The sequence below is a fragment of the Vipera berus genome (assembly GCF_964194415.1).
Source record: "Vipera berus genome assembly, chromosome: Z".
Lineage (NCBI taxonomy): Eukaryota > Metazoa > Chordata > Lepidosauria > Squamata > Viperidae > Vipera > Vipera berus.
This window is the reverse complement of record NC_138205.1, coordinates 14,780,934-14,922,465: the sequence shown is the minus strand read 5'-3', so window position 1 is coordinate 14,922,465 and position 141,532 is coordinate 14,780,934. Positions and strand designations below refer to the sequence as shown.

At 43.6% G+C, this 141,532-nt stretch overlaps 7 protein-coding genes across 11 annotated transcripts in view; 4 read left to right on the top strand and 3 right to left on the bottom strand.

The window, feature by feature from the left end:
- Positions 1-14,132: 14,132 nt before the first annotated feature.
- On the top strand, positions 14,133-25,057 carry LOC308677113 (zymogen granule membrane protein 16-like). The gene is made up of 4 exons (XM_081343277.1): positions 14,133-14,177; positions 15,449-15,503; positions 23,774-23,906; positions 24,650-25,057. Exons 2-4 carry the CDS (start codon positions 15,449-15,451, stop codon positions 25,011-25,013), a joined length of 552 nt encoding a protein of 183 aa, XP_081199403.1. The 5' UTR covers positions 14,133-14,177; the 3' UTR covers positions 25,014-25,057.
- A 5,147-nt stretch (positions 25,058-30,204) lies between these two features.
- Positions 30,205-42,030, top strand: LOC308678660 (uncharacterized protein). Its single transcript, XM_081345889.1, has 7 exons — positions 30,205-30,982; positions 31,200-31,281; positions 36,345-36,368; positions 36,551-36,613; positions 38,729-38,993; positions 40,283-40,433; positions 41,461-42,030. The coding sequence occupies exons 1-7, from the start codon at positions 30,437-30,439 to the stop codon at positions 41,872-41,874; spliced, it is 1,545 nt and encodes a 514-aa protein (XP_081202015.1). The 5' UTR covers positions 30,205-30,436; the 3' UTR covers positions 41,875-42,030.
- Positions 42,031-43,182: 1,152 nt separating this feature from the next.
- On the bottom strand, positions 43,183-54,627 carry LOC308677964 (THO complex subunit 6 homolog). Of its 3 annotated transcripts, XM_081344698.1 has the most exons (14): positions 53,019-53,208; positions 52,649-52,772; positions 51,439-51,554; positions 51,269-51,333; positions 50,008-50,111; positions 49,858-49,895; positions 49,716-49,764; positions 49,127-49,198; positions 47,332-47,434; positions 46,026-46,075; positions 45,557-45,619; positions 44,778-44,888; positions 44,484-44,612; positions 43,183-43,626 (listed from the first exon to the last, which is right to left on the bottom strand). In XM_081344698.1, exons 3-14 carry the CDS (start codon positions 51,552-51,554, stop codon positions 43,543-43,545), a joined length of 984 nt encoding a protein of 327 aa, XP_081200824.1. In that variant the 5' UTR covers positions 52,649-52,772; positions 53,019-53,208; the 3' UTR covers positions 43,183-43,542. The 3 variants fall into 3 exon arrangements, with proteins under 3 accessions (XP_081200824.1, XP_081200822.1, XP_081200823.1); XM_081344696.1 differs by lacking the exons at positions 52,649-52,772; positions 53,019-53,208 and adding an exon at positions 54,493-54,627; XM_081344697.1 differs by lacking the exon at positions 52,649-52,772.
- On the top strand, positions 54,243-59,492 carry LOC308677965 (uncharacterized protein). Of its 2 annotated transcripts, XM_081344699.1 has the most exons (6): positions 54,243-54,362; positions 55,810-56,000; positions 57,740-57,790; positions 58,263-58,427; positions 58,524-58,697; positions 58,886-59,492. In XM_081344699.1, exons 2-6 carry the CDS (start codon positions 55,810-55,812, stop codon positions 59,019-59,021), a joined length of 717 nt encoding a protein of 238 aa, XP_081200825.1. In that variant the 5' UTR covers positions 54,243-54,362; the 3' UTR covers positions 59,022-59,492. The 2 variants fall into 2 exon arrangements, 1 of the variants encoding a protein (XP_081200825.1); XR_014028573.1 differs by lacking the exon at positions 54,243-54,362 and having other exon boundaries at positions 55,891-56,000; positions 58,508-58,697.
- An 18-nt stretch (positions 59,493-59,510) lies between these two features.
- Positions 59,511-79,149, bottom strand: LOC308677963 (ras-related protein Rab-35-like). Its single transcript, XM_081344695.1, has 6 exons — positions 78,271-79,149; positions 66,504-66,554; positions 63,978-64,101; positions 63,010-63,134; positions 60,981-61,105; positions 59,511-60,854 (listed from the first exon to the last, which is right to left on the bottom strand). Exons 1-6 carry the CDS (start codon positions 78,323-78,325, stop codon positions 60,726-60,728), a joined length of 609 nt encoding a protein of 202 aa, XP_081200821.1. The 5' UTR covers positions 78,326-79,149; the 3' UTR covers positions 59,511-60,725.
- Positions 79,150-84,101: 4,952 nt separating this feature from the next.
- On the bottom strand, positions 84,102-114,547 carry LOC308678447 (BICD family-like cargo adapter 2). Of its 2 annotated transcripts, none has more exons than XM_081345648.1 (10): positions 114,143-114,547; positions 105,353-105,568; positions 101,461-101,577; positions 97,874-98,020; positions 97,451-97,633; positions 95,430-95,594; positions 94,424-94,554; positions 89,937-90,057; positions 87,550-87,733; positions 84,102-84,945 (listed from the first exon to the last, which is right to left on the bottom strand). In XM_081345648.1, the coding sequence occupies exons 1-9, from the start codon at positions 114,449-114,451 to the stop codon at positions 87,560-87,562; spliced, it is 1,563 nt and encodes a 520-aa protein (XP_081201774.1). In that variant the 5' UTR covers positions 114,452-114,547; the 3' UTR covers positions 84,102-84,945; positions 87,550-87,559. The 2 variants fall into 2 exon arrangements, with proteins under 2 accessions (XP_081201774.1, XP_081201775.1); XM_081345649.1 differs by having other exon boundaries at positions 87,640-87,733.
- Positions 114,548-137,352: 22,805 nt separating this feature from the next.
- Positions 137,353-141,532, top strand: part of LOC308678659 (matrix metalloproteinase-25-like) — a gene marked incomplete at its 5' end in the record, with an annotated part of 26,886 nt that continues 22,706 nt past the window's right edge. The window contains one exon of the mRNA XM_081345888.1: positions 137,353-137,472. Coding sequence (XP_081202014.1) covers positions 137,353-137,472 — 120 coding nt within the window. The remainder of the gene's footprint in view (positions 137,473-141,532) is intronic.

The following is a 141,532-nucleotide window of genomic DNA, read 5'->3' as shown; positions in this document are numbered from 1 at the left end:
CTAATTGTTGTGGTTTTGGGTTCTTCTATTGTTGTTTGCTTTTTGGTTGATGTGATGTTCTTGAGGGTCATGTCGTGTGCAGTTAAGTAATCTTATGCCCACAGTGGAGAAAGAGTGCTTTTAAAAATATGTCTTGAATAAACAGACTGCAATGCAATCATAGAGGAAGGTCATGTTAAATGGTCACAGTGCTCAAATTCCACTTTTGCTGGTACAACATCATCCTTTCAGTTTTCAAAAACCTCCGCCCCAATAACTGACTTGTTTCTTTTGAGGGACCCAGAAAAGGGTATGTTGTTTTTTCAGCACGGAGCTTGCTAGCACAGATAGATCTTTATACAGCCTTTCAGCTTCTCAATGCTAAGTTCATTCTATTTATTTTTACTATCTCCCCATCCTTCAAGTCTACCTTTTTACCCAATCTCAATTATTTAGTAGACAGGTAGAGGGGAAACATCACAGGACTTTTAAAAAATTGGGGGATTAAACAAACCATTGTGTATGGTGGTACAGTGGTTAGAATGTAGTATTGCAGGCTAGTTCTGCCGACTGCCAGTGGTTCGATCCTGACTGGCTCAAAGTTGACACAGCCTTCCATCCTTCCAAGGTGAGTAAAATGAGGACCCAGATTGTTGGGGGCAAGATGCTAACTCTGTAAACCGCTTAGAGAGGGCTGTAAAGCACTGTGAATATAAGTCTCAGTGCTATTGTTCTAAATGCTACTGTTGTCATTATATTTATTTATTTATTTATTTATTTATTTATTTTAATTCCATTTAATTCCAATTCGATATACACAGCAATGTCATTTCTTTAGCTGGTGTTGGCCTTCATACAAATCGAGTTCTTCCCAAAAATCTACTGTTGTCATTATATACACAGCAATGTCATTTCTTTAGCTGGTGTTGGCCTTCATACAAATCGAGTTCTTCCCAAAAATCCAGGATGTTGTAATCTATCAGTGTAATGTATGCATAGATCCAAGTAGTGTGGCCTGTTGCAATTGATTAGATGGAAATTTTGCAATGCACAGATTTTTCTAATGACTATCCAAGATTTTTTGGTATGGCACCAAGCCGGTAACCACCACCACAGATGATTTGTTATTATTATAGTTGGTCACTCAGCCAGATGTTTAGACCAGATTTGGTATTTTTATCCAACTATTGAGCCCTTCCTGAGGACCTGGGCTAAAGGCTGTTTGGTGGTATTATTATTGCTGTGTGTTGGTAATCCTCAGTTAGAATCATGTTCAAGACTGGTGAAAACTTAATAATTCAAGTCCTAACCAAGGACCTAAGAATTATTAAGGTAGCATCTAAGAATATATAGTTCCAAGCAGGGTAGCTTTTTAGTAAAATTAAGGTGTTCAGGTCAGATTAATCCAATATTTCCAGATATTGAGGAAGTTCTTTAAGTAGCCATCCAAGGATTCCATTCACAATTGCTACAACAATGGATTTCTTTTGTCATAAGCATCCAACTTCAATCTGCCAGAATAGGATAGGATAGGATAGGACAGGATAGGATAGGACAGGGGTAGGCAACCTCGGATCTTTTATGACTCATGGACTTCAACTCTGTCCCACTCCTGCCCAGGCCCACATAGGCACCCTTGATGCGAACGATGTAGAGTTGGCCATGCCCACCCAGTAGGCCATACCCACTCTAGCCGTGCCCACCCTGGCCATACCCACCCAGCCCCTTGAAGGCAACCGCAATGCTGATGCGGCCCTCAATGAAATTGAGTTTGACACCCCTGGACTAGACATACCCAATTCCAGCAACTTTCTATATATGTTTTAGCCTCCAGTCCCCTTAATCATCTTTGTTGCTCTGGTATTCTGGTAGTCCTGGTATTCCGTATTTTTTTCCCCAACTTATTTTTTCCTGAAGTAGTCTTAAAAGATTATTGTTGTTATTATTTCCAACTTTTGCTTTCTTTTCACTAATTCCCACTTTTTGTTTCCCACTCATTTCCTTTCTCACTTCCCTGTACTGATTCCCCCCCCCCACCTCTGTGCCGGCTTTTTTTTCCAGCCTCTTGTTCCTTTTGTTCAATGCTTCACCGCCTCCGCCTCCGCCTCCCCCAGAATTTCCTTCTCTGTCTCTCTCTGACTCATTTTCCCTTTTCTTCTCCTTGCCCTCCTGGCTCTGCATTCCTGTCCCCTTAGTTCATACCAGCCTGTACAGGACACCACCCAGTGACTCATCTGAAGGTGGCGGGGGGGGGGAGGGCAGGGAGGAGGAGAGAAAGAGGGCAAAATCGGAGGTGTTTCTCCCTCCTTCTGGTCAGTCAGTGGCTGCTCTAGAGAACTTCCCAGCACCTGAGTCCATGAGACCGAGTCAAGTTCAACTTTTCAAAACTTTCTTCCCCCTTGGAAAGGACAGCCTGAAACAGCTCCAGACCAAATTTAAACCCACCTGGGGGCTTCCCAAACTTAATTAGCCAAAATTGGGTAGTAGTGGTTTTGATAACGACAAGAGTCGCTAAATTGATTTAAAGCAGGAGTGGGCAACTACGGGGGGGGGGGGGGGGCGGGGGGGGCCTTTGCGAGACCTCTGGACTTCCAGCTCCCGGAATTCCTGAGCCAGCATGGAATTCTGGGGATTGAAGTCCAGAGGTCATAAAGAGGCTTCAGTTGCTGACCCCTACTTAAAGTAATTTACTACATCGGTTAAACTGATAAGCAGTTTAGGTAATGAAGGAAAACATTTGTTAGGCACTGATCTAAACAGAATCCGAATATAGGAAGAGGTGAGAAAGTCTTGGGATATTCAGACCTGTGACAATTGAATTCTTACAGTACAGGCAGTCCTCAATTACCCATCGCTCGGTGACAACTATTGATTTTGACAGTCAAAGTTAAGAGGACCCCCTGAAAGGTGCTTATGACCCTCTTGCACAGTTCCAATGATCACACACACACACACACACAGAGAGAGAGAGAGAGAGAGAGAGAGAGAGAGAGAGAGAGAGAGAGAGAGAGAGAGAGAGAGAGAGAGAGAGAGAGAGAATGTGACTGCATTTTGGGTCTGTGGCAACCTGCTCACTTTTACAGCCAGTTGCAGTGTTCCCAGTCACATAACCACAATTTATGACTTTTTTTTGCCAGTTTCCAACCTTTTCTGCCAGTTTCTGGCAAAAAATACCCATAGAAATGAATACAACCACTGCATTCACTTTACAACCCTCACGTTTACTTTAGAACTGCAGCCTTTGCTTTGCAGCCGCTGCAAAAAAATCCAGTCGGTCACATGAGTGCCTCAACTCACAAATTACGATGGAAATTCTGGGTTCTGTTACAGTCATAAACTGAGGACTAACTGTAGAGGCTTCACAATATTGGGGCATGCACAGAGTGTTTTCCATTAGACCAGCACACTGCATCTCTGAACGGGGGTGGGGGTGGGAGAAAGCTTTGCCATCCCTCAGTTGGCATGACAAATGTGCAAGCTTCTCGATTAGATCAGTTTCTTCATCCTGAGGTTGCATGAAAAAGAGGGCTTAATTCTCTGCTTTAGTCAAGTGAGGAGAGAAAGTCATTTATGTGTTTTTTACTGGACCTGGCCCAGGACTTTTTTGCAGTATGGCACAAAGAGGGGAACAGGCAGCGTGTAAAGGTTTCTTTTGCTATGTGTTGGCTGTGTTCACACATCACTGATTTTCTAGGTTTGCACAACAAACCAAATATTAAGAGAGCCCGCACCATAAAGCACAGCTTCTCTGCAGTAGCAATGTGTCCTGGTACCCCCAAGGAGACTGATTGGCCCCCTCCCAAGTAGCTTTTAGGAATTTCTCAAAAAAAATTCTCCTCTTCTGCCTCTTTTTTTTAATTTTTCCAATTTGGGAATGTATGTTTGCTTTAATTCTGTTGCTTTTCTTTGTGGAGATGCGAGATTGTTGCAGGGGGAAAAAAATCAAAATACTAACTGAACTGAACAAGCTGGACTCACAAAGCATTTTAAGACAGGAAAACAAACGAATAGAATAGAATAGAATAGAATAGAATAGAATAGAATAGAATAGAATAGAATAGAATAGAATAGAATAGAATAGAATAGAATAGAATAGAATAGAATAGAATAGAATAGAATAGAATAGAATAGTAGAATAGAATAGAATCTGGAAGGGACCTTGGAGGTCTTCTAGTCCAGCCCCCTGCTCAGGCAGGAGAACCTATACCGTCTCAGACAGGTGAATGTCTAGTCTCTTCTTAAAAATCTCCAGTGATGGAGCGCCCACAATTTCTGGGGGTATGCTGTTACACTGGTTGATTGTCCTCACTGTCAGGAAATTTCTCCTTAATTCCAGGTTGCTTCTCTCTTTGATCAGTTTCCAACCATTGTTTCTTGTCCTTCCCTCTGGTGTTTTGGTGAACAACCTGGCCCCCTCTGCCTTGTGGCAGCCCCTCAGATACAGGAACACTGCTATCGTGTCTCCCCTGTTTCTTCTTTTCTTTAAACTAGCCAAACCCAAGTCCCGCAGCCGTTCTTGGTATGTTCTAGTCTCCAGGCCTTTGATCATCTTAGTTGCTCTTCTCTGAATTTTTTCCAAACTCTACATCTTTTTTTGTGATATGGTGACCAAAATTGGCAGCAGTATTCCAGGTGTGGTCTTACTAGGCTTTTATAAAGTGGTAATAATACTTCGCGTGATCTTGATTCTATGCCTCTGTTTATACAACCCAGGATTGTATTAGCTTTTTTGGTTGCTGCTGCACACTGCTGGCTCATAGTCAAGTGATCGTTTTAAAATAAAAGAAGTTTAGGGTGTTGTGTGAATGCAGTGGCTGGGAATTTAGCTGTCTTGGCTGGGCCTGTTACGTGAAGATAGTTGTTGTGTGGTGGACACAAGAGGGTATGCAGAGTGTAAAAATGTCAAGATGGATGCCTCAACCATGCAAATGAAACTGTGCTTCATGGCTGTGGCTACCACGTTGACTTTTTTTATATATATAATCTCAGCCCTACAAACACCACAAACACCACAGGTGATAATTACAGGTGCAGAATTTTTTATAACTCAGATTAATTTGAGTGGCACTTTGGTTTAGAGAAGAGTTTCTCAACCTTGGCAACTTTAAGATGGGTAGACTTCAACTCCCAGAATTCCCCAGCCAGCTATGCTATGTTACAGTATGCATAGCATCTTAAAGCCCATGCGTTTTAAATCTGCCAAGGTCAAGAAAAACTGCTTTAGGGCAGCAAATGTGCATCTTTCTGGATTAGACAAGATTCTTCCACCAAATGGAATAACTTTACTTGCCTCTCAACTGCAGTCACAGATATTCAGTCTTTCAGCTTATTTCACACTACTTGAGGGATTTATCTAAGGCTTGGAAGGTACCAGATGTTCTCTGTTTCCAATGAACAACTGACAGGTAGAGGCTTGCAAGGACTTTCTAGCAAATATTGGAAAAGAATCTGGATTTCCCAGGTAGGGCAAGCTGTGCTTTATAGCTGAGGCTCATCTGATGTGGGTGATAATGCCGATGATCACATGAGTGGGGGAAAAAACATAATTTGATTTATAAGGCCTGTACAAATTTAATTATTGCAACTTCCACCCACAAACCAGAGGACTTAAAGTTCTGCTTGATGAGAGGGACTGTTGAGTATTTAGTCTAATTTCCAGAATTTCTTGGCAGAAGCTACTTTAAAATATTCAGTGAAACGGATCTTCTCGTTTCCTGCCTGGAAACTATTTTGTGGTCAAAGCAAAGGGCCGGAGTCATTAAGCTCCACCCCTAATCGGAATACCGTATCAAGATTCAGATTAGTCAGTGAAGGTGTCAGTAGTTTCTGTGGGAATTAATTATTCTGGGTGACTTCCCAAAAATATGCAAATAGAGGCAGAATCTCCTCTCCACCAAAACGCCAGGGATCCAACTGGTTTAAGGCAGTTCAGACTTTAGCCCATATTTTTTTCTTCTGTTGAAATGCCATAGATCTACTTTAATTTTATTTTGGTTTTAATTATAGTATACACACACACACACACACACACACATCTGTGTAGGTATTTGTTTAATTAATTAATTAATTATACAGGTCGTTCTCAACTTAAGACGAAAATTGGGACCAGAATTTCCATTGGTAAGCGAGTGAATCGCACCCAATTTTACAACCTTGGTTGCCACGGTTGTTAAGTCGACCTCTGCAATTATTAATTGAATCATGTAGTTATGAAGCAAAACCAGCTTCCCCCCATTGACTTTGCTCTACTAGGAAAGTTGCAAATATTGATCACACGACCTTGGGACACTGCAATCATTGTAAATACATGCCACTTATCAAGCACCCAAATTTTGATCATGTGATTGTAGGGATGCTGCTATGGTCATAAGTTAAGGACCAGATGTAAATCTCTCTTTTTCAGTGCTCTTGTAACTTTGAACAGTCACTAAATGAATGGTTGTAAGCCAGTGATTATCTGTATACACATTCAGTTTCTTAAAGAATCAAAATAGGCGCTACCATATCTGGGGTGCAAAAGTTTCAGAGGCTCACTAGATGGCAACAGTGTTATGCCAAAGTTCGAACTCCTTGCTGCCAACTGGTGGCCATTCAGAACTTTGCAGCCCAGATGTAGTAATTTAATTAAAATATGATTTTCTGTTAGCAATCAAGTTTTCAATAAATTGTCTGACTTTAAGTATGAATTTTCTTTCCTATCTATGTGGGATTTCTGTTCATCACCCCAAAGTAAGACGGGTTAGTTTCAAAACTAGATTGAGGAACAACTTTGATTGTAACTACAAGGTAGCCTTCTTCCACCAGGCAGCTGTCTGGATGTCAGACTACAACTCCCATCATTCACTGTGATCTGATCAATCTAAAAGGCTGCCAAGTTGAAGATTGGCGGTAAATCCTAAGGTAGAACCATGAATGTGCTGGGTTTTAGGTCAAGAAAAAAAGATCCATTTTATATCATTTTTTTCTTTTTAATTCTCCATGTAAAAATACACATCCTTGAATGGGATAATTTTGTTCCATGTAAAACTATAGATAAGTTCTTTCTTATGGTGAAGGAAGGTGATCCTTAGATCACCTTGATTGGATTCACACAACCCTCAGGTTAAAATGCAGTAGTTGGCTTATATTGTGTGAATCTAGCTAGCTAAAGGAGGAAATCACTCTGTAACCCTGCTTGGTTTACCTAGGTCAGGAGTAGGCAACCTTGGCTTGTTTATGACTCGTGGACGTCAACTCCCAGATTTCCTGAGCCAGCTCAGGAATTCTGGGAGTTGAAGTCCACGAGTCATAAAAGAGCCAAGGTTGCCTACCCCTGACCTAGGGGTTGGCTGGTTGTCTGAACCCAGCCATTCCGTGCCACCTCTGGAATCCAGTGAGCAAAGGCTGCTTCCAAATCACCCTAAGGCTTAGGTAGAGCGGTCCTCCTACAGTGCCAAACCCACCGAGTGCCTAGTCTCCTAGGCCATATAAAGAGAACGAAGCCGGTGATGATCACGAAATCCACAAAATGGAAAAACCGCCTTTCCCATCCCATTGGGCAAAAAAAGAATGCCAGCAAAGGGAGGGAGGAGGAAGATTAAAGAGATGTAAACCAGAAGACAAGGAAGCCCAGACGGATAAAGTCATAGGGAAGGAATGCGCGACACTCTTGAGTTGTGTGTGTGCGCGCTGGGCGGCTGGAGAGAACAACCCAGCCGGAACAGGCAAATGATTCACAGACACAGAAGGAGAATCGGAAGGAAGCCAAGGCTGTTTCAGACAGCCCCAGGCACCCACAGAGGAGAACCTGGGAGTCTGGGCACCATCTATGGTTCCTGACCCAAACTGGGCTACCAAGGAGGATTTGGTGAGCTTGTCAGTCAACAATGGTGCCTAAGAGGCCCGTTCACGCCTCCCTGGCGAGGCGACAGCTTCCCCATCAACAACACCCTTCAGTTTTACAGCCTTTGCAAAATGCAAAAAAAAAAAGAGAACAATGATTGCTGGAAAGACAGAGTGAGTCAGAAAAGAAGGATGGGACAGAGCGGAAGTGGGGGAGGACCAACTCTCCTTTTTTCACTGTAATCATGTTTGATGTCCTTAATAGTCAGGCTGCAGGGAGGAATTCAGCCTTGGCTGAGACAGTGAACGTGAAATGCTTTTCATCCTTAAAAGAAGGGCTGAATTAAAAGGTAATTTTGAAATACTCTGGGCATCTTGTCTTCAAAAATTGTTGATAAACCAGGACCCATGTACCCTGGTTTATCCATACAGGTAGTTCTCAATCAATCAGAATAGAGCTGGAAGGGATCTTAAAGGTCTTCTAGTCAGCCCGCCTGCTCAAGCAGAAGATCCTATCCAGGGGTAGGCCACCTTGGCTCTTTTATGACTCGTGGACTTCAACTCCCAGAATTCCTGAGCCAGCATGGCTCAGCTGGAAACCTCTCCCTTTCCCTTCAGCGTGGCTGGCTCAGGAATTCTGGGAGTTGAAGTCCGCGAGTCATAGAGTGGCCTAGGCCTAGGCCAGGGTTAGGCAACCTTGGCTCTTTTATGACTCGTGGACTTCAACTCCCAGAATTCCTGAGCCAGCATGGCTCAGCTTGGAAACCTCTCCCTTTCCCCTCAGCATGGCTGGCTCAGGAATTCTGGGAGTTGAAGTCCAGGAGTCATAAAAGAGCCTAGGTTGCCTTCCCCTGTACTACTCTTTCAGAGAAGTGGCTGTCCAGCCTTTTCTTAACAACCTCCAGTGATGAAGCACCCACCACTTCTGAAGGCAAGCCTGATTTATTGGTTAGTTGTCCTCACTTTTAGGAAGTTTCTCCTTAGTTCTGGGTTGGTTCTTTCCTTGATCAGTTTCCATCCATTGTTTCTTGTCCTTCTCTCTGGTGCTTTGGAAAATAAGTTGACCGCCCTCTTCTTTGTGGCAGCCCCTCAAATACTGGAACAATCCTATCAGATCACCCATAGTCTGTCTTTCCTCTAGACTGGCCATTCCCAAATCTTGCAACCATTCTTCATATGTTTTTGTCTCCAGGTCCTTAATCATCTTAGTTAAAGTCTCAACTTACAACCACTTGTTTAGCGACCATTCAAAGTTATGAGCACTGAGCAAAGTGACTTATACTTACAACCATTGCAGCTTCCATCCAGTCATGGGGTCAAAATCCGGGCACTTGGCATACCACCATGTATTTACAATGGTTGCAGCATCCTGAGGTCACATGGTCGCCATTTATAACCAGCTGCTTCCAAAAAGCAAAGGCAGTGGGGAAAGCTAGATTCACTTAACATCTGTGTGATTCACTTCACAACCATGGTGAAACGCTTAACTACTGCAGCAAAAAGATTGTAAAATCAGACAGAACTCGCTTAATGACCACTTCACTTAGTAATGGAAGTTCCAATCTCGACTGTAGTCGCAAATTGAGGATTACCCGGTAGCCCTTTTTCCCTCCTAGTTCCCATTTTTTTCAAACAACAGCTTGAAAAAAAATAAGCAGGTTAAGTTAAGTTTTTTCTGATTCTTGCATCTTCTAAGACCTGAGACATTTTGTACAAATTTTAGGATGAAGCTCGGGGAGGGATGAAGCCTGTTGGAAAAAAAGACTTGGATTTTTCTTAAATAATTACAAGATTCAGCTTACAAAAAAATTACAAGATTCAGCAGCCCATCTGGATTTAAAAGACAAATGCCACTTTTTAAAAGAGATCTTGGACAGAGAGGACTGCTGGTTTGAAAGAGGGATCAAAGAGGCCATCTATGTCAAAATTGAGCAGCCCTCTCTCAACAGAGGGGAAGGGATAGGACATCATCTATCTCCAGTCTACAACACAGTCCTTTCAGCAGTTCCAAGAAGGCTCCACACCCATTTGCACCACTCAGGTGACCCTGAGGACACAGGTAAACCTCCAAGTGGCCTCAATGACTCTCTAAAAGAATGCAAATGACCAGCTGTCTGCAAGGAGTATAAATCCTTCCATTCCCCATTTTGGAAGCTTCTTGGATGAGCAGCAAAATGTCTTCAAAGAAAAACAAGAACGTCCAGTTGCCTCTTGAAAAAGCACCTTTGGGACAACCATGACCTGGATGACTGAGAATCTCCATAAAAAAAAGTAAAGTTTCCCCCGCACATGAGTGCTAGTCGTTTCCAACTCTAGGGGCCGGTGCTCATCTCCGTTTCAAAGCCGAAGAAGCCAGCGCTTGTCCGAGGACGTCTCCGTGGTCATGTGGCCAGCATGACTAGACGCCAAAGGCGCACGGAATGCTGTTACCTTCCCACCGTAGTGGTCCCTATTTTTTCTACTTGCATTTTTACATGCTTTCGAACTGCTAGGTTGGCAGAAGCTGGGACGAGTAACAGGCACTCACTCTGTTACGCGGCACTTGGGATTTGACCCACCAAACTGCCGACCTTCTGATCGACAAGCTCAGCGTCCTAACCCACTGAGCCACCGTGTCTTGAGAATCTGCATAGACACTCTTAAATAAATAGTTCTAGAGTCATGGTGGCACAGGGGTTAGAATGCAGTACTGCAGGCTAATTCTGCAGACTGCCGGCTGCCAGCGTTTCCGCAGTTCTATTGTCGCTGGCTCAAGGTTGACTCAGCCTTCCATCCTTCCGAGGTCAGTAAAATGAGGACCTAGATTGTTGGGGGGCAATATACTGACTCTGTAAAACTGCGAAGAGAGGGCTGCAAAGCACTGTGAAGTCCAAGTGCTGTTGCTATTGCTCTAGGAAGAAATAAACCATCACAACTTTTAATTACCAATCTGTTCCTGGAGTTAAAAAAGAAAGAGGAATGTCAACAGTACAGATCAGGCAAAGCCCCATTCATCAGAGCAACATCAAAGAAGCAAAAAGTGCATTAATTTCCCTAAAGTAGCTTTAAGCCTAGTTTGGAACAAACAGAATTTTTTGGAAACTGTATGAGGAGTTTCTCAATTTTTTTCATGTTTCCTCCCAGTCTCTCTCAAAATGGCTAAGCTGCACTTTATGAGATAACTATCCATTGGCTCATCCATTATCTGGACATTTTATGCTCATGTTCTTCTCTATCCTTTTTCTAGCTTCCCCACAGTCTCTCATAAGCGCCGTCTTTAAAAAGGGCACGGATTTTTTGCAACTTCTGAAAGCTTCCTGGCTGTAGAAACGTGGCCTCTTGGTACCACCAACTTGTTACTTATCCATCCACGGGTTGAAGAAAATAGGTTTTTTAAATTTACTTCTGGTGGACTGAAAGGAGTTTGCAAATCGTGACCAGAAAAAAAGTCAAGACAGGAGCTGCAACATTGCACATAAAAAATTAATTGGAGCTTTAGTGGCACCATTATAGCTTCATCTTGACTTTTTTTTTTAATCACATCCTGCAAACACCACTGAGTCCCTGGATTCAGTCAGATTTTTCCAAGATACAGGTAGTCCTCAAGTGACAACAGGTTGTTTAGTGACCGGTCAAAGTTACAACGGCACTGAAAAATGTGACTTATGACCATTTTTCACACTTACGAACGTTGCAGCATCCCCATGATCATGTGATCAAAATTCAGATGTTTGGCAATTGGTTCATATTTATGACTGTTGCTGTGTCCCCAAGATCACGTGATCACATTATGCGACTTTCTGACACGCAAAGTCAATGGGGAAGCCAGGTTCACTTAACAATTGATCAACTGCAGTGATTCACTTAACAACGGTGGCAAGAAAGGTTGTAAAATGGGGTAAAACCTCCCTTAACAACAGAAATTGTGGGCTCAATTGTGGTCGTAAGTCGAGGACTACCCATAATGTGTGGCAGAGCCTTACCGATTTCACTTGCCTGGAATCAAAATTAGGGGGAAAATATTATTTAAATGCCGGGACACCAATGAGGATGACTTCAGCTTCTCCCAGTCAAGGACCGAAGATGAGATGAAAACAACATGATGGGGACATCATGCTGGCTGGGGAATTCTGGGACTTGAAGTCCACACATCTTAAAACTGACCAAGGTTGAGAAACACTGGTGTGGATCAAAGCTCTGCCCTTTTTAAATGTCCATCAAAAGAGGCGGGACTTCAGTCCACCATCTTGGTTTCTTTTGATTCTCTTGCTGTGATGCTAAACATCAGGACAAGCCATCTGTGATCTGGCACTTCTAGACTTCAATTACCAGAATTCCTGGCCCACTCCACCTATCATCCATCCAGGAGTGGGATGCTGGGGTTAAAGCTATACTAGCTTTTTTATTTATGAAGAGCAGGGCTTTTTTTCTCATAGAACGTTCAGAACGGAGTTCCGGCACCTTTTTTGGATGGAACCTTGTAGGGTAGGCAAGGCGGGTTGTATGACATGTGTGAGTTCCGGCACCTTTTTCTTTTACAAAAAAAGCACTGATGAAGAGTAATAATATAAATCAGCAGATAAAAATCACCAGACTTTGCAGAACTCAGAGGCAGTTTCTTATACATAATACTGTGGAAAATTAAGACCAGTGTTTTTCAATCTCGACAACTTTAAGCTGTGTGGACTTCAAGTCCTAGAACTCCCAGACTTCAACCCTGGGAGCTGAAGTCCGCTTTTTAAAGTTGTTGAGAAACAGATTAAGAAAAGATGGGCTGAGCCACAACAATATTATGGGCTCTGCTGTCACCGTGTGGTCGTTATGTGCCTTTGCATAATGTTTCTCTGTGCATTGTGTCCTGATAGGACACAAGAAATACAGCAGTTCCACAGGGCTCTGAGTTCACGTGCTTCAAATGCAGCTCTTACCGTCTTCAGGCTCACAAACCACAAAATTCGGCATTCATTGGAAATGAATATCCAGTAACTGTATTAGCCTAACATGCTAAGCTTGCTCCGTATGAACACTGGGTAATTTTTCATGGGTTAGTATGCTATGTTAAGTAAGGCCACTATGTGGTTATTAGATTTTTTTTTATTTTTTATCCTGAGATTCTCCCAGGTAGTCCTCGACTTATAACCATTTACTTAGTGAGTGTTCAAGGTTTTACAACTGCACTCAAAAAGTGATTTATGACCAATCCAGATACATACTATTGTTGCAGCATCCCCACCATTGGGACAAGAATTTCCATTGCTGAGCAAGGTGCTTGTTAAGTGAGTTACACTCAGTTTTACAACCTTCTTTTTTTTGCTAATATATTTTATTGATTTTTTAAAACATAACTCACTTAATAATTGGTGAACAATGTGCTGTCTGGGTTTACATTTGTAAAACAATCACTAACAATTGATTTCTATAATCCATAATCCAGATAATGGTTTTAGTTGATTTCTTCTTTTCCTCAAAACGTCCTCTTTTGCAAACATTGAGTTAATACAATTCTTATTGTTTTGATAGATAACAATTAAATACGGTATATAACTTTTTCCCAGTATTCCTAAAAATAATAATCACATCAATATAATATTTCTTTTCTATCCAATCATTCTGGTTGCCTTATGATAGATCCCGTTACAGTCCTTATTTAAAGTTTCACAACCTTTTTTGCCATGGTAGGTAGGTGACCCATGCGGTCATTGACTGAATTTCGCTTCCTCCATTGACCCTGCTTGTTGGAAGCCAGATAGGAAGGATGCAAAGGGTGATCACCTGGGATCTGGCAACCATCCTAAATACATTCCAGTTGCAAAGAGCCCAGATTTTGATCAGATGATGCTTAGGGATGTTACAATAGTCATTAAGTGCAAGAACCAGTTTTAAGTCATTATTACTTTGCCCGTATAACTTTGAACAGTCACTTAATAAGATGACTGAGAAGTCACTACCAGTGGAGAAAAGTAACTTTTTTTCCCCTAGGCCTCAATCAATTTCTCTTTGTCCAAAGTAGCAGTGAATTAGGAGAGCAGCCCATATTTTTATTTGCCATGCAAATAACTGAAAACTAAAGAACGAACATTTTTTTTTGTTAAAAAGACAGTATGGTGCAAGCACTCAAAGGTAAGTTCATCCAACGATCACTTTCTGGAATGAAGATCTTCTAAACAGGAGCAGGAAACCTCACAATAGAAGCCCTGTTTGTGTGCCCTGTGGCTAAGAACAGGTAAAAAGAAACTCCAGAAATTTTCCAAATTGTTGCCAAACCAATAGGAGCTCAGGCCACATTTGCAGCAGGGATTGAAAACAAGGGACTCTGAAATCTGAAGCCTTGGGAAGACAAAGAGAAGAAACCTGTTGCCTTGGACTCCTCTCACCAAATAACAATTCAATTTTGTAAGGTAAATTACAGAGTTGCACTGCAGAAATATGTAAATATTGTATGTAGATTCGCCTATGGTGATAATTACAGGGCTAAAAAGTTGCTTGGTGCATCTGAGGACATTTTCATGGGGAGAATCTCTTGGATGGATGGATGGATGGATGGGTGGATGGATGGAATCAGAGTAAGAGAAGGCAAGGAAGGAGGGAGGAGGGAGGGAGAGATGGAGGGAAGAAAGGAAAATAGGGGGAAGGGGGGAGGGAGGAAAGGAGGGGAGAAGGAGGAGAAAGAGAAGACTTGTAAATCCAGTTCAAAATACATTGACTTATAAATGTCACTAAAATAGGACCTGCTTCAGAATTGACATAGAAATATGGAAGGGGTGGTATTTTAAACACACCACAACCAGAGCCTTTTTGTTTTGCTTGCGTGATTTTTTTTTCTATTTACATTTTTGCCTTCAAATTCTTATTTCAGCCAACAACATGAAATCCTAAATCCTACAGTACCCTAATGCTGTAGTAGAAGACTGAATTTTAGATAGAGTAACTTGTGAACTTCAACAATAACCTTGGGAAAGCTTATTTGTGCATTTTAAATAGCATTCTTGAATCAACAGTTCCTTCTTTCAGTTGCCTCTCCCTGAGGGGAAAAAAAAATCTGTTATTTCCTACGAACCAACGTTTGTTTTTCATATCTTGCTGCATTTACCTGCTTCTATTTCAACTGCCTGCCATCACTGTCTTAAACTGATATCCCAGCCCCTTGACTTACAACCATATTTGGGGCTTTCTGTTACTAAGCAAGTCCGTGGTTAAGTGAGTCCCATCTGATTTTTTGCCACAGTTGTTAAAAGAATTGCTGCAGTTGTTAAGTGAATCGTGCAGTCATTAAATGAATCCGTTTTCCCCACTGACTTTGCTTGTGGGAAACAGGCTTGTTGGAAACATGGCAATCCCATGATCCTACCATGGCACAACCATCATAAATACATGCCAATTATCACGTGCCTGAATTTTAATCACATGACCACGGGGATGTGGCAACGGTCACAAGCATGAGGATGCTTTTCCGATGCCACTGTAACTTTGGATGATTCCTAAATGAATGTGTCGAGGACTACATGTAATGAATTTAAGGTTGGCTTTCTAAACAGATGTATTTACAAGAAAGAATTGTTTAATTCAGTGGTATGTCAGGCTCCAGTAACATGCATTGTCAAAGATAACATGTTAACTATAACTCTCTCTTGTTCTGTAATCTTCAGATTAAGCCTATTTCATCTTCCAGATGCTGTTTTTTGTGTTTCTTTGCCTTCTTTGTGCTGGAGTATCAACTATTTTGGGTAAGCTCTAGAAATTCTAGAACAATGTCTCTCAAACTTGTCAATTTGAAGATGTATGGACTCAACTCCCAGAATTCCCCAACCAGCTGTGGAAAATTGTAATAATTTGCACTAAGAGTGATGTGTTTGTATGTGCGTATATGCATGGATTTGAAATTAGAATTAGAATAGGAGCTGGAAGGGACCTTGGAGATCTTCTAGTCCAGCCCCCTGTTCAAGAAGGAGAATCTATACTGTCTCAGACAAGTGACTGTCTAGTCTCTTCTTAAAAACCTCCAGTGATGGAGCGCCCACATTTGTCAATTACAAGGCTCAGTTGTGTACAGTAGGCAAAAATTAAAGGCAGGAGAGCCCCCCAACCTATACATTAAAGCATAAGAGTTTTGGAGGATACATGTTAAAACTTTATATTTTTATGCAGATTTATAAGGCTTAAACAATGTGACTGCATGAGGTACAACACAAAAACAAACAAACAATAAACTAAAAAAAGTCACACTCCCAGACCATATAGCATTAAAACATGTCGCAGTGTTTAAGATCCAAAATATAAAATGGCAATTAAGCATATAAGAGAGCAACTAAAGCAGACATGTCAGACTCGCGAGATCATGTGACATTGTGCGACGTGTCGGGACTATTTTGCCATTGCCGACAATGGGGTGGGCATGGCTTCTGTGTGACACATCCAGCCCGTGGGCCAGCAGTTTGACACCCCTGAGCTAAAGGGAACCCCACTATTTTCCTCTAAATCTTGGGGGAATGGCCAGGTCTTAACAGCTTTCTGAAAGGTAAGGAGAATTGAGGCTGATTCAAATAACAGGGCAACCAGAGAAAAAAGCATATTTTCTAGGTCCCCTAAAATTACAAGATTTACAAGAAGGCACCTGTTATCTATTTCATCAGAAATTTATTGGTTAAGCAGCTTTTCCCAGCCCACAATATAAGGGTTATTGTAGTAGATCTGAGTTACCTGCAAGGGCTGGCTAAAAAAGATATAATCTGAATTGCATAGTAGATTGCTTGGGTCTCTACAATTACAGGCCAGGATTAAATGATTAAAATTTTAAGCGCTGTGTTTGAAAAATGTAACTCTAACTTAATACTAGTTCAGTAGCCAATCTTGTACTTTAGTAGACAAATCCTGTAATCCCAACAATTAATGGATGGCTAACCCAATTCTCAACATACTCTTCATTTGCACGCATTTCAATTCTCTTTTGCCTCAGCAGACGGCAGAATCTGATTGGCCTTATATGGACTGAGAAACTTAAACAGTCTCCTCGACTTATTTAAGACTTCGCTACAGGATATGTTTTAAAATTCTTTTTTTCCCCTCTCCCTTTCTCTGTAAGCAAATCTGAAGTAAAGTGTCAACTTATGTGTTGTGTACATAGTTATGGGAGTGGTTTCCCTTCGGCGGGAAAACTTAGTGCAATCATTGGCTGTTACTTCCTGGCGGGAGATTCTGAGCCGGGGATTGGTTATGTTTGAATGGAACCTAGTATTTAAGGTAGGGTTCAACGGCTGCTAGCCAGTTGACCCATGTGAGTTCTAATAAACGTTCCTTGTTTGACATTGCTGTCTCCGCTCGTCATTCCGGACCTAACAGTGGCGACGAAGGTGGGATTTGACGGCAGAACAGCGAAAGAACCGCGGAAAGCCGACAGAGCGAAAAGCGGGAAATTTGAATCACAGTCAACCGAGCAGCAAGCAACTGAACCAACAGAATGGCGCAAGTCGGTTCCCTGAAGGAGTTTGACCCTAACTACCCTGAAGACTGGGAAGAATATGTCGGGCAAGTCGAGGGGTACATGCTGGTCAACGGGATCACGGAGGACAGGAAGAAGGCGGCAGCGCTACTGACCATCAGCGGCACTCCGGTTTACCGAGTGGCCGTCGGCCTGTGCCAACCCCTGCCGGTCTCCAGCGTATCGTACGCCGACTTGTTGGCTAAGCTGAGGGTCCATTTCACCCCTAAACGGTCGGAACTGTTCTGGCGGAGGATAGTTGAAAAGCGGAACCAACGGCCGGGCGAATCAATACAACAATTTGTGGCGGCAGTCCGAGAAGCAGCCCTGCGCTGTAAATATGACAATCTCGAGATTTGCATCAGGGACCGAGTGGTTTTGGGGCTGCGAGATGAACACTTGCAAAACCGAATCATCTCTAAGCCCACAGGCAACCTCCAAGAAGTCTTAGATGAGCTACTTACGTACGAGTCTACAGGCAGACGCGACCCCCCCTACAACAGCATGGCAGCCTCAGCCGAAATTAACCTGGAGAGCCATGTGGACGGTGGGGAGGTGGACTACCAGTGGGAAGCCGAGATTGCCGAAGTAGCCAGAAGGTTCGGGAAGATGGCGCCGAGACCACAACGAGCCGAAGGCCCAGACCAGAACAGAAGACAACAACCTCCAGCGCTACAACGACCCCAGAGGGACAACCCAGACAGACCTCGCGACACAGAGACCCGGTGCGGAAGCTGCGGCGGGAATCACCAACGATCGACTTGCCGATTCCGAAACGCCAAATGCCGAGGGTGCGGAAAAACGGGCCACATCCAGGCCATCTGCAGAAGCCGACCGCGCGACAACCGACTCCACGAGCTCGACGCTTGGGCCTCAGGTGAGGTAACCCCCGAACGGAGTGGCGGAGAGACCCATAGGCCTAAGGCACGAACTTCCAACCCGGGGGCTGGGGTGGGGGTCAACCACGTGGGAATCCCTAGACAAAAATACACCCCTAGAATCAACCACATTTTGAGGCCTAAATTAAGAATCGAAGTCCATCTGCAAGGTGTCCCTTGCAAGATGGAAGTGGACTCCGGGGCCTCAGTATCTATAATTTCTAGGGACACCCTTAAATACATAGAAACCAAAAGCGGCCAGAAAATTCCCCTTAAACCCACCAAATTACAATTAGCCGACTTCCAGAAATCACCCATAGAACTAGTGGGAGAGGCTACCATCAAAGTTAAATATAAGGGGTTTAGTGGAGTATTAACTTTTTTAGTCACTGAGGGCCAGAGAACTAGCCTTGTAGGCCTTAATTGGTTCTCGGCCCTAGGCATCTGGGTGGCGGGAATTAACACCATTCAGAATAAAACCCTAAAATCTGTCTGCGATAACTTCGCAGACGTATTCGATGGGTCGTTATGGAGGTACAAGGGACCCCCCATTAATTTTAATTTAGACCACGAGGTCAGGCCCATTAGGCTTAAGGCCCGGAGGGTGCCTTTTGCCCTCAAACAGAAGATCGAGGCCGAACTAGATAAGCTAGTAGGCCAGGGCGTCTTAGAACCTGTAGAAGGGGGCCTGTGGGAGACACCGATCATCACACCCCTGAAACCAAACGGGGATGTGAGGATCTGTGCCGACTATAAGGCCACCCTGAACCTCGCTATGAAAAAGCATGCTTACCCGGTCCCGACGGTGAAGCAGGTCCTCGCGACGATCCAGGATGGCGCCATTTTCACCAAGCTCGACTTGGCGCAGGCGTATTTGCAACTTACTGTGTCTAAGGAAGCCGCCGAGGCTCAAACGATAGTTACCCACAAGGGGGCGTTCCGCGTTCACAGACTTCAGTTCGGGATAGCTGCAGCTCCAGGCATCTTCCAGGAGGTGATGGAGAGAACCTTGAAGGGCATTCCAGGTGTATGCCCTTACTTTGACGATGTCCTCATCGCTGGAAAAACTGAGGACATCCTAGCTGAGAGGCTAGAACAGGTACTGGGAAAGTTCAGGGAGGCAGGATTGAAATTAAAAAAGGATAAGTGTTGCATAGGGGTAAAATCAACAGAATTCTTGGGGTTTAGAATTGATGCCCTAGGCATCCACCCTACAGAAGGAAAAATTAGGGCGATTAAATTAGCTCCAGAACCCAAGAATAAGGCGGAATTACAAGCTTTCCTGGGCTTAATTAATTTTTATCACACATTCCTGCCTCACAAAGCAGCTATTGCTGAACCCCTCCATAGACTTTTAGATAGGAAGACCCCCTGGCAGTGGCAACAAAAACACAGGACTAGTTTCCAAACTTTAAAGGACATACTGTCAAGCAATTCTACAGTTACTCACTTTATAGAAAACAAACCTATATTCTTAGCTTGTGATGCTTCCCCTTATGGAGTGGGAGCAGTTATTAGCCACATGGATGAGCAGGGTCAACAGAGGCCTATAGCATACTATTCCAGGACCTTAACAAAGGCGGAACGGAATTATGCACAGATTGACAGGGAAGCATTGGCCATAGTGGCAGGCGTAAAAAAGTTCCACGATTATCTGTATGGTAGGGACTTTACCATTTACACTGACCACAAACCCCTGCTAGGGCTATTTACTACCGATAGACAGACTCCACAAATAATGTCACCCAGAATGCTAAGATGGTCAATTTTCCTTTCCGCTTACACATTCTCAATCAAACACAGGCCAGGCAAGGAGATGGGGCACGCTGACGCCCTTAGCAGGCTACCTCTAGAGGATACAGGTACAGACCCCGCACCTGTGGGACAAATCATGTCCCTACAAGAACTCTCTGAGTGCCCCCTAACTGCCAGGGACATTGCAGCAGCTACCAGAAAAGACCCCATACTCAGCAGAATAGCAGCATGGGTACAAGGCGGGTGGCCTAGCAAAAGCCCTGACCCTAAGTTCACTCCGTATGGTAGAAGGAAGGACGAACTATCATCACATGTTGGATGTCTGTTGTGGGGCAACAGGGTTGTTATACCTGAGAGGCATAGAAACACAGTGATTGGGGAATTACACGATGGGCACCCTGGAATTGTGCGTATGAAGGCCCTAGCTAGAAGCCACGTATGGTGGCCAGGGTTAGACACAGCCATAGAGGACAAAGTAGCGGGGTGCTACCAGTGTCAGCGTTCTCGACCAGAGCAAGCACACACAACAGTACACAAATGGGAAGAGGCCAGGAACCCGTGGTCTAGGATCCATATTGACTTCGCCGGCCCATTCCAGGGCCTCACATTCCTTGTAGTAGTGGATAGCTACTCCCGGTGGTTGGAGGTCGTGCCTGTTAAGTCCTTGACGTCAGCCAAAACCATACAGGTCTTACGGGGACTCTTTGCCACTCATGGGTTACCTGACGTGATTGTTTCTGACAATGGGCCCCAATTCACATCTAATGAATTTCAGGACTTCCTCAAGGCCAACTGGATTAGACACGCGACTTCAGCACCCTTCCACCCCTCCTCTAACGGCTTGGCAGAACGAAACGTCAGAACAACCAAGGACGCCCTCAGACGAATAATCCACGGCGACTGGCATCAGAGACTGGCTCAGTTCCTGCTGGCCCAACACACCACACCGTGTGCGGCCACAGGGAAGAGTCCTGCTGAAATGAGGTGGGGCAGGCGATTGATAACGAAATTGGACAGATTACACCCTGACAGACTACCTGCTGAACACGACCCGGTTACCCCAACCAGGTCTCTGAACATTGGGGACATGGTGTGGGCCAGGAATTATGGACAAGGGGACAAATGGGCACAAGGGGTCGTGATCGATAAAACCGGTCCCTTATCTTATTTAATTGAGGGGGAAGGGAATCAGTTGATTAGGAGACACATTGATCAGTTAAGGAAAAGGGCCCCTGAAGGTGTACAAGCCAACAAAGAGAGGGAAAACTCTACAACTGACTCTACACCTTCCCCAGCCAAGGGTAACAAAACACCAGGGGGGAAAGGGAGGAGAATACATTTCAGGGCAATTGAAGCAACCCCCCAGAATTGTAACGCAAGGATAGAAATAGCGCCCCCTGACAGCCCACCAGGGTCATCCAGTCAATCCAATGTACCCCAACAACAGCAATCACAACAACAGCCCAATTTGGAGACACCACCAGGGCCGTCTACACACACAACAGGGTCAGAGGAGGTAGTCAACGGCGGAACTGAAGGAACCCCAGCAGTTAGTATGGCCAGCCGATATCCAGTCAGGCAACATAAACCCCCTAGCTACCTGAAGGACTTTGTCAAATAGTAAATTTCATCCAGGGGGGAAGGGGTGTTGTGTACATAGTTATGGGAGTGGTTTCCCTTCGGCGGGAAAACTTAGTGCAATCATTGGCTGTTACTTCCCGGCGGGAGATTCTGAGCCGGGGATTGGTTATGTTTGAATGGAACCTAGTATTTAAGGTAGGGTTCAACGGCTGCTAGCCAGTTGACCCATGTGAGTTCTAATAAACGTTCCTTGTTTGACATCGCTGTCTCCGCTCGTCATTCCGGACGTAACATTATGGTCCTGAGGAAATGATAAGTACAATAGATTTTTAAATAAGTCCACAGAAATTACCAGCTTAAAAAATATAAAATGAACCAACCAATAATTCAGGGGTCTTGAAACTTGTCCCTTTTATGACTTGTGGACTTCAACTCCCAGAATTCCTCAGCCAGCGAGCCTGGCTGAGGAATTCTGGGAGCTAAAGTTCACAAGTCATAAAAGGGACAAGTTTCAAGACCCATGCAATAATTTATATTATTTACAAATACTATTTATAATGTGGTCCAACTGCCATCAAAAATAAGTAAATTTCCGTTAAAATTGCACACAAGCAATAACTTCAAGATATACCATGATGGATTTATATAGTAGAAAAAACATTTATACAGTTATAGAATTCTAAATTTACACTCCTATTATCTGACACTCCTATTATCTAACATTGCTTATACAGGTAGTCCTTGACTTACAACTGCAATGGAACTCAGAGTTTCAGTCATAAGTTGTTGCAATCACGTGAAAGCACCAAATAACAACTCAATTTGATGACCATTTTTACATTGGTCTTAAAGAGAGTCACTATGGTTGTCGAACAAACCCAGCCTACCAATGAGTGGGGGTTTTTTTTGTTTTTTTCTGCAAAAAATGGCAAAAAACATCACAAATCACAATCAGATGATTGTGGGAGGCGACAACCAGCTATAAATGTGAGTTAGTTGCCAAGGACCTAAAATGTGTGTTTTTGTGACTTTGGAGTATGTGTGGTAGTTGTAATTTGGAAGACAGGTCACAAGCTGCTTTTTTGAAGTTCATTGTAACTTAGGACAATTGTTAAGAGGCCGGTTGTAAATTGAGGAGTGCCTGTAAGATTTACAAAAGAAAAAGAAAAAACAGCCCTACCATCTAACTCAGGGTTTCTCTTGGTAAGATGTGTGGGCTTCAACTCCCAGAATTCCCCACAGCATACTGGCTGTGGAATGCTGGGAGTTGAAGTTCATACATCTTAAAGTTGCCAAGGTTGAGAAACACAGATCTAACTATTAGCCATCATTCTCAATAATCATTCACAACCACCTCTACCAATTCAGGGGCTTTATTAAGTAAGTACATTTTCCAACATTAATGACGTTCCTCTGTTTTGAGTATGAGTGTCAGCTGAATATGCAATTGTTTCAATAATATTTGAGCTCCTGGAAGATGGGAAGTGAGAGCAGGAATCTGCAAGAGGACTTCCTATCTCCAGCAGTCTTCCCCCACCAGCCTACGTGATTCTTTGTCTGGAACTCTAGTTCACCTCTGAGTGAGCTATCCATATACAAATACAAGGCTGTTTAATCAATGGGACACAAAATGGGACGTAGTCTCATAAGCTATTCTGCAGGGATAGAGTGTTCTGTTCCAGCCTACGACCGGCCCTGTTTGAATGTCAGGGACAACCACTTTTTATAATCAACAGGCTGGAACTAACCCAACCAAATTTATTTACAAAAGTTAAACGAAAAGTTCAAACAAAACTTAAACCAAAAAGGTTAAACAAGAGTTAAACAATAACAGACCAGGACTCTCACAGAAGCTCTTCAAACGGTTGCCTTCAGCAACCAGCACCTCCCATACATTCCCCTTTTAACAGCAGTCCCAAGGCATGGCTTCTCATTGCCCTCTCCCGAGTTGCCTCATTGCTTTCCTCTGTTCAGTTCTGCTAGATTGCCTCCTGCTCCTAGCGTCCCTGAACAGAGCCAGCTGTGGATCGTCTTCTTCCAATCCTTCATGCTCATGCAGCTGGGCCTGAGGAGGAACAAGACGGGAGGGGCCAGGCTGAGAGTTCTGCGGTGCATCAGAACCTTCCTCTGACACCAAAGGCTCTCCAAACCCCTCCTCCTCCTCCTCTTTAGAATTGTCCAACTCAGCTGCCAAAACCACAGGCTGACGCTGAATCACAACATAGAGGAAGCTCAGGGATGGATTGGTTGATTGATCAATAGACTCATTCAGTTAACTGGTTCTCCCTCTTCTTTATGGATCCAGACCAGGAAAACTTCTCTTCCTACTCTGGGGAATACGGTGGAAATGGTGGGGACTCTTTTGATCAGTCCAGCAACCAGTTTGAAGGCCCTATATCAGCGATGAAAATAAGGTCGAATGACCGAAGTATACTAAGGTACGTATGTTTGCATAAACCCCAGAGGTCTATAGCGGGGCAGAACTTGACATCTGAAAATTTACGAATCAACTGAGGAGAGCATAAATTACATAGATGTGGAAACAGTTTATTGATAATTGATTAATCAGTCAATAAGCTATTTTTATGTGAAAACATGTCTAAGGGCTTCAGATTGTGTATAAAGAACATATCTAGATCAATACTGAAGGAAAATAAGGTATGAATGAAAGGAGGATGGTTCCTTCTAGATCAGTGAAGATGAATGGACTTCAACTCCAGAGTTCTCCAGCCAACATGGCCGGTTAGGGAATTCTGGGAGTTGAAGTCCACAGATCTTCAAATTGCTAAGATGGAGAAACACCGTTCTGAAACCATTTCCTAGCTCTTCTTCATTCTGGATAAGAAGATGGAAGTATAGGTGAAAGACCTCTTCCTACAGAGGTTTGCTGAGATGAGCATCATCAATAAAAGAGAATATTTGTAGCACAGGTTTGAAACGAGGGGTCCTGGCTGCTTTCTGAGCTTGCTTCTGGTTTTCTTGCAGACATTTTATTACCCAACTAGTTAACATCATCAGTCCTGCCTGTAACACTGACATGTTACCTAGTTTGGGTAACGAAATGCCTGCAAGAAAACAAGCAAGGTCAGAGAACCCCAAGGACCCCCTCATGAGCATCGTCATTAATTTCCATTTACGGTGCCTCTCTACACTTAACATCATCCTTCTCTTGTTAATGCAGCATCCAGGTTTGCTATGGTGACACGTGGTCCAGTAATGAAGGCAGCACAGCAGGCCACCCTTCGGATATGCACCTGTCCTTTGGGGAGGGATTGGTGCAGGTGAATGGCCGTTTCGGAAACGCCGTGGAATACCTGGCCTTCCGCACCAACATGGGCCACGTCTTTGCCTTTGGGCCAAATTCTGGTTTGGGAATGCCTTTCATTGCAGAGCCCTCACACCCCAACACGGTTCTGAGGTTCATCAGTGGGAGGTCAGGACCGATGGTCAATGCCCTCGGTTTCCACTGGGGTGAAGATCCATGGATGAGAGGGTGGAATGAATCTGTTCACTCTCCAGCTCCACCTCCAGTGACCCAGATATAGATCTCTCTACCTTTAACCCTCACCCTGAAAATCAATACAAATATTACACACTCTCCTATGTTGTTTCCTTTGGATCTTGGGGCGGGGGGGGGAGTTGTATGGGGCAAGAAAAGAGAAGAGGGAAGGATAGGGAGTGATACACTTTTGTTGTTGATACCATGGTTTTGATAGTCTCTTAATTTTGATTTTGCTTCCTTCATTTTGATTTTTGATAGCCCCTTACTTGATTTTGATTCCTTGGTTTTGATTTTGCTTCCTTCATTTTGATTTTGCTTCCTTCATTTTGATTTTGCTTCCTTCATTTTGCTTCTGTTTCATTAATTTTGACTTTGGCTCATTAAAGAGACGTTAAGCTCGGAGCATGGATCAAAGCACTAAGAAAATATACAGGTAGTCCTCGATTTACAATCATACATTTAACCACCATTCAAAGTTGCAGCGTTTTGAAAAAAAGTGACACTGGTCCTCGTCTTTACGATTGGTCCTCACAGGACCATCATGTGATCAAAATTTGGGCACTTGGCAACTGTCCCTTTTACAATGGTTGCAGCATCCCGGGGTCATTTGATTGCCATTTGTGACCTTCCCAGCCAACTTTTGACAAGGAAAATCAATGGTGGAAGCTGGATGTGTTTAACAATCAAGTGTTTCACTTAATAATGGCAGTGATTTATTTAACATGGCAAAAAGATCATAAAATTAGGCATGACTCAACAACTGCCTTGTTTAGGAATGGAATATCTAGTCCCAGTTGTGGTTGTAAGTCAAGGACTATCTGTAATCTTATCTCCTGCGCATCTAACTCTATCTGGAGACACTGGGACCCACAGAAAAAGATGGCGGGTGTTCCTCTGAAAGCCATTTGCTCAGCTCATCCAACAGATGTAATGGGAAGAAGGAATAACCTTGTGGAACTGGAGGAAGAGTCACAACCAGGACAATAAACAAAAGAAACCTGAGTCTGGGGCAGAACTACCACCTAGGAAAGCCTCTGAGACGGGACCCTCTTAAGTTCTCACGGAAATAAAAGGAGGGAGAGGAGAAACGCATTCAGAGTTTCAAGATTCTGTTATTGTAACCTTACAATAAAAGTAGTATTAGTATTCATAACTCTGTTTCCTAGTCTGGTCTACTTTGAAGGGCTGACCACAGAGCACATGATTTGGCTAAGGGCTCCTCGTAATCTGGTACAAGCGCTGGATCGGCACAGAATCTCCGTCCTAATGCTAGAATGCATCTCAGCTTTGATCCCACCTACTTCAAGATCGTTGTTAATTTGATCCGAATAAAAGGCAGCCATCCGAAATTCCCGGAGCAGGGCAGGGTGTAGAATTAAAAGTGGAACATGATTGGAAGAGGAGAAAATAAGTTTGGCAACAGCATCTAATGGGTAGATAGAAACGATAGAGAGGAAGGGAGATCACAGATGATAAGAAGATGGATGGATGGATGGATGGATGGATGGATGGATGGATATGAATGGATGGATGAGTAGATAGACAGATTTTGAAGCCAAATCAGCAGGCATTTATTCAGGAGCCAAGTCATTAATTTGGTTTTTGCATATAAAACTCTAGACCTCAGTTGCAAATATATGTGTGTGTGTGTCAGTTTTTGACTCCTAGTGACTGCCTGGACAGGTCCCTGCAGTTTTTCCGGAAGTAGTTTGCCATTGCTGGCTCCCTGGGGCAAAGAGAGGGCGACTGGCCTGAGGTCACACAGCAGGCATTATTTATTTATTTATTTATTTATTTTATTACATTTATATACCGCCCTTTCCCGGAGGACTCAGGGCGGTTTACAGGGTAATTAAAAACCAAAAATACAAAAGTTAAAAAACCAAGTTTAAAAAAGATTAAATTTATCCCTGTATAAGTAAAACCCCAATTAAAATAAATTAATCCTCAGCCTGGGCCAGAGAGCTCAAAGAGCCAGGTCTTCAGGTCCCGGCGGAATGAACGGAGGTCGGGGGCAGTCCTCAGCTCCACTGGCAGCTGGTTCCAAAGGGCAGGCGCCCCCACTGAGAAGGCCCTATCCCTGGGTGTCGTCCGCCGGCAATCTCTTACCGGTGGCACCCTGAGAAGACCCTCTCTGTGGGAGCGCACTGGACGAAGGGAACTTGATGCCGGCAGCAGGTGTTCCCTCAGATATCCCGGACCCAGGCCATGTAGGGCTTTATAGGTCATCACCAGCACCTTGAATTTCACCCGGAGGGCAACCGGAAGCCAATGCAGCTCGCGGAGTAGAGGTGTTACATGGGAGTATCGGGAAACCCCCATCACAACTCGCGCGGCCGCATTCTGCACCAGCTGAAGCCTCCGAGTGCTCCTCAAGGGCAGCCCCATGTAGAGAGCGTTGCATTATGCCTAAATTGGGACTAGAAGGCTCGGACTCCTAGTTTCTAGCCCACTGCCTTTAACTACCACATACAGGTAGTCCTCAACTTACAACCAACACTGAGCCCACAATTTCTGTGACTAAGCAAGACAGTTGTTAAGTTTCTAAAAGGGAGTTTTGCCCCATTTTACGGCCTTTCTTGCCCCAGTTCTTAAGCGAATCACTGTGACTCTTAATACCATGTTGTTAAATGAATCTGGCTTCCCTGTTGACTTGGCTTGTCAGAAGGTGACAAAAAGTGATCACTTGACTCCAGTCCCTGCAACCGTCATAAATATGATCCAGTTGCCAAGTGTCTGAATTTTGATCGGGTGACCCTGGGGATGCTGTAACAGTTGTTAAGTGTGAAAAATGGTGACATCACTTTATCAGTGCTATTATAACTGGGAAAGGTCACTAAATGAAGGGTTGTAAATCAAGGAGCACCTGGACTGTAGGACAAACTGGCTGTCTTTGGTAGCCACTAGAGGGCAGCAATGTTGGAAGTTTGTGTATCACTCTGTGCTGCCTGAAACATGGCTGGCACCTGGAGTGATGGTGCTTGGGCCCTTTTAAGGCCTCTCCCCAGCCAGCCCAGCTTCCCGGCCACCAGTAGCTATAAAAGCAGAGGAGAAAAGCAGCTGGGTGTGGTTGCGCATTAGTTCCTATGCAGAGTTGTTCTGGGAGTGAGAGGGGAGGTGGTTTCTGGTACTCGCTGGGCATAGACTAGAGCAGGGGTAGGCAACCTTGGCTCTTTTATGACTCGTGGACTTCAACTCCCAGAATTCCTGAGCCAGCCAAGCTGAGGAGAAATGGAGAGGTTTCCATGCTGAGCCATGTTGGCTCAGGAATTCTGGGAATTGAAGTCCACGAGTCATAAAAGAGCCAAGGTTGCCTACCCCTGGACTAGAGTAACTGGAAGCAGCCTAGGGCGAGGGCTAAGTAGTCCTAAGATTAGTAGGAGCAGTGATAGACCTGGGGAAGTGTGTGGGAAGGAACTGTGCACTATCCATTGTTGGCTAAAGGCCAAGGGGGCTTGTATTGGCTAAATTGGGAGCCCCCTGAATTTGGATAGATCAAAGCTGCCAAACTTGAGAAATAGTGGGTTAGTGAAATGCAGGTAGTTCTCAGCTCACAACACTTCATTTAGTGATGCTTGAAGTTACAACAACACTGATAAAAGTGACTTATGATTTATGTTTTTCACACATGATCCTTGCGGCATCCCCATGTTCACGTGACCAAAATTCAGACACTGAGCAACTGGCTTATGACGGTTGCAGTGTCCCGGGGTCATCTGATCACCTTTTGCAACCTCCTCACAAGCCAAGTCAGTGGGGAAGCCAGATTCACTTAACGATCGCGTTACTAATTTAACAATTGCAGTGATTCTCTTTAACAACTGTGGCAAGAAAGGTTGTAAAATGGGGCAAAACTCACTCAACAAATGTCTCACTTAGCAACAGAAATTTTGGGCTCAACTGTGGTCGTACGTTGAGGACTACCTGTCATGTCTCCGGGTAGCAGAAGACCAGGACAGAATGAGCTCTGGAACTTTAGTTTTTTGGTAGAAATCCTGTTTGAAACACTCTGTTAAGAGCATAGAAAGAGCTGGACTACTCTCTTGACGTGTGGATGATTTTGCTACTCTGGCACCCTTGGTAATTCTCTGTGCTTGGCTGTTTACTTGCAAATGTTTCATTACACAAGTAGGTAACATTAGTGCTAGTGAGAGGTTCGCTCCCTATTTATACACTCATTAGCACTGATGACGTTACCTAGTTGGGTAATGAAACATCTGCAAGAAAACACACAAGCTCAGAGAGCACCGAGGATTCCACAATTCAACCCTGAGCTACAGATATTCCCTTTTACAGGTGGTCCTTATGACCAGTACAGAGAAGAGTTCAGAGAAGAGCAACACAGAGGATTAGGAGACGGGAGACTAAAACATACTGTATAAAGAATGGTTGCAAGAATTTGGGTATGTCTACTTTAATGAAAAGAAGGACTAGGGGTGACATGATAGCATTGTTCCAATATCTCAGGGGCTGCCCCAAAGAGGAGGGAGTCAAGCTATTCTCCAAAGCTCCTGAAGGCAGGACAAGAAGCAACGGATGGAAACTAATCAAAGAGAGAAGCAACCTAGAACTAAGGAGAAATTTCCTGACAGTTAGAACAATTAATCAGTGGAACAACCTGCCTCCAGAAGCTGTGAATGCTCCAGCACTGGAAGTTTTAAAGAAGAGACTGGACAGCCATTTGTCTGAAATGGTATAGGATTTCCTGCCTGAGCAAGGGGTTGGACTAGAAGACCTCCAAGGCCCCTTCCAACTCTATTATTGTTGTTGTTGTTGTTGTTGGATCATTTGGTAACTGGCCCTCATTTATGGATGTTTTGTGTCCTGCAGTCATGTGACCATGTTTTTGACAGTTTTGCTGAAAACCTTTATTTCCTGTTTTTGGCAAAACAGCCCATAGCAAACCATTTGCTTAACAACTGCTGCAAATAAGGTTTTAAAATTGAGTCAGTCACAGGGGTGATCCGATTTATGACTGTCACAATTTAGGACCATGGTGGCCAGGCTTCACTATGGTTGTAAGTCAAGGGCTATCTGTAGCGATATTGCTGTTTCTCGGCTCTGATCTTTTCACATCCGGGAAATTGTGTTGGAACTTAATTCCTGCCTCTTGTTTGTGAAATGTACATTATTTAAGATCTCAGCTTGTGTTATAATTGCTCAGAGTTCTGGAAAATGCCCTCAGAATAACAAGAAGGTTAAAAAGAGCTTAAAACTTCCCCTATTCTTGCTCGAAGGAGAAGCTGCAAAAACCTGCATCTTGAGGGTTAATTAATGCCGTCTCTTTTACTTATCACTTGCTGGAGGGGGGGAGGGGAAATCCACTTTTTCTCCCTCTTCCTTCTGCCAAGTACAAAAGTCACAAACAGCCTATCAGCCAACCGGAAAGCAACTCTGAATTGAAAGACAAAAGGAAAAGCGAAAGGAAGGAACAAAAAAAAAAAAGAATTGAGGAGAAGGTTCAAAATGAGCAATGCAGATCTAAATGAGCAAGACAGAATCCTTCAGGAATTCCACGCAGAAACAGTTTTCCTTTCAGGAAACAAGGAATGGCTGGTAGAGAAGAATTACTTTGTCGTGAAAAGCACGGTGGAGAGGATTGTGAAGTGGGCTTATGAATCCAGCACTGGGTTGTACCCCTTTGACCCCATTCCCGTGGGCAGCTACAAGGAAGGGCTGCACCTTCAAGTGGAGAACAGTTCCAACGACTTTGACTTCCTCGTCCCAATACGGTGTAACTCCAAGTTGGCACTCCGGAGCAGGGTCGTCCCCAATAATTCCTCCAGCCGTCCCACCCACCAGCTCCCCACCTACATTTTTCGCAACAGAGGATTCCGCAACCTTCCTGACAAAGGGCTGCCGGTCTTTCACCAGGGCACCAAAGTGTTGGTAGACATTGAGGATGTGGCGGAGACAGCTGTGAAGATCTATTGTGATAAGCCAAAATCACAGTTGGGGGAAGATGAGGAAGAAGATGATGACCCTGAATATTATAAATTAGAAATGTGTGAGGTAGGTATTAACAGGATGGCCTGGAGCAGGGGTAGGCAACCTTGGCTCTTTTATGACTCGTGAACTTCAATTCCCAGAATTCCTGAGCCACCCCTGGCCTGGAGGGAAGGTGGCGCACCCTAGTGCTGAAATCTAGGGCATGTTTGCTGGGAAAAAGTCTTTTTCTGGGAGGGGAGAAAAAAAAGCTCTTTGGTTTTTTTTTTTCTTTTTTTGCTAGGAGAGTCTCAGCCATCATAATTTGGACCCAGAGCAAATCCTGAAGGACTTTCATCGATATGTAGGGATTGCCTTGAATCCAGGTGCATCATTTCATTAAAATTAACTAATAATGCAATGGGAATCCAGCACAGGGGTGGGCAGCCATGTCGACCAGACACGGTTAGAATAAGAGAGAGAATGATGTGAATGCTAAAAAAAAATATGGGGAGGATTCACAAAATTAATTTTCTTGGTGAGTTGTGGCTGTTTAGGAAGGATTCAGTTAGCAGAAGGAACATGATCCCTGGGCCAAGGCCCATTAGTCAGCTGTGAGCTGTTGGGAACTGGGGTGTGAAAGCAGTGGTCGAGCATCCCCATTTGTGAGAGCAGCAGACTAGGACGTGCACGCACACTCCATCTCTTCTCCCTGCCAGTACACAAAGCTGGAAAGGTTGGGGAACTCTGTTGTAGAGCCTCCATCCCACACGTTATTTATTTCTTAAGAAAAATTATATGGCTGCCCAACTCATGGGTGGCTCTCAGAAATAAAACCCCAATGCAAAACCCAATAACCCTTCATCCCCCCCCCCACAGTGACAACAAACAACTCTTGATGGGGCTCCATATCAACCTGGAGTTCCCAGCTCCACTGGCAAAACTCTCTTCGGGGCCTTTCAAAAGAATGTCAAGGTGGGCCAATCTTATTTCTGCAGGGATGATGTTCCACAGGGAGGGAGCCACCACAGAAAAGGCCCTTCTTCTTGGATCTCCCAGATGGACATCCTTAAGAGAGAGGACTCCTAAAATCACCTATTCCCCTGCTCTGGCAGGTTGTTAATCATAACCATCATAATCATAATAGTAAAGTTGGAAGGGACCTTGGAGGTCATCTAGTCCAACCCCCTGCTCAGGCAGGTTGGATAAATGTAACTGGGAAAAGATGGTCCTTCATCTTTCTTTCTGAGATGGGCAGACTTGAAACTTAACACTACACTATTAACCATTTCAGTGTTCAAAGATCAGTCATCCGGATACATTTTTGTGAATAAAGATGTTGGTAGAAACTAGCCTTTTGCCACGTGCCAAGCATCCTATTTGCCTTTTGAATGAAATAATTGTAGAAAAGTAAAGCCAGATGTCACCTACTCGCTTTATATCTTAATTAAGGCCGATCCAAATAGGGGAAAGCATGCAGGTTCTTCATTGGGCTGGATGTCACAAAAATGTTCCTTGTGAGTAAATTCTGGGGACTTCTAGCCAGGCAGAAGTTTTTAGAGACTTTTATTGTGTGAACCCCTTCATGGATTACTGCCTTGTCGTGGCGAAGGGGCTTGCGTAATTCAATGAAGCTATGAGCTATGCCGTGCAGGGCCACCCAAGACGGACAGGTCATAGCAGAGAGTTCTGACAAAACGTGATCCACTGGAGAAGGAAATGGCAACCCACTCCAGTATCTTTGCCATGAAAACCCTATGGACAGTACCAAAAGGCAAAACGATATGACGCTGGAAGATGAGCCCCTCAGGTCGGAAGGCGTCCAATATGCTACTGGGGAAGAGCAGAGGGCTAGTACTAGTAGCGCCAGAAAGAATGAAGCGACTGGGCCAAAGCCGAAAGGACGCTCAGCTGTGGATATGTCTGGTGGTGAAAGGAAAGTCCGATGCTGTAAAGATTTTTTCTCCATAGGAACCTGGAATGTAAGATCCATGAATCAAGGCAAGCTGGACGTGGTCAAACAAGAGATGACAAGACTGAACATCGACATCTTAGGTATCAGCGAACTAAAATGGACAGGAATGGGTGAATTTAATTCAGGTGACCATCAGGTATACTACTGCGGGCAAGAATCCCTCAGAAGAAATGGAGTAGCCTTCATAGTCAATAAAAGAGTAGGAAAAGCAATACTGGGATACAATCCTCAAAATGACAGAATGATCTCAGTTCGAATCCAAGGCAAACCATTCAATATCACAGTAGTCCAAGTCTATGCTCCAACCACCGGTGCTGAAGAGGATGAAATTGACCGGTTCTATGAAGCCCTACAGCACCTTATAGAACTAACACCAAAAAATGATGTCCTTATCATCATGGGGGATTGGAATGCTAAAGTAGGAAGCCAAAAGATAACCGGAATAACAGGCAAGTTTGGCCTTGGAGTACAAAATGAAGCAGGGCACAGGCTGATAGAATTTTGTCAAGAGAATACGATGGTCATAGCAAACACTCTTTTCCAACAACCCAAGAGACGGCTCTACACATGGACATCACCAGATGGTCAACACAGAAATCAGATTGACTATATGCTCTGCAGCCAAAGATGGAGAAGCTCTATACAGTCAGTAAAAACAAGACCAGGAGCTGACTGTGGCTCAGACCATGAGCTTCTCGTTGCAAAGTTTAGGCTTAAACTGAAGAAAGTAGGGAAAAGCACCAGGCCAATCAGGTATGAATTAAATCATATCCCCATTGAATATACAGTAGAGGTGACAAATAGATTTAAGGAATTAGATCTGATAGACAGGATGCCTGAAGAACTATGGACAGAGGTTCGCAACATTGTACAAGAGGTAGCAACCAAAACCATCCCAAAGAAAAAGAAATGCAAGAAAGCAAAATGGCTGTCTGAGGAAGCTTTGCAAATAGCTGAGGAAAGGAGGGAAGCAAAAGGCAAGAGAGAAAAAGAAAGATACGCCCAATTGAATGCAGAATTCCAGAGAATAGCTAGAAGAGATAAGAATGCCTTCTTAAATGAACAGTGCAAAGAAATAGAAGAAAACAATAGAATAGGGAGGACCAGAGATCTTTTCAAGAAAATTGGGGAGATGAAGGGAACGTTCAATGCAAAAATGGGCATGATAAAGGACCAAAATGGCAGGGACCTAACAGAGGCAGAAGAGATTAAGAAGAGATGGCAAAATTACACAGAAGAACTATACAAGAATGAGCTTAATGTCCCTGATAATCACAATGAGGTCACTGACCTCGAGCCAGACATCCTAGAATGTGAAGTGAAGTGGGCCTTAGAAAAGCTGAGCAACAACAAAGCTAGTGGAGGTGACAGTATTCCAGCTGAGCTATTGAAAATCTTAAAAGACGATGCAGTAAAAGTGCTACACTCAATTTGCCAGCAAATTTGGAAAACTCAACAGTGGCCACAGGATTGGAAAAGATCAGTTTACATTCCAATTCCAAAGAAAGGCAGTGCCAAAGAATGTTCAAACTATCGCACCATTGCACTCATTTCTCATGCTAGTAAAGTTATGCTTAAAATCCTACAAGCTAGACTCCAGCAGTATGTGGATAGAGAACTACCAGAAGTACAGGCAGGATTTCGAAGAGGCAGAGGAACTAGAGATCAAATAGCCAACATACGCTGGATCATGGAGAAAGCTAGAGAGTTCCAGAAAAACATCTACTTCTGCTTCATTGACTATGCTAAAGCCTTTGATTGTGTGGATCATAACAAACTGTGGCAAGTTCTTAAAGAGATGGGAGTACCAGAACATCTTATTTGTCTCTTGAGAAACCTATATGCGGGCCAAGAAGCAACAGTGAGAACTGGACACGGAACCACTGATTGGTTCAAAATTGGGAAAGGAGTCCGGCAAGGCTGTATACTGTCGCCTTGCCTATTTAACTTATATGCAGAGCACATCATGAGAAAGGCAGGGCTAGATGAATCAAAAGTTGGAATTAAGATTGCTGGAAGAAATATCAACAACCTAAGATATGCAGATGATACCACTCTAATGGCAGAAAGTGAAGAGGAACTGAAGAGTCTCTTGTTGCGAGTGAAGAAGGAGAGTGCAAAAGTTGGGTTGAAACTAAACATTAAGAAAACCAAGATCATGGCATCCGGCCCTCTCAATTCCTGGCAAATAGATGGGGAAGAAATGGAGGTAGTGACAGATTTTATTTTCCTGGGCTCCAAGATCACTGCAGATGGGGACTGTAGTCAAGAAATTAAAAGACGCTTGCTCCTCGGGAGGAAAGCCATGGCAAATCTAGACAGCACACTAAAAAGCAGAGACATCACCCTGTCAACAAAAGTGCGTATAGTCAAGGCTATGGTCTTCCCAGTTGCAATGTATGGCAGTGAAAGTTGGACCATAAGAAAGGCTGAGCGCAAAAGAATTGAGGCCTTTGAACTCTGGTGCTGGAGAAGACTCCTGCGAGTCCCTTGGACTGCAAGGCGATCAAACCGGTCAGTCCTAGAGGAGATCAACCCTGACTGCTCTTTAGAAGGCCAGATCCTGAAGCTAAAACTCAAATACTTTGGCCACCTAATGAGGAGGAAGGACTCACTGGAGAAGAGCCTAATGCTGGGAAAGATTGAGGGCAAGAGAAGAAGGGGACGACAGAGAATGAGGTGGCTGGATGGAGTCACTGAAGCAGTAGGCGTGAGCTTAAATGGACTCCAGAAGATGGTAGAGGACAGGAAAGCCTGGAGGAACATTGTCCATAGGGTCGCGATGGGTCGGACACGACTTCGCAACTAACAACAACAACAATTGTGTGAAAAGTTACATCTTTTCCAAAGACATCAACATAATAGCCGCTGTTGCTATTTTCCACGGCTCAGTTCCCAACAACCATGAGATAGAAATTTATAGGCTCCTCACTACAGTTAGTCCTCAAGGTTACGACCACAACTGGACCAGATTTCCGTTGCGAATCAACCTGAATGTTAAGTGAGTTGTGTCCAATTTTACAACCTTTTTTGCCACAGTTATTAAACAAATTACTGACATTGTTAAGTGAATCATGTTATTAAGCGAATCCGGCATCCCTGACTGACTTTGCTTGTTGGAAGCTGCTGGGAAGGTCACAGATGGCAATCATATGGCTCTGGGACATGCCACCTGCCCTAGATACATTCTGGTTGCCATGTGCCCAAATTTTGATCACGTGACTGTGGAGATACTGCAACCATTCTAAGTCTGAAGGCTGGCTGTATGTCACTTTTTTCAGTGCCGTGGCAACTTCAAACAGTTGTTAAATGAATGGTTACAAGTCGAGGACTATCTGTATATCAAGATACCATAGAAAGTTGTGTCTACTGGGGTGAATGTTGGTCTGTTCCCTGGTTCTTAAATGAGATTCTTCTTGAAATTACAACAGATTCTCCTTGACTTTTTCCTATTTCTCTTTCCCATCTCCCCAGAGTACACCCATCCTCGACAAAACGGTAAGTCCAGAAAGCATAAAATGTAAATATTTTTCTAGCGGGAGAACATGTTGAGGGATTGGATTGGGTTCCAGTGGTCCTCTTGCTAATTCACTGGGTTTTAAAAACAAAAGCAGTGATTACAGATTATAAAACCTTAAAACCAGACTTAAATTTATACTGGATTCCTCTTCAACCTTTAGATCCTGTTTTCCAGCATCGGATGTTCCCTTCCCGAGTACCCAGTATACATAATAGTATAAGAGGTAAGTTGATTTTTTCTTATTGTCCATTTTTTTCCAAATAGGAAACATTCATCATGAGCAGATACATCTTTGTTGTCTTTTGAGTTGCCAGGCTATAAAAAAAATTAACTAACTACAGATTAACAAATTTACAAATTATCTTAGAAACCCCGCATAGCAAGAAATTAGCTTCTCAGGAATGCCCCAAAGGTGCTTTTTCAAGAGGCAGCTGGACTTCCTTGAAAATGTTTCACTTCTCATCCAAGAAGCTTCTTCAGTTCTGACTGAATGGTAGGGAATGGAAGGATTTATATTCCTTGCAGTCCCCTGGTCATTAGCACTCTCTCTGAGAGTCGTTGTGGCTACTTAACAACTCACAGAGAGAGTGTTAACAACCAGATGACTGCAAGGAATATAAATCCTTCCATTCCCTACCATTCAGTCAGAACTGAAGAAGCTTCTTGGATGAGAAGTGAAACATTTTCAAGGAGACACAAAACAAAGTCCAGTTGCCTATTGAAAAAGCACCTTTGGCACAACCATGATCTGGATGATTGAGAATCTTCATACACTTCTCAGGAATGAATCAGATCATGATTAGAGGCAGATTCTTTGCGTGAAACTAATTCCTTTTGGCCTTTTGTGTTTTTTGTCTTTGAATTTCAAACGGGTCCCATTCCGTTCCCTTTGTTGCTGTCTTTACTTAACAATCTTAACATTATTCCATTTTTAATTCAAAGGAGAGGCCTCAGATTGATTTTGCTATTTGCCTTCCAGCCACTTTAGAAATAGAAGTACATTTAAATAGATCCACAACAATGAAATGTGGAAATATGCATTTACACACAAATATATACCTGAAATTAAAATATAGTAAGATTGTACAGGCAGTGAGTCAGAACAAAGATTTTGCTAGAGGAAGGGCACTATTCTAGCTCACTGCCCCCAAAGAATCTATTTTAAGAATGCTTTTATAATTGATTATGTGCCATTAAGTGAAGATTTGTTTCTAACTTGGTCCAAGGGCACCTCCATCGCCATCTTAACCGAGTCCCTCCATCTTGATGGTGGTTCTCCTGTTCCTCTCTTTCCTTCCAGCATCAAAGCCTTCTTTGCTGGGTCTTTGCATAATTTGTCCAAAGTAGGATAGCTTTGCGTCAAATCAGAACTCTGTGTGTCGATTTGTTTGATGATTCACTTGTTTGTTTTCTGGCTATCTATGGTACCCTGAAGAATCTTGGCTAGAAATTGATAACCAAGGAATGAAGGAAATCAGATCCATATGTATGTTCATTCATATGAATGAATTTTTTTTCATTCATATGAATAAACATGCATATATATACAATCTGTGTGTCATAATAATAAATGCAAATGTAGTTTGTATAATGGTATGATATTTGCACAACATTTGTATATTATAATTTATGAGCAACTGGATAGAGTAGAAGTTAAAGAATTGCCTTTCATGTGGCAGACCAGGGTTCAAATCCTGGATGGTACCTACCTTACTAGTAGGGATCCTTGGCCAAAGACCCCCTAATATTTCACTTGTCTTACTTCAAAATATGAGTGATACTAGTGTGTGTGTGTGTGTGTGTGTGTGTGTGAGCTTCCTAGTCAGTTAGCCTTTTTATCTGCCATTGTTTTTACTAGTTTTATTTTTCCCACCGTGCAATGCAGTACAGGTAATTCTAGACTTACAATTTGTTTAGTGACTGTTTGAAATTACAACAGCACTGAACAAAGTGACTTATGACCAGCTTTCACGTTTACAACCGTTGCACCATCCCCACGGCGTGATCAAAATTCAGGTGACTTGACAACTGGCATGAATTGATGAGGGTTGCAGCATCCTGGGGCAGCCACATGATCTCCATCTGCAACCTTCCCAGCTGGCTTCCAAAATCAACGGGGAGAAGCCGGATTCATTTTATGACCACTTAACTGCCTTGGCAAAATATATATATATATGTAAAATTGGGCAAGAATCACTTAACTGCCTCACTTAGAAACGGACATTCTGATACCAATTGCGGTCGTAAGTCAAAAACTATCTATAGTTACAACTCAGGGCTGTGCATCGCTTTGGGTAATTAACACCCTGGATGTTGCTTTCCTCCGACACATTTTTAGGGAACATCAAATTAGAGCCCTTGGATTCGAGCGGTCCAGCCGTCCGGTTAGTTTTCCACGAAGGGAACGAAACCGTCCCAGTGAAGCTGGTGCCGGCCATTCAGGGGGCAGTAGAGTTCTCCAACGAATGGATGAGGGAAGATCTCACCCACCTTTCTGATTGGTGGGACGGTGACCTCAGCAATGAAAAGAAAAGCTTCCTTCGGAAGGTACAAGCCCTGAAAGAAGTGGCGCCTGAGCTCGTCCCAAAGGATGGATTCTGGAGGTAAACCCCCCCCCCCCGCCAGTCATTTGGTGAGAGGGCAGCGGGTGGCCAAGGATGAGGCAGTGCAACAGGACATGGCTTCAAGGCCTGCAGGGATGCTGAATAGTGATGCAAAATAAAACACCTGATTGGCAACCTCGGCTCTTTTATGACTCATGGACTTCAACTCCCAAAATTCCTGAGTCAGCATAGCTGGCTCAGGAATTCTGGGAGTTGAAGTCCATGAGTCATAAAAGAGCCGATGTTGCCTACCCCAGAGCACTTATCCTTCCCTCCGCCCTGTGCGTTCCCACAGAGAGGACCTCCTCAGGGTGCCACCGGTCAGAGAATGTCGTCTGGTGGCCCCCAGGGGGAGGGCCTTCTGTGGGCGCCCCGGACTTATGGAATCGGTTGCCGGTTGAGCTCCGGACGGAGCCCGACCTTCGCTCCTTCCGACGCGATCTGAAGACCTATTTATTCGAACAAGCCGGCCTGGCCTGATGGGGGATGGGTTGGGATTTTGTGGTTTTTATATTATTATGTATTGTTTTAGCTTGGGCCTTGTATTTAATTCTTTTTTAACTTTTGTATCCTGTATTTTATATGTGCCCTGTTCACCGCCCTGAGTCCTTCGGGAGAAGGGCGGTATACAAATAAAATTAACAATTAACAATTAACAATTATCTGGGTTTTAAAACAAAAAAAAATGTTTTAAGCCTTTGCCAAATTCTGCTTTTAATGGAATTCTGGAACCCTCATCTAAGGAGGGCTACGCTGATGTTACCTTCCTTAATGAAAGAATGACATGTTCATTGATTCACTGGAAAGAAAGCCTCTTTTGAGAAGTTGTGTGCTTCTGTTGCTCTGTATTTGAGGGTTTCTCAACTTTGGCCACTTGTAAGATGGGTGGACTTCAACTCCCAGAATTCCCCAGCCAGCGTGTCTTAAGTCCACCCATTTTAAAGTGGCCAAGGTTGAGAAACACTGAACTGGTTGCTAACGGTGCCCATCGTATCCAGGTGACCCCCCTCTACTTCGAAAAATTCCATCAGAAAAAGATGCTTCCTAATGTATAGAGGTGCCAATCCAGCACCTCTTTGGAACTCTTTAAAGCAGCTGCATCTTTTCCCAGATTGTGGACTAGTCTAGCCTCCCATCATTTCACTTTTTCTGCCCACCTTAAGAAAGAAGGCAAGCTGCAAACATGTAACACTCAGGGAGGACGCCTGAGATGAATACATACTTCTAAAGCTATTTGCAGAACGGTTACAATATTCCTAACTACCATTTCTCCCCCTCCCCCCAACCAGGTTGTCTTTCAGCTGTGCTGAAGAGATGATCCTTAAGGAAGTCGACGCCGATGGAGGGCAGAGGCGGGCAGCTTTACGACTGCTTAAGTTTGTTAACAAGACCAGGTGGACCCCGGAGTATGGCAAACTCTTGACTTCCTACCATCTTAAGGTGAATCTGCTGAAGTAACAGTACGCTAGGCCAGATTAAGCTTCCACCTCGCCCTCATGAAGATACACTGAAACTCCCCCTTATCCAGGTGGTCCTTGGCCTATGACCAGAATTGGGACCAGAATTTCCATTGATCAGCAAGGCAGTTGTTAAGTCAGTCAAGCCTGATTTTATGACCTTGATTTGCCAGCATTTAAGCGGTTCGCTGCAGTTGTTAAGTGAACCACGCGGTGGCTAAGTGAATCTGGCTTCCCCCCCACTGATGTAGCTTGTTGTAAGCTGGCTGGGAAGGTTGCAAACGGCGAACAGGTGACCCCCCCCCCCCCAGGATGCTAGAACTATCGTAAATGCAGGCGGTTTTCAAGCACCCAAATTCTGATCATCTTAACTGTGGGGATGCTGTGATAGTTGTAAGTGTGAGGACCGGTCACAAGTCAATGCCTTTTTTCAGTGTTGTAACTTCAGTCACTAAACAAAGACTACTTGCGCTTGTATAAATGTACAGCAAACTCACTTCTACCCCGCATGGGAGCATGTAAAATTGTGTAGCGATAAAAAAGTACCCCTCTTCCGCAATCTCCTTTCCTTCTCTGCTGCTGGGGTGTGTGTGTTATCGAGAGCTTTGCGTGCTTTAGTCCCGATAGCACCAATTGCCGACTTTTACTTTCATAATCCCTCAGCTCCCTCTCACCTCACTCTGCAATGACACCATTACACCACCCAAATTCCTCTCCTCCTAACCACTTCTTGATATAAACCTAGGACAGGGGTAGGCAACCTCAGCTCTTTTATGACTCGTGGACTTCAACTCCCAGAATTCCTGAGCCAGCCATGCTGAGGAGAAATGGAGAAGTTTCCATGCTGAGCCATGCTGGCTCAGGAATTCTGGGCGTTGAAGTCCACGAGTCATAAAAGAGCCGAGGTTGCCTACCCCTGACCTAGGAGCATGAAGATCCACTCAACCCGAGGGAGGCCTCCAAAGTCAGCGTAAGATCTAAGAATTGCTGTTGCTTTTCATCTCCTGCAGACCGTTTTGCTGTGGTGCTGTGAGATCCATCATGGCAAAGAGGACTGGGAGACTCTGCTGTCCTCCCTAAAGAACCTCCTGGGGCTGCTGAAACACACCCTGGCCAAGAAACGCCTCCCTCATTACTTCCTACAGCCTCTCAACCTCTTCAACAAACAGTACAAAACCAGCAGCTCCATCCACCAGCCCTTGTCCTTGGAGGTCCTCGGCCATGAGGTTTCAGCCATGCTGGCGGACCCCACGGCCTATCTCGTCCCAGGCCACGAATCAGCAGGTTGCCCGGTCAACCAAGACTATGAAGAGAAAGCCGCAGCTCTCCGAGAGTTTAAAGAAAGACACCGGGAAGAACTGAGTGAGCTGAAGAGAATGGAAGATGAACATATGTACGTGGAAGTGGAAACCACCGAAGAATAAACCCTGTGAGGTCCCTTCGGGAACTAATGGCTTTACGCTGCCATGAAATCTGGCTTTGTTCCCAGGCCTGTGGATAATTATTTTGGAGGGGTTTGGAAGGAATATGTGATTCAGTTTTGGGTCATTTCTGGATTATTTTAGTCCCAAGCTGTGAATGTGATTTTAGCTTTTAATCTCTTCTTAGGGGATTTTGGGAGGCGAGGGGATTGTATGCGGCTCAAGAGTCCACTGGAGTTGGGACGGCTCTAATAACATGAAATAATGATAAATAAATAACTTTTCCTCCATCTCAAGGCATTGTTTCGTACCGTGAAGTAATTCCAACCTTCAGAACGCAGAAGTAAGAGGCCGAAGCTGTCTAGGCAAAATTTGACAGGAGATTCAAGGGCTTCAAATCCAAGGGTGCTAGTTCCTGAACACCTCTTTATAGCTTGGCTATTCTGTTCCCATCATCCTTGGCTGGTTCTGGATGAGAGCCAGAATGCTTAAGATACCGGTAGCAAGAGCAGAGTAAGGTTGATATGCCCTCCCCACAGCATCTAGTTGGTAACCAAACATATAGTGGCAAAATGGCCCATTTTAAAAAATAATTGTGGAATTTCCAAACATACCCTCCAATAAGAGCCAATTTGATCTAGTGCAGGGGTAGGCAACCTTGGCTCTTTTATGACATAGACTTCAACTCCCAGAATTCCTGAGCCAACATGGCTCAGCATGGAAACCTCTCCATTTCTCCTCAGCATGGCTGGCTCAGGAATTCTGGGAGTTGAAGTCCACGAGTCATAAAAGAGCCAAGGTTGCCTACCCCTGGTCAAGTGGTTAATGCACCAGGCTAAAAACCAGGAGGCAATGATTTCTACTCCTACCTTACTCATGAAAGTTGGACATATGACTTTGAGCCAACCGTTAGGAGACTGAGTTCTAGTCTGGCCTTAAGGCAGGAAGGCTGGCTGGGTGGGTGACTTTGGGCCAGTCACACTCTCTCAGTCCAATCCACCTCACAAAGTTGTGGGGAAAATAGGAAGAAGGAGATGTGTGTGTCGGGGGGGGGAAGAGATAAAAATATGAGTGGAAACGGGGTGTGGAGGCATCTGAAGACCTTCTAATACCTACACTCTGCTGCCACACTCCGGCAGCTCATTTCCAGCTGTTTGGGGAAGAGATCAGTGCAATGTTTTTAAATATATAAATTGAAGCAGTTAAACTTGCAAAAGATCCCATTGCTATTCCCACCTTCAAAACCCCAGCAGAGACCAACAAACGAAGAATCCTTGTTGAAATACCTGTGAAAATAAAAAAAGGAAAGTAGAGATGAAAACATGCTGATTTTTAAGGGGAGAAAAACAAGGGGGGGAAAGATAGTTTCCATGTCTTCAGGAATAGATTCGACAGTCCAGTCCTAGGATGAAACACGCAGATCTGCAGTAGAATTAGGACGTCCGCTTTCTGAAAACACAGGCAAGCTTCAGTTCCTTTCGTTCATTTTTATATTAAGTAATCCTGTTTCAGGTGCCTCTTTTTGGAGTGTCTCTCACAAACTTGGGGAGGCGCGACCCCCTTTGCAGGCAAACCTTGCAGGCTCCTCGGCAATCAGAGATGTCCCTAGAATGGAGATGTTCCCTAGACCATATCAGATTTGAAATTGCGCAAAAGGACACTATGTGCATCTTAGGTAAAAGTTAGAGAAAAAGCTCGGTAGCCAAAGTTGGTGAAGACGTCGATGCAGTGGCTGCTTCCAGCTGCTGTCAGTACCTGAAGGGGGAGAAAAAAAGATTTTGGGGATGAGTTTACATGAGGCGCTGAACCAGACTAGCTAGCCACAACTCCAGCTTCGTGGTTTGCGCGCTGCTGTTTCAAAATGTAGTTGGACTGGCGCTGGCACCATTTCCAAAAGAGTCCTAGCAGCTGTTGGAAAATCAGAAGATTTTCTACTCAACTATACTGCGCAATGTTCTGCCCCAGGATACGACGGACTCTTAAAGAGAGCCGTGGTGACGCAGTGGTTAAAAAAAAAACAATATTGGAGGCTTAATTCTGCCAACTGCCAGCAACTGGATTCTGATAGGCTCAAGGTTGATTCAGCTGCCCATCCTTCTGAGCTCGGTAAAATAAGGACCCAGACTCTTGGGGGCAATAGGCTGACTCTGTAAACCGCTTAGAAAGGGCTGCAAAAAGCACAGTATATAGCTCTACGTGTGCTATTGCTATTAAGCGATAGCTAAAATTTCTCATCTCACCCTGGTTCAACTGCTGCTTTTGGTTTTGTCACTGTATTTATTAGCCGAATTGGACTCTGCCTTTATGGGACAGGATGTTAGATACAAACACTATGATTAATGAATCTATGTTGTTACCAAGATCTGAGTTTCTTCAAAATCAAAGACCCAAGTATCTGTCTCCTTCCCAAAAACTGGGGGGGGACCCCGCAACCACCTTCTCCTCTCCCAGATAGGTTAGGCCCCTTATGCAAAAGGGGCCTAAGCCATGGGGGAGGGGAGCTCATTGGGATTTTAGGCTCCGCCTAGCCAATTTGAGCTCCACCCCATTCGTCCAATTTTACAGCCGCCAACATCTACTATCCCTTGTTCTGCTCCCAAATGTGGAGGTACCTTATGCTCTGCAGAGTGTTCGTTGATGGAAATGGAATGAACGCAACGTGGGATGCAAGGGATTTGGGCCTTCACTTCTCCGCTGATCTGTAAATGGTTAATGGTTGGGCTGTGGCCAGCAGAGAGAATCTGTGAAAGATGAGGAAAGGGGACGGAAGAATGAGAATATTAACAGTAGTTAAATAAAAAGGCAAAGGCAGCAAAGCGACAGCCGCCATTAAGAAAAAGCAAGGATGTCAAAATACATCGTGGGGCAATTGTGCAGGACCTAAAATTCAAGGATGTAAGACTTACCAGATCTTGGTAGAACATGGCTTGTTGCTGGCATTGAGGCAAGGGAAATACAGTGGTGGGTGTCACTGAACGTAGGTGCCAAAGAGTGAGCGCTGGGCCCCCGCCACACACCTGTGACATTTTTTTAAAAAAAAGTATGTTTCAGATTTTTCGTTCCTCAACCCGGTGCTCTCTACAAGTTTGAACTCTCAATCTATAAATCAATCACCCACTTCAGAATAAATTGGAGATCAGGGGCTCCAAAAGGAAGAGCCATGGGGCCCTTGGTGCTCTCTGAACTTGGTTGTTTTCTGGCAGACGTTTCATTACCCAGCTAGGTAGCATCATCAGTGCTAGAAAGGGAGTGGGGTTTCCTCTCTATTTATTTAAGAGTCACCTTGTAGGGGAGATGGGCTACGTAGGAATTTAATAGTGGAAATAAATAAATCTGTGGCTTGCCCTGTCAGTGTTGGTGGGAGTATTCTCAGTGGCTCCTTGATCAGGCTGTTTGTTTGCTAGTTCCTTGGTTGGAGTAACTTGTTTCCTGCTTGTTAGCCTACCTAGTATTAATCCTGGTATTATTCTCTGCTTATCTGGGTGTTGATTGCTGGCAAAGAGGTGGTTCTGGTCTTTCTGTTTCCTCTTGAACTTTTTGACTGTCTCTTTTGAATAGTATGCAGATGAGCTAATGGTATGACGAGAGCTAACCCAGGAATCATGAAAGCCCCATTAATGATGCAAACAACTGGAACGCCCTTGTCTGCTCCATCTCCGGAAATGCAAGTTGCCCAGAGACTCACCATCCAGTCCGAGTCAGTCGCCAAACAACTGATCCACTTCCCATTCTGCGGGCGGCTGCATTCCTAAAAGAATTAAGGAGAGTTTTTAGAGGAAAACTGCTGAGTTAAGGAGTAGTTAGACTCCCAGTATTAAAAAACTGATCTTTGGATTAGTCCCCACTACAACAGGCTCACTGAAATCAATAAGACTTAAATTCCTAATTTTTTTTAACAAAAATGCTAAGCTTGTATGCCGCCCTGAGTCTTCGGAGAAGGGCGGGATATAAATGGAATTTTAAAAAAAAATTAAAAAAAATATCTATGGGCAAATCTAGAAAAAAGGATAAGGAGCACAGAATTATTATGCATTCTGAGTTTTGGAGAAAGAAGATTCGCTCATTCATTCATTCATTCAATTTCTATAGCCACCCATCTCAATCAATGACTCTGCAAGGCTTACAATTCAAAATTCAGGTTAAGATGAAAATACCTCATATTTGTGGACTTCAATTGATTGGACTTGACCTCCTGTACGTAAATCTGAAAACCAGGTTAAAAGGAAAAAAAGGAGATTGTCCTTAAAACAGCATTTTCTTACTGATTTAAAATCAAAACAGCATCCTTCAGATGTGTTGAGCTGCCCAGCATTCATTCTCCTTGCGTCTGGAAGGCAGCAAATTAGGGGCAGATACAAAAACAACGCCAAATAGACTAGAAACGTACAACTCTTCAAATTCTGCTTAAGCTCGCAGCAGGATCAAGCCAATACAATTCACAGTGAAGGATTCCTGGGAGTTGTGGTTCAGAAACATCTGGATTTACAATCACCCAAGGAAGCCTTATCATTTTGCATTCGGCTCAAACCAGAATGCTGGTAGCTTTGCATAGAGAGCCTGTTCCACAACAGTAGGGCCAACATAGATGAAGTTCTGCCCTGACAGGGCCCAGATACAAGTTTGCTTTAGAGGGGAAGGGAAGGAATGCAGCTGAGTGATAAAGCACAAACTCTATAAGCAGAAGTCTCAAATCTATCCCTGACATGTACAGACAGAAATCCCAGAGGCCGGCTACTAATCATGCAACGTGAAGTAAGTCGGAAAAGGAGTTCCCCGTAGGTTTTACTCAACTAGTCAGAGCCAACTTTAGGAGACAGTGCCCACCTCCCTTTCTAGGCCACTGAGCCAACGCTGTCCGAAGATGTTTCCGTAATCATGTGGCCAGCATGACATCACCCCACAGCGCAGAGCGTGCAGCAAAACACGGAACATTGTTACCTTCCCACCAAAGTACTTATTTAGCTATGTGCACTTGCATGCTTTTGAACCACTAGGTTGGTAGGAGGTGGGGCAAGTGACAAGAGCTCACTCCGTCACACAGTGGTAGAACTCGAACTTTCAGAGCACAGATCTTCTCCGGCATCTTTTAAGACACTGAGTCACCGTGCTTCTAGAGGTAAGTGGACTGTTGATGACTTTAATGTAAGGCATATGTATTATGCTCCTGTAGTACAGCCTGTCACATTTGTGGAGGTAGTCCCAGAATTCCCTAGCCGGTATGGCCTCTGCTGAGAATTCTGGGAATTGAAGTTAACATATCCAGAGGACACTGCATTTGTCCAAAGCAGGGTTGGGCGACTATGGCAACTTTGTGACCTGTATGTAGACTTCAACTCCCAGAATTCCTGAGTCAGCAGGGAGGAGTTGCCCACCCCTGGTCTAAAAGACCGTTAAGATCTTTTATAAAGACACGGGGACACGTATGAAAGGAAGAGAGAGTCTGACATAGGAGACACCTACCCCAAAGACGTACGGTGCCATCTTCACTGCCTGATAGACATTCTCGGAGCTGCTCCCGAAGGGCCAAACAGTGGATATAATCAGTGTGGCCCTGAAATTCACGCTGAGAGGAGGAGGAAGGGACAGACAAGGTAAAGTGACTTCAGGTCTACCTATATAGGTGTCTATGGAGATTCTCAGTCATTCAGGTCATGGTTGTCCCAAAAGGTGCTTTTTCACGAGGGAACTGGACTTGCTTGTTTTTCTTTGAAGACGTTTCGCTTCTCATCCAAGAAACTTCTTCAGCTCTGACTTCCATTCCCCACCTCCAATCAGAACTGAAACGTCTTGGATGAGAAGCGAAACGTCTTCAAAGAAAAACAAGGAAGTCCAGTTGCCTCGTGAAAAAGCACCTTTTGGGACTACCTATGTTGGTGTTCCAATAATGGTCCATGCAGATCAGCTTTCCAACTTTGGTTAACAGTGAGAGAGAGAGAGGACACCAGAGTTGCTATTCAACCCTAACAAAAGAGAATATGTCTCTGATCTATAATGATCTATACTATTCCCCAAATCCCCCAAACATCTCTCCCAATGAATTCTGAGAGAATCCTGCAATTCTCCTGCGGAAGGTCATTAGGCTGAAGAATAAACAGGATATTTAAGGCAGTTAAGCTATCTGTTCCATTAAATCCAAGCCGTGGTGAATACGAGAGGCGGTGATAACCTTTCTCTTCCAGAAGTCGTTGCTGGAGCCAATGTTTTTGAATAGTTTTTGTGCAGTCTCCGACCTTCCCTTCCTGGACAAGGTTGTTAAGAAGCGATCAGACTACATCTTCAGAGGACCATGGAAGGATTATCTAGACCTGCTCAAGGCAGGTTTCAGACCTGAGATAGTACAGGCAGCACCGATTATGTGTGTTGATGAGGGAACGGTAAAACCCATAACCATGTTTCACCCGACTTTACAGAAGAAAGCGGAAAACACTTTCAGATCTATCGAATTCAACTTCTGGATTCTCGGCAACAGCACTGAAAGTGATATGATGAAAAAAGCTCCCTGGTTGAGAAACATCACCCTGGAAGTTTAGAAAGTAAAAACATGGGCAAATGCACAAGGCGGAGTACTTAGATGCATTAGATGCATTAAGATTGGTAATCAACATTTATTTAGTGCATGTTTTTAATGCTCTATCTATCTAGCTACGACAGAGAATGAGGTGGCTGGATGGAGTCACTGAAGCAGGAGGCGTGAGCTTAAATGGACTCCAGAAGATGGTAGAGGACAGGAAGGCCTGGAGGAACGTTGTCCATGGGGTCGCGATGGGTCGGACACGACTTCGCAGCTAACATCTATCTATCTATCTATCTATCTATCTATCTATCTATCTATCTATCTATCATCTATCTATCTATCTATCTATCTATCTATCTATCTATCTATCTATCTCCCTCCCTCAATCTGGATAAAAAAGTACCGATTCGGTAGAAGGAGTGGGCAGAGTCAAAAAAGGGTTCAACCTAGAACCGCTATGTAGTCACAAGTGAAATAACTTCCCTTGAATTCCACTGACTTTATCTAACTCCAAGAAGGTGAGTTGAAAAAGATTCCTCTGTACAGAAAGATTAGGAATAAACCAGTTTAATTGGAGCTTCATACGTGGACCTGATCTTTTGTTCTTGACATGACCTGCTGGTTAAATTATCAAAATTTATCCAGATCTTAACAATTTGAGAACACCGAATGAGAAAATCAGTAAGGCTGAAAGGTCCATGAAATCTTTTTGGTTTATTTCCCCACACCTGGGGGACTCACAGTAAAGGCTCCAGTCTCCAAGTCCATCATGTGAATGACACAGTCACCTCCAGCCATCAGAAGAGTATTATCCTGGAAGAGGTGGGGGAGAAAGGAAAGAATGTGGCATGATGAAGCCTCCTGAGCTGTATTGACCCATCTCAAGACAGCCCACCGGCCATACCCGTGGTGGCGAACCTATGGCACGTGTGCCACAGATGGCACGCAGAGCCCTCTCTGTGGCCACGCGCGCCGTCACCCCAGTCCTAGGCCTTCAGCTGGGTTTTATAAAACCTTTTCGCTTTAGGCCTCCGCCGCCGTGTGCAAAAAACAAAAAAAGGTTCAATCGATCAATCAATTTCAACTTTTCAACTTCTCGTGGGGAAAAAAAAAGATCTTGCAAAGTCGGAATTGATTGCTTGAACTTTTTTAGTCATACCCAGTCTGCCGTTACCACCGCAGCCACGCCCACCCAATGGGCCACACCCACCCAATTGGCCACACCCACCCAATTGGCCACACCCACCCAGCCCCCAACGATACATAAGCGGGTTTGGGGTTGCACTTTGGACACTCGGTCTCTAAAGGGTTCGCCATCACTGGGCCATACCTTCAGGTTCAGTTGAAGGCTGTTGATTTCTGGCACTTCAAGTCTACTTCTAAAGAGGAAAGGCAAGGCAAACCTTCAATCTCGACAGGGAAAAAATAATAGCCAAAAAAAAAAAAAAGGAAACAGCAAAACTAGGCTTTACCCGTAAGGTGGCCTCCTACTCCAAGCCTCTTTGCAACTCTATAACGGGAGGCAAGGAAAGGCATCTTAAGAATAACAGAAGTCAGAAAACTACAGCCAGGCTAGGAAGGAAGGAAGGAAGGAAGGGGGAGAACAGCAACCCAACTCCTACTTTTTTCACAATCTCGCTCCAGTTCCAGGCTTTGACCTCTCCATTGCCAGCACTCAACAGCTGCCGATCGGTGGACACCATGGCATAGATAGCTCCGCTGTGGGCTATGGAAAGAAGGAGGGTGTTTTAAGAGGGAACTGGCCTCAGGAGGGTGATGCCTTCTGGGGAATCCTCAGCTGAACCAAAGAAACCCAACCACATTGATGCCAAATGAAGAACTCCTTCCGGGTTAGATAAGAGGCAGATGGCCCAACCATGCTGCCTGCTGACGACACGCAGCCCTAACTTTCAGCACAGAAGAACAACCCAGGTTAGATTTTAAAAAACTGAACGTATTTCTTTTTTGGGATTCCTAAAGATAAGACTACAAAAACATCTTTCAATGGATTAAGGGGAATCTCTAAAAAATATAACTGATTTTACATTTAGCTTTTAGGTTTGTAAAGGAAAACAAAAGTAAGCTTTTAGAATATAACTCTGAACTATGTTATAGAAATTGGAATGACACATCAAAAGATAGAATTTTTAAAATGGATGTACGGTCAAGATGACTTATAGAATATGTCAGTGCTTACTTTTGAACTATAGTACAGAATCTAGAATTTTATATATAAAAGATAGTATTTTAATAAATGTTGAACGGTTAAGACAAAAAATATATTTCTAATAACTGGTGATGTGTTAAGATGAAAACTAGACTTTAATGGTAAAACATAAGAATGTTTTGTAATGAACCATGTAAGTTTTGTAGACAAGAGAATTATTCTTTATTGAAATAGGGAATTGTGGGCTACCCAAAAATCAAGCTTTCTTCTATGTTCTATAGGCTACTCTAGAATATTCTATTGCAATTAGATAAAATTTAAAAACAGGATATTGATATGTATTAGTGAAAATATATTTTAAACTTTATTAACTGACTAGGTTACAACTAAAAATGTATTAACTTGCCTATTTTGACTACGTAATAACTAAGGGAATCAGAGAGGGCATCTCTGTTGATGCAACCTCAACTATTTACAACTGGTCATTTCTTATTTTAACTACCCAACCACCATATTGTTTCACAAATACATGTATATGTAAATATTAAAAAAAAATCAATAAAACATGTATATAAAAAAGAACAAGCCAGGCATTATAGGCTAATGCTTCTGTTGAAGTCCACACATCTTAAAACTGCCAAGATTCAGAAACTTTGCTACAGGCAAAGCTAAGGCACCCCTAGCTTTTCTCTGCTAGCCAGACCACCGTCACCAACCTGCAAAGGACACCAGCGGCTTCTTGCTCTCCTCTTTGGCTTCTGAACTTAATGCTGCTGACAGGCTATCCAGGAAAAAAAAACACAGTGAAGGTTAACCCAAGGATGGTTCGCTTTAAAAAAAAACAATGAAAGAAAAGCATATCCAGTGATAAGCCACATCGAAATACCTGAATATGGCAATTTCTCCATAGTTGTTTCCGGCTGCTAAATATTTGCCACAAGGTGAGATGCTCTGAGTGTATATGGTCATGTGCAAGAGCTCAAGAGATCGTTGAATATCCATCTAGCAAAAGAGAAGGCGAATTCCAAAAGAATGGTGTTGATAAAAGCAGAGATTCACTTAGGCTGCATCCAGAGATGTTCCTCGTGGGTTTCTTAAGTAGCAACTAGCTTCTCTTGGCACAGAAATACTCTTAGGCTCCTACCCACAACAGGAGATCTAACTCTGATTCTTTTGAGACTAGCACACGGAACTGTTCAAAAAAAAACAACAAAAAATTGCCCTGCATTTTTCCTTAACAATTTTCCTTCACTGCTATGACAAAAATTCACTTCCCACATTTATTTCAAAGGATAATTTCAGCGAAGATTCATGAGTAGAAGCGATGGTGTTCTTGCACTTGTTCAAGTTGTCCAACCCACACTCATGCACGTGTATGCGTATGAACTGCCTTTCACCATGCAATCACATTTCCATCCTACACCTAGGATGCTTGCTTCCCTGTGCCTCAGTGAAATCCCAAAGAAATCATGAACGACTAGCTGAGAGCATATACCGGGACCAGTATCTGATTTTTTTTAAATATAAACAATGCTGCGCTTCAACGGTTAGATGGCCTAGACCAGGGGTAGGCAACCTTGGCTCTTTTATGAATTGTGGACTTCAACTCCCAGAATTCCTCAGCCAGCTTCGTTTTACTGGCTGGGGAATTCTGGGAGTTGAAGTCCACAAGTCATAAAAGAGCCAAGGTTGCCTACCCCTGGCCTCGACATATTTGAACATAGTTCTTTTTGACACTTATATTTTATTGGGTTCTACTAATCTGGTTAAAATGTTAATTTATATTGCTAGTCCACATATGATATGCCATACTCTAAAGAAAGAAGTCGATGGGCTTCTATAGACTGGGAAAGCTTTGGAGGAATGGAATGAGACGCAACAATTACAAAAATCAACTTTAGTTTCAGTATATCCATAATGAAGTAAGCTTAAAAAAAAACACCAACAGAGGAAATCTGTAATAAATTCACAATTTCCTGACATGGAGATAAAGTAGAAAGGCAGAAGCCTTCCCTAGCACCCTTGTAGCTGTAGTCCTCAGCTTATGACTTTAGCGATATTTGAAGTTACAACCCAACCCAAAAAAGAGAACTTACGACACAGATCTGAAGTTCTGACAGTCACCTCCTTGCGATCATATGACTGCACCTTAGGCCAGGGCTGTCAAACTGCCAGCCCGCGGGCAGGATGTGTCACGACGAAACCGGGCCCACCCCATTGCTGGCAATGGGAAAAAAGTCGCGATACGTCACGTGATGTCGCACGTTTGACACCCCTGCTTTAGGCACTCGGCAACATGGCTTCATGTATGGCCATTTTGCAGCGTCCCACAGTCACATGACTGTATTTTATGATGTTTCACTGAAAATCAGTTACTTTTCAGTTTTCAGCAAAGCAGCAATCCAAACCAATGGTTTACTTAACAATCACCACACAAACATTATAAAATCAACCATTAAGACTTACAACTGTAATGGGCAGGCTCCATTAAGGTCGTAACTCAAGGACTACTTGTAGTTTCAGCAAATCCTCTTGGGATGACTGCAGAAGATAGACTGGCAGCAGTCTTCACTTTAATACTACATTATTCTGCATGCCAACACTGACCAATGCAGTATATTCAATTTCATTGGAAACAAATTGGATTCAACGCAAACTGGTGTGATCAATAAGCAGCAACTGAGTTTCATTCTGTCCTGATTTCATTATTTACTTCGTTGCCATGTCTGCTTAATTGCCATTTGCTTCTCATTTTGTTGCAAGGAGTATGTTTTGTCACCACACATTTGATTTTATCCCCAAAAGGTTGGATATATTTATATTGAATTCTCAAAAAAAATCTAATTAAAATAATTAAAAATAGACATTAACTGGATAAAATAGAAACCACACTGCAACAAAAATGAACTGCTCAGAGCAGTATTTCTCAACCTTGACAATTTTATGCTGTGTAGATTTCAACTCCCAGACGTCTCCAGCTAGCATGGTGGCTGGGGAATTCTGGGAGTTGAAGTCCACATATCTTAAAAGATGCCATGGTTTGCCGGCTTAAAGCACAGCACATACTAAATTGCTAATTTAGTTGCTCCTTTCCAAATTTCCTTCCCGGCCCAAATTTAGAGCTCCAATGGTGGGGGGAAACATGCTTTGCATTTTAATCTATCAATCAACTTTCATCTACGCTGAACTACAACTCCTATCTATCCCATCTTGGAGAAAAGACTCTAAAGAGGATAATTCTGTGAACTACATAATTGCTTAAGATGGAAGAACGACTCATTAAGAAAGTTGCCTTCTCACTCACCAAAGAGGCTTTGGTTAAATGATTTGCAAACACAGTGCTTTGGTTTGGCTCACCAGAGAACAATGCAGCCAACAAAACAACTAACTAAGGTCTCTCATTTTCCTTCACGGCCTAAATTTAGAACTCAAATGGCGGGAAACGTGCCTTGCATTTTAATCTATTTAATCAATCAACTTTCACCTATGCTGAACTACAACTCCCATCTACCCCAGCGAGTCCGATTAAACCACTGGTTCGAGTCCAATCATTTTCGAAATGGAAAAAGCAGACGGTAGGGGGCGCGAGTCATCAATTCAGCATCTCCATGGTTAAACGAAGATAGAGAGACCCGAACCCAAAGTATACTATAACGGGATTCCTCGTTTAAGCCTACAGTACTACATTTCCCACAATTCCTGACATTAAGCATCACTTCTCTTCACGTGATGATTGTGGCGCTTCTAATTTTCCCGTCTGGCCGTGGTGCAACCATTGTGAGAACAGAGTGAGAAATAATCTGAAGGACGGTAAGAATTGTTTTCCTTCTTGGTAAATTTTGCAATGGAATAGAGCATGCGCACATCCTATCGTCCGGTACGCACTCTAACCTCTCTTTCATTCCCCGCCTCCCACCCGGCAGCGTGCGCGTGCACTGACCGTTACTAGTTGTTCAGTTTCTTCTCCACAGCGCGCACGTGCAAAGGATCAACCGGGCAACCTACCCCACCCTCAGAGAGAGCCACGCCCTTTCCTGTGATCATGGTCACGCCACCCCGGCTTAGTGGCGGGCCATTAGGCCAGCGCAAGGCATGCTGGGATTCGAATTTCTTGATTGCGCGCTCTAAGGCATCGGGAACGCCCTAAAAATGGCTGCCAAAGGGCGCAAAGCTTGCTGGGAGCTCTCTTTTTCCCCCCCAACAATATGTAAGCTGGGCTTTATTAGCAAAGGGAAGTCCAGTCAGCGAATTTGTCTTACCCTGAAGGGGCCTGATGACCCTGGAGGGTTAAGGAAATCCCTTGTGAGCCTTGTAATCCTTGATCCCCTGCCTAAGAATTTACAGGGTGTTTTTTTAGCGGCGATTTTGCTCAGGAGTTGAACTGCTGAGAGCTCTGAAAATCAAGGCATTTGCTTTGTAAAAAAAAAAATTGCAATCCCTGATGTAGCTGATTCTTAATTGAATGGAGTTTTTGCAAATAAATGATTTGATTTAGGGTATTTTTATTACGATACGTGATTTTATAAAATTTCCTTGGTTTTGCTCTTGAATTTTCCTTTGTAAAGCAAAATTATAAAGATTTTTTAATCCTCTTTTCAGGTTTGCCCATTTTTTGGGATGTGTCCCTTTATTTTTTTCCCAAGAATGTACGTTTACTATATAGATAGTCCTCAATTTACAACCACTTGTTGAGAATTAAACAGCACTGGAAAAAATGACATCGCTTTTCCCAAGGCTGTTGCAGCATCCATGTGGTCACATGATCAAAATTCAGATGCTTGGTAACACATGATAATTGCAGTGTCCTGGGATCATGTGATCTTTTGTTACCTGACAAAATCAGTGGGGGAAGCCAGATTCAATGGCTTCAGTAACATTCTATCATGTTACTAACTTAATTGCAGTGATTCACTTAACTGGCAAGAAATGCTATAAAATGAAGTGAAACTCAATTCACTTGTCTTGCTTTGCAATGGAAATTTTGGGTTCAATTGTGGTCATAAGTCAAGGACTACCTACAATTAGTGTGCATCTAAGCGTTCTGCATGGTTCTTTGTGCTCTGTAGCAATATTTTTTAAAAGTCAAGATACTTTTAGCAGAGCTCAGTTCAGTTCCTGATAAATGCTCAGGTAGAATTTTGGGGCCCAATAATGAGTTTAAATCTTAGAGGTTTCTGTATTTTGTAATTGTCCTGAAAGTTGGTCACATCTCTGTTGGGAATTTTTTTAAAAAACTTTGTTTTGCTTTACTCCACAGATGAATCCTACAATAAACCCAGGGTCATCCTTAGCTGTTCCTTCTGGGCATTTTTTGCACTGTTCTGTCTTGTCGAGGAATATGGGCTGTAGCCACATCATCCCAAGCTGGGAACGTGATGTGCCATGCACAATTCCACGGATGAAACCCAGACACAGATTGGTGAATTTCAGTGGTGTACAAGGGTCTCGGTAATCATGTGCTGTGAGGCTTTCAGATAAATATGAAAAAATTCTGTTTAGGCTTAGGGGTGAGATAGAGGAGAACTCATCCATCTAGCATTTATTCACACAGCATCTAAAAAGATGTTAAGAGAGCTGCTAGAGAGGCATTTTGTGGCACTCAAAGATGAGTGAGTGAGCTCTGTGGCTCAACTAGCCTTTCTTCAAAGCAGGAGTAGGCAGTTTTCCCAAGGGGCCATATGAGAAACTCGGATTGTTGTGGAAGGCTGAACTAATAAGATTGTACACTTATTTACACTTGATTTCTAATTTCCGATTAACCTCATGCAAGCCAAATGGGGACAGCCAAAGGGGTGGATATGGCCCAGTGGGGCGTTAAATGCCCAGCTCTGCTTCAAAGGAAAAATAATGAAGGGTGCTGAGGCAAAGAAGGCAGGTATCAGCAGGTTTATTTGGATATTTAATAGTATTTTTGAATAGCACCCTAATATGCATTACTTCTGCCAACCTAGCAGTTCGAAAGCACATAAAAATGCAAGTAGAAAAATAGGGACCACTACGGTGGGAAGGGAACAGCGTTCCGTGCGCCTTTGGCGTCTAGTCATGCCGGCCACATTTATTTATTTATTTATTTTGGGGACTTATATGCCGCCCTATCTCCTGAAGGTCTCAGGTCGGCTAACAACAATAAAAGACAATAATACAAATGTTAAAAAAATTAAATTAAAGCCCCAATGATAAAATATTAAAAACATTTTTAAAAATCCCTATTGTCAGTCCAGGTCAAGCCTGATGGAAAAGAAATGTTTTAAGGGTTCTGGAACCTTCTCATGCTATCATAGTGTAGACATTCAGCAACATAAGTGATGAGAAACACTGTATAAAGGACCACCTTGTATTTTGGAGGTCCTCCTGTTTGCAGAAAACCCATCCGGAGCTCAAGGGGAAGTTGATTCCACAGGGAATCAACATGACCACGGAGACGTCCTCGGACAAGCACTGGCTCTTCGGCTTTGAAACGGAGATGAGCACTGGCCCCTAGAGTCGGAAACGACTAGCACGCATGTGCGGGGGAACCTTTACCTATGCATTACTTTTAGAGAAAATCTATTTGTTTACAAAGAGTCGTTGCCAACGTGGTGGCATATAACCTGCCTTCTATACAAAAACATTTAAAAAGCACAGCTTAGACTGTAAAATTATTTACTGAGTAGCATCCAACAGTTAAACCATAAAAGATAAAAGCTTGGGCAGGGGTTTTGTCTGCTGCTGAAATTAACTGCAACAATAAACAGATTGGGAAATATTTCAAAAATTCTGTACCTAAGCTGTGAAGGCCTTGGGAATGGACTACACCTTGGGATTTGACATAAAAGTACTATAAAAGTGATATCAAAAGGAAGGTTTTGGATTTTCAAAGGCAGTAAGGAGCCGTTAAGACATGTTATGAGCTCTGGTGGCATAGTGGTTAGAATGCAGTATTGCAAGCTGACTGCCTACAGCCAGGAGTTTGATTCTGACCAGCTTGAGGTTGATTCAGCCTTCCATCCTTCTGAGGTCTGAAATGAGGACCCAGATTTTTGGGGGCAATATGCTGACACTAAACTGCTCAGAGAGTGCTGTAAAGCGCTATGGAGTGGTATATAAGTCTAAGTGTTAGTATTTTATTTTAAGGGTATGTTGCTGGTGCAAAAAAGAATCAAGAATGATGTTTAGCTCCTTAATGCAAGTCTAATTTCTTTTTTTAGGTACCGATCAGTATCCCTTGCTTTCAAGCGACATCTGGAAAGCCAAGATCAGTAAGTGTGGAGGAAAATGACAGCTACAGCTAAGAAGGCAGTGACAAAATAAATGCCCCAATTCACTTTTGTATTCCATATTGTTGGGTATACAGATGGCACTTGATGGCTTAGTCTGGCAAAATGTAAGTTTTTGTTCAGAGGTAGATGTTAAGTCACTATATGGTTTACGAGACTAAGTGGTAACCCAGCAAGCCAAGCTGTCAGTTAATAACCTGTGATTAAGCTTGCCCCTTCACGTTGCGTTCTGGAACCTTCTCATGCTATCATAGTGTAGACATTCAGCAACATAAGTGATGAGAAACACTGTATAAAGGACCACCTTGTATTTTGGAGGTCCTCCTGTTTGCAGAAAACTTCCAAAATGTTTCTAATGAAGTGCCACCTTCCAGAAGGGGTGTGTTAGTTTAACCATGGTGAGCTCGGCGCTCCTTGGGGGAGTGAATTTTCACTGCTCTCTGCACCTCAACAGGGAACCCAGTTCTAAACATTTTCTCTCAGAGGAGAAGATGGCTGCCCGTTTTAACTCCCTTAGCCTGGACAATGACCACATCTACAGTTCTAATGGCTTCCCTGTGCACTGTGAAAACCCCAGATGGCAGCAGGCATACACGCAGTTGAAAGAGCTACAACAGAGGTACCAGAAAGCATAGCGGCTTTGTGGTTTTAACAAAAGTGGGTTCAGGGAAGTAGAGTATTATGACTTCCTCACATAAGGCCTTCTACATCTCAGGCTGTCTCAAGATGGAGCAAGTGAAGAAACCAACTTTACAGAGGAAGAGCTGACTACAGTCATTGTAGATGGTGAATTCATGATGGGAGACTGCCCTATGCTGGTGCTGTCTTCCTTCATGTTAGAAGGACTTGAAGGAAGCAGTGTCGCCCCTGAAGAAATGTTTCTTTCTCTGTGAGTATTAATGAAGTACAGGCAGTCCTTGCTTAATGACCGGTGGGGTGGGAATTTCTTAAGCAAGGCCACCTCGCTTGAGAGGTATCACCACTTGCGACCGTATGTCGTATGTCAAAGACTACTTGCAGGAAGATATAATAAGGAAAATGGATTGAACAATTAATCAGCTTCCCTAATTTTCACAGGAATCCTTGTACTGAAGTTGTCCTGTGGAGCCCTCAGAGTAACTCCCTCTTGCACACCATTAGGGCACTGATGTCTCCCTCATTGGTCCGGCCCCACCTAGAAGCAATGTCAAACCAAGAGGAAATGGAAATATGAACCACCAACCCTAATTTTACTTCCCTTTGGAGTGAAATTCAGTTCTGTCTGGCTGTGTCAACAAAAAAGCACCTTTATCCAGTCAATATAAATATTTCACTACAAATATTTTACTCTGCCATGGCACATTTGTTTTTAGCCAGCTGCAATAATCTGATCTTATCTCTTCCATCGTCCAATATATATTTTCTCTTTCAATAAGCAATCAGCGAATACTTCCTAGGACACTGTAATATACTTTTAAATAAGAGTTAAATGGGCATTCCAACCACTTCTTTTATACTTGATTGGCACATATTTTTAATGTACATCAAAGCTGGAAGAAATTTAAGTGTTTTTTCTTGACTTTTTGCTTCCGATAAAGAGAATTCAACACTTACACTGCCAAATGTTATTTGAGAGGAGTTGGCATAATGATGAACTCTTCCTGTTGGTAACTAAGGAATGGGTGTTAACAGGCAAATAAAAGCAGAAGTGTTTTTATATCTAAATGTCTTTATTGAATAGTGGTATATCCTTAACAAGTCTGATGCCATTAGGAGTGGGTTAAAATGAGATGTTTTTAGTTGGGTGTATATAAAATAATTAATGAAGCAAATAAATTGTACAGAGGGCTCCAATGTTGAAAGGGGACAGTCTCTCTGTAATACCCAAAGGTTGGGAATCATAAGTTGGCAACTCATCAGCTGAATCCAGACATAATTTCATATTCCTATATTAAAATTTATGCCTCCATTTCTTACTTTGTTTCTGGAGGTAAACATGAATGACTGAATGGTACTCCAATTGTAGCTGCAAAGGTTACAAAGTCCTTTTTTCCAACCCACCACGTGGACAGTTGGCTATTTTCTCACCACATCTGGATTGAAGGACGGGGCTAACAGAAGTGATGGAAAACTCCAAATCCTAAGAGGAAAGCAACGTAGCTTGGTCCTAAACCATTCCTATTCAGAGCAAGGCTAAAGAGAGATGAGAAGGGGGGGGGGAAAACCCCCCAGTACTATCGGCTGGGAAAATTCTGAAATGTTTTGCTGGGTTTCTTCCGCTTCCTCCTATTATTATGTATGTAAACTGAGGCACAGCTACAGAGCCTGGAGGAGCTTGCCCCAAAATAATCGTAATGCCCACCACCTCCCTCAGCCTGCAGCATTCATGCCATGAGTGGAATTGGAACATCGGTTGCATTCTGCAATTCCAGCAGCCAGCCATCAGACCAGAAGCGGAGAAATAAAACACAAATGAGCAGACATCACTGTAAGAGAAGAGGCGTTTTGTTTTTGTTTTTCAGTTGTGGGGAGAAGGACAATTTCCTTGGGCTCGGCTACGCCCCACATCCTCTTTATTTTGATCACCTTAATAATTTGTTTTAGTAGACTTTTTTTTAACGCTGCTCGGTACTTCCCACCCCCTTTTTTGTAAGCAAACCTACACCGCCACCCCAACCTATCAGCAGGCAGGGAACGCAGTGCTTCAATTTGACTTTCTATCCCCACAATGCAACTTCCCCAACGAAGGGGAACAGAAGAATTCCAGGGCTAGGAGGATTCATACTGGTTCTCCTGCCCCTCTGACCAAGATCCGGAAGCCCCATCCCTAACATCACATGAGCCATGATTATTATTTTTTCCGCCCACCCAACTCCCCACAGTTCATCATTCCCCCCCGCCCCTCCCAAAGAAAAGGGCATCTACAGGGGCTGTCCCTTCAGCAGCATTTCTTGACCGAAGGCTTCTTTTTGGGTTTGTTGATTTTGACAACCTCGTTCTGCTGTTGCCGCCGCGCCAGGTTTTCCTGTTTCGTTCGGAGCACCATGGTGGTAATGGCGTTGAACATCTATGGGTGGAATATACAAGGGGAAGGGAATTGGAACAATCTTAAATCAGGTTGTTTTTTTCAGCCCAAAGCCCCAGCCACCCCCTCTTGAAACACCGAAGGCCTCCTAACCAACTCTGCCTCTACCTCTTCAACGTTGAGGTTCTCCTTAGCGCTGGTTTCAAAAAGCCGCACTCCCATTTGCTCACTGAACCGCCGGGCATCAGCTGTCTCTACTTGCTTCCGTGACAGGTGCTCACATTTATTACCCACTGATTTGAGAGGATAGGAGAAGAGGCAAATTAGAGCAACGGCAACAATCCAAATCCTTTAATATACTATGGAATACATTCTGCACAAGTACCAGAGAATTCAGGCCTACTGTGTCTTCATTCTGAGCCTATCACAGTTTAAGACCAATTAGACTGTCTTTAAGCTATAGTCCTCTCTCTAAGCTTGTAAGCCGCCCTGAGTCTTCGGAGAAGGGCGGGATATAAATGTAATAAAAATAAAATAAATAAATAAATAAATAATAATCTTGAGCAGCTCAACCTGGCTCCTTTTAATGATTTCTGCAGTGATTCTTTTTGTATGTGTGTAAAAGGATTTTGGCACAAAAAACACAGTTCAGTGGCATAGCATATGTTGTCCAAATAAATGCCCCAATTTCGATGTGTCCCATTTTAAAAGGCACTGGTAAGCAGATAATATTAAATAGTACTTTTTCTGTCTTACACTTTGGAGAAAAGACTCTAAAGAAGGTAATTCTGTGAACTAATCGCTTAAGATGGAAGAGCAACTTGTTAAGAAATCTGCCTTTTCACTCTAGAGTGGCTGTGGTAACAAGCCATTCATAGTTTGGTTAAATGATTTGCAGACAGAGGGTTTTGGTTTGGCTTACCAGAGACCAATGCAGCAAACAAAGCAAGAATTAACCCTAACTAAGGTCTCTCATTTTTTGCAATAGGCAAAGCCAAAATTCCATATTTATTTGGCCTTCTAATCTACAACAGATGACCAGTTAGTTCTTCATCTTTTGGATAACGCAAGTAAATCCATGTGATTTAAAAAAACAACCTAGCTTTAATTTTATTTAGGACAATTTTCTATAAGCAATATATTCATCTTTGTTACATTTGAGTTTTTAGGGAAAGGTGAGATAAAAATATAATGAATTCATATCTTCTCTAGGAATCCCAGTCACTGGGTTTAGTTCTATGCCAATATCTTGGCTGAAATTTTATTTTACCCTTTTATAAACCCGCTGAGAGATTTTAATAGTTGGCAGTATTAGATAAAGAAAGAATTGTCCTGCAGTCAGCAAATCACAGTGCTTTTTTGTCATAAGCCATCGCTCATATCAAAGTGAAAGGCATGTGACAAATGTTCAGATGATTAGCTTTGGCCAAGCATTAGCTAGTGGATCCAGCAGCTTATCTTCAATCCTCAAAGACCCACTACAGTATCACCCTGCAAAGTATCTCAGTAAAATATTCTTCCTATCACTACAAACAATAGGCAGGGCCTACAGAAGCCCTAACTAACATAAGGATTGTGGGAGTTGTAGTTCCAACATAAAGTAGCTGGAACATTCCGTTGAGGAAGAACATACCAAGACAGGGTAGAATATTTTTCCCCAACCAAAAACTTGTTCAAATGGCCAAATCAGCACTTCATAATCTGAAATGCAAGGAGAATAGAAACAATACTGCCTGTCCTGTTCCTAGGTGCAACCATAGCAACTCAAATAATTTCCTCAAATGCAATGCTACTATTGCAATAAATAAATGAAGACACTTTCTATCAGGTTTCCGTAGCTAACCTTCAACGAGACATCTCTGGAGTTACGTTTGTTTCTAGAGCAACCAAGAAGAATTAAGCAATTGTAAACATGTGAACAGACATGTGAAGAGGCCGAAACCTCAATGCCCCTGAAGATAATTTTTCTAGTTTGGATATTCCTGAAATAAGAAAAATACCTCACAAGCAGGAACACCATGACGTATTCACAATCTACTTCCTCTGGTATGAATAAAAACTATTGGAGAAAATTTCATGCATTTTCTATTAGCCCGATCAGGTTTCAATGTAATGTGATAGAATTACAAGGACTCACAACCTCAGTTATTGAACTGAAAGATGAGGGGGAAGACGGGTCGGTAACAAAACCACTCACCCAAAATCTTGCACACATTGTCACAGTTTTGCCCAATCTCATGCAGCCAACGTTTGACATTAACGAAGGACTCGGCGTTTGTCACATCGTAAACAATGATGACACCATGGGTGTTGCGGTAATACCTGCACGAAAGAAAATGAACTTTGAACGGAGAAAATAATTCTCTTATCTTTCTCCTTCCTTCAGCGAGAGGCTTCGAAGCAGTTCTGTAGCCGCACCAAGAGTTACATTTAGTTTAGTGATTAGCCCTGAGGTGTCCATAAAACCTCAGGAGGGATGACACCCCCCCCTCGACGTTAAAATAATAAAAAAAATAAAAATGGCTAGAATCCCACAACGTTGTCCAAGTACAGATAGTGCGCAACTTACAACAGTTCATTTAGTGATCATTCTAAATTACAACAGCACTGAAAAAAGTAACTTATAACAGTTTTATAAGTTGCAGCATCCCCATGGTCATGTGATCAAAATTTGGATGCTTGGCAACTGACTCATATTTACGACGGTCGCAGTCATGTGATCACCTTTTGCGACCTTCTGACAAGCAAAGTCAATGGGGAAGCCAGATTCACCTAACAGCCGTGTTACTAACTTGACAACTGCAGTGATTCCCTTAACAACCGTGGCAAGAAAGGTCGTAAATTGGGGCAAAACTCAAAAAAATGTCTTGCTTAGCAACAGAAATTTTGGGCTCAGTTGTGGTCGTAAATCGAGGACTGCCTGTATTCAACTTTTTAAAATAATTTCTCTTTCTGGATCAAAAATCTGGTAGCTTTTTAAGGAAGCACATTCGCACAATTTTTTGAACTTTTTATTTATTTTACCTTGCAAAATTGTAAATGCGGATCATCATGTGAAAAGGTTGCTTACTGCTGACTAGCTAATTAATACTCTCTCATAGGCCTCTCATCAATTTATCCCCACTCTTCAGTATTCAGGCCCTACTGTTCATGTCCTAGACTTACGTGGAGGTAATAGTTCTGAACCGTTCCTGTCCAGCTGTATCCCAGATCTGCAGCTTCACTCTTTCTCCATTAATCACTAGTGTCCGGATCTTGAAATCGACCCCAATTGTTGTGATATAGCTACCTGGAGAGACACAGGGACGAAAGAAGAAAGAATAAAAAGAAATCAGAAAACAGTAAAAAAAAGGCTTTTTGCTGCCCAAACCCAGAAATATTAAAGCTAAGTTTTATGAAACATTACTGCAAAAGGGAAGCGTGATCCAATCTTGTTATTACTAAGGGGGGAAAAATAGGATTGTGAAGGGTCAGAAATTTCATTGTGACACACGAAAGATCAAAGACAGGTAGTTCTCAATTTATGACCTCAGTTGGGAGCTGAATTTCTGTTTCTAAAGCGAGGTGATTGTTAAAGAGAGTCGCACCCGATTTTTATCATCTTTTTTTTTCATAGTTAAGCGAGTCAGTGCAGTTGTTGTGTAAATCATACAGTCATTACGCCAATCCATCTTCCCCCATTGACTTTACTTGTTAGAACAGGAGTCCTCAACCTTGGCAACTTTAAGACTTGTGAACTTCAACTCCCAGAATTCCTCAGCCAGCAAAGCTTTGCTGGCTGAGGAATTCTGGGATTTAAAGTTCAGAAGTCTTAAAGTTGCCAAGGTTGAGGACCCATGTTAGAAGTCAGCTGGGAAAGTTGCAAATAGTGTTCACGTGATTCCAGGATGCTGCAGAAGGTCGTAAATACACCCGGATTGATAAGTACCCAAATTTTGATCATGTGGCCATTAGGATGTTGCGACAGTTGTAAGCATGAGGACTAGTTGTAAACTATTTTTCCCAGTGCCATTGTAACTCGGAATGGCCACTGAATGAATGGTTGTTAACCTGAGGACTACTAGACCACTGAATAACACAATGTGAAAAATGAGATACAATAATTCTTAGAATTTGCAGGATTCTAATATCAGTTATGGGCGCAACCTATCTCTAACAGGAAAAATACAGGAATTTTGCTCAAAATAAATGTAATAATAATAATAATAATAATAATAATAATAATAATAATAATAATAATAATAATAATAATAAGAAGAAGAAGAAGAAGAAGAAGAAGAAGAAGAAGAAGAAGAAGAAGTAGTTGTTGTTGTTGTTGGAAGGGACCTTGGAGGTCATCTAGTCCAACCCCCTGCTAACGCAGGAAACCCTATACCATTTCAGACAAATGGCTGGCCAGTCTCTTCTTAAAAACTTCCAGTGTTGGAGCATTCACCACTTCTGGAGGCAGGTTGTTCCACTGGTTAATTGTTCTAACTGTCAGGAAGTTTCTCCTTAGTTCTAGGTTGCTTCTCTCCTTGACTAGTTTCCATCCGTTGCTTCTTGTCCTGCTTTCAGGTGCTTTGGAGAATAGCTTGACTCCCTCTTCTTTGTGGCAGCCCCTGAGATATTGGAACACTGCTATCATGTCCCCCCTCGTCCTTCTCTTCATTAAACTAGACATACCCAATTCCAGCAGCCGTTCCTTATATGTTTTAGCCTCCAGTCCCCTAATCACCTTTGTTCCTTTGCTCTGTACTCCTTCTAGAGTTTCAACATCTTTTTTACATTGTGGTGACCAAAACTGGATGCAGTATTCCAGGTGTGGCCTTACCAAGGCATTGTAAAGTGGTATTAGTACTTCACGTGATCTTGATTCTCTCCCTCTGTTAATGCAGCCTAGCACTGTGTTGGCTTTTTTGGCAGAGAGAATCAATAGAGTCTGGATTTTTGGCAGGTTTTTCCTGGTCATTTAATCAACAGTTTGGCCAACCGGCAAATTACATTACAATCTGACTTTGTACACTGAAAACTAGCCAAATAAAATGGAGAGAAGTAACTCAACCACGGCAGGAGGGAGGGACAAACGAGAAGGAATTTATTTTGAAAAGAATTCATGTTGCAATACTTTGCAAAGACATACAATCTTAAACCAGCAAGTATTCAATTACAGCATTCCCCTAGCAGGGAAACACAATCAGCACACAAACACATTTAATTAGAGCAGATAGGAAAATCTGCTTTTTTATATAGCAGAACTGAATAAAAGAACGCCGGCTAAATTAAACCCCCAATCCACAATTGGGCAATATCATTATTGTGACCAATTAAAATGCCACGAAGCAGGGAGGGAGCCTCTACATTCTTCGGAACAGACCTGAGAAAAATCTCTGGGAAATTCACACGCTTGTTTGTGGAATTTTGGCTCCTCCTAATTGCCCATTTGGACAGTGTGATTTTTTTGCATTTCACAGACCAGCGCAGCTATCCTGCTTTTTTTTCTTTTTTTTCTTTTGCATCTTTGCATTAAAATAGTCTTCTCTAGTTGCAAAGTTGCAACTGCTTTTAAAAATGAGATGTTAAAGCCAAAAATCCATCTTATCCAAAGATGCTTGACCTGGACTGGGCTGGACTCATATTGCAGCGGTGCACAGCAAGAATCAGGACTCCCAACCCATCCAATGATCATTGATACAGGAGGCAGTTCCTTACCTGAGAAGGTGTTATCTGCAAAGCGGAGCAGAAGGCTACTTTTGCCAACCCCTGGAAAGGAAACAAAAGGGAACAAATCACACAAACGCAAAATGAGAGACTAATCCTCCCCATGATTTCTTAAACGGCCTCTGGTGCTACAGACGGCCCTCAGCAAAGCGGCCCTCAGCAAAGCCGCTGAGAAGCTTCCCGCCCAAAGCAAACAACCTTGGAGTATTTATTCAAAAAGGGCCACTCCTGTCTCAACCTATTGTGTCCTACTACAAGGAGAAGAAGGAGGGGGGAAAACCACAGGATTGGAAGAGAAGCTTGTACAGCTTTGTGGGGGGGGGGGTGGAACCATCAGAGATTGTGGATTATCTTCCATGCAGTGGATGTGAACTCTCAGGCAGTGGTGAGAACATAGGATAAATAATAACTAGATCGGTGTGATGCTGAGTAGTCACAAAACTTTGCTTCTAAACAGGAAGTTGAAAGGTTACGAGCAGGAAGGCACACCTCGATACTCTGGCTTAAAGTAATCGAGACACCTAACAAGGGTGGCACCACAGATGTCACGGGACACAAATCCGCTCTGGCAACTTCTGAGGTCACCTGTTGACATAACCCTGGAAATCAACTTCTCCAGTTCTTCTCCTTTCCTTCCTCACAGCTTCTTGAACCAGACCCCTTCCTGCGAAGGTTCAGAGTATACATACAACTGCATCTCCAGTCTCTAAAGCTGCAGTGGGAGATAAGCCAAGACTGAGTTCCGCAGCGCAAGCTTTCTTGGCTGATCTTGGCTGCGTGCTAGGCCGTCTCTTTCTCTCTCCCTCTCCCACACATGCAGCATATACACACTGACGGAAATCTGTTTTTCTTCCCAGATTTCACAAACCAGCTAGGTCCCATTGTGTGCCAGCTGATTTCCTTTGGTTCCTGTAGGAGCCTCTTGGCTCTCCACGTCATTCAATATGACGTTCAACCGAACTGCAATTTTAGCACACTTTTACTCTACATATATATTACCCTTGGTTATTGGTTTGTTGACAAACTAGAATTGGCTGAGTGCATCCCACACACTAAAGGCAGAGAGGTCCAACCTTGGCAACTCTAAGACTTGTGGACTGCAGCTCCCAGAATTCTGGCTGGGGAATTCTGGGAGGGAAGTTCACAAATCTTAAAAAGTTGCCAAGGTTGGATACCCTTGCACTAATGCAAAAATCAGCTGAGTTCATGTAACATGCTAAAGCAAACCAAACTCAGCATATTCTATAGGCACTGTGTGAATCACATCTTCCTTGAGCTATGTAGAGCCTGGCTACTTATTACACAGATTTCTTTTCAGGGAATGCATATCAAGACAACCTGCACATCTGAGCATGGCTGTTCTCTTTAATTATTCTGTCCTAAGATGGCTTGGGCTTTTCACATAATGTAGTTAGCAGGTAATCTATTTTGTAAAGTAACTCAAGATGCAGACGGGTTCCTACAGGCGAAAGTTCTAGACTTCATCACCGAAAATGGCCACAGACAGAAGAGGAAAAAAAAACTGGAAGAGAATATGCTAGAATACGTTGAGCTAGTCAAACTGATGAAGGCCACCCATGAAATCTAATTCTCCTCCTAGCGCTGAATTTAGCAGGAATGCCACCAGGAAAGAGGCCAAAATACGGCTACTGAGCCACAAGAGAGAAGAAATATCAAGCAGACTCAGGGGAAACGAAATGTTTGCAGAAGAACAAACTTCTAAGAGAAGAAAGGGGGTGAAGGAGCAACCCTCTCAAATGGCTTAATGAAGATGGGAGTAAGCTGAAAGGCCACGGAATGCAAAGAATTTGCTAGAGGCATACAGAAAACAAAATTAAGAAAATAGTCAAGGAATGGAGTCTCTAGAACAAGGGCAAGGCTGCCTGGCTGGCTGGAAAGTTGACCTAACGTTCCATTCTGCAACACTGGGATAATTTAAGTTTCAGAAGGACTCTCCAGTTAAAATGAAAAAGGGTCACAGCAGCTGTTCTCCATCTACCCCATCTCTGTTATCTTCCTGACATGTTAATTTTTTGAAGAGACTTGGTGGTGGGATAGCTGGGAAATAATAAGTAGAGGAAAAGAGCTTGCAGCTGTATGACCCTCTTCTAACCCTCTCTGTTCCTCTCCAAGGAAGCCTTCTGAAGAAACGTCAACACATAACAGGAAAGGAATCTGTGGAGTTTGTATCCCACAATGTAAGATAGCTGCATGTATATACGTGCAACTTCTCTATTTTTACAGTACATGAAATAACCAGGCACAGAAAAGCTTCACAGAATGCCCCAAAACCAGGCTACTGGGTTAAACACACCCAAGGAAACCAAGATTCCTAAAAAAAACCCAAAAAAAACCCCAAGCCTTCATTTTAACTAGCTTCATTGTTTGAGCACTCCTATCCACAAAGCTGTGCTAAGGTGGTGTACAAAATTCTCTTCTTTGACACTAGTATGACACAGTACCTACTAGAAAGAAGAAAATGGAAGTAATTAGGTTATCTCGAGTTTCAGGGTTTATTACACCTGGGATTCCTGCTTATGTATGAAGGCCATCACTGGATTGTTTTTCATGTAACATATAGCCTTGCCTCACCAGGGATGAAAGGAGATATACCCCAAGGAGAGTTTTCTCCAAAGAGATGCTTGGGTTTCAACTTTATTTTTTCTCGATTTCAGCCACTTTCAGATGGTTGGACTTCAATGTCCTATCTCAAGCAATGGTGTGGCTCACTGGTGGATTCTGGGAGTTGAAGTCCATTCACCTGAAGCGAAAACAGGTTGAAAAGGCTGTGGTAAGCGGCTGGCCACCACAATGGATGAAGACATTGGTTAACAAGATTTCTACAACTATTGTTCCACCATGAGGGATAAAAATGTTTCTGAAAATCTGGCACAGGTATTCCTTGATGTACAATCACAATTTCTATTCTTAAGCAAGACAGAAGAAGTGAGTTTTGCCCCATTTTACAACCTTTCTTGCTACAGTTGTTAAGTGAATCACTGCAGTTAGCTAATAATAACAGTTGTTAAGTGAATCTGGCTTCTGCATTGACTCTACTTGTCAGAAGGTTGCAAAAGGTGAACACATGACCTAAGTGTGAAAAATGATTACCGGTATTAATCACTATTTTCAATGCTGTTATACCTTCACTAAAAATGGTTGTTAACTTGAGGACTACCTGTAGTTACCCACAATTCTAAGCCAAGATTTAGTGGGAGGTTTTCCCCCCCCACAAATCCTAGATCACTAGTCTATATGGAAATTAGTTCCCAAAATTGTCATCTCAGGGACAGTAACAAAAGACAGACTATCCAAGGCCTATCAGTTACTTGTCTCTTCTGCCAGGGGTAGGCAACCTTGGCTCTTTTATGACTTGTGGACTTCAACTCCCAGAATTCCTGAGCCAGCCATGCTGAGGAGAAATGGAGAGGTTTCCATGCTGAGCCATGCTGGCTCAGGAATTCTGGGAGCTGAAGTCCACGAGTCATAAAAGAGCCAAGGTTGCCTATCCCTGGCCTAGCCAAACCAGAATCTTAGAATCACAGGGTTGAAAGGGATCTTGGAGGTCTTCTAATCTAACCCCCTGCTGGAGCAGGAGATCTTATACCATTCCAGACAAGTGGCCGTCCAATCTCTTCTTGAAAACCTCCAGCGATGGAACATCCATAACTTCAGGAGGCAAGCTGTCCACCGATTAATTTTCTTACTGTCAGGAAATTTCTCTTTAGTTCCAGGTTGGATCCATTTTTGATAATTCTCCATCCACTACTTCTTGTCCTGCCCTCTAAGTGCTTTGGACAATAGATTGAGCCCCTCTTCTCTGTGACAGCTTTTCAACTCCTGGAAGACAGTTTTCATGTCACCCTAGTCCTTCTCTTCATTAAACTAGACCAGGGGTACGTAACCTTGGCTCTTTTATGACTCATGGACTTCAACTTCCAGAATTCCTGAGTCAGCTATGCTATGCTGACTCAGGAATTCTGGGAGTTGAAGTCCATGAGTCATAAAAGAGCCAAGGTTGCCTACCCCTGGACTAGACATATCCAGTTCCCTTAACCGTTCCTTGTACAGTTTAGCCTCCCAGATCCTTGATCATCTTTGATGCTCTGATGATGATCATGATTTGTGACATATTTTTTTTGCTGGTTTCTTTTGTTTCTGACAAAAATAGCACCCATTTAGGAGAATGGATTTGGACTTATGGCAAACATGATTCACTTAACAAGTGTCATAAAAAGAGTTGTAAAATTGGCTTCAGTTACCCGGAGCCTCAATGTATGACCATCAGGAGTTTCGACCAAAATTCCAGTCCCAATTGTGGTCGTAAGTTGAAGACTTACCCTTTCCTGCATCTGCTATAATTTCTCTGAATCTTTAAAATATGGGGCCCAGAAAGGAACAACACTGAATTATGTATCAGTGAAGAATACACTGATCCAGGGATGATGCTTTTATTCAAAATATCTTGATAAGTAGATAGCTAGCATATAGAGCTGAATAACACCTAGTAGTAGTGACCGATGCAAAACTCTGTAGTTCCTTTTTTTTTGCATTCTCTCTCTGCTGACTCATATGCAGTTTGCAGTCACCGTTTTGAGATCTTTTCCACAAATCCTCTTATCGATCCTCTATCTCCCATCTTATAATTGTGCATTTTATTTTGGTTTCCTGAGGGAAGAGTCTTGCATTGGCCACTACTAGATGTTATTCAGCTCCAGATGTTATTCAGCTGATCTACTTATCAAGATATTTTGAATTGCAGTGATTGTTTTCCAGAACAGGAGCTGTCCCACTCATATTTTTCCAACTGCAAATTTAGCAAGCCTTTCTCCCACCTTTTCACCCAAATAATTGAACCAACGTGGAAGCGTACAAAAGGATCGAGCCTTGCTGCCACCCCACTTCAGATTTCACTCTAGCTTTAACAACTAAGTTTTGAATTAGCAAAACAACAGATTTGGAAGGGACCTTGGAGGTCTTCTAGTCCAACCTCCTGCTCAAGCAGAAAACTCTATACCATTTCAGACCAATGGTTGTCTGATCTCTTCTGGAAAACCTCCAGTGATGGAGAACCCAAAACTGTCGTGGCCCCATCGGAGCCCGGTTCGGAGGAGGAGGAGGAGGAGCTGGAACCGGGACCATCTCACAGGGATGGCACGTCTCCCTTGGCATGTTTGGGGAGGCCAGAGGTTGAGGACGTTGCTGTCCCAGTCTCCTCAGGCACTGGGGGAGGTGGTCGACCAGACAGAACGCTGCTTGCCTTCCCAGACACAGGAGGATCGGCTGCTGACAAGCAGTGGTGCTGATAGGCAGCAGATCTCCTCTGATGAGGAAGGGCTGCCTCCTCCACCAATTCAAGGTCACGGAGAGGGGGGAGCGGAGGTAAGCCCAGAGAAGGGCTGCAAAGCTACTCGGGAGAAGGTTGCCCCATCCCTCCTCACAAGGAACACCTGGAGTGGAATGACTTTGGGAGAAGTGGTGAGGTGTTAGTCTTTGCCAGGAACAATTGTTAGCTTTGGATTCTACTCCCCCAGCTTTGAAGGCAAGGCCTTTTCACCTTGCTTCGAGGACTGCTTTTCGTCTGCTTGAAGGACTGCCATTCGTCTTGCCCTAGCCTTGTGGACTGTTTTTGCCCTTTGCTTTGCTTTACCTTCAGAACTGCCTTTGCCTTGTCCCTTGTCTTTTGCCCTGAGGGCTGCCATTTGTCTTATGCCTGGACTTTGCCTTGTGGACTTTGCTGGTCATATGTGGGTTGTTGTTTGGGGGATTGAGGATTGACTGCCTTTAGGGTAGCATGGGATGGAGCCTTACTGGTCGTTGGAGGGCAGTTTGTAGAACATTTCTTGAGTACAACAAAGGACTCTAAAGGCCTGCCTCGCCTTGATCACCTGGGTCATAACAGAACTTCCAGAGGCAAGCTTGTTGTTAGTTGCGAAGTCATGTCCGACCCATCGCAACCCTATGGACAACATTCCTCCAGGCCTTCCTGTCCTCTACCATCTTCTGGAGTCCATTTAGGCTCACGCCTACTGTTTCAGTGACTCCAACCAGCCACCTCATTCTCTGTCGTCCCTTTTTTCTCTTGCCCTCCACCTTTCCCAGCATGAGGCTCTTCTCCAGTGAGTCCTTCCTTCTCATTAGGTGGCCAAAGTATTTGAGTTTCAACTTCAGGATCTGGCCTTCTAAAGAGCAGTCAGGGTTGATCTCCTCTAGGACTGACCGGTTTGATCGCCTTGCAGTCCAAGGGACTCGCAAGGGTCTTCTCCAGCAGCATAGTTCAAAGGCCTCAATTCTTTGGCGCTTAGCCTTTCTTATGGTCCAACTTTCACAGCCATACATTGCAACTGGGAAGACCATAGCCTTGACTATATGCACTTTTGTTGGCAGGGTAATGTCTCTGCTTTTTAGTGTGCTGTCTACATTTGCCATGGCTTTCCTCCCCAGGAGCAAGTGTCTTTTAATTTCCCCATGGACAGTACCAAAAGAGGCAAGCTATTCCAAGCAAAGTTAATTGTTCTGTCAAGAAATTTCTCCTTGATTAGTTTCCATCCGTTGCTTCTTGTCCTGCCTTCAGGCGCTTTGGAGAACAGCTTGACTCCCTCTTCTTTGTGGCAGCCCCTGAGATATTGGAACACTGCTATCATGTCACCCCTCACCCTTCTCTTCATTAGACTAGACCAAGGGTAGGCAACCTTGGCTCTTTTATGACTTGTGGACTTCAACTCCCAGAATTCCTGAGCCAGAATGGATCAGCATGGAAACATCTCCATTTCTCCTCAGCATGGCTGGCTCAGGAATTCTGGGAGCTGAAGTCCACGAGTCATAAAAGAGCCAAGGTTGCCTACCCCTGGACTAGACGTTCCCAATTTCAGCAACCGTTCCTTATGTTTTAGCCTCCCGCCTCCTAATCATCTTTGTTGCTCTTCCCTGCACTCATTCTAGAGTCTCAACATCTTTTTTATATCATGGTGTCCAAAACTGAACTGTTTTCTTAGACCCACTTAGGAAATATCCCCTCCAGCCCATATTTAAAGTTCTAAATATCTGCCCTCTTTCAGACTCTTTCAATGGCCTTCACATGGAGCGGACCAATTTTCCACACTGATTAGCACAATGACATAATTATGCAAACAACGAAAACTGATGCCGATGACCCAATTTACATTCTTCCCATAATGATTTGATTATGTGAATTATCACATGAATAGAAGACACCCCCCCTGCCCCCATCTGCCAATGAATACATTTTAATAAACGTTAACCTGTTTCTGCCCCCGAATACTTCTTAGCCAGTCCCTCTGATTTAGCGTGCCTATTTGTACTAAGGGCCATGACTACGTGACAGGCATCTAAATCCTAAAATCTGCTGTAAATCAGACAAGTCTTGGAGCAACCTGATCCAAGCAGATCCCAGGAAAACCACCAACCTGAAATGTGATCACCAAAGATCAACAGCCTTTTTTGCACCAGCCTTTTACCATGCCAATCTATCCATCAATCATTTCATCAACTTTTCTCTCTTCTGCAGCCAGCATCTACTTTCAACTGTTGGAGACTTCATTTGTATTTCTACTGTATCATGAATCAATTTCTTCATGAATAAAGGCAAATATACGTGTCCCGGGATAATACTGCAGGATCAAATTTGGGTCAGTAACTGGGACCAGAGGTTTATTCTTTCGAGCTTTTAGACTTATGGTGGAGTCCATCCTCAGGGAACTTCTCTCTAGCAGAATGTGTGCTTTGGGTTATTCTATGTGTAGTATTTATGTAGTGCCTGGTTGTGTGTGGCTTTTTAGTTATTGATTGGATGTTGATGGGAGAATATTAAGTCATTGGCTGTTGTTTCCATATGCTGCCAAAGGCTCTTAAATAACTGATAAGCTGGTGGTAAATCAGTACTCATATTGATTGACAAGGAGCCAGTTTCCCAGGCTTCAATCATTTCCCTGGCTATTTTTGTCCCTGCTCAGCCAACAATCTTAGTAGCTGCAAAATTGATTGAAATGATTGCCAGGTTGGAGCAAACCCTGATTCTTGAATACACTGAAATATGCATGAACTCATACCAAGATTGCTGCTTCTACTAATCTTACTTTGATCCACCTCAAAATCAGCTTTATCAAGAGTAGAAAGCAAACAGAGGAAGCCATTAAAACTTCCCAAAATCCTAAAGTGAGAAGATAAGCCACATCACTTGCAAAGGGCCTAAAGAGAAAGCAAGGCGCTGAAATCTTCATCTCTCTGGGCTTTCTGACTGGAGAGAGAAGCTAAGATCATGTGGGGGGCCTTTTCAAAAAGAATATAATAACAAAGGAAGAGTAATCCATTTCTGTCACAGTTCTGTTTGCAACACCCCCGTGACAATTCAGTGGAAAAGATTTCTGGACGATTGTACTACTGCTAGCGCTCAACTTACAACCACAATTGTTTCCAGAATTTCTGTTGTAAGCAAGGCAATTGTTATGGGAGTCGTGCCCACTTCTACATTTTTTGCCTCAGCTGTTAAACGAATCGCTGCAGTTAAGTGAATCGTGCAGTTGTTAAGCAAATCCAGCTTCCTCCATTGATTTTGGTTGTCCAAAGTTGGCTGAGAGTGTTACAAATGGTGATTACATGGCTCTGGAATGCTGCAACTGTCATAAATATATGTTAATTGCCAGGATTTTGATCATGTGGCCATGGGGATACTGTAAGGGCAATGACTGATCGTAAGTCTTTTTTTTCCAGTGTTGTTGAATGGTCACTAAACAAATAATTGTAACACAATGGCTACTTGTGCTAGCAATGGAAGAACAGCTCAGCCTCAACTGGAGAAGTCTGCCTCAACCAGTCTTCACTTCCACTTCTTGGTTTTGTCATGAGTCAGCTGGAAGGTAAAGTTCCCACCTCATTCTCATTCTCAAATTTTCCCAAGCAGCTGTGTGAGGTCAGCAGTTTGTGGCAGACCACAATGTGTCTACAAACTGCAATACCATCTGTATGAATCATTCATCCTAAACTGAGGAATTCCACATCCACGTTAATATCTCCAATTTCACAGCAGGTGCACCCCAGTGAATCCCCCAGTTCTCTCTGCTGGCAGCCCCCACCTTCAGCAGGAAGCCAAGCTTTTAAGCTATGGCCAAAGAACACTAGAGCTCAAAATGCAGCCTGGGAAACGAAAGATGGGACTCAACCAGATGAGTTGAATGGAAACAGTTTTGCCCCAACATAGGCAATCTGCTGCTTTCCAGATGTTTTGGATTATAAATCCATCTCTGGATTTGGCCAAGCTGGCTGAGGCCGGCGAGGGACAAAATCTAAGATATTCTGGAAGGCCCCAAATCACCTGCCTGATTTCTTTAATTTCTAACTTTCTTTAAAGAGCTGAAAAGACTATGTAAAGAAAGCAGCACTACAATCCTGTACATCGGGGGGTGGGGGGGGGTGGTAGCCAACCTACAGCCCAGACTGCATGCAGCCCTGGACAGCTAGTAATGTGGCCCCCACAAGATCTTAAACTTTTAATATTATTTATAAGGCCCTGTGCCCAGCTGTGTCTAACTCAAGGGGGTGGTGCTCATTTCTGTTTCTCAGGCAACAGAGTCAGCGTTGTCCAAAGATGCTTCCATGATCATGTGGCCAACAAGACTATATGTCGAAGTGCACAGAGCACTGTCAGCTTTCCACCGAAGTGGTGCCTATTTATCTATTTGCATCTTTAACTGCTGAGCCATCTTATTAACTGTATCATATATTTTATATGCAGTCCAAAAGAATTCCTCTTCACTTAATGTGGCCCAGGCAAGGCAAAAGGTTGGATACGCCTGCGGTATGTGATTAAAAGTTAATATCTTTTGAGTAAATTCAGCTTACCCTTAGGTAAAGAGCTACAGGATTATAACAGGATGTGAAACATATGACCATTGAGAAAGGGCTGTTATAATCGGGTGAAAATCAAAAAGCCCATCCTGCTTAATCTTAATTTTCCATCCCGCTACTCCACCCACATTTTTATTTTGCTATTCAGTTTTTTAATGTCATCCTTAAATGTTAATAATGCATCAATAGCTTTTATGTGTACATTTGTGCTTTGCTTTAAGATAACTACCCAGGAAATGACCTATATATTCAATAAATGCAGGAAATAGTATTATAAACAATTTGAGGAATGATAATCAGCCATTCTCAGTTTCAGATGCACTTGAACTTCAACTCCCAGAATTCAAAGTCAGTCTGGCTGTGTAGTCCCAGCATGCCGGGAGTCCATCCACTTGGAGATGGTAGGTCAACAATCTCAAGACAATAAAAAACATAGGAAGGAAACTACCAAGATTGTTCCCTCATCACTAAAGCCAAATGAAAACATTCCAGGGTTGAGAAAACTACAGCTCAAAGGATGCTGGAAGCTCTACAATTTGAATTAAGTCTTGAAGAAAACCGTTAATATGTCGTTAAAATAAAATTCAGCCTTTCACTTATTTAATGGATCTTTCTGTAAGTCAGTGGAGTCTGTAAAGCAGTGTTTAACTATGGTAACTTGAAGATGTTTGGACTCCCAGAATTCCATGCAAGGAGGGGAATTCTGGGAATTGAAGTCCAGACATCTTAAAAGTTGCTAAGGTTGGAAAACACTACTATAGAGAATTAGAGTATCTGAAAAGTAGTGAAGAACAAGAAGAGAGGTAGAATTAAGGAGGAAATCATTGGTCCAATGATTTCCTCTCAGAGTTGTGTGGTTTTTTATTCTGCCCAGAGATATTTGCAGAAATAAAAGTGAGGCAGAAAGGGTGGGGAAGAACAAAAGAACAAAAATAAAGGACAGGTAAGAAGGAGATTATATATGGAGGGAGGGACACATTCAGCCCATCCCAAGTGCTCACAATGAACTGGAGGAAGAAAATGGAAGATTGACATAAAAGTCTACAAAGGCAGAAAAATTGGAAAGAACCAGGCTAAGGGTTCAGAATGAAAATGGCAAAAGAGTAACAGATAAGTCTAGCATGAAAAGTGCTAGGAAGATCTGAAAATGTGCAAAAAAGACAGCAAAACGGTTGAAATAATGTTTGGAGGGGGAGAACCAGCAAGAGGCTGTTTAGTACAGTGGTTAAGATGCTGGCCTAGAAATCAAGAGAATGTGAGTTCTAGTCCTACCTCAGGCACTTGACTTAAGGTGACTTTGGGCCAATCATTTTCTCTCAGCCCAGCCTACTTCCCAGGGTTGTTGTTGTTGTGGGGAAAACAGGCGGAAAAAAGAGAACAGGTGTTTCTCGACTTACAGCCACAATTGAACCCAAATTTTCTGTTGCTAAGTAAAACATTCGTTAAGTTGCCCCATCTTACTACCTTTCTTGCCACAGTTGTTAAGTGAATCATTGCAGTTGTTAAGTTGTTAAGCGAATCTGGCTTCCCCATTGACTCTGCTTCTCAAAAGGTCACAAAAGGGGAATCACATGACCCCAGGACAGTGGAACAGTCACAGATATGAGTCAGTTGCCAAAGCGTCTGAATTTCGATCACCTGACCATGAGGATGCTGCAGTGGTCATAAGTGTGAAAAACAGGTCGTGCCACTTTTTTCAGTGCTGTTGTAACTTCGGACTGTCACTAAATGAACTGTTGTAAGTCAAGGACTACCTGTATTATGTATGTTCTCTGCCTTGAGTTACTTATCAAGTTATAAAGGCAGGATAAAAAAAATCTAATACGGTAAATACGGAAGGACAGCGTTAGATAAGATTGAAGATGGATGACAAGGAAACAACAAGCATTCTTACCCGAATCTCCGATGATAAGCAATTTAAACAAGTGGTCATAATCCTTGGCAGCCATTCACAGTGCTGGGTCAGCTTCCGTCACTGCTTTTATCTAACACTCAGTTCCTCCCGGGAGAGCTTTTTCTCTCAGCCCCTCAGGATCCAGTGGGAAATCAGTTTGGCCTCACAGCCCCATCACAGCTTCCCAAGGCCAAACAGGGTCCAAAGATTGCCCACAATTTCCAAGAAGGGGAACTGAGTCAATCCACGAGGATTCACCGTCTTTTCCTCCAAAGAGTTACCGTAAAGAACATGGAAACGTTTGTAACTTAGCCTCAGCTGCGAAGATGTCAAAACTTTTTTTTTTCCTCCCCCTTCCAAATGTTTTCCTTCCCTTGAGGTCAAATGACAGAGGAACACAGCCCAGTTTGTGTGTCCAAAAGCACTTTCTTCTTCTGCCAAACAACTGTAGGATGTGCGCTGATTGTTCTGGAGTTTTGTCCTCTAATACCGGAATCACGGTTTACTAAAATCTTGGCTTCGCTTGTCATGGGAAGAAGGGAAACTGACAGAAATGGTTAAGTGTTTCTGAGCCAATTGGGGGGGGGATTTTTCCCAAATTCCTGGCTTACCAGTGTAGAAAATATTGTAACTGAGAACAACAAAAAAAAACACAAAAAAAAGAAAAAGGAAAAGGCAGGAAGAAACGTGTGTCTTCTTCTTCTTCAGTCTTTTAATCCCAGCTTTTAAAAGAGAACAAGATTCAACTCCCTCCAGCAATAACCCTGACTTGTTAAAAAACGAAAGCAGGACACAAAAGGTAGCTCTTGTTTAAAGGCTATCCAGAAAAGGGGTAGCAAGGAGGCGAGAATTTAGACCTCCATTCCAAAAAATGATCTGCTTGGCTCCGGAAAACAAATGCCCAGCATTTGTGCAAGCAGCAGCAGCAGCAGAGAAAACCACTTGCCGTGATGATGAAGATGATGACGATCCGATCGGCTTTTTTTTTTTGTAAGGAGAAACGGAGGAGCAGGAGGAGGAGAAATCAGCACACCCGATCGAGGTTGGAAGGAAGCAGGTTGGGAGTTTCCCACGAAGGGTTTGGCCAAGAGGAAGGATGGCAAAGTTTCCCCAAGTGCCCGGCCTTCTCTTGTTTTTCCAAGAAAAGAAGCCAGGAGAGGGGGAAAAAGGCCAAAGGGAGGGAGCAGGAAAGACGCCGCCGCCGTGCAGGAATCAATGAAGGAGGCGAGGAGAGCCGGGCGCAAGGCGGCCTGCAGGAAGAAGCATTGCGACGGGAGCCAAGGAGCTCGACGCTGAATCAGCTGCCAGCCTAGGCGGGTCTCCCGCGGTTGGCGGCGGCGGCGGCGGCTGCCTTCCCTCCTCGTCCCCTGCCGGACGCTGCTCTGGCCGGGATCAGATGACCGACAGGTCCCCGCAGCCCGCGGCTTCCTGCCTCTCCCCTCCGACGGCCGCGGCTTCCCCGCTGGAACGCCAAAGTAGCGTTCGAACCAGGCGGAGGGAGAGCGAGGGGCGGAGCCCGCCTTGTAATGGGCGGCGCCTGTCCTATAATGGGCGGTGCTTAGCGACGGCGGCCCGGGGCTGGGCGGGGCCGGGAGAAGAAGGGGGGGTTGGTGGTAATAAAGAGGAGGCGGGGCTTGGAGGAGTCGCCGGGCCCGCCCCCTTGCGGGGAGGAGTCAGTATGACCGCGCGCGGGGTCCTCTAGGTCAGGGGTAGGCAACCTCGGCTCTTTTATGACTCGTGGACTTCAACTCCCAGAATTCCTGAGCCAGCCTGGCTCAGGAATTCTGGGAGTTGAAGTCCACGAGTCATAAAAGAGCCGAGGTTGCCGACCCCTGCTCTAGGTTAAAGATGCGGACCGTTTTGGTTTGTTTTTTCCCCCCCTTTAATTAATTGATACGAGATTTATTTATTCAGACGTGCAGCCCGAGCAGTCCAGCCGGATTTCCCACTTCGAGGGTTAAAACGCCTGCATATGCGGCAGCGGGCCCCAACCTGGCGCCCACAGACGGGAGGGGACTACAATGGCTATCCTCCCCGGCCTGGCAGGGAATGGGAATCGCACGCATCTGGAAGCCGCCTGCTTAAGGATGGCGGCAGCCGGCAAAAGGGGCCGCCAAGGTTGGCCTCCCTGAGTCCCAGAGGCAAAAATCAGGTTTTATTTCCTTCTCCACCCCCTGTTCGGCGAGGATGCGGAGAAGAGATGGGCGGGCTTCGTGGACATGGGTGGGGATGCGACCCAGGGGAAGGTGGCACGCATTAACAAAAGGGCGGAAAAAAAATACATTTCAGGGTGTGTCTTATTTGGCTGCGTCCAAATACGCGTCTCTGGACGAGGTTTCGCCTTTTAACAGCTGCGCTGGGCACAGCAGTTTCCTTTGTAGCAAGCACCTCAACCGGGAAACTCTGGGTCGCAGCTTCCAAATTGGTGGCTGGCGTTGCCTGGATTTGGAGCAACCTTTGGCAGAAAAGAGCCCCAGGCGGGGACAGCAGCTCGGTTGATCTCCAAACAGTTCAGTGGAATTGGAGCTGATGGATGGGGGACCACAAGGAAATCCCAAGACTAGCCTGGGAAGAGGGGAGGAAAGCTTTGCAGATGTCAGTGGCAAACTGCTTCTTTTTTACTGCCAAGAAAGGAGGGTGGATGTGTCCCCCCAAGGTACCAGAAATAAACCAGATTTTTTGTAACTTTTTTGCCAGAAGAAGGCATTGGCAGAGGATCCCCACCACAGGGTCCTTCCCCCCCCCTACCCCCCACCGCCTCTTTTTCCTAGGATCTGAGGCGTTCAAAGGTTTTCTAAATAATCTACATCTGTGTTTCTCAATCTCAGCAACGTTCGATTGTGTGGACTTCAACTCCCAGAACTCTCCAGCCAGCATAGCTTAGTTTAGCATAGCTAGCTGGCTGGGGAATTCTGGGAGTTGAAGTCCACACATCTTAAAGCTGCTGCGATTGAGCAGCGCTGATCTAAATGCAGCTTCCTGGTTTGAGAGAGGAGTGGTGGGGTGGGGTACGGATTGCCCATGCCTGTGGCTGTTTGCTTTGACCATCTGCCTGACCCATCCGTTCTGCATTCCTCTCCGGAGGGTTGGGATGCCAACTGCAGCCGCCCCCTCGGTTTTGCAAGAGTCACACATTGTTCTCTGCTCAGGCCCACCATGAGAAAAAGAAAATGCCACCCAGAGGGATGCAGCTGGTGCAGAAAGACCAAGGTGCCCACAGCCCAGCAACTGAGGCACAGTTAGAATCACAACTTTTACTACTGTAAAATCAAAGGGCAGACTCAGTGTCTGTGAGCTTGTATTCAAGTCTCGTGAAAAGGGGGAAAAAATAGATCACTTTGGTTTAAATCCTTACAGTTGGTAACAGTGTAACTTTTTAACTCCTTAGGAAATTCTTGGCAAACTCTGTTTTCTCTTTGGATCCCTATTGGCATTATTTTGTTCCCAACCTTTATTTTAAACATTAGGATTGGGGGGAGGGGTGTTCCTGCTCTAAACAAGAATAACAAAAAAGCTATCAAGATTAAAAACAACACAGACACAGAACTATCCCAAATACAGGTAGTCCTCGACATACGACCACAATGGAGCCCAAAATTTCTGTTGCTAAGCAAGATGGTTATTAAGTGAGTTTTGTCCCATTTTCTGACCTTTCTTGCCACAAGTAAATTACTGCAGTTCTTAAGTTACTGACATGGCTGTTAAGTGAATCTGGCTTCCCCATTGACGTCAGAAGGTGGCAAAAGGCGATCTCATGACCCTGTAACCGTCATAAATACAGGCCAGTTGTCAAGTGTTCGAATGTTGATCGTATGGCCATCAGGATGCTGCAACAGTCATAAGTCACATTTTTTCAGTGCTGTTGTAATTCTGAAAGACCCAGCAGGGGATCCGAAGCAATTTAGGGTGCTCTGTGTGTGTGTGTGTGTGTGTGTGTGTGTGTGACATTTCAAAACATGCTTGTGCAAGTGAAATGGAAGACTACCTAAACTCACCCCAGATTATGTTTTTCAGCAATATATGGTCGGTTTTGTTCAAACATGTAGAGTTAGAACAGAAGGATGCAGAATCCTTTCACTGGCCTCAATTTGTTTATTATTTATTTTTAAACAAATGTATATATAACCACCCAACTCATACAGAGTGACTCTAGGTAGCAGTTACGTCAGTTACTACACTGCACTGAATGGATTTTGTACTTCTTACGTCCCACAATTCTTCCGATAGGAAACAGGAGACCCTGAGTTCACATCTGAGCCTTAACCATGAAAGCCAGCCAGCTGACTTTGAACCAGTCACTCTTGCTCAGACCAACCCACCTCACAGGGTTGCTGTGGGGAAAATAGAAGGAAGATGTGTCGCACTTGCTTGTGACAGGTTGGCCTTGACTTATGAACACAACGGAGCCCAAAATGTATTTAAACATCTTTCAGGAGGCAGCTGAACCAGGACTGGCATAGATGCAAACCCTTATGAGATGGTAAATAAATATGAGGTCACTGCAGCATGAGCAGAGTTCCAAAGTCTGGTCATAAATTCTCCTCTGAGATTCCTGAGTATATTGTGAGACTCCTTCCCCGTCTTGATCTGTTGAAGAACCAGTGTTGTAAAGCCCGTGTTTCCAACAGAAGCCTCAGAGAAGTGTGAAGGGCACACTTTAATTAAATCTTTATTAAATCTGTATTAACAAATTTACAACAAAAATACTCTATAACAATATAGAATTTCTTCTTCATAGATAAATAAATCTCTGTTTGGATCCGGCCCGTCAGCTTTGGTATTGAAACCGGATATGTATATCTGTATGTTAAATAGCAATAGAAATTATACATGCAAAATAGTGTCTTGTTTCTTGTTTGCATGCAACAAGAAAGGGGAGGAAGAAGAGGAAAGAGCATTACTGCCCCCTGCTGGTATTCCTGCAACATGACTGAATCTTATCTGCAAAAATATATGCAGATTTTTTTAGAAGCCACAAATGTACCGATATATACTTTATATAAAAAAGCAAGTTATAGAAAAAAACCTCAATCAGCCTTCCCCAGTTTGGTGTTCTTCTGATGAGTAGGGGCTACAGCAGCGTTTCTCAACTATGGCAACTGAGATGTGTAGAACTACAACTCCCAGAATTCCTCAGCCAGCATGGCTAGCTGGGGGATTCAGGGAGTTAAAAGTCCACACATCTTAAAGTTGTCAAAGCTGAGAAATACTGGGCCACAGCATCCAGAATTCCCAGAAATATGGCAATATTGGCTAGGAATTCTGGGATTTACAGTCCCAAAACAGCCAGAGGGAGGCTGCTACAGGTTGATCTTATTGAAGAGGACATCCTAATGCAGGGGTCTCCAAATCTGACAACTTTAAGACTTGTGGACTTCAACTCCCAGATTTCCTCAGCCAGCCATGCTATTGGGGAATTGTGAGAATCCACAAGTCTTAAAGTTGTCGAGTTTGAAGACCTCTGCTCTAATGCATTGAAGAATATAATACTGGTGCCTTTTCAAAGGATATTCTTATGCCCTTGTTCCTGTGCACTATTTCAGGTGGAACTGACAAAATACTTTGTCCTCTGTTTGACAGGATTTTAAGAATCTGGCCCAAAGTCTCTTTATTTCCCATTATCCATCCTATTTAAATATCAAAACCTTGGATACATTCTTTGGTATTCATTCTTTAAGGCAAGAAGAGAATCTTGAGGCTGAACTCAATGCTTCTCAGAAAACACACTAGCAGCTGACCTCAACCCAAGGGGAAATTACTTTTTTTTAACCATGAAAAGTAAAATAGGGTCTGCTGCAAAGAACAGTTTGTCAGAGGGTATCCATGGGATGTGGGTCAAAAATTCAAGATGGCCGTTGCGTGAGTGAAGCTGCCATCTTGATTTTTTTTTCATTTCCCCCTCCAGGGACATTCCTGTTTTGCCAGCAGTTGTCTCCCACTTGAAAGAAGTGAACATTGCAAGTCGTTCTCAACTTACGACCACAACTGAGCTCAAAATTTCCATTGCTAAGCAAGACCGTTGTTAAGTGACTTGTGCCCCATTTTATGACATTTCTTGCCACAGTTAAGAAAAACTGGGCAGCCTTTTCTGCCTCTTTAAGATCCTTTGAGGAAATATATTTTTCTGCCCTTTTAATATTTCCTTCTCTGGGGGGCTGACTTCCTACACGTTGTTAAGTGAATCACTGCAGTTGTTAAGTTAGTAACATGGTTGTTAAGTGAGTCTGGCTTCCCCATTGACTTTTGATCACACGACCCCGGGACACTGCAACCATCATAAATATGAACCAGTTGCCAAGCATCCAAATTTTGATCACATGACCAAGGGGATGCTGCAATGGTCATAAGTGTGAAAAATGATCATAAGCCACTTTTTTCCAGCGCTGTTGCAATTTTGAACGGTCACTATGGTTGTAAGTTGAGAACTACCTGTAATCTATTTCTTCTTGCAAGGCAGGAACTTGAGATTAATATCAGTCTTGATTCTAAGAAAAAGTGGAGGATCAGAAGCCAGATTTCTAGGCCTATTCCATCAAATGCCAGGCGCTGGGACCTGTGGATGTCTCCAGGCTTGCCTTTCCGGAATAATCCACTTAGCTCAGTCATGCCTCCAATTGGCCAGAAGAGGGTGACCTTAGAACTTGGAGCAGAGATTGGCCAGCTGCTGTTGGAAACCTAGATGTGTTTTAAAAGAGAGACCAGAACAAAAGTTAGTGTTTTACAAATCTGCTATACCAGTAACTACTACGTAACAAGAATTGCATTCAATTGCATGCCTTTAGTTGGCATCCAGTTTGGGCCACCACATTACATAAAAGACGTTGAGACTTTGGGGGGGAAAAAAGTGCAAAGAAGAGCAACTAAGATGATTAAAGGCCTGGAGACTAAAACATACGAAGAATGGTTGCAGGATTTGGGTACGGCCAGTCTAAAGAAAAAAGGACTAGGTGGGACAGGATAGCAGTATTCCAGTATCTGAGGGGCTGCCACAAAGAGAAGGGGGTCAATTCATTTTCCAAAGCACCTGAAGGCAGGACAAGAAACAATGGATGGAAACTAATCAAGGAGAGAAGCAACTTGGAATTAAGGAGAAACTTCCTAACAGTGAGGACAATTAACTAATGTAACAGCTTGCCGTGAGAAGTTGTAGGTGCTTCATCACTGGAAGTGTTTATGAAGAGACTGGACAGTCACTTGTCTGAAATGGTATAGGGTCTCCTATTTGAGCAAGGGGCTGGACTAGAAGACCTCCAAGATCCCCTCTACCTCTCTTCTGATTCAAGATTCAATCCAATGGCCAACTGATGCCATCTGCTTGATTTGACCTACTTTCAGACTGGAATATTCTACCTAGCTCTTGTGGTTACTTCTTGGATTGTTTTCAATAGTATTTGAATTGTGTCAGCTGGGAATTATTGGTCTGAATATCTGAAAAGCATCTGGCTTCATGTTATTGTTACAGGCTCAATCGGGGGCAATTTAAGACCTGTGGACTTCAACTCCCAAAATTCCCCAGTCAGCCATCCTGGCTGGGGAATTCTGAGTTGGACATACCTAGACTAGATAATTCTAAGACATGGAACCTCCAGCTGCTCCAAGTTAAGTATGACTGTAATTCATGTATCAGCAGATGAAGATTTGATTGAATTGGATGCCCCAAACATGCCTTGAGATGACCCAATTTTGCTAACTGAGAAAGGCCAGGAATCCTATTGGCATGCTGCCAACCTTGAAGGCTGTCCTATGTTAAAGAAGAACACGGATGCTCCTCTATAGAAGTATGGATGGCCAACCATATTCCCAGGAACTTCCTGTCTCTTTTCCAATGGTCTACATCTACCATTAGGTTATGGGTGCTTGTAAAGGAATTCTTGGAGCCATAATTGACATGGATTCCTCTACAAATGTATCTTGGGATGCATTTGGCCAAACATGATATTGGGGGTAGGACCTAGAGCAAAAAAAGGTAACGGTTTCCTTGTCAGTTGTGTCTGACTCTAGAGCACGATGCTCATCTCTGTTTCTTGGCTGAAGTAGCCAGTGTTGTCTAAAGACAATTTCTGTGCCTATGCACCAAAGGCGCATGGAACGCTGTTACCTTCTCATTAAAGGGGTACCTATTTATCTACTTGCATTTACATGCTTAGGAACTGCTAGGTGGGCAGGAGCCGAGGCAGGTAACAGGAGTTCACCCCATTGCACAGAGCTTGGGTCTCGAACCTGGGCTGTCAGCTTTCCAGCTGACAGCACAGCCCATTTTTCCCAACATCTGTATGAGTGGAACACAGAATAAGAGAACATGTTCTTTGGCTTAGATGGGTTCAAAGTTGCTTAAAATGACTCATAAATGACTTAGATGAGGGAACTGAAGGGGAAATCATCAAAGTTGCAGATGACACTAAACTGGCAGGAGTATCCAACACCCCGGAAGACAAACTCAGGATCCAAAAAAATCTTGACCAACTTGAACAATGGGCCCTATCCAACAAAATGAGTTTCAAGGTGGGGAAAAGCAAAGTTTTGCATTTTGGCAGGAAAAATCAAAGGTACAAGTACAGATTAGGTGAGACCTGGCTTAAAAACAGTAACTGTGAGAAGGACCTTGGAGTCCTAATGGACGATCACTTGACTATGAGCCAGCACTATTCTATTCTAAAAAGAGAGAAGAGCAACTAAGATGATCAAGGGCCTGGAGACTAGAACATACAAAGACATGATAGCAGTATTCCAGTATTTGAGGGGCTGCCACAAAGAAGGGGTCAAATTATTCTCCAAAGCACCAGAGGGCAGGACAAGAAACAATGGTTGGAAACTGATCAAAGAGAGAAGCAACCTGGAATTAAGGAGAAACTTCCTAACAGTGAGAACAATTAACCAGCGGAACTACTTGCCTCCAGAAATCGTGGGCGCTCCATCACTGGAGGTTTTTAAGAAGAGACCAGACAGTCACTTGTCTGAAATGGTATAGGCTCTCCTGCTTGAGCAGGGGGCTGGACTACAAGACCCCCAGGGTCCCTTCCAGATTCTATTCTATTCTATTCTATTCTATTCTATTCTATTCTATTCTATTCTATTCTATTCTATTCTATTCTATTCTATTCCATTCCATTCCATTCCATTCCATTCCATTCCATTCCAAAAGGCTCTTGAACTCATTCAGCCCTTGTCCCTCCAAGATGTCCCTCATAGGAGCCTCTACTGCGTCTCTTATCATCCACTCCAGCCTTTGCATTCACTTAGCCCACTATCCTGCCTTCAGCCATATTAGAAGTTCCACACCTTCAACAATTCAGCTTTTCCGGAAGAATGAGAAGAAGCCTGTGCCACTGGGAATGCTGGCACCAGCCCGAAATAATTCAGGACCCTTGCCTTGTGTCGGTGGCTTTGGTGGCGGGGTGAGGCAATGGCGTTCTTCCCGCTGTTTCTGGAGAAGCTGCTGGTGAATAATATACTGAATATCATCCTGTAGGTCGCAAGGAAAAAAAGAGAATATTCTGATCAACATGAAGGAGAATCCAGAAATCCACTCTTGAGTCTCTGCAAAGCAATATCAGATAGGTTGTCCCATTTTCATTTAAAAGGGTTCATCTGCCTTCTGTACAGATAGTCCTCAACTTATGACCACATTTGGGATCAGAATTTCCATTGCTAAGCAAGGACGTTGTTAAGTGATTCGTGCCTGATTTTATGACCTTTCTTTCCACAGTTGTTAAGTGACTCTGTAGTTTTTAAATTAATCGTGCAGTCGTTAAGTAAATTCGGATTCTCCCTTTGACTTTGCTTGTCAGAAGCCAGCTGGGAAATGGTTGCAAATGGAAAGCACATGATCGTGGGACAGTGCAACCATCATAAATATCGCTGGCAGTAGCACTTAAACTTATATACCGCTTCATAGTGCTTCATAGCCCTCTCTAAGCAGTTTACAGAATCACCATATTGCCCCCAACAATCTGGGTCCTCTTTTTACAGACATGTTAAGGATGGAAAGCTGAGTCAACCTTGAGCTGTTCAAGGATCGAACTGCTGGCAGTCGGCAGAGTTAGCCTGCAATACTGCATTCTAACCAACCGCGCCACCATGGTTCTTTCCGCACATAAATACATGCCGGTTGCGAAGTGGCCAAATTTTCATCATGTGGCAGTGCGGATGCTGTGATAAGGTGTACTGCAAGTGTGAGGACTGCTTCTAAGACACTCTTTTTTCAGTGCCTTTGTAACTTGGAACCATCATTAAACGAACGATTGTAAGTTGAGGACCACCTGTTATTTTGAACAAAAGACACACAATTTTGCCCTTGGAAGACTCCCATTTGTAAAGTATTTCTGCCCCAAATGCTCAAAGCAAAGACAGAAAAAGATTCCTGTGATTTCGTTTTGGCTTTGTGGAAACGAAACGTCATAATTTGGCCCCAACAATACAGTTGCATTATTCTGAAAGTGCTGTTTACTTTTCTCATATAGTTAGAGGCACGTACTTGCGATCGGTAATTTTTGCTCAGGGTTTTGCTCAGCTTCAGACCAAATGCTTAGCTGGTTTCATGTGTAGCATCACAAATCCAACACAGAAACAGAAAAAATATTTTAGCTCCTCACTGATTTGTTTCTGTGATTTTCTAAATTTCTAAAATCTTTCCTGCTATACCTTCCCCCCTCCACTTCATTTTTTTTATTTTGCACTAATAATATCTTAGCATTCCCCTTTCTATAACTCAGGGGTCTTCAAACGTGGCAGCTTTGAAGACTTGTGGACTTCAACTCCCAGAATTCCTCAGCCAGCCAGGGCTGGCTGAGGAATTCTGGGAGTTGAAGTCCACAAGTCTTCAAAGTTGCCAAGTTTGAACACCTCTGCTATAACTCATTTGTTTTTAACTATGGCTAGTCCTCGACTTACAACTTTTCATTTAGTGACCGTTCGAAGAGACAATGGCACTGAAAAAAGTGACTTATGACCATTTTCACACTTATGATCGTTGCAGCAGCCCCGTGGTCACGTGATCAATACTCAGACGCTTGGCAACTGATTCATATTTATGACGGTTGCAGAGTCCCAGGGTCACGCGATCACCTTTTGCGGCCTACCTGACGAGCAAAGTGAATGGGGAGGCCAGATTCGTTCAACAACCGTGTTACTAACTTAATAACTGCAGTAATTCACTTAACGTCTGTAGCAAGAAAGGTTGTAAAATGGGGGCAAAACTCGCTGAAGAAATGTCTCACTTAGCGACATAAATTTTGGGCTCAGTTGTGGTCTTAAGTTGAAGACTACCTTTTAACCTTCAGTAAATATTTCTTTTTGCATTTGCTTGCCTGCAAGCTCCCCTTTTATATCCCATCATTGGGCCTTCCTCGCACCCCCCCACCACCCCCACAAAAAGGGGTCTATTTGAAAAGGGATGAGATTTATTCAGTGAACCTGGAATGCAGCTGGGAATATAGGAAAAGGATAAAAATCCCCACACTCCATTCCGCTATGTCACAAAATGCGTCTGAAACTGAGGCAATGTTGAAGGAGCCAAAGCTGTATCTGAATGGGATTTTTTTTAAAAAGGGGACATCGAAACTGTTACAGTTCCTGACACATGGTTCACAGCTTCCAAACGGATTAACTTTAACGGTTAAACCTCAGGAGGACATGTTTTCTGATGCTTCTGATATTTGCTTACTCACTTGCCAAGCTTCCAGCTCCTGAGTAAGTGCCATCTTCTGGCGAATGACACGCAGCAACTGCTGGCTCAGCGAATCTCGCTCCAGGGAGATTTCCACCAATTCCAATTCTATTTCACCTTTCCTAGCAGGAAAAAAGTATAGTCGTAGTCATACATCTGGAGCACAACGTGAACACCATCGGCATTGATGAAATCCCCATCAGTCAATTTCAAAAGGCAGCTTTACTTGGAACAGTAAGTGTCACCCTGTGATGATACCTTTAACATCATCAAACAACAGCATCTGTCTATCACAGTCCCTTGGGGAAGACTTAAAAAGTAGACAAAAATGACAAATCCTCTCTAAACATCTGGCTGACTGTGTAACTAACCATAATGCTATTATTTTTATATTATAGACAATAAATTAGACTAGAGTGGAGTGGAATAGGGTAGCGTAGCGTAGGGTAGGGTAGGGTAGGAGAGGAGAATAACTTAACTTGGCCAAGTGTGATTAGTGTCTCTGGTGCAGAAGCTCAGAGTGTACATGCAAAGCAACAGTAGAGTAATCATAATGAGGACCCAGATTGTTGGGGGCAATAAGCTGACTTTGTAATAATGCCGCTTGGGGGGGGGGGCGAAAGCCCTAATAAGCAGGCATATACATAGAATGAAGGCTATTGCTAAGCACATTTAATTTGTGCTTAGATTGTAAGCCGCCCTGAGTCTTCGGAGAAGGGCGGGATATAAATGAGATTAAAATAAATAAATAAATAAATAATCTTACCTACAGTATAAGAGGGGTTAGTAAAGAAGGTAAGAAGGATAATGATACTACTGTCATACTACATCAGTAAATACAGGTAGTCCTTGACTTACAACAGTTCGCTAAGTGACCGAACTTACAACGGCACTGAAAAAAGTGACCTGACCATTTTTCACACTTATGACCATTGCAGCATCCCCATGCTCACATGATTTACACTGGGCTGCTTGACAACTGACTCACATTTATGATGGTTGGAGTGTTCCGGGGTCATGTGATCACCAATCCTCTGACAAGCAAAGTCAATGGGGAAGTCAGATTTACGTTAACAGCCGTGTTACTAATTTAACAGCTGCAGTGATGCACTTAACAAATGTGGCAAGGAAAGTCGTAAACTGGGGCAAAATTCATTTTAACAAATTTCTCACTTAGCAACATAAACTTTGGGCTCAGTTGTGGTCCTACGTTGACTGTATACATAGACATTAGACAGCTCTGTGAGAATTAGGTGTTTAGCCGAGCGATGGCCCAAAGGAAAAAATTTGTTCCTTTTGTCTAGTCCAGGGGTGTCAAACTCAATTTCATTGAGGGCCGCATCAGCATTGCGGTTGCCCTCAAGGGGCCGGGTGGGTATGGCCAGGGTGGGCGTGGCCTACTGGGTGGGCGTGGCTAGAGTGCGTATGGCCTACTGGGTGGGCATGGCCAGCTCTACATCGTTCGCATCAAGGGTGCCTATGGGGGCCTGGGCAGGAGTGGGACAGATCTGAGGGTCTCTAGCAGGAGGAGGGTCTCTGGGCCAGGGCCAAGGCAGTGGGGGCCGTTCCCTCGCTGTTTCCAGGATGGCTTCGCGGGCCCCATGAAACCACTTTGCTTGCCGAATCCGGACCCCGGGCCTTGTGTTTGACATGTCTGATCTAGTCGTTTTGACATGCAATGCCCCGTAGCACCATCCTGAGGGGAGGGGTTGAAGTGGTTTATGTCTAGGATGTGAGGGGTCTATAGATATTTTCTCAGACCTCTTTCTGGTTCCTGCAGTATACAGATCCTCAATGGAAGGCAGGCTGGTTACAACTGTTTTTTTTTTCTGCAGTCCTGACTTTCTGCTGGAGTCTGTACCTGTCCTGTTAGGTTGCTGTACCAAACCAGACAGTTATAGAAGTACAAATGACAGACTGAATCATTATTGTGGGAGTTTTTTTTAAAAAAAAAAAACCACAGATACAGTCTTGGCTCATAACACATCAGATTTAACTGTGATTGAAACAAAAAAAGCATAGATGTGGCAATACCAGGAGATAGTAGAATAGAAAACAAAGAATTGGAGAACATCATAAGTATCCAGATCTGAAAATTGAAATCGAAAGAATAGGGCAGGGGTAGGCAACCTCGGCTCTTTTATGACTCATGGACTTCAACTCCCAGAATTCCTGAGCCAGCATGGTCAATTCTGGGAGTTGAAGTCCATGAGTCATAAAAGAGCTGAGGTTGCCTACCCCTGGAATAGGGCATTAAAATGGGTGCCATACCAAAAAATCTTGGAAGGGACTTAGAAAATACAAGCATTGACAATATTTCCATCTGTCAATTACCAAAGGGCAAATCTGATTTTAAGTTATTGGACTGTAAAAGTGACTCTGTGTGTGTGTGTGTGTGTGATGTATTTTCAGACTTGCAAAATTGATGTCAGCCTTCCCAGGTAAACCAGACAGGAAATAAAAATTCTATTTTATTGTAAAACTACACGAAGAGAAACTTGCAAATCTGAAAGTACAGATCTTCCACCACCTCCTTAACACTCTTTTTTTTGGCAGCTGTAGGCTATGCTCCCTCTTATCTGACCAGTCCATAGGCAGCATCTCTTTGGCTGGTCTCCCAAGGTTATTTCCTGTATTATTACAAATACAGATAATCGTCATCATTCTTTCTATTTATTTTCACCTTTCTGAGTAGACATTATTTTGTGGTGTCATAAATTTGTGATATGGCATTTTGGGTAGCTGGCAGTTTCTATAATACAGTACTTGCTAAATGTGTCCTTGGCGGATTCTCCTTTGGTTCTGATATAACCTGGTGCTATGCTATTAAAAAAAAAGCTTTTTAGGGAATGGGCAGCATTTTCAATTGGATTTTCTAGTCTAATAGTATCAATGCAGTTACTTCAAATCTGGTGTAATTGTGTGGCAATTCCATTCAAGGTGTGGTTTTGCGGTTATTTATTAACTCACTAGCAGTAAACATTACAGTTGTTCAAACAAGCAACCTTTGCAGAGTGTATAGTGAAGTCAGCAAGTTTATTCAGGTTGAATAACTTTGATAAGCAGGAAAGGAACACGATTTGGCTAAAATTGGAAAAATTCAAGGCTGATGCATAAAGATTTCCTCCAAGGTCTCATTTCCATCCTTTCAACCTCGCAATTATGCACCATCGTCATAAATAAGGCCACTCGCTGTAAGAAAATGCAATGGTGGCAAAAAAAGGAGAATATTTGTAGCTTAGGGTTGAAATGAGGAGTCCTTGGTGCTCTCTGACCTTGGTTGTTTTCTTGCAGACGTTTCACTACCTAATCTATGTAACTTCATCAGTGCAATGGTAGAGATTATGATTTCGATTATTTCGTGTTGCATCTGCGGCAAAGTACAAATTCTAGCTTTTGTTCTCACAATAATGAGGGAGCCCTAACTGGGATGGAGAAGGGTATCTCCATTCCATAATGGCCTCTGCCATGGAACAATGGTTCTTATTAACCTTGGCAGATTTAAGATGTGTGGACTTCAATTCCCAGAATTCCTCAGTCAGCCAGGCTGGCTAAAGAACTCTGGGAGTTGAAGTTTACACATCGTAAAGCTGCCAAGGTTGGGAAACATCAGCCTATGGCAGGGGTAGGCAACCTTGGCTCTTTTATGACTCGTGGACTTCAACTCCCAGAATTCCTGAGCCAGCCATGCTGAGGGGAAAGGGAGAGGTTTCCAAGCTGAGCCATGCTGGCTTAGGAATTCTGGGAGTTGAAGTCCACGAGTCATAAAAGAGCCAAGGTTGCCTACCCCTGGCCTATGGTAAACTGCCTTGGAAGACCGGGCCCTCATTTAATCTGCCTTGCCAATGAGCCCATATGATTGGGGCTAACTCAGTTTTCCCCAATCTGATAACTCCAAATTTAGTGGCTTTGTTAATGACTGCCGGGGACTTCGAAAGTTGCCTCCCCATGATAGACAGGCTGGTCCAACTGCTTTGACAGGCAATGAACCCAGCAGCAATCATAGTATCAGGAGCAAAGGGATTATAGATAGTCCTCAATTTATGACAATTGGGACTGGAACTTCTGTTGCTAAGCTAGGCAGATGTTAAGTGAGTACGCCTGGTTTATTTTTCATTTTTTTGACATAGCCATTAGGTGAATACCATGGTTGTTAAGTGAATCATAGGGTTGCTAAGCAAATCTGGCTTCCGCCATTGACTTTTCTTGTCAGAAGCAGGCTTGTAAGTTTGCAAATGGTGATCACATGACCGTGGGACACTGCTACCATTTTAAACACGTGCTGGTTGCCAAGCGCCCAAATTTGATCACATTACTGTGGGGGATGCTGTAACGATCCTAAGCACGAGGACCAGTCATAAATCACTTTCTTCCGCTCCTTTGTAATGCTGAATGGTTGCTAAACGAAGGGTCGCTAAGTCAAAGGATTACACTGTACATAAATCAATGCAGTGTATGGGGTTTGCAAAGTCAATCGTCAGAACTCACTTGAATATAGCCTCATCCCGGTCTGTTACAGCTAACTTCAAGGCCTTGTCCCGATTGCTTTCTTGGTACAACCGCCTCTGGTTCTCTATCTCAGACTTCAAACCGCTGAGCTCCACGTGTTGCAAGGTCACCTGGGGATGGAGAAGAAGTCATGCAATGTGTGATTCCCCAAGCCACACAAGAGATTGGCCTCCCATAGGTAAGGTTCTACATTTAGGCAAGAAAAACCAAATGCACAGGTATAGTACAGGGGGTACCTTGCTCAATAGTAGCAACTGTGAGAGGGATCTCGAAGTCCTAGTGGACAATCATTTAAGTATGAGCCAGCCGTGTGCTGCAGCTGCCAAAAAAGCCAACACAGTGCTAGGCTGCATTAACAGAGGGGTAGAATCAAGATCATGTGAAGTGTTAATACCACTTTACAAGGTCTTGGTAAGGCCACACTTGGAATACTGCATCCAGTTTTGGTCACCACGATATAAAAAAGACTCTAGAAAGAGTGCAGAGAAGAGCAACAAAGATGATCAGGGGGCTGGAGGCTAAAACATACAAGGAACGGTTGCTGGAATTGGGTATGTCTAGTTTAATGAAGAGAAGGACGAGGGGTGACATGATAGCAGTCTTCCAATATCTCAGAGGCTGCCACAAAGAAGAAGGAGTCAAGCTATTCTCCAAAGCACTTGAAGGCAGGACAAGAAACAAGGGATGGAAACTAATGAAGGAGAGAAGCAAGCTAAATTCTAAGGAGAAATTTCCTGACAGAACAATTAATTAGTGGAAGAACCTGCCTCCAGAAGCTGTGAATGCTCCAACACTGGAAGTTTCCTGCCTGAGCAGGGGGTTAGACTAGATGACCTCCAAGGTCAAACTTTTATTTTGTTGTTGTTGTTATTGTTGTTGTTGTTGTTGTTGTTGTTGTTATTATTATTATTATTATTATTATTATTATTATTATTATTATTATTATTATTATTATTATTAAAGAGAGAAGTACAGCACAGGTTACCTGATCCTGGAGTTTCGCAATCTCCATTTCTTTCTGGGCCAGGATGTCTTGCTGCTGATAGCTCAAGGCCGAAACCCTTTTGGTGTATTCAGAGATGTCCTCCTCCAGTCTTGGAGAGGCCTTCTTTAAAGTGGAACCAGTCTTGTGGATGCCGTGGGTGATTGACTAAAGCAGATAAATAGATGCCCGCCCAAGGAGTCAAAAGGCTTAGTGCTAGAAAGTAGGAGACTTATAACTATCCGTTTAGCGACCATTCAAAGTTATAATGCCACTGAAAAAAGTGACTATGACTGTTTTTCACACTTAACAACCACTGCAGCATCCCCATAATCAAACTTTGGATGCTTGGCAATCGCCATGTATTCATGACGGCTGCAGTGTCCCGTGGTCAGGTCATCCCCTTGTGCAACCTTCTGCAAAAGCAAAAATCAATGGGAAACCTAGATTCACTTAACAACCCTGTTACCATCTTAACAAATGCAGTGATTCACTCAACAGCCGTGGCAAGAAAGGTCGTAAAACAGGGCAAAACAACCGTCTTGCTTAGCAATGGAAATTTCGGGTTTCAATTCAATACAGCCACATTGTCTTCACGTGAATCTCACCGGGACAATTCTTCATGGGTGTCTCCCATGTTGCATTAAGATACCAACTGTCTCCCTTTGGACCAAATCACAGTTGTGTGCATGGTTTCTTAGGAACAAGCCTACCTGGGCTCAGGAGAACCCATCAACCTACTATTGTTCTAACACTACTCTTTTCAGAGGCTTTTTGGTAAGGACAGAAGAGATGCTATTTTCAGAGCCCAATGGCTCCCACCACAAGGGTTCATTTATTTATTATCGTTTTCAACTGCCAAAGAAGAGTTTACAACACATATTAAACATCTGGCAGGTGTGGAGGCCATTTATGTCTTTTAGAAAATAAAAGAGTGATGGTCTGTGCGTAGGGTATGAGTCAGAGGATTTGTAATCATTCAGGGGACGGGACAGCTCTGCAACCAGACATTATTTAAGTCCCAGTTTTGGCCTTCTTTCTTGGTCCAGTGATGAGAGAACTGACTGACTGGCTCACAGTGTTCCTGGTCTTTTTCCACTGTTTCAGGTCCCACAGAAAGGAAGATACACAAAGGTCATTTTCCAATTGGGTGGTGAGTCTTTAGGGCTGGAAACAAGAACGAACACTGTGCTGGGCAGAAGTGTCTTATAATTTGTTTCAGCCAGGTACGAAGATAACATGCTTCAGATGGTCCCAAATTTGAATACCGGTAGCCCTCAATTTGCGATCACACTTCAAACCATAATTTCTATGGCTAAGCAAGATGACTGTGAAGTGAATCATGCCAAATTTAACTACTTTTTCACCTAAGTGGTTAAGGAGTGAATCCCTGCAGCTGTTAATTAAAACATGTGCTCAAATCCAGCTTCCCCCACTGGCTTTGCTTGTCGGAAGCCCGCTGGGAAGGTCGCAAAAATGGTGATCACACGAACCCCAGGACGCTGCAACCATTGTAAATATAACCCAGTTGCCAACCACCTCGGTTTTGATCACGTGACTCTGTGGATACTGCGAGGGTCACAACAAGTGTGAGGGCCAGTTGTGAGTCTCACTCTTTTCACGGCCATTATAACTTTGAACAGCCACTAAACTGATCGTTGTAAGTCGAGGATCAGTGTGTGGTTGTAAATCGAGGATTATCTGCACAGCCCAGAGTGTGGGGAAGGATTGCCCCTGAAGAGTCAGAACTGATGAAGCTTCTTGGATGAGAAGCAAAACAACTTCAAGGAAAAACAAAGTCCAGTTGCCTTTTGAAAAAGCACCTTTGGGACATCATGACCTGAATGACTGAGAATCTCCGTAGACATTTGGGAAGGAATGGTCAGAAATGTGTAATGCTGTGCGCTGTCTCAAATTAGCACACAAGTTACAACCTTCTTTTGACATTGAAAATTTCCCCAGTGACGCTAAAAAGGGAATCTGAGGGCCCCCCTCCCCTCCCCAGGTGTATACTTCTGGTTTACCTTTGGCGTCTGTCCAGGGGCTCCTGGAGCATCGCCTAAACTGCTTTCAATCTCAGATTGGATGGAAGTAACAGAGGTATCTAACTCATGCAGACGGATCTCTTCCTTCAAGTCTTTGACCTGATGCTGGAGGCGCCTATTGGCAGTCCGGAGTTCCTCAGCTTCCACTTCTACCTGTTTAGACTTTGGATGGGAAGAAAAACAGGAAGCAGAAAGGCTAAAATTAGCTTCTGGGGAAGAGGTTTTTTCCCCCCGAGATGCGGCTGCTTTCATGGAATTCTTCCTAATTCTGTGCATAACCGCCCCTGGGTGACTCATTTTCCCATCAGTGGTTTCATATCTCTTTTGGTTTCTTTCCTTTTCAAGACTGGCCATTGTTTCCCTGAAACGTAACCCTTATGTGCAAATACACAAACCACATACCCGCAGCTGCTTTTCACGGCTCTCTCTGCGGAGAAGGAGGAGGTTGTCGTGTAATGTGTCCACCAGCACCTGGATGGATTCGTTCTCCTCCCGAAGCTGACGGATCTGTTTCTCCATATCTTGCTTCCGCTCTTGAAGCAGACGATTCTGCGAAGAAAGACGTCAGAAATGAACATAGGAAGAAAGGAGGGAACACTTCAAAGATCAGCTCCATATCACCATTCCCTGCTCAGTCAGCTCCATGCCTCGTGCCCAGTTTTGGTTTGGGAAAAGTAGGAAAGTTTTCTTCCAAACCCAGAAAATCTGGAGTAACACTGCATACCTATCTTTGTTAAAGTAAAAAAAAAAAGATATTAGATAACAGATATCACCAAAGTGTGGTTGCCAATTCAGATTGGGCAAGAGATTATCCATTTGTAATAGGAGATTGCACCCACTGAAGAACAAAGAGCAATAGGACTTATATACTGCTTCATGTAGCCCTCTCTAAGCGGTATACAAACGCCAGCATATTGCCCGCAGCAATCTGGGTCCTCGTTTTACTGACCTCAGAAGGGTGGAAGGCTGAGTCAACCTTGTGCTGGTCAGGATCGAACTCCTGGCTATAGACAGAGTTATCCTGCAATACTGCATTTTAACCACTGCACCATCACAGTTCCTAATAAAGCAGGCATGTCAAACTCGCAACGTCACGCAACGTATTTCAACTTTTTCCCCATTGCCGGCACAGTTTCGGTGTGACACATCTGGCCCACGGGTCGGCAGTTTGACATGCCTTTAACAAAGGATTTTAACAAATGACGTTATCTAGTTTGGGTAATGTAACATCTGCAAGAAATCAGCCAAGCTCAGAGAGCACCAAGGACCCCTCAAATACAGGTTTTCATCCTCCATCTTTCTCTACATGCAAACTTGTCGATGTAATACAGGTAGTCCTCAGCTTATGACCACAATTGTGACTGGAACTTCCAGTGCTAAGCAGTGCATTTATTAGGTGAATCATCACGTGACTGCACCTGAGTTTATGACCTTTTTTGCCAGGGTCATTAAGCAAATCACACAGTCATTCAGTGAATCTGGCTTCCCCCATTGACCTTGCATGTTGGAAGCTACCCCAGGATGCTGTAATCTTTGTAAATAGATGCTGGTTTCCACAGAAGGTCGGCAGTTTGGCGGGTCGAATCCCGAGTGCCGCGTAGCAGAGTGAGCGCCTGTTACTCGTCCCAGCTTCTGCCAACCTAGCAGTTCGAAAGCACGTAAAAATGCAAGTAGAAAAATAGGGACCACTACGGTGGGAAGGTAACAGCGTTCCGTGCGCCTTTGGCGTCCAGTCATGCCGGCCACATGACCATGGAGACGTCCTCGGACAAGCGCTGGCTCTTCGGCTTTGAAACGGAGATGAGCACCGGCCCCTAGAGTCGGAAACGACTAGCACGCATGTGCGGGGGAACCTTTACCTTTACCTTTAACTGCAGGGATGCTGTGATTGGTCATAAGTCACTTTTTTCAGCACCGTTATAACTTCAGTCACGAAACAAATGGTCATAAGTCAAGGACTACCTGTACTTCTCAAAATGGTTTCCATTCAGTGACTAACACACTTTCCTTGACATAATCAAACCTGCTGCTCCATCAGCAATTTTTGAGAACTGGGCATCCTCTCATGATTATATGTTTTACTGTATTAATACTGCAATTCTTCAGAGAAAGAGGGTTACATAAGGATTTCAGGATACCTTCCACACTGCTCCAGAGTGATGCTCAAGGGACTTGTAGGAAATATAAACAGAGACTCCAAATTGCCCAGCATTTCCTTAATCTTGGGGGGGGAAAGACCTAGGATAGTGTTGTGATTCAGTGTAGCCTGTGCTCCCAGCAGCTGAGTCCGATGAATCTGAGGAGGAGGAGGAGGGGTTTGGAGAGCCTTTGGTGTCAGAGGGAGGCTCTGATGCACTGCAGGACTCTCAGCCTGGCCCCTCCAGTCATGTTCCTCATGAGGCTCAGCTGTGTGAGTAAAAGGTGCCGGACTCAGAGGAGTCACAGCTGAATCTGTTCAGAGACGCTAGAAGCAGAAGGCAATCCAGCAGAGCAGAGCAGAAAAAATAAATGAGGCAACTCAGTGAGAGGAGAAGAAGGCAGTGAGAAGCCACGCCTTGGGACTGATAATAAAAGGGGAAGGTGTGGGCGGGGCTGGTTGCTGGAGGCAACCGTTTGGAGACATTCTAAGAGAATCCTGGTCTGTTCTTGATACTTCTGTTAACTCTTGTTTGTTGACTCTTGTTTGATATTTTGATTCATTTATTGAAGGAAATATTCTGTTGCCTTTTTGTTTGAACTGTAAATAAATTTGGGTTGGTTTTTTTCCAGCCTATTGATTGTTTAAAGGAAGAAGGGGTTGTCCCTGACACACAAACAGGACCAGTCGTAGGCTGGAACAGATACATGCTAAGAATCAACCATATTGGGGACTGAAGGAACTCAAAGATTGATTATTGTCTCTACAGATGAAGACTTTCACAGTGATGATAAGAGTCAGATATTCAGATAGGACAGACATGGGGCTATTGCAGAATCTTTTTGGCTTTGTGGACCAGCGTGGGTGGGGCGGAGAGGGGATGGTTTTGCGTGAGAAGTTGGCGAGCGTGTTTGCAACTCCATTTGCCTGGGCACACGCACCCACTTCTTGGGCAAATGGAGTTGCATGCACACATGCTCGCCCACTGCTTGCATAAGTGTGAATGCACGCATGAACGCACATGCTCACCTGCCACTTCCATGGCCCAATTCTGAAAGGCTCAAGGCCCAGTAGTGGGTTGGGGACCCCAGGACTATTGGATGTTTTTAAGAGCTGGAGGCCGTGGCTTCTTAGTTTCAGGAACAGAATGTGTATGAAGAGGGAAGGAAGACCAACTTGAACACAAACAAACCATGTCCTTTTTTAGCTCTGGGCAACCCGGACTGTGCAACATAGGTTTGAAAATAGAGAGGAGAGTTGTTTAGGGCTACTAGATGGGGGCTGCAGAATTCCAGATGACCTCTAGATGGCAGCAAAATGACAACAAACACCAAGTCTGTGCTGCCATCAGGTGGTTGTCACTATTTTTGAAGCCCAGATCTAGTACGTTAGCTCTGAGTCGTCAGTTACCAGTTTAGTGTATGTTGTCAAGGTACTGATTTAACAGCTAACCAGCTTATGTAATGTAAGATATAAGATGTAATGATAGGAATGACTCAGCAGGGTCTGTGTCTCTTTGTATAAAGGGAAGTCTCCGCTGATGTGTTCTCTCTCTTCCGTTTCCTGCTGTAACTGTGGTTTGTTGGATCCTGCTGTATTAGCACGTGTATGTATACTGTTCGTGGTGTATGATATTGTAGATAGTGTAAGATAAACCACCATTTATTATAGACCACTGTTTACTGTGTTTACTCCTGGGTTATCTCGCGCAATAAGACTGTGCACGTTAAATCAACCATTTTCGGATTAAGCTATAACACCCCTAGAGTGATGGAGAAGAAAGGATTAGTCTTTTACCTGCCTGTCATCCCTGGCCCGAAGTGGGGCATTAATCAACAGCCTTTTTTCTTACCTCAGCTTGCAGACTTTGCATCCGTGCAGCATGCTCAGCATTGCAAAGGCTCAGGGTCCGATGTTCTGCACGTGATACAGCCAGATCTTCCTGGAGCCGGTGCTCCAAGTGAGTGACCTGTTATAGGGGATGGAGCAGACAGCTCTTGGTTAGGCTTTTGTAAGGTTTTACACTTAGCCTCGCAATTGCCCCAGCATTACTCAGGGATTGAAAAGAGCCAAAAGAAACTCTTGAGCCGAGGTTTCAGCAAGCAGACAACTTTTATTTTGATCAAAATAAGAGTTGGGTGGCCACATCTCTCTTTGCGGCTGGTAGAGAGATGAAGGCAACAACCAGGAAAGATGTCTTCCACCTTTTATAGCTTTCCAGAACAAAGAGATCTGGTCTTGGTACTAGGAACCAAAAGGTACAGAAAAATAATTCCTAGATGATGACTCATACACAACAACCCAGGTTCCACCATAACTCCTTTCCCTCCCTCCCCTTACCATGCGCTTCACGTAAGCAATTACCTGTACCTAAAGCATGAAACATTTGCTTTTATATAACTAATTTCCCAATATAAAGCACCTACAAAGCTGCCTGCACATAAACAAGGATGATTACAAAGTATCACTACTAATATCATTATTACTAACATCAACCTTAAACATAACAAAATCCCTTCACTTTGATAACAGGGGAGCTTCTTTAAACCTCTTTTCCAAGCTATTCCTGGCTCTGGATGGCGCAAAATGTGCTTCGCCTCCCAATGCAGGTAGTCCTCGTCTCACGACCATAACAGACCCTGCCCATCACATTCGTAAGTCACGGCGATTGTAAAATAGGTCAACCAGGCGACTAACCCAATTTTGCAATCTATTTTGTGATGGTTGTTTAACTCACACGGGGATCATAAAGCGGCTGCCATGGTCATTACACGAACACAGTCATTAAGCAAACCAAGGGTTCGCGATGGGTGCAGTTTTGCCCCAAAGCGGAAGTAACTGCTGAATTTTGGCAAAATCATCGTAAAACACAATCAGTTGACCATGGGATGCTGCAAGCAGCCGTTAAGCGGCGTCAAGTTGCCAAGAGCCTGAAATTCAGTCACATTACTTGGGGAGGGGACTGTCTGAATTTCAAATCTGGGCCGTAAGTAGCTCCCAGCAACAAGTAGTCCTCGACTTACAACAGTTCATTCAAAGTTACAACAGCACTGAAAAAAGTGAGCTATGACCATTTTTCACATTTACAACCATTGCAGCCTCCCCCATGGTCACATGATAAAAATTCAGACGCTTGCCAACTGACTCATATTTATGATGGTCGCAGTGTCCCGGGGTCATGTGATCACCTTTTGTGACCTTCTGACAAGCAAAGTCAATGGGGAAGCCCGATTCATTGGAAACCACGTTGCTAACTTAACAACTGCAGTGCTTCACTTAACAAATGTGGCAAGACAGGTCATGAAATGGGAGCAAAAGTCACTTAAACAATGACAGAAAATTTGCAGTCGTAAATCGAGGACTACCTGTACGTCAACTGTAACTCTGAATGGTTGCTAAGTGATCGGTCATAAGATGAGGACTATCAGTGCAACCCAATACTCAGGCTCATGAAAGAACTGTGTGATATGTGCACTGGGCAGTTGTCTAAGGAAGAACGTCCTTATGTAAAGAATGGCTTTCCTTAACAATTTAATGGCTTGGGACTTGAACATCTGTAACAGAGCTACAAGCTTTTCAAGGGGATGTTGTTTCTGGAAAGAAGTCATAACTTCCTCTTTAGCTGAGACAAGAGACAGTATCTCCAAGATATGCAGGCTTTACTTTGCCTTAATTTCCCAAAGATAAGAACAGACTCTATGCCTGAATGTTAAAAGGAAAATAAACATTTGCACAAATATATTTTAACAAACAACTTCTTAGTTTGCTAGCTGTACAGGACACCAACACAGGTATAAAATAATAAGAGAAAGAATACTACAGGGAGTATTCTGCAAGTAGTCTTCAACTTACAACAGTTCATTTAGTGACCATTTGAAGTTACAATAGTACTGAAAAAACAGACTTATTACCTTTTTTCACACCTACGACTGTTGTAGCGCCCTCAATGCTACGTGATCAAAATTTGGATGCAAAGTGAATGGGGAAGCCAGATTCACTTAACAACTGGGTTGCTAACCTAACAACTGCAATGATTCACTTAACTGTGGCAAGAAAGGTCATAAAAGGGAGCGAAACTCACTTAACAACTGTCTCACTTAGCAACAAAAATTTTGGGCTCAACTGAGGCCATACATTGAAGACTACCTGTACTAGATTTCAGTAATACTTTGGCTGTGTGTCACCAAACAATGTAATTGTCCATTTTGCAAAAAACAAACAAACCCCAAACCCACTTTTACATCCCATTAATAAATTTCAGAAATGCAAAAGCACAAAAAGAATCAGGCCAGTGACTTTAATTTTTAAATGTTTTTTTTTAATCTATGATGGCATCTCTTCATTTAACTTTTGAGGGCAGTGAGTATTTTAGAACCCTTATTGTCACTTCTTTGACTTCCTTATCTTAAATTGTGGTTAGATTCCTACGTTGTTAGAATCCTGCCAGTCTTGTTAGTGCTGTTCTAGGAACAACATAATGTGACTCAGACGTTTTTCGATCTAGTGTGGCACATTCCATCCACTGGGCCGTTATTGTAGTGAGAATGAACTTTTATTTGCATCGAAAAACGAAGTCCCCGTTTCAGAAATGTTTAACACCATCCACCTCACCTGTGGGGAACTTAGGGCTTTTCAAATATCGGTGAACTACAATCTCCATCATTCATACCAAGAGCTTGAGACTGATGGGAGATGGAGGCTTGGTAAATTTTCCAGGATGATATAGGCCAGGATGATGGAAATTGTAGTTCAATCCTTGGAAGGAACTTGGCTAGGGAGATTCCTCCTCTTCTCTCTTCCTACCCCTACCCACAATATTCCAGTTAGGGATACTGGTGAATTTAGCCTTTTTAACAAGGATGGGATTCAGCAAAGGTCTATGAACTCGGCAAGATTGACCCCCCTGATTTATTTTAAGATTTACAGTGGCTTAGCCTGACACGCACTTCTCAGATTTCAGTGATTTGAATCCTCCGTCTCTTGTGCATTTCTGCAACCAGCAGATCAAACAAGGTGTGAGATATTTTAAAAGATGGCACCTCATTCGGCCATCTCTTACTTGCTTCTGAAACTTATAGAATCCCCTTCATGGTACTCAGTACACCTTTTTTGGACATGAGTGATTCACCTGAAAACAACCTCTAACCCAGTTCTTGCTTCTTTCCCTGTTTCCCAGGCTGGATGTTTATGTTAAACATCTGCAGGAAAACAGCCAAGCCCAGAGAACATTAAGAACTTATCGGCTCAACCCTGAGCTTCATATATTCTCAACTGCTGGATATGACAGTGTGCTAAAATATATTACAGTATAGGTCTTTGGCCTAGAAGCCAAGCTTCCTCTTCTCTTAACAAGAACATTGAGAACCAAAAGCTACTAGATTGCAGTCATAAATTTGATCTTTTGCCCCTTTACCTTCATGGGCACAGAATTGGCAGCAGAAGCAATCTTTGACTGATTTGTTTACATGAATAAAATTAACATGGTGCTTCCTTGCTCATAAGAGAGCTTTGTCTGTTGATTGACCCTCTGCAGCTGGTGAAATATACCAGAAGGCCTCCCTCTTAGTCCTTCTCCTTCCCAATGGGGTAGACCAGGGGTAGGCAACCTTGGCTCTTTTATGACTTGTGGACTTCAACTCCCAGAATTCCTGAGCCAGTTCTGGGAGTTGAAGTCCACCAGTCATAAAAGAGCCAAGGTTGCCTAACCCTGGGGTAGACAAAACCCTGTCAAAGTTCCACCTCACCTGACTGAGCTGTTCCACCAGACGTTGGTTCTGCTCTGAAAGGTCCAAGACTGCCTGTGAGCTTTCTCGACTGGTGTCCTGCTGTTCCAGACGCTTCTGGCCCAGCTGGGCTCGGGCGGCCACCAAGTCAGCCTCCAGCTCTGCCGTCCGGGTCTCAAATTCTGCCCGGCCTGATTCAAGGTGTCGCCGGAGTTCATGTTTCTCTTGTTCAAGATGCTGCAAGAAGCAGAGCCAGAGATGTGAGGGCCAGGAGGAGAGGACTCAAGGCCGGTGTAGAAGAAGGATCCAAAAGGTGATCTGGGATCCAGAGCACCTTGACTTCAAATCACGCCTTCTACTAAGCCAGGGGTAGGCAGCCTTGGCTCTTTTATGACTTCAACTCCCAGAATTCCTGAGCCAGCCATGCTGAGGGGAAAGAGAGAGGTTTCCATGCTGAGCCATGGTGGCTCAGGAATTCTGGGAGTTGAAGTCCACGAGTCATAAAAGAGCCAAGGTTGCCTACTCCTCTACTAAGCATTCAAATTTTTGATACAGGTGGTCCTCGACTTACAACAGTTCATTTAGTGACTGTTCAGAGTTACAACAGCACTGGAAAAAAGTGACTTATGACCATTTTTCTTACAGATGTTGCAACATCCCCATGATCACGTGATCAAAATTCAGATCCTTGGCAACTGGTTCGTATCTATGAAAGTTGCAGTGACCCGGCATCATGTGATCACCATTTGCGATCCTCTGACAGACAAAGTCAGTGGGGAAGCCAGATTCCCTTAACAACACTGTTACTCATTTAACAACTGCAGTGATTCACTTAACTGAAGCAAGAAAGTCGTAAAGTGAGGCAAAATTCACTTAACAACTGTTTCGCTTAGCACAGAAATTTTGGGCTCAGTTGTGGTCATATGTCGAGGACTATTTTGGTCTATCTCATAGGATGATTTTAAGGAAAAGTAAAAAGATGATTAGATATCAAGTGCCATAATTACGTAAACAAAGTGCTCTACAACTTGTAAGCAATCTTCCCTGTTCAGAATACATATTCAGATATAACCCATGAATGATTTTCAACTGGAAACAGAAATCTTTTCAGGGTCTAGGTGTTCTTTAATTATTAGCAAAAATTATTAAACCTTCAGCCAGATTGTGGTACCAGATTGGAGCACAGGGATATGCTTAGCAGAGGCCTTACTATCCGTTAAATCTGCTACATCTCTGAGTGGTCCCAATCTCCAGGCCTTCAGGCTGGATTCGTTCAGAGCTCAGTGCTCAGAGTTTCTCTAGAAGTTCTCATTCCTTTATAAAATCTGACTTTTTAGATTTCAACATCAGATGACAAAATACTGGAAGGGGAGTCCATCATATCTGGAGGACACCAGACGGTAGACATCCTACAGTTGGCAAGTCCTGAAAACAGGACACCATAAGCTCCGGGCTCCACTGTTGAATGCAAACATCATTTTTTTCAAAAGCTTCATGAATGTAACCCACCCTTCCTTCCTTCCTTCCTTCCTTCCTTCCTTCCTTCCTTCCTTCCTTCCTTCCTTCCTTCCTTCCTTCCTTCCTTTCTTTCTTTCTTTCTTTCTTTCTTTCTTTCTTTCTTTCTTTCTTTCTTTCTTTCTTTCTTTCTTTCTTTCTTTCTTTCTTTTTGAGGCAGCATCTCACTGGGCACCAGAGACAGGACCTTCCTGTTATTAGGGAAGGTCAAACCGCCTGCCAGTGACAGAAGGCTCTAAGAACATACAACAAAAGCCAGATTGACTCAAGCCATCTGGCCTATCTTACGGCTCCCTAAACCAGCCAATTGCCTTGGCTGTGATGGTGGTTATCACCTGGAATTAAGCTCCAATTGCCAACCCAACCTGCTTCTGCATGTAGAAAAGTGACCCTGCCTCATTAGTCTTTCATGCGGACGGACGGACACGGAGTATTAACGTGAACTTTGACTCTGCAGCCAAGTCCCACAAGAAAGGCAAGGGTCAGAAGGTCCCTTGAGGAGCCCAAGGGATTTGGGAAGAAAGGCATAGAATCAAGATTACGCAAAGTACTATTACCACTTTATAAAGCCCTAGTAAGACCACACCTGGAATACTGCAGCCAGTTTTGGTCACCATATCACAAAAAAGATGTTGGAAGTTTGGAAAACAAAATTCAGAGAAGAGAAACTAAGATGATCAAAGGCCTGGAGGCTAAAACATACGAAGAACGGCTGTGGGACTTGGCTTTGGCTAGTCTAAAGAAAAGAAGAAATAGGGGAGACATGATAGCAGTGTTCCAGTATCTGAGGGGCTGCCACAAGGCAGAGGGGGCCAGGTTGTTCACCAAAGCACCAGAGGGAAGGATGAGAAACAATGGTTGGTGTAATGTATTGGGATCTTTACTTGAACTGTTCACAAGTCTGTTTGAAGGCTGCTTATGGTTGCTCAATGGTGTGTCTGTGTAACGGTCACTGACTAAGCCAGACTTGCTGTCTCCAAGAAGATCATTGGATGATTTGGGGTGGGAATGGGTTCCTTTAAACCTATTGGCCGCCGCCTAGTGGCCAACCGTATAAATAGCTGTGCAGCAGCCTCTGTTTCAGTTCTGTTCCTGTCTGTCTCAATAAAGCAATGTTCCTGTTTGCAACCTCTCATCTCGCTTATTGCCTCCAAAGAACCGGCTACACAACAGTTGGAAACTGACCAAAGAGAGAAGCAACCTGGAACTAAGGAGAAACTTCCTGCCAGTAAGGACAATCGACCAGTGGAACAGCTTACCCCCAGAAACTGTGGGCACTCCATCACTGGAGTTTTTTAAGAAGAGACTAGACATTCACCTGTCTGAGATGGTATAGGTTCTCCGAGAGGGGCTGGACTAGAAGACCTCCAAGATCCCTTCCAATCTTATTCTATTCCATTCCATTCCATTCCATTCCATTCTATTCTATTCTATTCTATTCTATTCTATTCTATTCTATTCTATTCGGGATCCCTCCTACTCTCACACTGTTCGTCTCTTCACTACCTTAGGCACTTTTGGAAGTGCTTTCCAGTGATTACATAATGTGAGGTGTCAGAAATCATTGTCCTCTAAGGACTGAATCAAGGGCCCTGCCTCATGGTAGGGTTACTCCCAATGCACTGTAAATTCATTTCCCCATAGAGGAAGTCAGCCCTATTCAAGAATTTCCTAGCAGAATTATCCACAACAGAGTGCCACAAGGTACAGCTGGCCTCACCCTATACAGGTAGTCCTCGACTTAACAACCATTCAGTTAGTGACCATTCAAAGTTGCAATAGAACTGAAAAAAATTGACTTATAGCCAGTCCCCACGTTTATGACGGTTGCGGCATTCCCCACTGTCACACGATCAAAATTAGGGCACTGTGCCATCGACATGCATTTGCCATTGTTTGTTTGTATTCCACATGTATTGCTTTTAAAAATTAGGCAGCAAACATAGTCAAAACGCCTTCATCTATTTTCCCCCACAACAACCCTGTGAGGTGAGTTGGACTAAGAGAGAGTGACTGGCCCAAAGTTACCCAGTTGGCTATACTGGCTGAGGAATTCTGGGAGCTGAAGTCCACAAGTCTTAAAGATGTCAAGGTTGCAAACCCCTGCAGTAGACCAAGCTGTTGCAGTGTTTCAGGGTTGTGTGATTGCCACTAGCAACTTTCTGAGCCAGGCTCAATGGTGGAAGCCAGATTCTCTGAATGACTGCATGATTCACTTAATAACTGCAGTGATTTTTTTTAACAACCTCTGCAAAAAAACGGCTGTAAAATCACTTAACTGCCTTGCTTAGCAACAGAAATGCCCAATTGTGGTCATAAATCGAGGACTACCTGTACAGAAATTTTATGTGCCTGGGATATGAAGCCAGGGTGGGTCAGGCCTTGTGTGGGGACTTCACTGCATGTGCTGAGGTACCACAATGGTACAACTTGTTGATTGCTTGCCAGCAAAAAACAGGCCTGCCAGGTTAGCTGCCTTGTTTTCTGCCAGCAACCCACCAATTAGTGGGTGAGAGTAAACAAATAGTAAATGAACTGCAAACTGCTGCTACTACCAATCTGGTGTTTTGTCGCTTGTTTTATTTGCTGGCTAGCAATAATTAAAGTTATTGTTATTTTTATTTATTTTTTTACTATTTTTCCTTCTTTTGCTTGGATTTTTTTTGAAATTTCCTGGAAAATCAAGTTACAGCAACAGATTCCACAGGGTATATAATCCCTGATGAACAGTTTGTCAACTTCCCCAGCAGCAGTTTCTCCAGGCAGTGCCAATAAAATGCAAATACACGCAGAGGGAGAAGTATTTAAAGGAACCTTACTCCATTTAGGCACACCTGGAGGAAGTATGGGAAGGCAGATCTCTTAACAGGATCGCACGAACAACAGTCGAGCAGGGTTGGGACAGCAAAAGAACACTGTTTGGCAAGAGTGTCGTAAAGCTGTAATTGTGTTATATGCTTAAAAAGAGCCACAGCCCTGCGCAGAATATATTTCGTGGGTGAGGTCCTGTGGAAACAAGAGTGATTCACCCTGGGTGCTTTCTCACTTCTGTTCCTGTCAGTTTCAGTCACTTTTATATCCTTCCTTCCCTCTTAGGTAATTATATCCACCCTGGTAGTAGCAGACTCACGTTGGTTCTGCAGTGACGTCCTCTGGGCCAAACTGGTTCTCCCAGTCGCCATGGGTAGCGTGCCCAGAAATTCCCCAGTTGGCATCTGTTCCATCTGAGGTTAAGGACTTGGAGAGCAAGGTGTTTGAGAGGGGAAAACGAGGAGAGGCTAAGAATGCTCCAGCACTGGAGGTTTTTAAGAAGAGACTGGACAGCCATTTGCCTGAAATGGTATAGGGTTTCCTGCCTGAGCAGGGGGTTGGACTAGATGACCTCCAAGGTCCCTTCCAACTTCTTCTTCTTCTTCTTCTTCTTCTTCTTCTTCTTCTTCTTCTTCTTCTTCTTCTTCTTCTTCTTCTTCTTCTTCTTATTATTATTATTATTATTATTATTATTATTATTATTATTATTATTATTATCATCATCATCATCATCATCATCATCATTATCATTATTATTAGACAGCTTCTTTGCAGGGAAAAGAAGGGAATGGAAGGGAAGTCCATTTCTCTGGCTTCTCTGAAAAACACAGATGATCCCAGCAGATGCCAATGTGGTTTCACATGCTAAGCAAGAGTTCCCTTGTTAGAACGAGCAATGTTTAAACATGTGGTAGGCACAGCTTCAAGGAAGCTAAACTGGCAACTTTCCAGGTCTGCTGGACTGCAAGGCCTAATGTTGGATACCCTACATATATCTGGAAAACACTAATTCTACTTATTGTCCACCTGCTCCTCACTGGGGATAGGCAGAGTGCCTTAGATATACAATCAGTTGAAGCAAAGGGTAATATTTTAACAGAATAACAAAGTGGGAAGGGACCTTGGGGGTCTTCCAGCCCAGGGCTTTTCAACCAGTGATACGGGTACCATCTGTGGTACACTGGCACCTGGCAGGTGGTACACGGCCATCCTAGAAAAGTGGTAGTGGAGGAGAGGAATGAGCTGAACCGGTGGCAGCACCGCACAAGCCTGAGCGAGAGACGGCTGGAGCTGCAGGGCTGTCAGGGCTCAGCGGAAGCACCAGGATCAGCGCCAGGCTCCAGCTGGAGCTCAGCGCTGATCCCGGCGCTTCTGCTGAGCCCAGAAGAACCGCCGATCAGCTGGAATGTGGCAGCATCTCCAGGGTCTTGTGATGTACACTGAGATGCTTGGCAACTGATTCATATTTATGATGGCCAAAGTGTCCCAGGGTCATGTGAAATGACCAAAACCTGCTGTAACCATGCAGCAGACGGGGGGGGGGGAATAAAAACCAAACACCCTCCCCCACCCCTGCTGCCAATCCTCAACAAAAATGCTCACAACAATGAAAACCTCGGACAGGAGGAAGAGCGCCGCTGGGCAGGCAGGTAGGTGTGTTGCTCGGCTGTGGCTCGGGGGGCACTTTTTTCAGTGCCATTGTAACTTTGAACAGTCACTAAGTGAACTGTTGTAAGTCGAGGACTACCTGTACTTCATCACTTTTTTCCTTTTTTTTTTTGGGTCATCAAGTTTTTGACACCTTGCTAGGCGACTGGTGGTGCTCGGATGTTGCCATATCCTAAAAGTGGCACAATGGGTGAAAAGGTTGAAAAGCCCTGTTCTAGCCCAATCCCCTGTTCAGGCAGGAAAGCCTATACAATTTTAGACAAATGGTTGCCCAGTTTTTCAAGTAGAGGTCTACGTACTGTATAAAGCATCCTTTCTCATCTTGGTGATTTGTATCTTGTGGGATCACAAGTGGTCCTCAATTTACAACCATTCATTTAGCGACTGTTTGATGTTACAATGGCAATGAAAAAGTGACTTGGGACCGATCCTCACGTCCGCAGCACTCTCACGGGTCACATGACGAAAATCAGGTGCTAAATAACCAGCAGGTATTTACAACATCCAGGGGTTATGTGATCGCTGTTTGTGACCATTTCCCAGCCGTCGTCTGACAAGCAAAGTCAATGGGGGGGGGGGGGGGGGGAAAGCCAGATTCACTACTGCTAAGCTTGTAAGCCGCCCTGAGTCTTCGGAGAAGGGCGGGATATAAATGGAATTAAAATAAAAAATAAATAAAACTTAATGACCGTTTTATGATTATTATTATTTTTTAAAAAGGTCACAAAATTGGTCATGACTAACAGCTGTCTTGCTTAGCAGTGGCAATTCTGGTCCCATTTGTGATCATAAGGACTAGCAGCTGCACAATGTAAATCCACTTCATACATTCCTGTTAAGTCATATATTGAAGCCTGTTGGAAATGTTTTCTGATTTGCAGTTCTGAGTGGAAACAGCCCTTGGGAGTGGGGGGTGGGGGAAAGATAAGCTTCTGCCAAAGAAAGCTCCTGACTCTCATGTTTTGTGACACGAAAAGCAATGGGATGAAACTGTAAATCATGATCTGATGACAAGAGACAGGCAGCCTCTGGAAGCAGGAGTGGCTGGGCCCTTCCAGTGATTCTAGTAAATAACTCCGGAAGACAACCCTCAGGATCCAGTCGACAGCAGTGAGTTATGTTGGGATGGGGTATACAGCTAGTTCTCAACTTACAACCATTTGTTTAGCGACCACTCAAACATTACAACGACACTGGAAAAAAGTTATGACTGGTCCTCTGCACTTACGACCATCACAGCATCGTGTGAATTTGGGCACTTAGCAACTGGCATGCATTTAAGATAGTTGCCGCATCCTGGGGTCATGTGATCGCCATTTGTGACCTTCCCAGCTGATTTCTAACAAAAAGTCATTGGAGGGAAGCAGGGTTTGCTTAACGACCGTGTGATTCCCTTCACAACTGCAGTAATTCACTTAACAGCCGTAGCAAAAAAAAGATTGTAAAATTGGATGCAACTCACTTAACAGCCATCTTGTTTAACAATGAAAATTCTGGGTCCCCGTTGCGGTCATAAGTGGAGGACTAAAGTACCTGTATAGGGTTTTGGAGTTCACTTCGCACAGCCTCTTTTCCTTAGCAACTCCGCTTCACACTCCTGAACACACTGTGGAGTTACATGCAGCTGGTGCATGCACCTGCGCACTATTTTATTTTGTTCAGAATTCCACTCTAAATGTCACAAGTTCATGTTTGTCCATAGCTTGTGGGAGGCCACTGTGTAGCTCTTCCGCTCCAAAGAGTTGGGCAAATCAACCAGAAGTAGGAATCGGGCAGTTCATAAAGTCAAATAAATAACGATTGAATGATGGAAGAGAAGAGAGAAGCAAAGCATGAACCAATTTCAAAACAAGAAGTTTTGAAAATGAGCGGTTACTAGGTGCTGAATAAAAATAGGTGCAAATACAAGGGAGTGAATGGGGATGCTGGCACGCATCTGTGCTCAGAACGAAGGGCGTGAAGATACAGCAGTAGAACCACGGATATCACTATAGAGGTCAAACTGCTACCCCTCCTATGAGAAAACCTATGGAAGAAAAAGACCACAAGAACACTCCTGCTTCAAAGAATGCCCTTATGCAACCAAAGTTATTTTTCAACTAAATGTGTCGTCTCCCTCCTGGAAAGAAATCAAAGAGATGAACAAGGAATAAAATATGGTTGGTTGTTTGAAGGCTGTTGGGGTGTAGATGCTCAGTGAAATCCCAGTGATAAACTCTGGGCCATAAGGATGGGAAAAACAAACCTGGGAAGCAGACAGGGTAAAGAGTTCCAGGATGGGATTGCAAGAAGGGGTGGGTTTGAATCCAGAACTTTGCTGAGAAAGTACAATACAACACAGCACATAAGAAAATCCTATCTTTCAGACTTTCTTTTTCTTTTCATAGCAACCTAGCCAAATATGCTGGACAGAGAGAACATGATGGGGCCTAATCCAGTGGTGGGATTCAGCTGGTTCTCACCACTTCAGCAGAACCGGTAGCTAATTTTTTTGTTGCCCAGGCCCAGAACGGACTTCCGAAAGCGGCATCCACCACAGAGAACCGGTTGCTGACATATTTGAATCCCACCACTGGCCTAATCCCAACCCTAATCCCAACCATGACCTTAATCCCAACTCTAATCCCAAACCTAACCCTAATTCCAACCTCTGCCCTAATCTCAACCTCAGACCTAACCCTAATCCCATCCTCAACTCCAACCTAACTCTAATCCTAACCTCAACCCTAACCCTAGCAATTTTGCATCTGACGAAGGAATCTTGGTCCATATCAGGTCTTCTCCTGTCTGCTCTTTACTCCGGTCACAGTGCCTCACCTCTTTGACTTCCAAATGTTCCTTCATCAGTTCATCATAGCGTCGTTCCAGTTCCTCGTTACGTTCCAGGAGCATCTTTCCCAATTCTGCTGCCAACAACAAGTCCTGTTCTTTCCTCTGAAGCAGCACCCCCAGATCCGTGTCTTCGGGATCCCCTTCCCCCGCGGCTCCGGCCGCAGCAGCATCCCCGCTAAAGGGGGGCTGGCCCTCATCCCCAAAAGGGTAGTACTCATCCCGCAGAGCTGGTGGGGGAGTCAGAGGGAAAGGGCTGCGAAGGGCCTCTTCCTCTGGGTTCCTGAAGGAAGTCATGTAGCCATAGAGTCTCTGGAGTAGTGTAGGAAGACCTGTCCCTCAGACTGGTTAGAGTGGGGAGATTTTGCAAGCCAGGATGCTGGTCTCACTGGTTTCAGGTGGGTTCAAAAGGCCAGAGAAAGACCTGGCATGCAGGACCTGGATTGTCCTATTTTCCCATGGAATAAGGCATCTTCGAGAAAAGAAAGCTGAAGGTGATCTATTCTATGCCATCCAAGGCTCCAACTGCTGAGGTCCACCAAAGGCTCTATAGTTGGAGAATTAGCCTAGGCAATCTCCAGATCCTTTCCTTCTGATCAGGTTTCGCTGTTTGTTTCCCGATTCCAGCCTCCACCCTCCCAGGTGAACAGGTGAGGTTTGACGCGGCTTGCTCCACCTTTTCTAACTCACAGCCTCACCTGTTGCTAGCTTTTCTCCTCCCCTGGGAAACTTCTGACAGTGCGGTTTTTCCACTGCCTTGGTGTAGCACAAAAGCAACCGAATCCTGTGGCTTAAAGGCAGGGAAAAACATCTTCTCAAGCCTGTTTTCTAAATGCTCAGCCTTTTTCTAGGTCAAACCACTTTTTTTTGGATTATTGGGTCACGCAGCCTAAAATTATTTCCCACCAAAAGGAGTTCTCTCATCCTTCAGATGGGAAATGCCAGGTGAGCAGGGCCATCCAGGTGGAATTGAAACTCTCGAGTCAAAGCACCAGTTTAGGCTGCATTTTCTATTTCTTTTTTTCCCCGAGTGGTTTCCCTGTTTATTTCCTGTTTCCTGCCTTTTACGGCAAAGGTTACAAAAGGCTTTCAAGCACCTTTTGCAATTTCCTACTGAAGTTTGGAAACTAGAGATGAAAGAATCGGTTGGTTACAGACATCAGTGGTCTCACAGCGGAACTGAGATTTATAACTCTTCTCTCTTTAGCCACTAGATTATATTTGACCCTCAAATGTAATCAATCTCTTGTGTTTTGTGACAGAATTAATAAATCCAGTTCTGATTCTTCCCATCCGTAGATCCACATGGACTGCATATTGAGTAAAACAAGTTTAAAAATACCCCGCACCAAGCAAAGCAAGAAACAGTACAGAAATTCTGGGGAAATCTTCATACGTACATCGATAAACACAAGCATTAAAAGTTACAGCAAAGGAGGGATAACATTGACAATAAAATAAACTGGATCATGACATAACATGTATTTGTATCCTGCCTTTATTATTTTTACAAATAATTCAATGCAGCTAACATATCCACCACACTTTCTTCCTCCTATTTTCCCTGTAACAACAATCCTGTGAGGTAGGCTGAGTTGAGAGAAAGTGACTGGCCCAAAGCCACACAGCTGGCTTTCAAGGCTAAGGCAGGACTAGAACTCACAGTCTCCCACTTTCTAGCCTGCTGCCTTAACCGCTAGGCCTAACTGGCTCTTAGGCCAGTTTATTTTAAAATGAGCATTATAAATGGCATTTATAAGCATGATAATGAGATTTATAATTCTCAGTTTTTGGCAGGCAGCTGTGAAGATAAAGCTGATAAAGTAAAACTGCTACTGTGGTCAAAATTATGTGCAAGAAACCAGAAAATAATTTTTTTATGGCTTGATTCAATTAACTTTGCATCCAAAGTCAGATTTAAAAATATTGACTGAATGTCAGAAAACAAAGGAGAGATTTTTATCATGTGGGCAAAATTTATGATATGTGAAGTTCCCTTAAAACAGTATTTATATTGTTGTTGACAGAAGTTAGCTGATCTTTAATCAAGTCATAGTATTTCTAAAAGCACAATTGGAAATATGCTTTAAATAAAATTCAAATTAAAGCCAATTTTTCACCCCATTAGTTAGGAAGCAACCTCATTATTTTAACATTTCTTAAGTCATTTTCATATATATATCCAAGATCAACATTATGTAAAAGAAAAATCTCAAAAAACTAAAGAGCTGTAAGAGAAAACAATTATGAACTAGACTTTGAAGTCAGGATTAACATTAAACAACTGGCCTAATTCCCACTTGGTCTAAAACAGTGGCTCCCAACCTTTTCTATACCCCGCATCTCTAGAACGCTTTCTGATATATTCTCGCACCCCTTACAAAAGTTCAAAATAATAGCAACAAATTATGCATATACACTATAATTTTGAAAACCCAAGTTTTTGCACCCCCTGCAATATCGTCTCGCACCCCCAGTTGGGAACCCCTGGTCTAAAAGGCTAAGTTTGATAAATGTAGTATCAAGCAGAAACCATTTGAGTGAATAATTCAATAATCTAATTCTGGTGATGGAACTGAGATAGGAACAATTTCATCAGTGTAAAAATAAAAATCCAAGTCCCAAGCTGTGGACTTGGATGTTCTAAGTATTAACCTCAATAATTTACTCCAAAAATATTTTTAGGCCTGCTGTAGATTTTAAAGCTAAACTTTCAGCACTGCAGGAAAAACAAGCAATACATTTTTATTGCAGTAGGTATAAAATGGCTGAATTTGATATCCACCTGCTGAATGCAAACATTAAACTACTTTGTTCACTTTCTGGCTAGCTGTCAAATTTAAAGCTTGATTGATAATATCCAGCTCTACTACCAGATCAAGGAAAATATCAGACAATATATAAAAAAATGCAATCTATTCTACCAAGGAGTGCCATTCTGCTTAGATTGCAATGACTTTTGTTCAGATTAATAACCTTGATTTTGCTATAACTGCTGGCTAATTAGTTTTTTCAGATACTTAGCTAAAGCTTAACTGGAGGCCAAGAAGCCCAGATTAACCTCTCAGCAAGAATATACAGGATAAACTTCACTCCCAGACATGTTGGTGGGGGAAAAAATCTGCTTCAAATATATATGGCAATTTTACTAACAAAAAAGTGCAGCCAAAATACAACCTTATTTAAAAGCTCAGGACCTTGGGGTATTGAAGGATTAGGGTGACATGATAACAGTGTTCCAATATTTGAGAGGCTACCACAAAGAAGAGGGGATCACCTATTATCCAAAGCACCTGAAGGCAGGTCAAGAAGCAATGGATGGCAACTAACCAAGGAGAGAAGCAACCTAGAACTAAGGAGAAATTTCCTAACTGTGGGAACAATTAATCAGTGGAACAACCTGCCTCCAGAAGTTGTGGGTACTGCACCACTAGAGGGTTTTATGAAGATATTAGACAATCATTGGTCTGAAATGGTATACAGGGTCTCCTGCTTGAGGGATTTTGAAGGTTGGACTACAAGACCTCCAAAGTCCCCTCCAATTCTGTTATTCTGGTATCCTGTAGCTGCCCTCACTTGGGTTTTTAAACTCTTGTATGAACATTTTGAGAGTAATAAAAGAAGACCATCTATATGTGTAATTAATTTTGCCCATGATCTCCATGAGAGGGCTGAGCCCATTTTGAGTGGTGGTGGGAAATTGGCTGGATGTGTCAACTCTTCTCTCTCCAAGAGTGAGAAACTGGTGAAGCGGGCACTGCAGTGCCCGCATTTTCTGCGTCGCATGAGAAAAGCACATCTTCCTTCCCCTGTCCAGACCACTTTCTACAGGGGAACAATCGAGAGCATCCTGTCATACAGCATCACAGCCTGGTTTGGAAGCAGGAAGGCAGTGCAGAGAGTGGTGAGGATGGCTGAAAAGATCATTGGCAGTTCCCTCTCTCCCATCCAGGACATAGCACAGAAGCGTTGCTTGAGCAGGGTCTGTAAGATTATCTGGGACACGACTCATCCTCTTCAGGACCTGTTTTCCTTGTTACCTTCTGGGAGGAGGAGGAGGCTTCGTGGTATCCATAGCAAAACATCCAGATTCAGCCATAGTTTCATTCCATACAGCATTAACCTTGTGAACTCTCAGGCTTCCTCCTTCCCTTATATATTCAAGATGGACAGTATTTAATATTTATTTGTTATTTATATGTAGAGATGTGGGTCTATACATATGTTGTATGTAGTATGTTTTAGGTGTGTGTCATGTATGTGTTTCACTTTGAGAGCGGGCAACTAAATTTCATTTTTGATGTGTGCCGTTGCGCCCACAGTAAAAAATGACAATAAAGGTTATCTTATCTTATCAAATCCTTTTTCACACCTTGCCACCTCTTTATCGGAAATAGCAGCTTGGTAGTTTTCACTGATGCCCCTAAATTTCCTTTACTGCCGCCTTCTTCATTTCTGTTGTGGGGGCAGGGGTGCTGTCTTCCTGCTGCCTTTCTGGCAAAAATAAGGAGAAACAAATTAATTTTTAATGTCAATGTTTAACTATCCTGGCCTCTATTTTAAATTTTGATCTTCTGGTTTTATGTTTTTGATATGTTATTTGTACTTGTCCAGAGCCCCTCTGTAAGGGAGATAGGAAGTTTCTAAAGTGATAATTAAAATTAAATATTAAAATAAAATAGAAATAATAAAATACTGCAATTGCAATTGCCCTGTCTCCTGACCATATATTCTCCTATGATAATATACATAAGATGTCTATATATAAGATGTCTCATATAAGAAATCTGTCTCCTGACCATATAACAGGGGTCCTTAAATGTGGCCACTTTAAGATTTGTGGACTTCAACTCCCAGAATTCCCCAGCCAGCATGCTGGAATTCTGGGAGTTGAAGTCCACAAGTCTTAAAGTGGCCACGTTTAAGGACCCCGCCAATAAGATGCCTATGGTGGAACTAGCTCACTGTCTCCTGGTGATTGGCCCAAAGTCATCCAGCTTGCTTTCATGCCTAAGGACTAGAAGACTAGAATTTACCGTCTCCTGGCTTCTAGCCTGGTGCTTTTTTTAAAAAAAAAATCCCATTTATATCCCGCCCTTCTCCGAAGACTCAGGGCAGCTTACAATCTAAAGCACAAATCAATGTGCTTAGCAATAGCCTTCATTCTATGTAAATGCCTGCTTATTAGGGCTTTCGCCCCCCCCCAGTGGCATTATTACAAAGTCAGCTTATTGCCCCCAACAATCTGGGTCCTCATTTTACCTACCTCGGAAGGATGGAAGGCTGAGTCAACCTTGAGCCTGGTGGGACTCGAACCTGCACTAATTGCAGGCAGCTGGTGTTACTTAAGGAGGCATTAGCCCACTGCTCCACCAAGGCTTTAGCCCAAACTGGCTCTTGCCAAATCAGGCTGACCTAAGCACTCGCAGGCAAGAGAGATTAAAATTTAACATGACTTCTGCCCAAAATCTGCTTTTTAAAGATAACCTGAATCCCCCAACATCTGGGGGTCCTTCCAGCATTTTACCTGAGTTGCTGGGAAGATAATCCCCACACACACTTCCTTCCCCAGTTCAAGAGCAGTAACTTCCTTCTCTATTTTACAAGAAAATTCCCACTCAGAAGGTGACTGTCACTCCTGCAAATGTTGGCGTCTCAATCATTTGTTCCAGAGTTCAGATCTGAAATGCTTGATCAATATTCCTGGCTCCAGCCTGCTTTTTCCCTTCCCCAGAAGAGAGGAGAAAAATAATAATAATAATTTCCTTGAATGTATTGCCAAGGGTACGTGCCACCAAGTGGGGGGAGTACAGGCCTATCCATCATTTATTTAGACTCAAGAGCTACTGATTACGATTTGTTTGGTCTTTGTTTACTGCCAAGGAAGCAAAGGGCTGACAAAGCGCATCCATACTAGGATTGCTAACTAAGAGGGAAGAATCTGCTCTTGAGAGCAACTCAGTCTCTGCAGAAATAAGCAGGGAAATTATTAATGCATGCAGATGACTGTTGCCCGCCTCTAATGTTTGCAGATCGACCCCTTGTTAATGTTAAGGAGCAAAAGCTGGAGGAAAAAAAATTGACAGTTCTTTCCATCTAATGGGCATGATTTCTGAGGAGAAGGAAGCACACACTTCCTATTTTTAGAACATCTTGCAAACCGCATGTGGTTCCTGACCTTCGGAAAGAGGCTCTTCCCCCCCAGCCCCACAAGATCCAGATGGCCCCCACCTCACCCGGGCCTTCAGCAAGAGAGAGAGAGAGCTCTCTGTTAAGTCCGGAATGACGAGCGTAGACAGCGAGGTTGAACAAGAGAACGTTTATTGAATGCACATGGGTCAACTGGCTAACAGCCGTTGAGCCCTATCTTATATACTAAGGTGCATTTAAACATAACCAATCCCCGGCCCAGAATCTCCCGCCGAGAATGTAACAACCAATAACTGCACCCGGTTTTCCCGCCTTGGGAAACCACTCCCACTAACTATGGACACAACACCCCTTCCCCCCCAGATAAATGTTAATTACTTAACATAGTCCTTTAGGTAACTTGGTGGCTTATGATTCCTGGCTGGGTATCTGCCGGCTGTGCCAACAACTGGGGTGTCTACTCTTCTGCTGTTAGACTCTGCTTCAGGCCCTGTGGTTTGTGGCACTGACTCTGGCAAGGCCACACTTATGGGTTGTTGGGGTACACTGGGCTGTTCAGGGGACTCTGTTGGGCTGCCCTGGGAACGAGGTTCCGTTTCTGCTGTGCTACTAAGGGGGTTTGCTTCAGCTGCCCTGATTTGTATTCCCATTCCCTCACCCCCTGATGTTGCCCTTAACTGGTCATGACTGAATGCACTGTCTGGTGTAGTGATGCTCCTGTCATTGTTGGTCTGTACAATTTCAGGGGACCTTTTCCTTAGCTGATCGATGTGTCTCCTGATCAGCTGATTCCCTTCCCCCTCAATTATGTACGATAACGGTCCAGTTTTATCAATGACTACCCCTTGTGACCATTTATCCCCCTGCCCATAGTTCCTCACCCAGACTGTGTCCCCAATATTTAAAGACCGGGTCGGAATGTCTCTTTCAGGTTCCGCTGGTAGCCTGTCAGGGTGTAATCTGTCCAATTTGGTCGTTAGACGTCTGCCCCACCTCATTTCAGCTGGGCTTTTCCCTGTGGCCGTGCAAGGTGTCGTGTGTTGGGCCAACAGGAACTGAGCCAGTCTCTGATGCCAATTCCCCTGGATGATTCTTCTTAAGGCGTCTTTGGTTGTCCTGACGTTCCGTTCAGCCAATCCGTTGGAGGAGGGGTGGAAGGGTGCTGATGTCGCGTGCCTAATCCAGTTGGCCTTGAGGAAGTCCTGAAATTCATTGGATGTGAATTGGGGCCCATTGTCAGAAACAATCACGTCAGGTAACCCATGGGTGGCAAAGAGTCCCCGCAAGACCTGTATGGTTTTGGCTGAAGTCATGGACTTAACAGGCACGACCTCCAACCACCGGGAGTAGCTATCCACGACAACTAGGAATGTGAGGCCCTGGAATGGGCCTGCAAAATCAATATGAATGCGAGACCAAGGGTTCCTAGCCACTGTTCTGAACCAGCCTGCTACCGGCCTTGCAATAAGGCAAACCCCTGTTCAAACAGTAGAGACTGGAGAGCGTCTGAGGCTGGAAAGCGTCTGCCAAGATTTATTACTCAAACAACAGAACAAGAAACAAAACACTGGAACTTGAATCCTCAAACTGAAGGGTTGCTTTCAGCAACCAGCCCTTCCCCAAACACTCCTTTTATTTAGAGATCAGGGCGTGGCCTCCCTGTGCCTCCTCCCGAGGAGTCCCACAGCCTTTCTCTGTTTGGTCCTGCTCGACTGCCTCCTGCGTCGGGCGTCCTTGAACAGGGCCAGCTGTGGGTCATCATCCTCCGCACTATCGGGCTCACGCAGCTGAGAAGAGGGCCCCGGCTGGGGGCTCTGCGAAGCCTCCAAACCATCATCAGCCGGTTCGTCTTCCACACACTCCTCCTCCCCCTCATCTGAGTCATCCGAGACATCTGAGCCGGCTGCCGGACCCACAGGCTGGCCCTGAGTCACAACAGCCACTTCCCACTTATGTACAGGTGTGTGTGCTTGTTCTGGCCTACACCGTTGACACTGATAGCACCCGGCTACTCTGTCCTCGATTGCTGTGTCTAACCCAGGCCACCATAAATGACTCCTTGCCAGGGCTTTCATTCGGACAATCCCTGGATGTCCCTCATGCAATTCCCCCATCACTGCGTTCCTATGGCCCTCTGGAATGACAACCCTATTCCCCCACAGGATGCATCCCAGGTGTGAAGACAATTCGTCCTTCCTTCTAAAGTATGGCGTGAATTTGGGGTCAGGATTCTTGTTAGGCCACCCCCCCTGTACCCACGCTGCTATTCTGCTAAGGATGTGGTCTTTCCTGGTAGCTGCTGCAATGTCTTTGGCTGTCAAGGGGCATTCTGAGAGTTCCTGTAGCGACATGATTTGGCCCACAGGTGCTGGTTCAGTGCCAGTGTCTGCTAGTGGCAATCTGCTAAGGGCATCTGCGTGCCCCATCTCTTTGCCAGGCCTGTGTTTAATAGAGAATGTGTAAGCTGAAAGGAAAATTGACCATCTCAGCATCCTTGGGGACATGATTTGGGGTGTCTGTTTATCTGTGGTAAATAGCCCTAGGAGGGGTTTATGGTCTGTGTAAATTGTAAAGTTCCTACCGTACAGGTAGTCGTGGAACTTTTTTACGCCGGCCACGATGGCCAAGGCTTCCCTGTCAATTTGTGCATAATTCCGTTCTGCTTTAGTCAAAGTCCTGGAATAGTATGCAATAGGCCTCTGTTGACCCTGGTCATCCATGTGGCTTATGACTGCCCCTACTCCATAAGGAGAGGAGTCACATGCTAGGAAGATTGGTTTGTCTTCAATGAAGTGGGTGACTGTGGAGTTACTGGACAAGATGTCCTTTAATGTTTGGAAACTGATTCTGTGCTTGTCCTGCCACTGCCAAGGTGTCTGCCTATCTAACAACCTGTGTAAAGGTTCAGCAATGGCTGCTTTGTGAGGCAAAAAGGTGTGGTAGAAATTGATTAAACCTAGGAAGGCTTGTAGTTCTGCCTTATTTTTGGGTTCTGGTGCCAATTTGATTGCCTTAATTTTTCCCTCAGTAGGGTGAATACCCTGGGCATCAATTCTGAATCCTAAGAATTCAGTTGATTTTACCCCTATACAACACTTGTCTTTTTTTAGTTTAAGCCCTGCATCCCTGAATTTCCCCAGTACCTGTTCCAGCCTGTCTGCTAAGATGTCTTCAGTTTTTCCAGCGATTAGGACATCATCGAAGTAAGGGCATACACCTGGTATGCCCTTTAATGTCCTCTCCATCACCTCCTGGAAGATGCCTGGAGCTGCTGCTATTCCGAATTGAAGTCTGTGAACGCGGAACGCCCCCTTGTGGGTAACTATCGTTTGGGCCTCGGCGGCTTCCTTAGACACAGTGAGTTGCAAATACGCCTGCGCCAAGTCGAGCTTGGCAAAAATGGCGCCGTCCTGGATCCTCGCGAGGACCTGCTTCACCGTCGGGACCGGGTAAGCATGTTTTTTCATTGCTAAGTTCAGGGTGGCTTTATAGTCGGCACAAATCCTCACATCCCCGTTCGGTTTAAGGGGTGTGACGATTGGTGTCTCCCAGAGGCCTCCCTCTACGGGTTCTAGGACGCCCTGGCCTACTAGCTTATCTAGTTCGGCCTCGATTTTTTGTTTAAGGGTGAAAGGCACCCTCCGGGCCTTAAGCCTGATGGGCCTAACAGCGGGGTCTAAATTAAATGTAATGGGGGGTCCCTTGTACCTCCCTAACGACCCATCGAACACGTCTGCGAAGTTATCGCAGACAGTTTTGAGGGTCTTGCTAGTAATTGTGTTAATTCCCCCTACCCAAATTCCCAGGGCCGGGAACCAATTGAGGCCTACTAGGCTGGTTCTCTGGCCCTCAGTGACTAAGAGGTCTAAAAATCCATTAAACCCCTTATATTTTACTTTAATCGTGGCCTCGCCCTTTAATTCAATGGGGGGTTTTTGGAAGTCGGCTAACTGTAGTTTAGTGGGTTTTAGGGGAATTCTACGGCCGCTTTTCCTCTCGATGTATTTGAGGGTGTCGCTAGAAATTATAGACACTGAGGCCCCTGAGTCCACTTCCATCTTGCAGGGAATGCAGTTGGACTCCAATTTTTAATTTAGGCCTCAGAATATGATTAATTCTAGGGGTTCCCACGTGGTTGACCCCCACCCCCGGCCCAGGGTTGGAAGTGCGTGCCTTAGGTCTTGGGGTCTCTCCGCCACTCCCTTTGGGGGTTACCTCACCTGTGGCCCATGCGTCGAGCTTGTGGAGGCGGTTGTCGCGCGGTCGGCTTCTGCAAATGGCCTGGATGTGGCCCGTTTTTCCGCACCCTCGGCATTTCGCGTTCCGGAACCTGCAAGTTTCTCGGAGGTGGTTTTTGCCACAGCTGCTGCACCTCGCTTCGGGGTCATGAGGCCTGGATTGGTTGTCCCTCTGGGGTCGTTGTGGTGCTGGGGTCTGCTGTCTTCTTCCTTGGTCGGGTCCGTCGTAGTGTGGAGGTCTCGGCGCCATTTTTCCGAACCTTCGGGCGATCTCTGCAACGTCGGCTTCCCACTGGTAGTCCACCTCCCCACCGTCCACATGGCTCTCGAGGTTTATTTCGGCCGAGGCAGCCATGCTGTTGTAGGGGGGGTCGCGTCTGCCTGTGGACTCGTACGTGAGTAGCTCGTCTAAGACTTCTTGCAGCGTGCCTGTGGGCTTTGCGATTATCCGGTTTTGCAAGTGTTCGTCTCGCAGTCCCAAAACTACTCGGTCCCTGATGCGAATCTCGAGGTTGTCGTATTTGCAACGCAGGGCCGCTTCTCTGACTGCTGCCACAAACTGTGTGATGGACTCGCCCGGCCGTTGGTTCCGTTTTTCGAATATCCTTCGCCAAAACAGTTCGGACCTTTTTGGAGTAAAGTGGACCTTTAGCTTGGCCAACAGGTCGGCGTACGACACGCTGGAGACCGGCAAGGGCTGGCACAGGCCAACGGCAACCAGGTAAACCGGCGTGCCGCTAATGGTGAGAAGAGCCGCCGCTTTCTTTCGGTCCTCCGTTATCCCGTTGACCAGCATGAACCCCTCGACTTGGCCGACGTACTCCTCCCAGTCTTCGGGGTAGTTCGGGTCGAACTCCTTCAGGGATCCGACTTGCGCCATTCTGTGAGTTAGACGCGGCAGTAGTTCGGTTGACTGCAATTCAAATTTCCCGCTTTTCGCTCAGCTGGCTTCCGCGGCTCCTTCGCTGTTCCGCCGTCGATCCCACCTTCGTCGCCACTGTTAAGTCCGGAATGACGAGCATAGACAGCGAGGTTGAACAAGAGAACGTTTATTGAATGCACATGGGTCAACTGGCTAACAGCCGTTGAGCCCTATCTTATATACTAAGGTGCATTTAAACATAACCAATCCCCGGCCCAGAATCTCCCGCCGAGAATGTAACAACCAATAACTGCACCCGGTTTTCCCGCCTTGGGAAACCACTCCCATTAACTATGGACACAACACTCTCACTTCATCATGAGTGGCATCATTTATCTTTAATCCATTTAATGTGATCGTTTGATCCATTGTGAACTGCCCAGACTTGGGTAACATACAAGCCTAGTAATTACTATTGATATTAAAATGCCATCTTTTCAAACCACGCCTGCAGGGTTTAACATGAAGAATGGGCATAAGAAGGAAATATTGTCCGCAATTGTTTTTACTGAGCATTATTACTGATACTACTGTTGTGGACACTAAGTTGATGTTGAATTTAATTACGGCAGCAAGACTTTTAGTAGGGCAATATTGGAAGAAGGAAGAACTGCCGACTATAGAAGAATGGACTTTAAAAGTTTCCAACCTGGCGGAAATGGCAAAGATCTCAGCGTACTTGAAAGACCATTCGCAACAGAGTTATATTGTGGAGTGGAAAAAATGGACTGATTATATCCAGAATAAATATGGGACTAAAAAGTTTCATTTAGCATTTGAATAAGTATTGATGTGATATTTATATTGCTTGTAGTTATTTTATAAGAGTTAAAGTGCGATAGATTTAATAGTTTATTGTTGTTTGCATAAGGTAGATTATGATTGTTTGTATTTTTATACCCTGTATTTAGCTCTGGGAAGTCGGGGAGGGGGGAGGGGGAAGGGAGGGAGGTGTTGGGGAGGGTTGGGGAGAGGGGAGGGGGTTGGGAGGGGTTTTGTTTTGTTAAAAATAAAATGTACTGTAAAACTTTTCAATTAAAAAAAAAGAAGGAAATAAATAAATGACCAGGAGGCATTTTAAAGACAGCAAAGGTATTCTTCGCTTAACGACTCATCTTTTGCAGCCTGTTAAAGTGATGACAGGTATGGAATGGATGCTTTATGGCACATGTGTCAAACTCGCTGCGTCACGTGACGTGTTGCGACATATTGCAACTTTTTTTTGCATTGCCGGAGCTGGGGTGGGCGTGGCCTCCACATGATGCAACCGGCCCGTGGGCCGGCAGTTTGACGCCCTTGCTTTATAGTAAACCACACCCCAACCATCATAAATGCCCTTCCCCCACCTTCCCCCTCAAGTGGGTCATCTGTATGTCTCATCAGAATGTTTCACGGTCATGTGACCACAATTCACCATACTTTTTGCCAGTTTTTGGCATTTTTCGCTGCTTTCCGGCAAAAGCACCCATTCAAATGAATGGGTTCGCTTAACAACTGCCTTGTTTGCTTAATGACCTTTGTGAAAAAGGTGGAAATTTTACTTCAAGTTATGTGTGTGCCTCAATGACAATTTATGACTGTAATTCCAGGTTCAATTACAGTTATGAGTTGAGGAATACCTGTAATAACTTTTATCTCTCAGACTACCACAACAGTCGTAAATGTGAAAACTGGTCCTAAGTCGCTTTTTTCAGTGCTGTTGTAACTTCTAAGGGTCACTAAACAAATGGTTTTAAGTGGAGGACTATTTGTAGTCTGAGAGAAATGAATTGAGTTTGTATACTTTTAATTTGGTAAAGTGCCTAGAGTCCAGTGAGAAGGCAGCGCAGAAATTATTGAAATAAAAAATAAACACATGCATGAATAATAAAAAGAATTTATTATTATGCACTTAAACATCTCTTAAGCACTAAGCAATGATGGTTACCAGTAAATGCTTTTTTAAAAAAAATGCATTTTAAAAAAATTACCTGTGTACTTCTTAATATGATAAGCTGATGTGAAGCAACACCATGCTGTGCTGTATGAATTCAGGAAATTGGGTTAATTTAAGAAATCATGGTTAAGTGAAATAGTAGTGAGTTGTGTACACAGTCATTGTAGATGTCAATGACTACAATGACTACACTCATACATTGAGTTTAACCATAGTTTCCTTAATTACGTGTGGAATAAACCACAGTTTGTTGGGTTTGCTGAGTAAGCCAAGCCAAAACCAAGGAAAACCCACAATGGCTTAGACCAGGGGTAGGCAACCTCGGCTCTTTTATGACTTATGGACTTCAACTCCCAGAATTCCTGACTCAGGAATTCTGGGAGTTGAAGTCCATGAGTCATAAAAGAGCCGAGGTTGCCTATCCCTGGCTTAGACCAATATGGGAAATAATTCCTTGTGTGGTTCATCATTCAAAGACAAACCTTTGTGCTGCTTTAATTCAGGGATAGGGAATTATGGCCCTTTTATGACTTGTTGATGTCAATTCCCAGAATTCTCTGAATGATTAAACAAGGAGAAACCCACACAAATTAGTGTGTGAATGTGAATAATTGTGGTGGAGGATGGAGAACTGGTATCCATTTTGAGCGCACCACTGTGATGCTAACTGATAATTGGGGTGGGAGTCCTTGCCATTTGCACAATTCTTGTGGTTTGTGATTTTGCTCTATTTCCAGAGAAGAGTGGTTAGAAATGACAAATGTTCTGACAGCATCTGCTAACTTTCTTATCATCAAAACTCTTCAGATAACAGGGACAGGAGTATGTTTTTTTTATGACACAATATCCTGTTTCAACAGTTCAGGCAGGAAAGAAGTGAAGCAATTACTCTTTCATTCTCCTCAAATATTTCTAATTTTCTCTCATCTAAGAGCCAGCCGAAAACCACAAAAAATGGATTTGGCCGGCCGGTTGCAAGACCCTCCATTTTGTCCACAGTCCCCGGGCAGGCAAAGCTGCCCCTTTATCATCACCAGCTGGAGGGAAAACCACCCAACACCCATTGGTGTAATCAGAGATGGTTTGGGCAGATGGCAAGACCTGCAATTTTAACCATCTGTCAGAAGAGCCCCCAGCCTTGGCCTGAGGATCAATGTCCAAGCTGGAAAAGGCAGCTGCTAAAGAAGTAGAGGATCCTTGATGACTGGGTAGGGATGTTCCTGAAAACACAAAAAAGTCAAGATGGTACCAATCAGTTAAAACTCCACCCCTGTTTATATGGACATGAAAAGGAAGAGGCTTTGGTCACATGGTTGTAGCAGCCATCTTGATTTCTTTGACCCTACCTTCCTGTGGATTTCTCTGCTGCCAGGTACTGAAGCCAATCATTGGCTCAGAGACCTGGTCTGAACACAAGTGTTGAAGGAAAAATCTTCATCAGGGTCCAGTCCAAGCCGGGAATAAACATCGTTGCGACTGCTTTAGAAAGAAGGTTGTAGTATATTGAAGAGGAGACCCAGACAGAAAGATGGCTCTGGAAAAAAGAGAGAGCACATGTCAATGGGTTTTTATACCTTCTTGGGCTTTCCCTTGGAGTTGTTCCTGTGTCATGAACTTTGACCTGAGTCTGAGTGTGCCTTTCTAGTATCCTGATGATGGTGGGTTAATCCTACTATGTCCTGTCTTAGAGTTTGGGTGGGGTATATAGATTTTAAGGGTCTTTGTCTTCCTGATCTCTTCAGCTCCTAGCTGGAGGGCTCCAACCTTCCTGAATGGATTATTGTTGTTGTTAGTTGCGAAGTCATGTCCGACCCATCGCGACTCTATGGACAACATTCCTCCAGGCCTTCCTGTCCTCTACCATCTTCTGGTAGTCCTCCACCATTCAATAATCCATTGAATGGATTATTACATCTGCATTTCTAAAAGCTGGTTTCTGCTGAGTTGTCTGGCTGGGGGGAGTGTGTGTGTGGAGAAGTTTCTACCTTTTTAAAGGTCTTTTCCATTATTTCTGTGGGGAAATAAATTCTGCCTTTTTAATATTCCCAAAAATCTTTCTTTCTCTGGATTGTTCCCACACAAGTAAGCCTCAACTTACAAGCATTCATTTAGTGACCACTGAAAGTTACAATCCACTTTAAAAAGTATCTTAAAACCAGCCTTTGCACTTAGAACCATCACAGCATCCCCTCAGTCATGTGTTCAGCATTTGCCCCCTTGGCAACCAGCATGCATTTGCAACAGCTGCAGAGTTCTGGGGTCATGGATCGCCATTTGCAACCTTACCAACCAGCTTCTGACAAGCAAAGTCAATGGGGGAAACTTAACAACTGCAGCGATTCACTTCACAATTGTGGCAAGAGAGGTTGTAAAATTGGACACAACTCACTTAACAACCCCCTTGCTTAGCAATGGAAATTTCTGGTCCCAATTGTGGTTGTAAGTCAAGGACTACCTGTAGCTGGTCGATCACCACCACACAGCAAACTAGGGCAGAGAACAGGGATTTGATTTGATGGACATGCACTAAACTGGTGACAGCCAAGTGAGAAGCTTCGTTCTTTCTCTAGCTCAGGGGTGTCAAACTCACAATGTCACATGACGTGTCATGACGTATCATGACTTTTTTGCCATTGCCGGCAATGGAGTGGGCGCGGTTTTGCTATGATGCATCCGGCCCGCGGGCCAGCAGTTTGACACCCCTGCTCTAGCTTGACCATTAAGCCCCTCCCTGCATTGCCAGTGCTGTTCAGCCTGATCCTAATCTGCAAGCCAAGGGGATCCACGGCGGGAAGGTCAAAAAAGTCAAGATGGCAGCTGTTTTTTCCAAAGATTTGCCTGACATTGACATCAAGTTGACTATTCTATAACGGCTAGCACTTTTCTTGGGGTTGTTTTTATTTGGTTTGGCTTGGTTTTTTGCCCTTCTCTCTCTCTTTGTTTTTCCCATTTCTTCCACAAACGAATCAACAAATATACTGCAATACATAAATACATACACGTAAGTTTGGGTGCTGCTCGTCCATTTCCCCTTTCACTGTATCCACCCTCCTTCTCTCTCTTTCCTCTTCTCTCCTTTCTTTTTCCCTTTCTCCTTTCTTTCCTACTTCCCTCTTCTTCCTCTCCTCTTTCCCTCACCACTCCCCTCCCGTTTCTCCCCACTTCTCCTCTTTTCCTCTAACCTTCCTACTTCCTTCCCCCTACTCTACTCTCTTCCCTCTCTCCTCTCCTTTCTTCCCTCCCATTCCTCTTCCGATACAATTTAGGAGTTATATCCGAGCAGCTCCTCTCCTCTTTCTGCCCTTCTCTTGTCCTCTGGGACTACATCTGTTGTCCATGATTTTTCAAAGATCACAGAAAACAGCTGCAGGATGGTGTCTGCAAGACACCTGGCTGCAACACTCTGATCCTGGAGAGCTAAAGTAAGCAGATAATCCCTACTCTTTCTTTCTTTCTTTAGCTATTTTTTTTAATTTGTTCCATGAGTTGTTTGCTTAGATCCATCTGAACCCATCTTCTCTTTGGGGGGAGGATAGGAACAAAGTAGGAGTTGACAGCCAGTTTGGTGTAGTGTTTAAGGCAGTGTTCCTCAGCCTGAGCAACTTCATGATGCATGGACTATAGCTCACAGAATTCCGGGAGTTGAAGTTCACACCTCATAAAAGTTGCTATGGATGAGAAACCCTGGGTTAAAATATCAGGCTAGAAACTGGGCGGTTGTGAATTCTAGTCCCACCTTGTGCACAAAGCCAACTAGGTGGCCTTGGGCCAGTTCATCTGTCTCAGCCCTAGGAAGGAAGCAATGGCAAGCCACTCCTGAAAAACCTTGCCAAGGGAACTCCTGGAACTTGTCCAATAGATTCTGAGAACTGGACAGAACAGAACTGATTTTTTTAAGGTGTTGCTACCTTCTCCCTCTCTTCTGCTACTCTCCCACCATCTTTCACAAAGAGACTTATCCTTTTTTCCCCTTTTACTTATGAGCTAGCCAACCCCACCTCCTGTTTTTGCTGCTTTTAATTTATGACCCAGATTCAAAGTTCTGACACCCCTCTGGTTACATGATCACAGTTTGGGTGCTTGGCAACTGGTTTGCATTTACAGCTGTTTGCAATGTCCCAGTCATGTGACCATGATTTACCACATTTTTTTTTGCCAGAAACTGGTACTTATTTCTGGTTTCCAGCAAAAGACACCCGTTGGTAAAATGGGTTCACTTAACCACAGCGATTGCTTAATGCAGAGGTCTTCAAATTTGGCCCTTTTATGACTTGTGGACTTCAACTCCCAGAATTCCTCAGCCAGCATGCCTGGCTGAGGAATTCTGGGAGTTGAAGTCCACAAGTCATAAAAGGGCCAAATCTGAAGACCCCTGGCTTAATGACTGTAGCATTCACTTAGCAACCATGGCGTTCATTTAATGATTGACACATTAAAGGTCACAAAAGCAGGTACAGCCACATGGTGACCTGCTTAATAACCAGTATGGCATACGACTGCAATTCTAGGCTCCATTATGGTCAAAAGTCGAGGACTATATATGTACCATGCAAACCGCTGCCAGAAAAGAATAGGTCAGCCACTTAAGCAAAATCCAATTGACCCTGGATCTATGCAGAGGTTTATTAATGCATATTCAATCTCACACTGACTACAGCTTAAAATGTATTTGAGGAAAACCCAAAGCACTTGCACTGCAATTATTTTCTATCATGTGTTCATCATTTTTGATATCAAATAGTTAAGCTGCCCATTTGTACAGGTAGTCCTCGACTTACGGCCACAATTGAGCCCAAAATTTCTGTGGTTAAGTGAGACATTTAAGTGAATTTTGCCCCACTTTACAAACCTGTCTTGCCGCAGTTGTTAAGTGAATCACTGAAGTTGTTGGTAACACGGTTGTTAGGTGAATTTGGCTCCCCTATTGACTTTGCTTGTCAGAAGGTCAAAAATGGGGATCACATGATCCTGGGACACTAAATATGAGTCCGTTGTCAAGCATCTGAATTTTGATCATGTGATTTATGGGGATGCTGCGACAGTTACAAGTCTGGAAAATATAAGTCACTTTTTCAGTGCCTTTGTAACTTCAGTCACTAAATAAACAGTCATAAGTCAAGGACTGCCTACATAGGGGTCTCTTTCTCTGCAAAGCAGGCAGGATAATTTTAGGAGGGCCACTTCTATAAGACACCCTGTCCCACTGATATATAATCCTCTAGGATGGGAAAATTTCTTTTTTAAAAGATCTTTTTTCTCCCCAAATGTTCCCTACAGTAAACTACATCTGGCTTTGTAAGAAGGAAGTTATTAATATACACCGCATGTACACAACACGTAAGGCCATATGGTTTGCCCGGTTCTGGTCTTCTTTGTCTCTCAGGAGTGGGACACAAAAGAATGATCTTAAGTTACAGGAAGTCCAGCTCCATGTGAATTTAGAAATAGCTTCTCATTAGCAAGAACAATTCAAGGGGAGAATTCAGTACCCAAAAGTTCAGGTACCGTAGCTTTCTCTTCTGTGATTTTACAACTGTATTGTTCTGTTTGGAGAATCTAACCAGTGCAGTTAATAGCAGAGAATGAGGTTTCATAAATAAGCTATGTTTAGGCTATGGCTCAGCATTGAATTGTTCTGTGACTGAAAGGCCTTTTTTTAAAAAAAGCACTCCCCTCCCCCACCTCAGAAATGAATCTAGCCCTGCTCACAGACCATGCCCTAATCTAGTGGTTCTCAACATTTTCTTCACCACAAAACCTCTTTAAATACCTTTTCTGGCCACGAACCACCAAGCCTTAACTCAAGAATTAAATGATAACATTTCTTCAAGCCTTTACAGACCCCCTGTAATGACATTGAAGCCTCCCAGGTGTCCGCGGACCACAGGTTGAGACCCACTGCCCTAGTCACTTCCTGTTTTTACTACTGCAAGGCACCTGGCATGGGGCTGCCCACAAAAAGTATCGAGAAGCTTCAATTGGTTCAAAATGCTATAGAACCGCGTGGTTTTCTGCAAGTCTAAATTTGAACACGTGTCACTTCTCTTGCAGGAGCCGTACTGGCTGTGGATTTGCTTCCAGGTCCAATTCAATCTGCTGGCTGTCACCTTTGTCACCCCGCATGACCTGGGCCAAGGTTATTTGAAAGACTGTGCTTTCCCAGTTACATCTAGTGACCCACCAGAACAGGCAGGCAGTTAGGGGTCCCCTCTTTTAAGGAGGTCCATCTAGCACAGGGGTTCCCGACCAGGGGTGTGAGACAACATTCCAGGGGGTGCGAAAACTTGAGTTTTCAAAATTATAGTTATATATAGTTGTATTCGTTTCCGTTATTCTGAACTTTTGTAAGGGGTGCGAGAATACCTCAGAAGCGTTTTAAGGGTGCGGGGTATAGAAAAGGTTGGGAACCGCTGATCTAGCAGGACCAAGAAGGAGGGCCGTGGTGCCCCCCACTCCCTATGAAGCATCATATCCATGGAGATAAGATTGGCCCCCACTTTGACACTCTTTTGAAAAGCCCTAAAGACTGCGGACCTGGAGACCCCTGAGTGAAATGGAACCCTAGCAAGTGGTTGGTTTGATCATTGTCTCCCGAGAGTTATGTGGGTTTTGTATCGGAGTTTTTGTTTTTGTAAGCTGCCTGGAATCACCATGAGTTGGGTAGCCATATAAATTTCCTAAATACAGGTAGTCCTCGACATACGACCAGAATTGAGCCCAAAATTTCTGTTGCTAAGTGAGCCGTTTGTTCAGTGAGTTTGGGCTTGTTTTACGACCTTTCTTGCAGAATCACTGCAGTTGTTAACAACATGGTTGTTAAGTGAAACTGGCTTCCCCACTGACCGTTTGTCAGAAGGTTGCGAAAGGTGATCACCAGGACACTGCAACTGTCATAAATAGGAATCAGGTCCCAGGCATCTAAATTTTGATCATGTGACCACAGCGATGCTGCAATGGTTGTCAATGTGAAAAATGGTCATCGGTCACTTTTTTCAGTGCCTTTATAACTTCAAACGGTCACTAAACAGTCTGTTGTAAGTTGAGGACTACCTGTAAATCAATAAGCCTGCCTTTCCTCCAGCCTTCATCTCCCTTCCCCCCAACCATTTCCCAACCTGTGAGATCTGGCCTTCAGTCTCTCACCTTTCACCTTCAGCTTCCTCAAGAGGTAGCCAGGTGTGAAGCCGGAAATTAAACAGGCAGGTTTGAAGGAATGCAGGTAAACAGGAGCTGTGTTGATGCATCCACCCACCCCCCACAAAAGGGAAGCAAAGTTAAACGGTCTACAAAGAAAAAAGAAAAAAAAAACTTGGTTGGGCATAAGCTAAATCCCAAATATGGTATATTATTTTTTAAAAGCATGTTTATTTACTAAACTTTTACAAAGAAAGACAAAAAAAATACAACATTGGTAGTACAATCAAAGCAAAGTAAAATGCACACAGTGGTAGTGAATGAAATGAACTCAAAAGGGTGGGTGAGAAAGGTTTATACAGGATTAATATAGAAGTAGCCAAATTCTTCAATGTAATATTAAATCGGTACTATTAGGAAACTTATTTCTCCATCTTCTCATTTTTAAAACGTAAATGGATTTCAATTATTGGTAGGAAACACATTTCTTGGATCTACTTTTTAATATTTGGAGCACTGATTGTTTTGCACCTTTATAATTTCCTTTGAAAAATTCCAGCCCTGATAGAGGTAGAAATCATTTTTTAAAAAATGAAATTCCGTGTTTTTATAGTATCATTCATGATTGCATTTCATGTAACTGTTTTCCCTAAAGGCTGTTCTAATATAAATTATGACTTAAATCCAAAAAGGATCCATAAAGGAGCTTAACTAAATCATCTGCATCAAAGAGACTCCAACTTTTTTATACCAGCCACAGAAAAACCCTGATTCTCATCCTATTTAAAACATTATTTGAAGAACCTTGTAAACAGTAGTAGTACAATCAGAGGAAAGTAAAATACATGCAGTGATAGTGAATTCACTCCAGGTAATTCACTCCAATCCTAAGAAATATATTTTAGGTTTCTTAAAATCTTGGGCCCACTGACTTTCCAAAATTGGACATTCAAATTCAATTTTTCCATGTATCATACGTATTATCCATATTAACGTTTGTCTTTTTACTTTCAAATAGAATTAAATTGTTGATTTTATTTCAGCTACATGTCTTAAACATCCAAATTTTCCATGTACCTTTAAAAATGCTAAAACGTCTGAGCCATAGTTTGTTACCATATTTACATGTTTTAACTGTATTACACTGTCAAGCAAGTTATAGATAGTATGAACCAGTTGCCAAGCACCTGAATTTTGATCACATGATCATGGGGATGCTACAAAGGTTGTAACTGTGAAAAAAGGCCATGTCACTTTTTTCAGTAGCATTGTAATTTTGAACGTCATTAAATTGTTGTAAGTTGAGGATTACCTGTATTGATATAAGCTACATTCAGAACATAGCTTCTGAAAAAGCTTATAATACTAATCAGTTGCATTAAGGCCTTAATTGCTTGACTTCCAATGAAACATCTCCCCCATTTTCAAATTAGGATTAGTCCAATGTCATTAAGCAGCAGGAGTGACAGACTGGTAAAAACGGCATCCACATGCCAAAAAGGGGTGGAGCCTATTTGACAATGCTGCTTTTATCCTTCTCATAAGGGTTTTCATGAGATTCCAGATCAGAATTTAATGGCTTTTCAATTAATTAATGCCCAGTTGCATCTAGCAGCTTTCAACGCTGGGAAGATCAGCTTCTGATGGTTATAAGTTGACCGAATAACTTGTGAAGTATTCAAAGGAGCAGTGTTTCTCAACCTTGACAACTCTGAAGATAGGTGGACTTCAGCTCCCAGAATTCCCTGCCAGCATGGAGCACCCATTGACACTCTACACAGGATAAGTCTCTTCAATTCACTCTGGCCAAATTTCAATTCATTTTAGCCAACTGACTTTTCTTTTAATGTCTCCATGTTTGTGGAATGCAAATTTCTTACTCCTCTCTTGTGTAGAATCTCAACGGGTGCTCCATGCTGGCAGGGAATTCTGGGAGTTGAAGTCTACCCATCTTCAAGTTGTCAAGGTTGAGAAACATTGCTTTAGCTTAGGAGGAAGAAGTCCTGTTGTAAAAATCCAGGTATTTGGAGAATGTGCTCCAAAAATGTAGTTTGAACCCATATCAAAACCCTTTTTAGTATCTAGCACAAGGCTTAGTGCAATGTACGAGCCAAGTCAGGGATAGAGGCGGTGATGGGGAAGGAGATTCAGATGTTGTAAACCGATTTACCAGACTGCATGGGTGAAATGCTGGTTTAAGGTTAACAGCTTCTAACCACCGTCCCTCCCACAACTTAGGCTGCAGAAGCAAGAATCCAGCAGTTTGACTGGCAGGCTTCTCTTTCACATCCTGCATTAATTTTGACTCGATGTTAAGACCCATAGAGTCTCTAATAAGACATTTTAAGTAGTAATAAATACTGTAGGAGGAAAACCATGTGAGTCTATGGTAGCCAAAAAACCCAGGGCAGTCTGGTGGCACCTTAGAACAGTATGTTTGAGCTTTCTCAAATCTTCCTCTGTCTTCCTTTCCAGCTTTCTGACAGGCAGAAGTTCAGTAGGTAGTGAACATACCTAAGCTTCATCTGCTGAGATCTGCCCTATAAACAATTAATCTACCAACCAGCTTCATCTTACATGCTCTGTAAATTCTGTATCCCTATCAACATTTGTTTTTGCCATTACAACCCATTCTCACTGACTAGAAAATCTGGGGGGTGGGGGGGTGTCTACTTCCCATCTTTCTCACCCCATCTTAAATTAACTAGCAGGGCGGAGAGAAGAGAGAGACAGGAAGGAGGGGAGGGGAGATAAGGGGGGAAGAGGAGAGAGACTATATAGGACCTCCAGGCTGTGCCCGGAAACCTCACTTGCCAAGATGCTTCTACTGCTTATTTTCCTGGCATCGCTCTGCCACATCCCTCAAATCAAGGCAGGACCATCTAGAGTCCTACGATCTAGTTCCCGATCTAGTTCCCGAGAGAAGATAAAAGGGCTGGTGAGTACAGATACTCTCAAGAAAGCAGGAAAAGTGGGGAAGGGTCCAAAGAGTTAGGATAAATGGTTGGGTAGTTGAGAATAATCTCTCCCCATTTCTCCTGCCCAAAGGGAGGTGGGGGAGAAGGCTGAATGTGAAGGAAGGGGAACAATATTTGGGGGAAGATGATTGGACTTTGGGAGGCTATCATAAGGCAGAGAGGACAGATCATGAGTTGGGGAAAGAAATTGGTGCCTGGGCTTAAGAAAGGTAGGAAAAGGCAAAGGTTGCAAGATAAATATAACTCACCTGGAGGATTATAACAAAGGCTGAACGGGATTCACAGATTTGTTGTGCGTCTGTCTTTGGTAGCATTTTGTTCCTCTTTCAAGAAAGATCAGATTGACTCTTTGGAGTTTCAAGTTACAGACTGCCTACAGGCAGGAAATCATTGATCCCTAACATCATTTTCTTTCCTTTCTCTCCCCCTGTAACTCGGTGATAAATTGTGGGAAATTGGGGGCCCTGAGTGCAGTAATGTATTATCAGATTTACAGATCTTTTTGATCCTCTTTCTCGTTGTCCAGAGGATCATAATGAGATTCAGCAGTATATGCATCTGTTTTTTCAGTACTGGCAGGGTTTGGAAATACCTGAAGCATTTGCAGTGTTTCTCTTTCACATCTGCAAATGTGATTTATAAACACGACGAAACCTTAATAGGATGTGGTTTGATCCCGACTTAGCATCTTGCATGAGTCAGCTGCAATTTATTCAAAAATTTAACAAACCATGGTTTTTAAAATGCTTTGGAAGCTCCCAATAAGCTCCCTGACAATGTTAAGTTCATTCAGAACCAAGTTGCCTTTCAGATCTGGGATTTGCTGACTTCCAGACTTTGGCCACGGGGAGGAGACATCTGTTAGGCTCCCAAATTCTTTGAACAGACCCTTTCACCTGTGAAAATTGCCATCATCTTTTTCCTGATGGCATATTTGGTTCTTGAAGAATTTTGATCCTCACATAGCCACTAATTTTGATCATGGGGAATGGTGATTCTTGAAACTCTTGCTTGCTAAGCAACTAATAAAGGTAAAGGGATTTTGTGAAAAATTTTAGGAAGTGTACATTATGTCCTTGCCATTACTTGGAAACACTGAATGGGTTACAAGACTCTATGCCACCAACATTATTATTCTTATTCTTATTCTTATTATTATTATTATTATTATTATTATTATTATTATATGATATTATCATTATCATCACAGTCAGACAGATGCTCAGACTGGATTTGGCATTTTTGTCTACCTATCAAGTCCTTATCAAGGACCTGGGAGAATGGTGGGGGTAATAATAATAATAATAATAATAATAATAATAATAATAATAATAATAATAATAATAATAATAATAATAATGATGATGATGATGATGATGATGATGATGATGTTTCTACTGCCTTAATTGTACCGCCATTCAGAAATCCAATGTTTTATTGCTACTATATTTTAGTGTCTTTAAATATATCTCATTTTCTGTTCTTTTGGAGAAGTAGAGAAAGCTACAAGTAGGTCTTCAACTTACAATCATTTATTTAGCGACCATTCAAAGTTACGACGGCACTGAAAAAAATGACTTATGACTAGTGCTTGCATGTAAAATCTTGCAGCATCCCCACGGTCCCGGGATCAACGTTCAGGGGCTTGGTTTCTCACCTTTTATTGAAAATTCAGGTGCTGGGCAAGTAGCATTTATTTACAAGGTGGAAATATACCTGCTGCTTGGTGCCTGAGCTATTATTGCACGGACTCCATAGCTAGAATGGAATTCCTTTGCCTTCCTAGCTTCAAGCTGAGTTGATTGCTGCTTCTCGTAATGTATAATTTGGCTCATTTGCTCGAAGAAGCCATTCTCCGTAGAAGTGCTATCAATTTTGCAGCGTACTTCATTTAGCAGGAGTGGAGGGTGGCTAAACTAGGGATAAAGAGTTTTACTTTGGGTTAATGAAACATATTTAGCCACTAAAACCTATGGTTTCCTCCCACGATTCCTAATGAACTTGCAGAATTCACTTTAAAACAAAAACAAAAAAAACACACCTCCTGGAAGTTGCAGCTTGGAATAATTCAGGAGCTGCTAATCACTGAATAGAAGCTGGAAGAAGAAATTATGGAGTGGATAAGTAAATAAATACTTACTATCCTGTTTTTCTATACTTTAAAAGCGCTCTTCTCTTCTACTCTCCTCGCCGTAAGAAACAGAGAAAAAGCCAGCCCAGATTTCAAATCTATTTGGAGGACAAGAGCAATAAATACTGCAAGTGTTTCAAAAGTGCCTTCTATGAAAGATTAATAACCTACTTTAGAGCTGTTCGGTTGGTTGTTTTTTTTTGTTCTGCAACCATGATGGAAAAATAATAGAAACTGTCTCCTACCTGCCACGCCTAAAATCTCAGCCTCTCTGTCCTGTGCCTCATTTCCTTCACTTTTTTCCATTCTTTGAGAAGAGGCCATTCAAAAAAAATTAGTATCTTTGGAAAAAATCCACTGTTTCCAGGCTTGGACTATCTTTCCCGATAACTGCAGCTGCATTTCTGTCTTTCCTTCCGGTGGAAAGTAATATTGACTAGCTGCTTGACCTTTTCTTTTCTTTTCTTTAAAAAAAGACAGCTAACCCAACCAGCTGCAAACAGCAGGGGTTGTGTGCATGGATGTTATACATCAATGGATAAGATACACTGGGGGGAAATTGACCCATCCTGGAAACTGAGGCAAAAGGGTGGTTGTAGTGAGGTCACGGGGGTCTCGAGAAACCAGGGGGTGGCTCCTGGATTCTCCAGAAGCCTCCATGGAGTCAGACAAAGGAGGCTTTCAACTGGCCGGGGGGGGGGGGGGCTGTGGTAAATTGGGAATGTGTTAAACTCCCTCAAAAGCTGTTCAGAGCCACTTAGAATAGAATAGAGCTGAAAGGGACCTTGAAGGAGAACCTGTCCTATATCATCTCAGACAAGTGACTGTCTAGCCTCTTTTTTTAAAAAAAAATCTCCAGTGATGGAGCGCCCACGATTTCTGGAGGCAAGCTGTTCCACTGGTTAATTGTCCTCACTGTCAGGAAGTCTCTCATTAATTCCAGGTTGCTTCTCTCTTTGGTCAGTTTCCAACCATTGTTTCTTGTCCTGCCCTCTGGTGCTTTGGTGAATAATGTGACCCCCTCTTCTTTGTGGTAGCTCCTCAAGTACTGAAATACTGCTATCATGTCTCCCCTATTTCGTCTTTTCTTTAGACTAGCCCAGACATGTCAAACTCGCAACGTCACGTGACGTCACGCAACGTATCGGAGCTTTTTTGCCATTGCTGGCAATGGGGTGGGCGTAGTTTCCCGATGACTCGTCCGGCCCGCGGGCCAGCAGTTTGACACCCCTGGACTAGCCAAACCCAAGTCCTGCAGCTTTTCTTTGTATGTTTTAGTCTCCAGGCCTTGGATCATCTTAGTTGCTCTTCTCTGAATTTTTTTCCAAACTCTCAACCTCTTTTTTGTGATATGGTGACCAAAATTGGCTGCAGTATTCCAGGTGTGGTCTTACTAGGGTTTTATAAAGCAGTACTAATACTTTGTGTGATATTGATTCTATGCCTCTGTTTATACAACCCAGGATTGGATTAGCTTTTTTGGCTGCTGCTGCACACTGCTGGCTCATAGTCAAGTGATCATCCACTAGCACTCCAAGGTCCTTCTCACAATTTTTAAGCCAGGTCTGACCCAATCTGTACTTGTACCTTTGATTTTTCTTACCTAAATGTAAAACTTTTCTCCACACTGAAACTCATTTTGTTGGATAGGGGCCGGGCCCATTGTTCAAGTTGGTCAAGATCTTTTTGGATCCTGGGTTTGTCTTCCAGGGTGTTGGCTACTCCTGCCAGTTTGGTGTCATCTGCAAATTTGATGAGTTCCCTTTCAATTTCCTCATCTAAGTCATTGATGAAGATATTGAAGAGTACTGGGCCTAAGACAGAACCTTGTGGTGCCCCACTGCTTATTTCTCTCCATGTAGTGCCATTAAGGACTACTTGTTGAGTAC

Excerpts from the sequence above, each read along its gene's own strand:
- LOC308677963 (XM_081344695.1), bottom strand. The coding sequence starts at position 78,325 with ATGGCTGCCAAGGATTATGACCACTTGTTTAAATTGCTTATCATCGGA. Across the intron at positions 64,102-66,503 it reads TGCAGATAACACCTTCTCAG|GTAGCTATATCACAACAATT; the intron begins GTAAGGAACTGC and ends GTGTCTCTCCAG. Across the intron at positions 63,135-63,977 it reads TTCAGAACTATTACCTCCAC|GTATTACCGCAACACCCATG; the intron begins GTAAGTCTAGGA and ends TCTTTCGTGCAG.
- LOC308677964 (XM_081344696.1), bottom strand. The coding sequence starts at position 51,554 with ATGGATATTCAACGATCTCTTGAGCTCTTGCACATGACCATATACACT. Across the intron at positions 49,199-49,715 it reads GCCTTCAACTGAACCTGAAG|GATAATACTCTTCTGATGGC; the intron begins GTATGGCCCAGT and ends CACCTCTTCCAG. Across the intron at positions 44,889-45,556 it reads CGACTGACTCGGACTGGATG|GTGTGTGGCGGGGGCCCAGC; the intron begins GTGAGTCTCTGG and ends AAAATGTCACAG.
- LOC308677113 (XM_081343277.1), top strand. The coding sequence starts at position 15,449 with ATGCTGTTTTTTGTGTTTCTTTGCCTTCTTTGTGCTGGAGTATCAACT. Across the intron at positions 15,504-23,773 it reads TGGAGTATCAACTATTTTGG|ACCAGGAAAACTTCTCTTCC; the intron begins GTAAGCTCTAGA and ends TTATGGATCCAG. Across the intron at positions 23,907-24,649 it reads AATGACCGAAGTATACTAAG|CATCCAGGTTTGCTATGGTG; the intron begins GTACGTATGTTT and ends TTGTTAATGCAG.
- LOC308677965 (XM_081344699.1), top strand. The coding sequence starts at position 55,810 with ATGAATCCTACAATAAACCCAGGGTCATCCTTAGCTGTTCCTTCTGGG. Across the intron at positions 56,001-57,739 it reads AGTGGTGTACAAGGGTCTCG|GTACCGATCAGTATCCCTTG; the intron begins GTAATCATGTGC and ends TTCTTTTTTTAG. Across the intron at positions 58,428-58,523 it reads TTGAAAGAGCTACAACAGAG|GCTGTCTCAAGATGGAGCAA; the intron begins GTACCAGAAAGC and ends TCTACATCTCAG.
- LOC308678660 (XM_081345889.1), top strand. The coding sequence starts at position 30,437 with ATGAGCAATGCAGATCTAAATGAGCAAGACAGAATCCTTCAGGAATTC. Across the intron at positions 30,983-31,199 it reads ATAAATTAGAAATGTGTGAG|GAGAGTCTCAGCCATCATAA; the intron begins GTAGGTATTAAC and ends TTTTTTTGCTAG. Across the intron at positions 38,994-40,282 it reads CCAAAGGATGGATTCTGGAG|GTTGTCTTTCAGCTGTGCTG; the intron begins GTAAACCCCCCC and ends CCCCCCAACCAG.
- LOC308678447 (XM_081345648.1), bottom strand. The coding sequence starts at position 114,451 with ATGACTTCCTTCAGGAACCCAGAGGAAGAGGCCCTTCGCAGCCCTTTC. Across the intron at positions 105,569-114,142 it reads AACATTTGGAAGTCAAAGAG|CATCTTGAACAAGAGAAACA; the intron begins GTGAGGCACTGT and ends TGCTTCTTGCAG. Across the intron at positions 90,058-94,423 it reads CGGGATGAGGCTATATTCAA|GAAAGGTGAAATAGAATTGG; the intron begins GTGAGTTCTGAC and ends TTTTCCTGCTAG.